The following is a 123,000-nucleotide window of genomic DNA, read 5'->3' as shown; positions in this document are numbered from 1 at the left end:
CAGTGTGAGTGAGTGAGTGACAGTGTGAGTGAGTGACAGTGTGAGTGAGTGAGTGACAGTGTGAGTGAGTGACAGTGTGAGTGAGTGACAGTGTGAGTGAGGGAGTGACAGTGTGAGTGAGTGAGTGACAGTGTGAGTGAGTGAGTGACAGTGTGAGTGAGTGAGTGACAGTGTGAGTGAGTGAGTGACAGTGTGAGTGAGTGAGTGACAGTGTGAGTGAGTGAGTGACAGTGTGAGTGAGTGACAGTGTGAGTGAGTGAGTGACGGTGTGAGTGAGTGAGTAACAGTGTGAGTGAGTGAGTGACAGTGTGAGTGAGTGAGTGACAGTGTGAGTGAGTGACAGTGTGAGTGAGTGACAGTGTGAGTGAGTGACAGTGTGAGTGAGGGAGTGACAGTGTGAGTGAGTGAGTGACAGTGTGAGTGAGTGAGTGACAGTGTGAGTGAGTGAGTGACAGTGTGAGTGAGTGAGTGACAGTGTGAGTGAGTGAGTGACAGTGTGAGTGAGTGAGTGACAGTGTGAGTGAGTGACAGTGTGAGTGAGTGAGTGACGGTGTGAGTGAGTGAGTAACAGTGTGAGTGAGTGAGTGACAGTGTGAGTGAGTGAGTGACAGTGTGAGTGAGTGACAGTGTGAGTGAGTGAGTGACAGTGTGAGTGAGTGAGTGACAGTGTGAGTGAGTGACAGTGTGAGTGAGTGAGTGACAGTGTGAGTGAGTGAGTGACAGTGTGAGTGAGTGAGTGACAGTGTGAGTGAGTGACAGTGTGAGTGAGTGAGTGACAGTGTGAGTGAGTGAGGGACAGTGTGAGTGAGTGAGTGACAGTGTGAGTGAGTGAGAGACAGTGTGAGTGAGTGACAGTGTGAGTGAGTGAGTGACAGTGTGAGTGAGTGACAGTGTGAGTGAGTGAGTGACAGTGTGAGTGAGTGAGTGACAGTGTGAGTGAGTGAGTGACAGTGTGAGTGAGTGAGTGACAGTGTGAGTGAGTGAGAGACAGTGTGAGTGAGTGAGTGACAGTGTGAGTGAGTGAGTGACAGTGTGAGTGAGTGACAGTGTGAGTGAGTGACAGTGTGAGTGAGTGAGAGACAGTGTGAGTGAGTGAGTGACAGTGTGAGTGAGTGAGAGGCAGTGTGAGTGAGTGAGTGACAGTGTGAGTGAGTGAGTGACAGTGTGAGTGAGTGAGTGACGGTGTGAGTGAGTGAGAGGCAGTGTGAGTGAGTGAGTGACAGTGTGAGTGAGTGAGTGACAGTGTGAGTGAGTGACAGTGTGAGTGAGTGACAGTGTGAGTGAGTGACAGTGTGAGTGAGTGAGAGGCAGTGTGAGTGAGTGAGTGACAGTGTGAGTGAGTGAGTGACAGTGTGAGTGAGTGAGTGACGGTGTGAGTGAGTGAGAGGCAGTGTGAGTGAGTGAGTGACAGTGTGAGTGAGTGAGTGACAGTGTGAGTGAGGGACAGTGTGAGTGAGTGAGTGACGGTGTGAGTGAGTGAGAGGCAGTGTGAGTGAGTGAGTGACAGTGTGAGTGAGTGAGTGACAGTGTGAGTGAGTGAGAGACAGTGTGAGTGAGTGAGTGACAGTGTGAGTGAGTGAGTGACAGTGTGAGTGAGTGACAGTGTGAGTGAGTGACAGTGTGAGTGAGTGAGTGACAGTGTGAGTGAGTGAGTGACAGTGTGAGTGAGTGAGTGACAGTGTGAGTGAGTGAGTGACAGTGTGAGTGAGTGAGAGGCAGTGTGAGTGAGTGACAGTGTGAGTGAGTGAGTGACAGTGTGAGTGAGTGAGAGGCAGTGTGAGTGAGGGACAGTGTGAGTGAGTGAGAGACAGTGTGAGTGAGTGAGTGACAGTGTGAGTGAGTGAGTGACAGTGTGAGTGAGTGAGGGACAGTGTGAGTGAGTGACAGTGTGAGTGAGTGAGGGACAGTGTGAGTGAGTGAGTGACAGTGTGAGTGAGTGAGTGACAGTGTGAGTGAGTGACAGTGTGAGTGAGTGAGTGACAGTGTGAGTGAGTGAGAGGCAGTGTGAGTGAGTGAGTGACAGTGTGAGTGAGTGAGAGGCAGTGTGAGTGAGTGAGTGACAGTGTGAGTGAGTGAGAGGCAGTGTGAGTGAGTGACAGTGTGAGTGAGTGAGTGACAGTGTGAGTGAGTGAGAGGCAGTGTGAGTGAGTGACAGTGTGAGTGAGTGAGGGACAGTGTGAGTGAGTGACAGTGTGAGTGAGTGACAGTGTGAGTGAGTGAGTGACAGTGTGAGTGAGTGAGTGACAGTGTGAGTGAGTGAGAGACAGTGTGAGTGCGTGACAGTGTGAGTGAGTGAGTGACGGTGTGAGTGAGTGAGAGGCAGTGTGAGTGAGTGAGTGACAGTGTGAGTGAGTGAGTGACAGTGTGAGTGAGTGAGTGACAGTGTGAGTGAGTGAGAGACAGTGTGAGTGAGTGAGTGACAGTGTGAGTGAGTGAGAGACAGTGTGAGTGAGTGAGTGACAGTGTGAGTGAGTGAGAGACAGTGTGAGTGCGTGACAGTGTGAGTGAGTGAGTGACGGTGTGAGTGAGTGAGAGGCAGTGTGAGTGAGTGAGTGACAGTGTGAGTGAGTGAGTGACAGTGTGAGTGAGTGAGTGACAGTGTGAGTGAGTGAGTGACAGTGTGAGTGAGTGAGTGACAGTGTGAGTGAGTGAGGGACAGTGTGAGTGAGTGAGTGACAGCGTGAGTGAGTGACAGTGTGAGTGAGTGAGTGACAGTGTGAGTGAGTGAGTGACAGTGTGAGTGAGTGACAGTGTGAGTGAGTGAGTGACAGTGTGAGTGAGTGAGTGACAGTGTGAGTGAGTGACAGTGTGAGTGAGTGACAGTGTGAGTGAGTGAGTGACAGTGTGAGTGAGTGAGTGACAGTGTGAGTGAGAGAGAGACAGTGTGAGTGAGTGAGTGACAGTGTGAGTGAGTGAGTGACAGTGTGAGTGAGTGAGTGACAGTGTGAGTGAGTGAGAGGCAGTGTGAGTGAGTGACAGTGTGAGTGAGTGACAGTGTGAGTGAGTGCCAGTGTGAGTGAGTGAGTGACGGTGTGAGTGAGTGAGTGACAGTGTGAGTGAGGGAGGGTGTGAGTCAGTGAGAGGCAGTGTGAGTGAGTGAGTGACAGTGTAAGTGAGTGACAGTGTGAGTGAGTGAGTGACGGTGTGAGTGCGTGAGTGACAGTGTGAGTGAGTGAGGGAGCGTGTGAGTGAGTGAGAGGCAGTGTGAGTGAGTGAGTGACGGTGTGAGTGAGTGACAGTGTGAGTGAGTGAGTGACGGTGTGAGTGAGTGAGTGACAGTGTGAGTGAGTGAGTGACAGTGTGAGTGAGTGAGAGGCAGTGTGAGTGAGTGAGAGACGGTGTGAGTGAGTGACAGTGTGAGTGAGTGAGTGACGGTGTGAGTGCGTGAGTGACAGTGTGAGTGAGTGAGTGACAGTGTGAGTGAGTGAGAGGCAGTGTGAGTGAGTGAGAGACAGTGTGAATGAGTGACAGTGTGAGTGAGTGAGAGGCAGTGTGAGTGAGTGAGAGACAGTGTGAGTGAGAGACAGTGTGAGTGAGAGACAGTGTGAGTGAGTGAGTGACGGTGTGAGTGAGTGACAGTGTGAGTGAGTGAGTGACAGTGTGAGTGAGTGAGGGAGGGTGTGAGTGAGTGAGAGGCAGTGTGAGTGAGTGAGAGACAGTGTGAGTGAGTGACAGTGTGCGTGAGTGAGTGACAGTGTGAGTGAGTGAGTGACAGTGTGAGTGAGTGAGTGACAGTGTGAGTGAGTGACAGAGTGAGTGAGTGAGTGACCGTGTGAGTGAGTGACAGTGTGAGTGACAGTGTGAGTGAGTGACAGAGTGAGTGAGTGAGAGACAGTGTGAGTGAGTGACAGTGTGAGTGCGTGAGTGACAGTGTGAGTGAGTGAGTGACAGTGTGAGTGAGTGAGTGACAGTGTGAGTGAGAGACAGTGTGAGTGAGTGAGTGACGGTGTGAGTGAGTGACAGTGTGAGTGAGTGAGTGACAGTGTGAGTGAGTGAGGGAGGGTGTGAGTGAGTGAGAGGCAGTGTGAGTGAGTGAGAGACAGTGTGAGTGAGTGACAGTGTGAATGAGTGACAGTGTGAGTGAGTGAGTGACAGTGTGAGTGAGTGAGTGACGGTGTGAGTGAGTGAGTGACAGTGTGAGTGAGTGAGTGACGGTGTGAGTGAGTGAGTGACAGTGTGAGTGAGTGACAGTGTGAGTGAGTGAGGGAGGGTGTGAGTGAGTGAGAGGCAGTGTGAGTGAGTGACAGTGTGAGTGCGTGAGTGACAGTGTGAGTGAGTGACAGTGTGAGTGAGTGAGTGACAGTGTGAGTGAGTGAGTGACAGTGTGAGTGAGTGAGTGACAGTGTGAGTGAGTGACAGTGAGAGTGAGTGAGTGACAGTGTGAGTGAGTGAGTGACAGTGTGAGTGAGTGACAGTGTGAGTGAGTGTGTGACAGTGTGAGTGAGTGAGTGACAGTGTGAGTGAGTGAGTGACAGTGTGAGTGTGTGACAGTGTGAGTGAGTGACGGTGTGAGTGAGTGAGTGACAGTGTGAGTGAGTGAGTGACAGTGTGTGTGAGTGAGATGCAGTGTGAGTGAGTGAGAGACAGTGTGAGTGAGAGACAGTGTGAGTGAGTGAGAGACAGTGTGAGTGAGTGACAGTGTGAGTGAGTGAGTGACGGTGTGAGTGAGAGACAGTGTGAAAAGAGGCAGTGTTAGTGAGTGAGTGACAGTGTGAGTGAGTGACAGTATGAGTGTGTGACAGTGTGAGTGAGTGAGTGACGGTGTGAGTGAGTGAGTGACAGTGTGAGTGAGTGAGGGAGGATGTGAGTGAGTGACAGTGTGAGTGAGTGAGGGAGTGTGTGAGTGAGTGAGAGGCAGTGTGAGTGGGTGAGTGACAGTGTGAGTGAGTGACAGTGTGAGTGAGTGACAGTGTGAGTGAGTGAGTGACGGTGTGAGTGAGTGAGTGACGGTGTGAGTGAGTGAGTGACAGTGTGAGTGAGTGAGTGACAGTGTGAGTGAGTGAGTGACAGTGTGAGTGACAGTGTGAGTGAGGGAGGGTGTGAGTGAGTGACAGTGTGAGTGAGTGAGTGACAGTGTGAGTGAGTGACAGTGTGAGTGGGTGACTGTGTGAGTGAGTGAGTGACAGTGTGAGTGAGTGACAGTGTGAGTGAGTGAGTGACGGTGTGAGTGAGTGAGTGACAGTGTGAGTGAGTGACAGTGTGAGTGTGTGAGTGACAGTGTGAGTGAGTGAGTGACAGTGTGAGTGAGTGACAGTGTGAGTGAGGGAGGGTGTGAGTGAGTGACAGTGTGAGTGAGTGACAGTGTGAGTGAGTGAGTGACAGTGTGAGTGAGAGACAGTGTGAGTGAGTGACAGTGTGAGTGAGTGAGAGGCAGTGTGAGTGAGTGAGTGATGGTGTGCGTGAGTGAGTGACAGTGTGAGTGAGTGAGTGACAGTGTGAGTGAGTGAGGGAGGGTGTGAGTGAGTGACAGTGTGAGTGAGTGCCAGTGTGAGTGTGTGACAGTGTGAGTGAGTGAGTGACAGTGTGAGTGAGTGACAGTGTGAGTGAGTGACAGTGTGAGTGAGTGAGAGACAGTGTGAGTGAGTGACAGTGTGAGTGGGTGACAGTGTGAGTGGGTGACAGTCTGAGTGAGTGAGTGACAGTGTGAGTGACAGTGTGAGTGTGTGACAGTGTGAGTGAGTGAGTGACAGTGTGAGTGTGTGAGTGACAGTGTGAGTGTGTGACATTGTGAGTGAGTGAGTGACAGTGTGAGTGAGTGAGAGAAAGTGTGAGTGAGTGACAGTGTGAGTGAGTGAGAGGCAGTGTGAGTGAGTGAGTGACGGTGTGAGTGAGTGAGTGACAGTGTGAGTGACAGTGTGAGTGAGTGAGGGAGGGTGTGAGTGAGTGACAGTGTGAGTGAGTGACAGTGTGAGTGTGTGACAGTGTGAGTGAGTGACAGTGTGAGTGAGTGAGTGACAGTGTGAGTGAGTGACAGTGTGAGTGAGTGAGTGAGGGAGGGTGTGAGTGAGTGAGAGGCAGTGTGAGTGAGTGACAGTGTGAGTGAGTGCGAGGCAGTGTGAGTGAGTGAGTGACAGTGTGAGTGAGTGAGTGACAGTGTGAGTGACAGTGTGAGTGAGTGAGGGAGGGTGTGAGTGAGTGACAGTGTGAGTGAGTGACAGTGTGAGTGTGTGACAGTGTGAGTGAGTGACAGTGTGAGTGAGTGAGTGACAGTGTGTGTGAGTGAGGGAGGGTGTGAGTGAGTGAGAGGCAGTGTGAGTGAGTGACAGTGTGAGTGAGTGAGGGAGGGTGTGAGTGAGTGAGTGACAGTGTGAGTGAGTGACAGTGTGAGTGTGTGACAGTGTGAGTGAGTGACAGTGTGTGTGAGTGAGTGACAGTGTGTGTGAGTGAGGGAGGGTGTGAGTGAGTGAGTGACAGTGTGAGTGAGTGACAGTGTGTGTGAGTGAGTGACAGTGTGAGTGAGTGAGGGAGGGTGTGAGTGAGTGAGAGGCAGTGTGAGTGAGTGAGAGACAGTGTGAGTGAGTGACAGTGTGAGTGAGTGACAGTGTGAGTGTGTGACAGTGTGAGTGTGTGACAGTGTGAGTGAGTGAGTGACAGTGTGAGTGAGTGACAGTGTGAGTGTGTGACAGTGTGAGTGAGAGACAGTGTGAGTGAGTGAGTGACAGTGTGGGTGACAGTGTGAGTGAGTGAGGGAGGGTGTGAGTGAGTGAGAGGCAGTGTGAGTGAGTGAGAGGCAGTGTGAGTTAGTGACAGTGTGAGTGAGTGACAGTGTGAGTGAGTGAGAGGCAGTGTGAGTGAGTGAGTGACAGCGTGAGTGAGTGACAGTGTGAGTGAGTGAGAGGCAGTGTGAGTGAGTGAGTGACAGTGTGAGTGTGTGACAGTGTGAGTGAGTGAGTGACAGTGTGAGTGAGTGAGTGACAGTGTGAGTGTGTGACAGTGTGAGTGAGAGACAGTGTGAGTGAGTGAGAGACAGTGTGAGTGAGTGAGTGACAGTGTGAGTGAGTGAGTGACAGTGTGAGTGAGTGACAGTGTGAGTGAGAGACAGTGTGAGTGAGTGACAGTGTGAGTGAGTGAGTGACAGCGTGAGTGAGTGAGTGACAGTGTGAGTGAGTGACAGTGTGAGTGAGAGACAGTGTGAGTGAGTGACAGTGTGAGTGAGTGAGTGACAGCGTGAGTGAGTGACAGTGTGAGTGAGTGAGAGGCAGTGTGAGTGAGTGAGTGTCAGTGTGAGTGAGTGACAGTGTGAGTGAGTGAGAGGCAGTGTGAGTGAGTGAGAGACGGTCTGAGCGAGTGAGTGACAGTGTGATTGAGTGAGTGACAGTGTGAGTGAGTGAGTGACAGTGTGAGTGAGTGAGTGAGTGACAGTGTGAGTGAGTGAGGGAGGGTGTGAGTGAGAGGCAGTGTGAGTGAGTGAGAGACAGTGTGAGTGAGTGACAGTGTGAGTGAGTGAGAGACAGTGTGAGTGAGTGAGTGACAGTGTGAGTGAGTGAGAGACAGTGTGAGTGAGTGAGTGACAGTGTGAGTGAGTGAGTGACAGTGTGAGTGAGTGAGTGACAGTGTGAGTGAGTGAGAGACAGTGTGAGTGAGTGAGTGACAGTGTGAGTGAGTGAGGGACAGTGTGAGTGAGTGACAGTGTGAGTGAGTGAGGGACAGTGTGAGTGAGTGACAGTGTGAGAGTGAGAGGCAGTGTGAGTGAGTGAGAGACAGTGTGAGTGAGTGAGTGACAGTGTGAGTGAGTGACAGTGTGAGTGAGTGAGTGACAGTGTGAGTGAGTGAGAGACAGTGTGAGTGAGTGAGTGACAGTGTGAGTGAGTGAGTGACAGTGTGAGTGAGTGAGTGACGGTCTGAGTGAGTGAGTGACAGTGTGAGTGAGTGAGTGATAGTGTGAGTGAGTGAGTGACAGTGTGAGTGAGTGAGTGAGTGAGTGACAGTGTGAGTGAGTGAGGGAGGGTGTGAGTGAGTGAGAGGCAGTGTGAGTGAGTGAGAGACAGTGTGAGTGAGTGACAGTGTGAGTGAGTGTGTGACGGTCTGAGTGAGTGAGAGACAGTGTGAGTGAGAGACAGTGTGAGTGAGAGACAGTGTGAGTGAGAGACAGTGTGAGTGAGTGAGTGACAGTGTGAGTGAGTGAGTGACAGTGTGATTGAGTGAGTGACAGTGTGAGTGACAGTGTGAGTGAGTGAGTGAGTGACAGTGTGAGTGAGTGAGGGAGGGTGTGAGTGAGTGAGGGACAGTGTGAGTGAGTGAGAGACAGTGTGAGTGAGTGAGTGACAGTGTGAGTGAGTGAGTGACAGTGTGAGTGAGCGACAGTGTGAGTGAGTGACAGTGTGAGTGAGTGAGTGACAGTGTGAGTGAGTGAGTGACAGTGTGAGTGACAGTGTGAGTGAGTGAGTGAGTGACAGTGTGAGTGAGTGAGGGAGGGTGTGAGTGAGTGAGAGGCAGTGTGAGTGAGTGAGTGACAGTGAGAGTGAGTGAGTGACAGTGTGAGTGAGTGAGTGACAGTGTGAGTGACAGTGTGAGTGAGTGAGTGAGTGACAGTGTGAGTGAGTGAGTGACAGTGTGAGTGACAGTGTGAGTGAGTGAGTGAGTGACAGTGTGAGTGAGTGAGTGACAGTGTGAGTGACAGTGTGAGTGAGTGAGTGAGTGACAGTGTGAGTGAGTGAGGGAGGGTGTGAGTGAGTGAGAGGCAGTGTGAGTGAGTGAGTGACAGTGTGAGTGAGTGAGTGACAGTGTGAGTGAGTGAGTGACAGTGTGAGTGAGTGAGAGGCAGTGTGAGTGAGTGACAGTGTGAGTGAGTGAGAGGCAGTGTGAGTGAGTGACAGTGTGAGTGAGTGAGAGGCAGTGTGAGTGAGTGAGAGGCAGTGTGAGTGAGTGAGTGTGAGTGAGGGAGGGAGGGTGGCAGAGCAGAGTGGATCAGGAGGGCAGACTGAGGATTGTGTCTCTACTCACACAGGTGCAGAGGCTGGTTGGTGAAGTTCCACGTAGTCGAACAGCCCAGTATGGGAGGGTAGGGTAGGTCTCGAGACACAATTCGTTCTCGTGATTCGCGATGACTCGTAGCAATCCTAACGCTATTTTATCCATCTCCTTCCCAATCTCGTCTCTCTTACTGTCTCCCTGTCTCTCCCTCTCTAACTCTGCACTTCTCTCTGTCTCTCTCTCTCTCTCTGTCTCTCTCTCTCTCTGCCTCTCTCTGTCTCTCTCTCTCACTCTCTCTTTCTCTCTCTGTTTCTCTCACTCTCTCTCTCTGTCTCTTTTGCTATCTCTCTGTCTGTCTCTCTCTCTCTCTCTCTCTGTCTGTATCTCTCTCTCTGTCTGTCTCTCTGTCTCTCTCTCTCTCTCTGTCTGTCTCTCTCTCTCTCTCTCTGTCTCTCTCTCTCTCTCTGTCTCGCTCTCTCTCTCTCTGTCCCTCTCTCTCTCTGTCTTTCTCTATTTCTCTCACGCTGTCTCTCTCTCTCACTCTCTGTCTGTCTCTCTCTCTGTCTCTCTCTCTCTCTCGCTGTCTCTCTCTCCATGCGTTCCATTTTCTCGCTCTCTACCCCTCTCTTTCTTCCCCGTCTCTGTTGCTCCTCCTTCTCTCTCTCCATCCCACTCTCTGTCTCAATCACACTCTCTGCCAACCTTCCCACTCTCTGTCTCCCTCCAACTCTCTTGCTCCATCCCACTCTCTCTCTCCTTCCCACACTCTCTCCATTTCACTCTCTCTCTCCATCCAAATCTCTCTCTCTATCCCACTCTCTCTCTCCCTCCCACACTCTCTCTCCCTCCCACACACTCTCTCCATCCCACTCTCTCTCTCCATCCCACACTCTCTTCATTCCACTCTCTCATTCTATCCAAATCTCTCATTCCATCCCATTCTCTGCCTCCCTCCCACTCTCTCTCTCCATTCCACTCTCTCTCTCCATCCCACATTCTCTCCATTTCACTCTCTCTCTCCATCCAAATCTCTCTCTCTATCCCACTCTCTCTCTCCCTCCCACACTCGCTCTCCATCCCACTCTCTCTCTCCACCACACTCTCACTCTCCATCCCACTCTCTCTCCATCCCACTCTCTCTCCATCCCACTCTCTCTCCCTCCCACACTCTCTCTCCATCCCACTCTCTCTCCATCCTACTCTCTCTCCATCCCACTCTCTCTCCATCCCACTCTCTCTCTCCATCCCACTCTCTCTCTCCCTCCCACTCTCTCTCTCCATCCCACTCTCTCTCTCCATCCCACTCTCTCTCCATCCCACTCTCTCTCCATCCCACTCTCTCTCCATCCCACTCTCTCTCCCTCCCACACTCTCTCTCCATCCCACTCTCTCTCCATCCCACTCTCTCTCTCCATCCCACTCTCTCTCTCCCTCCCACTCTCTCTCTCCATCCCACTCTCTCTCTCCATCCCACTCTCTCTCCATCCCACTATCTCTCTCCATCCCACTCTCTCTCCATCCCACTCTCTCTCCATCCCACTCTCTCTCCATCCCACACTCTCTCTCCATCCCACTCTCTCTCCATCCCACTCTCTCTCTCCATCCCACTCCCTCTCTCCCTCCCACTCTCTCTCTCCATCCCACTCTATCTCTCCCTCCCACTCTCTCTCAATCACACTCTCTGCCTCCCTCCCACTCTCTGTCTCCCCCCAACTCTCTTGCTCCATCCCACGCTCTCTCTCCTTCCCACACTCTCTCCATTTCACTCTCTCTCTCCATCCAAATCTCTCTCTCTATCCCACTCTCTCTCTCCCTCCCACACTATCTCCCCCCCCCCACACTTTCTCTCCATCCCACTCTCTCTCTCCATCCCACATTCTCTCCATTCCACTCTCTCATTCCATCCAAATCCCTCACTCCATCCCATTCTCTGCCTCCCTCCCACTCTCTCTCTCCATCCCACTCTCTGTCTCCCGCCCACACTCTCTCCCTCCCACAATCTCTCTCCATTCCACCATCTCTCTCCCTCCCACACTCTCTCTTCATCCCACACTCTCTCTCTTCATCTCACTCTCTGTCTTCCTCCCACACTCTCTCTCTCCATCCCACTCTTTCTCTCCATCCCACTCTCTCTCTCCATCCCACTCTCTCTCTCCCTCCCACACTCTATCTCCATCCCACTCTCTCTCTCCATCCCACTCTCTCTCTCCATCCCACTCTCTCTCCATCACACTCTCTCTCTCCCTCCCACTCTCTCTCCATCCCACTCTCTCTCCATCCCACTCTCTCTCTCTCCCTCCCACACTCTCTCTCCATCCCACTCTCTCTCTCCATCCCACTCTCTCTCTCCCTCCCACTCTCTCTCTCCCTCCCACTCTCTCTCTCCATCCCACTCTCTCTCTCCCTCCCACTCTCTCTCCATCCCACTATCTCTCTCCATCCCACTCTCTCTCCATCCCACTCTCTCTCCATCCCACTCTCTCTCCCTCCCACACTCTCTCTCCATCCCACTCTCTCTCCATCCCACTCTCTCTCTCCATCCCACTCTCTCTCTCCCTCCCACTCTCTCTCTCCATCCCACTCTCTCTCTCCATCCCACTCTCTCTCCATCCCACTATCTCTCTCCATCCCACTCTCTCTCCATCCCACTCTCTCTCCATCCCACTCTCTCTCCCTCCCACACTCTCTCTCCATCCCACTCTCTCTCCATCCCACTCTCTCTCTCCATCCCACTCTCTCTCTCCCTCCCACTCTCTCTCTCCATCCCACTCTATCTCTCCCTCCCACACTCTCTCAATCACACTCTCTCCATTTCACTCTCTATCTCCATCCAAATCTCTCTCTCTATCCCACTCTCTCTCTCCCTCCCACACTATCTCCCCCCCCCACACTTTCTCTCCATCCCACTCTCTCTCTCCATCCCACATTCTCTCCATTCCACTCTCTCATTCCATCCAAATCCCTCACTCCATCCCATTCTCTGCCTCCCTCCCACTCTCTCTCTCCATCCCACTCTCTGTCTCCCGCCCACACTCTCTCCCTCCCACAATCTCTCTCCATTCCACCATCTCTCTCCCTCCCACACTCTCTCTTCATCCCACTCTCTCTCTCCATCCCACTCTCTCTCTCCATCCCACTCTCTCTCTCCCTCCCACACTCTCTCTCCATCCCACTCTATCTCTCCATCCCACTCTCTCTCTCCATCCCACTCTCTCTCCATCACACTCTCTCTCTCCCTCCCACTCTCTCTCCATCCCACTCTCTCTCCATCCCACTCTCTCTCTCCCTCCCACACTCTCTCTCCATCCCACTCTCTCTCTCCATCCCACTCTCTCTCTCCCTCCCACTCTCTCTCTCCATCCCACTCTCTCTCTCCATCCCACTCTCTCTCTCCCTCCCACTCTCTCTCTCCATCCCACTCTCTCTCTCCATCCCACTCTCTCTCCATCCCACTCTCTCTCCCTCCCACTCTCTCCCTCCCACACTCTCTCTCCATCCAACTCTCTCTCTCCATCCCACTCTCTCTCTCCATCCCACACTCTCTCTCTCCATCCCACACTCTCTCTCCCTCCAACACTCTCTCTCCATCCCACTCTCTCTCTCCATCACACTCTCTCTCTCCCTCCCACTCTCTCTCTCCAACCCACTCTCTCTCTCCATCCCACTCTCTCTCTCCATCCCACTCTCTCTCTCCCTCCCACTCTCTCTCTCCAACCCACTCTCTCTCTCCATCCCACTCTCTCTCTCCAACCCACTCTCTCTCTCTCCATCCCACTCTCTCTCTCCATCCCACTCTCTGTCTTCCTCCCACTCTCTCTCTTCATCCCACTCTCTCTCTCCCTCCCACACTCTCTCTTCATCCCACACTCTCTCTCTCCATCCCACTCTCTCTTCATCCCACTCTCTGTCTTTCTCCCACACTCTATCTCTCCATCCCACTCTCTGTCTTCCTCCCACTCTCTCTCTCCATCCCACTCTCTGTCACCTGCCCACTCTCTCTCCCCCTCCCACACTCTCTCTCCATCCCACCTTCTCTCTTCATCCCACTATCTCTCCATCCCACTCTGTCTCTCCATCCCACTCTCTCTCTCCATCCCACTCCCTCTCTCCCTCCCACTGTCTCTCTCCATCCCACTCCCTCTCTCCATCCCACTCTCTCTCTCCCTCCCACTATCTCTCCATCCCACTCTCTGTCTCCTGCCGACTCTCTCTCCCCCTCCCACACTCTCTCTCCATCCCACCTTCTCTCTTCATCCCACTATCTCTCCATCCCACTCTCTCTCTCCATCCCACTCTCTCTCTCCATCCCACTCCCTCTCTCCCTCCCACTCTCTCTCTCCATCCCACTCTCTCTCTCCATCCGACTCTCTCTCTCCATCCCACTCTCTCTCTCCATCCCACTCTCTCTCTCCCTCCCACTCTCTCTCTCCATCCCACACTCTCTCTCCATCCCACTCTCTCTCTCCCTCCCACTCTCTCTCTCCATCCCACTCTCTCTCTCCATCCCACACTCTCTCTCCATCCCACTCTCTCTCCCTCCCACTCTCTCCCTCCCACACTCTCTCTCTCCATCCCACTCTCTCTCTCCATCCCACTCTCTCTCTCCATCCCACACTCTCTCTCCATCCCACACTCTCTCTCCCTCCCACACTCTCTCTCCATCCCACTCTCTCTCTCCATCACACTCTCTCTCTCCCTCCCACTCTCTCTCTCCATCCCACTCTCTCTCTCCATCCCACTCTCTCTCTCCATCCCACTCTCTGTCCATCCCACACTCTCTCTCCATCCCACTCTCTGTCTTCCTCCCACTCTCTCTCTTCATCCCACTCTCTCTCTCCCTCCCACACTCTCTCTTCATCCCACACTCTCTCTCTCCATCCCACTCTGTCTTCCTCCCACTCTCTCTCTTCATCCCACTCTCTGTCTTTCTCCCACACTCTATCTCTCCATCCCACTCTCTGTCTTCCTCCCACTCTCTCTCTCCATCCCACTCTCTGTCTCCTGCCCATTCTCTCTCCCCCTCCCACACTCTCTCTCCATCCCACCTTCTCTCTTCATCCCACTATCTCTCCATCCCACTCCCTCTCTCCCTCCCACTCTCTCTCTCCATCCCACTCCCTCTCTCCATCCCACTCTCTCTCTCCCTCCCACTATCTCTCCATCCCACTCTCTGTCTCCTGCCCACTCTCTCAACCCCTCCCACACTCTCTCTCCATCCCACCTTCTCTCTTCATCCCACTATCTCTCCATCCCACTCTCTCTCTCCATCCCACTCTCTCTCTCCATCCCACTCCCTCTCTCCCTCCCACTCTCTCTCTCCATCCCACTCCCTCTCTCCATCCCACTCTCTCTCTCCCTCCCACTATCTCTCCATCCCACTCTCTGTCTCCTGCCCACTCTCTCAACCCCTCCCACACTCTCTCTCCATCCCACCTTCTCTCTTCATCCCACTATCTCTCCATCCCACTCTCTCTCTCCATCCCACTCCCTCTCTCCATCCCACTCTCTCTCCCCCTCCCACACTCTCTCTCCATCCCACCTTCTCTCTTCATCCCACTATCTCTCCATCCCACTCTCTCTCTCCATCCCACTCTCTCTCTCCATCCCACTCCCTCTCCCCCTCCCACTCTCTCTCTTCATCCCACTCTCTCTCTCCATCCGACTCTCTCTCTCTATCCCACTCTCTCTGTCCATCCCACACTCTCTCTCCATCCCACTCTCTCTCTCCATCCCACACTCTCTCTCCATCCCACTCTCTGTCTTCCTCCCACTCTCTCTCTTCATCCCACTCTCTGTCTCCCGCCCACTCTCTCTCTCCCTCCCACACTCTCTCTTCATCCCACTCTCTGTCTTCCTCCCACACTCTCTCTCTCCATCCCACTCTCTGTCTTCCTCCCTCTCTCTCTCTCCCTCCCACTATCTGTCTCCCGCCCACTCTCTCTCTCCCTCCCACACTCTCTCTTCATCCCACTCTCTCTCTTCATCCCACTCTCTGTCTCCCGCCCACTCTTTCTCCCCCTCCCACACTCTTTCTCCATCCCACTCTCTCTCTCCCTCCCACTCTCTCTCTCCCTCCCACTCTCTCTCCCCAACCCACTCTCTCTCTCCATCCCACTCCCTGTCTTCCTCCCACTCTCTCTCTTCATCCCACTCTGTCTCCCGCCCACTCTCTCTCCCCCTCCCACACTCTTTCTCCATCCCACTCTCTCTCTCTCTCCCTCCCACTCTCTCTCCCCAACCCACTCTCTCTCTCCATCCCACTCTCTCTCTCCATCCCACTCTCTCACTTCATCCAAATCTCTCTCTCCATCCCATTCTCTCTCCCTCCCACACTCTCTCTCCATCCCACTCTCTCTCCATCCCACTTTCTCTCCATCCCACTCTGTCTCCCTCCCACTCTCTCTCTCTCCCTCCCACTCTCTCTCCCCAACCCACACTCTCTCTCCACCCCACTCTCTCTCTTCATCCCACTCTCTCCATCCCACTCTCTCTCTCCATCCCACTCTCTCTCTCCATCTCACTCTCTGTCTCCCGCCCACTCTCTCTCCCCTCCCACACTCTCTCTCCATCCCACTCTCTCTCTTCATCCCACTCTCTCTCCATCCCACTCTCTCTCCCCCTCCCACTCTTTCTCCCCAACCCACTCTCTTCTCCATCCCACTCTCTCTCTCCATCCCACTCTCTCACTTCATCCAAATCTCTCTCTCCATCCCACTCTCTCTCTCCATCCCACTCTCTCTCTTCATCCCACTCTCTCTCCATCCCACTCTCTCTCTCCATCCCAATTTCTCTCCATCCCACTCTGTCTCCCTCCCACTCTCTCTCTCCCTCCCACTCTCTCTTCATCCCACTCTCTCTCTTCATCCCACTCTCTCCATCCCACTCTCTCTCTCCATCCCACTTTCTCTCCATCCCACTCTGTCTCCCTCCCACTCTCTCTCTCCCTCCCACTCTCTCTCCCCAACCCACACTCTCTCTCCATCCCACTCTCTCTCTCTATCCCACTCTCTCTCTTCATCCCACTCACTCTCTCCATCCCACTCTCTGTCTCCCTCCCACTCTCTCTCTCCCGCCCACTCTCTCTCTCCCTCCCACTCTCTCTCTCCCTCCCACTCTCTGTCTCCCTCCCTCTCTCTCCCTCCCTCCCACACTCCCTCTCCATCCCACTCTCTCTCTCCATCCCACTCTCTGTCTTCCCCCCACTCTCTGTCTCCATCCCACTCTCTCTCTCCCTCCCACACTCTCTCTCCATCCCACTCTCTGTCTCCCGCCCACTCTCTCTCCCTCCCACACTCTCTCTCCATCCCACTCTCTCTCTCCCTCCCACACTCTCTCTCCATCCCACTCTCTGTCTCCCGCCCACTCTCTCTCTCCATCCCACTCTCTGTCTCCATCCCACTCTCTCTCTCCATCCCACTCTCTGTTTCTCTCCCACTCTCTGTCTCCCTGCCACTCTCTGTCTCCCTCCTACTCTCCCTCCCTCTCTCTGTCACCATCCCTCTCTCTCTTGCGTCCTTCCTCTCCGCCTCTCCCTTTCTCCCCCTCTCTCCCACTTCAGGCTAAGTTTGAGTTGATTACATCTGAAGCATCATGTCTCCGGAGCCTGGACATTGCAGTTGAACACTTCCAGCTTTCCTCCAAGCTGCAGGCATTGCTGAGTGGGCAGGAGAGGCAGTGGCTCTTCTCCAAGCTGGCCGGTGTTCGCGATGTCAGTCGCAGGTACGTTGGAAGCCGGAGTTCGAAAGCGAAAGAGGGGGAGCGAGGATCACTATTGAGCCTGTTACACAGGAACAGGAGGAGGCCCATTCAGCCCCTCTCGAGCCTGTTACACAGGAACTGGAGGAGGCCCATTCAGCCCCTCTCGAGCCTGTGACACAGGAACAGGAGGAGCCCATTCAGCCCCTCTCGAGCCTGTTACACAGGAACTGGAGGAGGCCCATTCAGCCCCTCTCGAGCCTGTGACACAGGAACAGGAGGAGCCCATTCAGCCCCTCTCGAACTTGTTAGACAGGAACAGGAGAGGGCCCATTCAGCCCCTCTCGAGTCTGTTACACAGGAACAGGAGGAGGCCCATTCAGCCCCTCTCGAATCTGTTACACAGGAACTGGAGGAGGCCCATTCAGCCCCTCTCGAGCCTGTTACACAGGAACAGGAGGAGGCCCATTCAGCCCCTCTCGAATCTGTTACACAGGAACTGGAGGAGGCCCATTCAGCCCCTCTCGAGCCTGTTACACAGGAACAGGAGGAGGCCCATTCAGCCCCTCTCGAATCTGTTACACAGGAACTGGAGGAGGCCCATTCAGCCCCTCTCGAGCCTGTTACACAGGAACAGGAGGAGGTCCATTCAGCCCTCTTTCTGTAACCACCTTCAGCTCCTACAACCCACCCTATCTCTTTAACGTGCTCATGCCCAGAAATCCCACCCTATCTCTGTCATCTCCTGCAGTCCCTACAACCCTCCCTACCTCAGTAACCGCCGTCAGCCCCTACAACTCTCTCTATCTCTGTAACCTCCTACAGCCCCTACAACTCTCCCTATCTCTGTAACCTGCTCCAGCCCCTACACGCCTCCCTATCTCTGTAACCTCCTCCAGCCCCTACACCCCTCCCTATCTCTGTAACCTCCTCCAGCACCTACACGCCTCCCTATCTCTGTAACCTCCTATAGCCCCTACAACTCTCCCTATCTCTGTAACCTGCTCCAGCCCCTACTCCCCTCCCGATCTCTGTAACCTGCTCCGGCCCCTACACCCCTCCCGATTTCTGTAACCTGCTCCAGCCCCTACACCCCTCCCTATCTCTGTGACTTCCTCCAGCCCCTACACCCCTCCCTATCTCTGTAACCTCCTCCAGCCCCTACACACCTCCCGATCTCTGTAACCTCCCCCAGCCCCTACACCCCTCCCTATCTCTGGAACCTCCCCCAGACCCTAGAACCCTCCCTATCTCAGTAACTTCCTCCAGTCCCGACACCCATCCCTATCTCTGTAACCTCCCCCAACCCCTACACCCCTCCCTATCTCTGTAACCTCCCCCAGCCCCTACACCCCTCCCTATCTCTGTAACCTCCCCCAGCCCCTACACCCCTCCCTATCTCTGTGACTTCCTCCAGCCCCTACACCCCTCCCTATCTCTGTAACCTCCTCCAGCCCCTACACCCCTCCCTATCTCTGTAACCTCCTCCAGCCCCCTACACCCCTCCCTATCTCTGTGACTTCCTCCAGCCCCTACACCCCTCCCTATCTCTGTAACCTCCTCCAGCCCCTACACCCCTCCCTATCTCTGTAACCTCCCCCAGCCCCTACACCCCTTCCTATCTCTGGAACCTCCCCCAGCCCCTACACCCCTCCCTATCTCTGTAACCTCCTCCAGCCCCTACACCCCTCCCTATCTCTGTAACCTCCCGCACACCCTACACCCCTCCCTATCTCTGTAACCTCCCCCAGCCCCTACACCCCTTCCTATCTCTGTAACCTCCCCCAGCCCCTACACCCCTCCCTATCTCTGTAACCTCCCCCAACCCCTACACCCCTCCCTATCTCTGTAAATCTCCCCCAGCCCCTACTCCCCATCCTGCCTCGAAAACCTCCACTCCGTCTCTCTGTAAGAAACTCCATAACACGAGTCTCCTGGATCAAGCCAAGGCCTCCTTCACAGATTCCTCATTGAATTTGTGTTGGAGAGTCTGTGAAGGGCAGTGCACCAACATGCATCACTGTATTCACAGTCAGATCGATATGGAGTCCAGCATTTGCTGAATCATCCCTGCCTTCCCTTCCCGGTCTATTTCTGCACTAATTCTGTTGCTCCTTTACCATTCAGATTCCTTGCAGAACTCGAGGAGGACCTGGAACAGGATATCATGGAGTTTGATGTTTGTGGGATCTTACTGTCCCATCTCCCAGACTTCAGAGCAGTTTACATTCCATATGTAACCAACCAATCATATCAAGAGAAGACTTTTAAACGGCTAATGTAAGAATACAGAGAAATCGCGCACTACACTGCCCCCATAAAACACTCCCAGGACAGATACAGCACGGGGTTAGATACAGAGTAAAGCTCCCTCTACACTGTCCCCATCAAACACTCCCAGGACAGGTACAGCACAGGGTTAGACACAGAGTAAAGCTCCCTCTACACTGTCCCCATCAAACACTCCCAGGACAGATACAGCACGGGGTTAGATACAGAGTAAAGCTCCCTCTACACTGTCCCCATCAAACACTCCCAGGACATGTACAGCACGGGGTTAGATACAGAGTAAAGCTCCCTCTACACTGTCCCCATCAAACACTCCCAGGACAGGTACAGCACGGGGTTAGATGCAGAGTAAAGCTCCCTCTACACTGTCCCCATCAAACACTCGCAGGACAGGTACAGCACGGTGTTAGATACAGAGTAAAGCTCCCTCTACATTGTCCCCATCAAACACTCCCAGGACAGGTACAGCAGGGGGTTAGATACAGAGTAAAGCTCCCTCTACACTGTCCCCAGCAAACACTTCCAGGACAGGTACAGCACGGGGTTAGATACAGAGTAAAGCTCCCTCTACACTGTCCCCAGCAAACACTCCCAGGACAGGTACAGGACGGGGTTAGATACAGTGTAAAGCTCCCTCTACACTGTCCCCATCAAACACTCCCAGGACAGGTACAGGACGGGGTTAGATACAGAGTAAAGCTCCCTCCACACTGTCCCCATCAAACACTCCCAGGACAGGTACAGGACGGGGTTAGATACAGAGTAAAGCTCCCTCCACACTGTCCCCATCAAACACTCCCAGGACAGGTACAGCACAGGGTTAGACACAGAGTAAAGCTCCCTCTACACTGTCCCCATCAAACACTCCCAGGACAGGTACAGCACGGGGTTAGACACAGAGTAAAGCTCCCTCTACACTGTCCCCACCAAACACTCCCAGGACAGGTACAGGACAGGGTTAGATACAGTGTAAAGCTCCCTCTACACTGTCCCCATCAAACACTCCCAGGACAGGTACAGGACGGGGTTAGATACAGAGTAAAGCTCCCTCCACACTGTCCCCATCAAACACTCCCAGGACAGGTACAGGACGGGGTTAGATACAGAGTAAAGCTCCCTCTACACTGTCCCCATCAAACACTCCCAGGACAGGTATAGCACGGGGTTAGATACAGAGTAAAGCTCCCTCCACACTGTCCCCATCAAACACTCCCAGGACAGGTACAGCACAGGGTTAGACACAGAGTAAAGCTCCCTCTACACTGTCCCCATCAAACACTCCCAGGACAGGTATAGCACGGGATTAGATACAGAGTAAAGCTCCCTCTACACTGTCCCCATCAAACACTCCCAGGACAGGTACAGCACAGGGTTAGACACAGAGTAAAGCTCCCTCTACACTGTCCCCATCAAACACTCCCAGGACAGGTATAGCACGGGGTTAGATACAGAGTAAAGCTCCCTCCACACTGTCCCCATCAAACACTCCCAGGACAGGTACAGCACGGGGTTAGATACAGAGTAAAGCTCCCTCTACACTGTCCCCATCAAACACTCCCAGGACAGGTACAGCACGGGGTTAGATACAGAGTAAAGCTCCCTCCACACTGTCCCCATCAAACACTCCCAGGACAGGTACAGCACGGGGTTAGATACAGAGTAAAGCTCCCTCTACACTGTCCCCATCAAACACTCCCAGGACAGGTACAGCACGGGGTTAGATACAGAGTAAAGCTCCCTCTACACTGTCCCCATCAAACACTCCCAGGACAAGGACAGTACGGAATTAGATACCGAGTAATGCTCCTTCAGGTTATGTGGTGTTTGAGATAATTTTCCCTCTCTTGTGGCAGACGGGATAATCCCCAGTTTCGGGAGGTGGTGGAGGAGCTGGAGAGTGACCCTCTTTGTCAAAGACTTTCTCTGAAATCCTTCCTGATTTTGCCATTTCAACGGATTACACGGCTCAAACTCCTGGTACAGGTACGTCCATCTTGGGTGGCGAGGGCGTCTCGTTTCGCTACATCTCATAGCTGGCTGGGATCAAGCTTTTCCCGTATCTGGCAGGTGCTTCTTTTGGAGTACCGGGATAAAGTAAAACAACCAATCATGCGGTAAATTATTCGGCAGCCTCTTCAAGCGACTCAGCCTGTAAACTGTATTATTGACTTGTCAGCGGGACGTGAATGCACTATTGCCAAGTTTGCAGCCAATAGAAAAATAGTTGGGAAGGCAAGCGGTGAGGATGAAACAAAATGTGGAATTCTTCGATCCCCGTCGGAGAATCGCCGGGGGGGGGCGGCGCGTGAATCCCGCCTCCGCCGAATTCTCCGGTGCCGGGGATTTGGCAGGGGCGGAAATCGTGCCGGTTGGCGGCCAGCGGCCCCCTGGCAATTCTCCGGCCCGCGATGGGCCATGTGTCCGCCCGTTTTTGGCCTGTCCCGCCGGCGTATGTTACGACAGGTATTTGCCGGTGGGAACTGGCTCCGCGGGCGGCCTCCGAGGTCCTCAGGGGGATCTGGCCCCGAGGGGTGCCCCCATGGTGGCCTGGCCCGCGGGCGGGCCTGTGCCGTGGGGGCACTCTATTCCTCCACGCCGGCTGGTGTACCGGTCCGCGATGGCCGGCGCGGAGATGAACCCCCCCCTGCGCATGCTCTGGCATGACGCCAGTACACACTGGCGCTCCCGCGCATGTGCCAACTCACGCCGGTTGGCGGAGGGCATTCGCCGCCCGTTGGCACGGCGCCAAGCCCCTTCCGCACTGGCGTGGCACAAACCACTCCGGCGCCAGCCCAGCCCCTGAAGGTGTGGAGCATTCCGCACCTTTGGGGCGGCCCGACGCCGGAGTGGTTTGTGCCACTCCTTCCCGCCGGAGTTGCCCGCCCCGCCGGTTTCCGAAGAATCCCGCCCATAGAGTCTACAGAGGGATACAGACAGATTAGGTGAGTACTGGGGAAAAACCCGGCAGATGGAATAAAATGTAGGAAAATGTGAGGTGATCCACTTTGGTAGGAAGAATAAAGGAGCTGAACATCATCTAAATGGAGAGAGACTGTTGAAAAATGCAGTGCACAGGGATTTGGGGGTCCTTGTACATAAATCACAAAACAGTGAACAGTGAGTTCTCCCAGTGAGCCAGAGAAGACAAAGCCAGGAGTGAGACACAGCTAAGAGTGAGTTTGGGAATTTGAATCTAGGTGGGAATTCAAAGCTGGGTGGGGAGGAAGTGCTTTTTGTGACTGGTAAGTGACTGGTAAGCAGTGTTTCTGTTTTTCTGTTTCTTTTCATTGGTACATATATATATTTATTTATTTATTTTTCTTTGTTGTTTTTTTTTGTTGAAATTGTAGTTGTTGAAGTTAACCGAAGGTTTAAGACATGGCAGGAGATCTCAGACCCGTGTCATGCTCCTCGTGTCCCTGGCTCCTTCACGTGCAAGAAGTGTGTCCAGTTGCACCTCCTGTTAGACCGCTTGACGGCTCTGGAGCTGCGGATGGACTCACTTTGGAGCATCCGTGATGCTGAGGACGTTGTGGATAGCACGTTTAGCGAGTTGGTCACACCGCAGGTGAAAGGTACTGAGGGAGATAGAAAATGGGTGACCAAAAGACAGAGCAAGAGTAGGAAGGCAGTGCAGGTGTCCTCTGCGGTCATCTCCCTGCAAAACAGATATACCGCTTTGGATACTGTTGAGGGAGATGGCTCACCAGGGGAAGGCAGCAGCATCCAGGTTCATGGCACCGTGGCTGGCTCTGCTGCGCAGCTGGGCAGGAAGAAGAATGGCAGGGCTATCGTGATAGGGGACTCAATTGTAAGGGGAATAGACAGGCGGTTCTGCGGACGCAATCGAGACTCCAGGATGGTATGTTGCCTCCCTGGTGCAAGGGTCAAGGATGTCTCGGAGCGGCTGCAGGACATTCTGGAGGGGGAGGGTGAACAGCCAGCTGTCGTGGTGCACATAGGCACCAACGATATAGGTAAAAAATGGGACGAGGTTCTACAAGCTGAATTTAGGGAGCTAGGAGTTAAACTAAAAAGTAGGACCTCAAAGGTAGTAATCTCAGGATTGCTACCAGTGCCACGAGCTAGTCAGAGTAGGAATGTCAGGATAGAGAGGATGAATGCGTGGCTCGAGAGATGGTGCAAGAGGGAGGGATTCAAATTCCTGGGACATTGGAACCGGTCCTGGGGGAGGTGGGACCAGTACAAACCGGACGGTCTGCACCTGGGCAGGACTGGAACCGATGTCCTAGGGGGGGTGTTTGCTAGAGCTGTTGGGGAGAGTTTAAACTAATGTGGCAGGGGGATGGGAACTGATGCAGGAAGTTGGAAGGTAGTAAAACAGGGACAGAAATAAAATGCAGTAAGGGGGAAAGTGTAAGGCAGAGAAGCCATAGTCAAAAATTAAAAAGGGCGACAGTACAAGGTACAGTGACTGAGGGGAGCTCAGTGAATAGGACCAGGAATACAAAAAGGAATAAAACGGGAATTGAAAACATTAATGGTCAGTGACACGTCAGGTTGTTACATGAAGATATGGGTTCAACGACAAGGAAAATTAGGAGAAAGGTTAAGAGGAAATATAACTTAGGAGAGGTTACTGATCGAGGTGTTAAGATTCAGAACAGAGGTAAAAAAGCCAACATAAGTGTACTTTACCTGAATGCTCGTAGTATTCGGAATAAGGTAAATGAGTTGATGGCGCAAATCATCGTGAATGACTATGATTTAGTGGCGATTACTGAAACATGGTTAAAGGATGGTCACGACTGGGAGTTAAATATCCGAGGGATCAAACCTTTCGGAAGGACAGAGTGGATGGTAAGGGAGGTGGTGTAGCTCTGTTATTTAAGGATGACATCCGGGCAACAGTAAGGGAGGATATGCTATGGAGGATAAGGTTGAATCCATTTGGGTGGAAATCAGGAATAGTAAGGCGAAAAAGTCACTGATAGGAGTAATCTATAGGCCACCAAATAGTAACATTATGGTGGGGCAGGCAATAAACAAAGAAATAACTGATGCATGTAGAAATGGTACAGCAGTTATCATGGGGGATTTTAATCTACATGTCGATTGGTTTAACCAGGTCGGTCAAGGCAGCCATGAGGAGGAGTTTATAGAATGTATCCGCGATAGTTTCCTAGAACAGTATGTAATGGAACCTACAAGGGAACAAGCGGTCCTAGATCTGGTCCTGTGTAATGAGACAGGATTGATTCAGGATCTCATAGTTAGGGATCCTCTCGGAAGGAGCGATCACAATATGGTGGAATTTAAAATACAGATGGAGGGTGAGAAGGTAAAATCAAGCACTAGTGTTTTGTGCTTAAACAAAGGAGATTACAATGGGATGAGAGAAGAACTAGCTAAGGTAGACTGGGAGCAAAGACTTTATGGTGAAACAGTTGAGGAACAGTGGAGAACCTTCCAAGTGATTTTTCACAGTGCTCAGCAAAGGTTTATACCAACAAAAAGGAAGGACGGTAGAAAGAGGGAAAATCGACCATGGATATCTCAGGAAATAAGGGAGAGTATCAAATTGAAGGAAAAAACATACAAAGTAGCATAGATCAGTGGGAGACTAGAGGACTGGGAAACCTTTAGGGGGCAACAGAAAGCTACTAAAAAAGCTATGAAGAAGAGTAAGATAGATTATGAGAGTAAACTTACTCAGAATATAAAAACAGATAGTAAAAGTTTCTACAAATACATAAAACAAAAAAGAGTGGCTAAGGTAAATATTGGTCCTTTAGAGGATGAGAAGGTGATTTAATAATGGGAGATGAGGAAATGGCTGAGGAACTGAACAGGTTTTTTGGGTCGGTCTTCACAGTGGAAGACACAAATAACATGCATATGACTGATGGAAATGAGGCTATGACAGGTGAGGACCTTGAGAGGATTGTTATCACCAAGGAGGTAGTGATGGGCAAGCTAATGGGGCTAAAGGTAGACAAGTCTCCTGGACCTGATGGAATGCATCCCAGAGTGCTAAAAGGGATGGCTAGGGAAATTGCAAATGCACTAGTGAAAATTCACTAGACTCTGGGGTGGTCCCGGCGGATTGGAAATTAGCAAACGTGACACCACTGTTTAAAAAAGGAGGTAGGCTGAAAGCGGGTAATTATAGTCCAGTGAGCTTAACTTCGGTAGTAGGGAAGATGCTGGAATCTATCATCAAGGAAGAAATAGCGAGGCATCTGGATGGAAATTGTCCCATTGGGCAGACGCAGCATGGGTTCATAAAGGGCAGGTCATGCCTAACTAATTTAGTGGAATATTTTGAGGACATTAACAGTGCGGTAGATAACGGGGAGCCAATGGATGTGGTATATCTGGATTTCCAGAAAGCCTTTGACAAGGTGCCACACAAAAGGTTGCTGCATAAGATAAAGATACATGGCATTAAGGGGAAAGTAGGAGCATGGATAGAGGATTGGTTAATTAATAGAAAACAAAGAGTGGGGATTAATGGGTGTTTCTCTGGTTGGCAATCAGTAGCTAGTGGTGTCCCTCATGGATCAGTGTTGGGCCCACAACTGTTCACAATTTACATAGATGATTTGGAGTTGGGGACCAAGGGCAATGTGTCCAAGTTTGCAGACGACACTAAGATAAGTGGTAAAGCAAAAAGTGCAGAGGATACTGGAAGTCTGCAGAGGGATTTGGATAGGCTAAGTGAATGGGCTAGGGTCTGGCAGATGGAATACAATGTTGACAAATGTGAGGTTATCCATTTTGGTAGGAATAACAGCAAAAGGGATTATTATTTAAATGATAAAATATTAAAACATGCTGCTGTGCAGAGAGACCTGGGTGTGCTCGTGCATGAGTCGCAAAAAGTTGGTTTACAGGTGCAACAGGTGATTAAGAAGGCAAATGGAATTTTGTCCTTCATTGCTAGAGGGATGGAGTTTAAGACTAGGGAGGTTCTGCTGCAATAGTATAAGGTGTTAGTGAGGCCACACCTGGAGTATTGTGTTCAGTTTTGGTCTCCTTACTTGAGAAAGGACGTACTGGCACTGGAAGGTGTGCAGAGGAGATTCACAAGGTTAATCCCAGAGCTGAAGGGGTTGGATTACGAGGAGAGGTTGAGTAGACTGGGACTGTACTCGTTGGAATTTAGAAGGGTGAGGGGGGATCTTATAGAAACATATAAGATTATGAAGGGAATAGACAGGATAGATGCGGGCAGGTTGTTTCCACTGGCGGGTGAAAGCAGAACTCGGGGGCATAGCTTCAAAATAAGGGGAAATAGATTTAGGACTGAGTTTAGGAGGAAATTCTTCACCCAAAGGGTTGTGAATCTATGGAATTCCTTGCCCAGAGAAGCAGTAGAGGCTCCTTCATTAAATGTTTTTAAGATAAAGATAGATAGTTTTTTGAAGAATAAAGGGATTAAGGGTTATGGTGTTCGGGCTGAGTCCACAAAAGATCAGCCATGATCTCATTAAATGACGGAGCAGACTCGAGGGGCCAGATGGCCTACTCCTGCTCCTAGTTCTTATGTTCTAAAACTCTAGCATGCTAGTTGAGCAGGTCATTGGGAAGGCAAATGGAGTGTTTGCCTTTATTTCAAAGGAAATGGAGTACAAAATAATAAAGTCTTGCTGAAACTACAAAGCACGAGGTCGACCCCACCTGGAATACTGTGAACAGTTTATCTCCCCTTACCGAAGGAAAGATATCCAGAGCCCAGGTATGGAGGGAATTTCTTATGTGGAGAGGTTGAGTAGGTTGGGCCTGTACTCATTGGCAGAATGAGAGGTGACCTTATTGAGACATACAGGGTTCTCATGAGGCTTGACAGGGTAGATGCTGAGAGGCTGTTTCTTCTTGTGGGAGAATCTAGGACCAGGGGGCAAAATCTCAGAGTAAGGGGTCACCCATTCAAGACAGAAATTAGGAGGAATTTCTTCTCTCAGAGTGAGTCTGTGGAATTTTTTACCGCAGAGAGCTGTTGAGGTTATGTCGTTAAAGAGGTTCAAGGCTGAGATAGACAGACGTTTATCAGTGAGGGAATCGAGTGTTAGAGGATAAGGCGGGAAAGTGGAGCTGAGGATTGTCAAATCAGGTCAGTCAGGATCACATTGATTAGCGGAGCAGACTCGATGGGCCGAATGGCCTGCTTCTGCCCCTACATCTTATGGTCCGATGGCAAACAGATTGTCACCACGGTCACCCGTCGGGTATGGAAGGCCTCAACGGCAGCAGAGAGGCTGCGCGCTCTGCCAACCCATTTGAAGCTGGGTGGTAAGGGGCAGTGCGGATATGGTGGATGCCGTTCATCTTCGTGAACCTCGCAAACTCCTCACTCGTGAATTGAGTGCCGTTACCCGTGACCAGCACCACGGGGAGGTCATGCGTACTAAACGATAAACGCATCTTTTCAATTGTTGCGCAGGACGTTGTCCCCTGCATCTTATGCACCTCTAGCCATTTAGACTGGGCGTCAATTAACAGAAGGAACATGGATCCTTGAAAAGGGCCTGCGAAATCTGCATGCAAGCGTGCCCAAGGCTGCCCTGGCCATTCCCAGTGATGTAGGGGCGCGGCCGGCGGAAGCTTCTGATGCTCCTCGCAAATGGAACAGTTTTGGGCCACCTTCTCAATGTCGGTGTCGAGGCCTGGCCACCAGACATAACTATGGGCCAACATTTTCATTTTGGTCACACCTGGATACCCATTGTGCAAGTCTGTTAGTATCAGCTCCTGGCCTTTTTCCGGGACAATCACACGTGTCCCCCACAAGAGGATGCCGTCTTCCACGCTGAATTCTGACAGCTTGGAGGAAAATGCCCGCAACTCGCCTGGGAGCTGTCTATGCTGCCCACCATACAGGACTATGTGCCGAACCTTTGACAGGATTGGCTCCGTCTGGGTCCACTCACGGATCTGTGATGCCGTGACAGGCAAGGTGTCCATAAAATTTAGGGTTGCAACCACCTCACCGGTCGTGGGGGTCGACATGGGGCCGGTCGATAAAGGCAATCGGTCCAGTGCGTCGGCATTTGCTATCTGCGTTCCTGGTTTGTGCTCCAGAGAATACTCGTATGCAGCAAGCAACAAAGCCCAGCGCTGGATCCGTGCGGAAGCAATGGGTGGTATTGGCTTATCCTCTCTGAAAAGTCCCAGCAGAGGCTTATGATCAGTCACGATAGTGAAATGGCGGCCATACACGTACTGGTGGAAGCATTTCACCGCAAAAACCACTGCCAGGCCCTCCTTCTCGATCTGCGCGTACTTTTTCTCCGCTGCAGTCAATGTGCGGGAGGCGAAAGCTATCGATCGCTCAGCCCCGTTCTCCATCTTGTGGGACAGGACGGCCCCAATACCATACGGGGATGCATCACATGTGACGAGCAAAGGCTTTCCAGGATCATAGTGGGTTAGTAACCTAGACGACGACAATTGTTGCTTTACCCGCTGGAAAGCGGTTTCTTGCGGCTGACCCCAAACCCAGGTGTGATTTTTCTTGAGCAGAAGGTGCAACGGGGCCAGCGTAGTTGCCAGATTCGGGAGGAACTTCCCATAATAGTTTACGAGACCGAGAAAAGAACGAAGATGCGAAGTGTCAGTCGGGGCGGGGGCCTGTTGAATCGCACGCACCTTCTCTGCGACGGGGTGCAAACCTTCACGATCCACCCGATAACCTAGGTAGACTACTTCCTTAGCCTGAAATACGCACTTTGTGCGACGTAAACGGACTCCAGCCTCCGAAAAGTGTCTAAGGACAGCTTCCAGATTTTCCAAATGTTCCTGCTCCGACGTCCCTGTAATCAAAACGTCATCTAGGTAGACAGCCACATGTGGTAAACCTCTCAAAATGCCCTCCATAACACGTTGTAAAATTGGGCAGGCAGAGGATACTCCAAAGGGCAACCGTGTATATTCATACAGGCCCCGGTGTGTATTAATCGTTACATATGGTCGGGAGGCAGGGTCCAGCTCCAACTGCAGGTAGGCGTGACTCAGATCTAATTTTGTGAACGAGAGTCCACCTGCAAGCTTCGCGTAGAGATCCTCTATGCGAGGCATTGGATATCGGTCGAGTCAGGAAGCCGTATTCACTGTAAGTTTATAGTTGCCACACAAGCGAACTGTGGCACCTGGCTTCATTACAGGTACAATTGGTGCTGCCCAGTCAGCAAAACGGACGGGCCTGATAATACCCAAACTCTCCAAACGAGTGAGCTCCCCTTCTACCTTCTCGAGCAAGGCGTAAGGCACCGGGCGCGCCCAGAAATAGCGCGGCGTGGCTCCTGGTTCGACTTGGATACGGGCTACGGCCCCTTTTATTTTCCCCAAACCAGGCTGGAATACATCTGGGTATCGTCCTAGCACCTCAGTCAACCCTTCAGAAACTGTTTGGAGGATGTGCTGCCATTGCAACCGCAAATGGCGCAACCAGTCCCGACCCAACAGCCTGGGCCCATGGCCGCGCACCACGATAAGTGGGAAACGCCCCTCCTGGCATCCATAAACAACAGGGGTCATTGTAGTTCCTGCAATGTCCAGTGGTTCCCCCGTGTAGGTGGCCAACCTGGCCTGTGAGTCGGTTAATGTAAGGGTCTGTATACCCTGCTTGATGCGGTCGAATGTCCTCTGGGCGATCACGGAGACCGCTGCGCCAGTATCCAACTCCATCTCAAGCGGGTGGCCATTGACCCGTACTGTCACCTTAATGGGGGCCACACGGGGAGCTGCTACACAATGCAGCTGCAGGCAGTCGTCCTCCGTCTCCACGTCCTCAGGAGTAGTCGCCGCAGGTTCATCCACATAGAAGGTACGACCCCTGGGCTGGTCCCAGTTTCGGTCGGAACGACGGTGCCTCTGGCGCCCCCAGGACCAGCGTCCGCGACGGGATCGGTGGCTGCAAGTCTGACACGGACATGGCTCCTCATCCATTGGTTCTGGAGAAGGCTCCCTTCGGGGAGGAATGTCCGACGGCCACTGGCGTCGGTCCAGACGTTGCCTCACCCAAGGTACCGCAGGAGTGCGGGGGGGACGTTTTCGTACGGAAGGGGTTGCGCCCCAAGGCATGCACTTCCATTCCCTGTATTTCCTACACTCCTCGCTCTGCGCTCTCTCGGGACAATACTATTTGAATGGCCTGTTGAAAAGTCAATGTTGGCTCCGCTAACAACTTTCTCTGGGTGGCCGCATTGTTAATACCGCAAACCAAACGGTCGCGTAACATTTCTGACAAGGTCTCACCATAGTCACAGTATTCCGCAATCCTGCGTAGCCTGGATAGAAAATCGGCAAGGGATTTTCCAGGGGTCCTCTCAGCGGCCTTCAACCGGTAACGCTGGACTATCGTGGACGGGGTTGGGTTAAAATGTTGCCCCACTATATTCACAAGTTCATCAAACGTTTTGGTGTCCGGCCCAGCTGGGTACGTAAGGCTCCTAATCACCCCAAACATATGCGGTCCGCAGGCGGTGAGCAATATGACCACCTGCCGCTCGTTTTCGGTGATATTGTTTGCCCGGAAATAGTAACGCATCCATTGTGTGTACTGGTTCCAGCTTTCCAGCGCAGCATCAAACACATCCAAACGTCCGTACAGAGGCATGGTATAATAGAAAACAACTTCCAACCTGTATCCAACAAAAATCCAGGGAGGTGGCGTCAGCAGTGTAGACAGCTATTCACTTTAACCCTCGTCGCCAGTTTTGTAAGGGCAACGAAGAATCCAGCACGAGTTTTAAGGATACAAAGTAATAACATTTATTTACAATAACATATATATATATAACAGCAGCAGTAACTTCCCTTGCTGCACACTCCTTCCTCTTGCTTCCAAACTGGCCAGCTTTATTTATACATGGAGTTTACTGATGGTTTCTCCGCCCCCCTCATTGGGGAAGCTCATACTCCCACAGGATTGTGGGATTGTCATTAGTCCCCAGCCAATGGTAAGCAGGCAGGATATAACAGGAGGATAGAGAGGGGGTGGAGAGAGAGAGAGATGGGGACTGAGAAAGAAAGAGGTGGCGGAGAGAGAGGGGAGTGGAGAGAGTGGACAGAGAGAGGGGCGGAGAGTAAGAGAGTACAGGGGATAGAGCAAGGGGAAATGGAGAGAGAGAGGGAGCGGAGAGAGAGGGGCACAGCGACAGAGAGATGGGGACAGAGAGAGAGAGGGTGGTTCGAGAGACTGGGGACAGAGAGTGAAGGAGGGGGTGGAAAGAGACAGAATAGGGAGAGAGCGTGGGGTACAGAGAGAGAAAGCCGAGGATAGGGGATGCAGAGAAAGGGAGGCGGAGAGAGAGGGAGCAGAGAGAGGAGGGACAGATAGTGTCAGAGAGGGCGGAGTGAGAGAGAATGTGGGAAGAGAGGAGCACAGAAAGAGAGATGGAGACAGAGATGGAAGGGAGGGTGGAGAGAGAGAGAGGAGACGGAGCAAATGAGAGAGGGTGGAGTGAGAGAGGGGGCAGAGAGAAGGGGGCACGGAAAGGGAGGGGATGGAGAGAGAGAGAAAATGGGGGGAGAGAGTGTGAGGCAGTGAGATGGGGACAGAGAGAAGGGGCAGAGTGCGAGGGGGATAGAGAGTGAGCTAGAGGGCAGAGAGAGAATGGATGGAGCGAGAGATGGGGACAGAGAGAGCGGAGGGTGGAGAGAGAGAGCGAGAGAGAGAGGGCGGTGAGAGAGAGAGAGAGATAGAGAGCACAGAGACAGAGAGAGAGGGACAGAGAGGGGGACAGAAAGAGAGAGGGATGTAGTGACATACAGAAGCAAGTGTATGTGTAAATATGTATAGCCTCCGATCATTAGGTGTCAGGCAAGTAATAGCACGTGACACTGTAGCCTGGAGGGCGTCTTGGAGGAGAAACCATCAGTCGTATTAGTTCCTGTTTGATAGCATTAGTTTCTTACCCACAGTTCATTATACTATAATAAAATTAACTAGTCTTGAACTAGATGTTCTTTAGTACACAAATGCAGTAATTGTCTCTGCACAAAAACATAACATGGTACCAGGAGTAGTCAAAAACTAAAAGATCAGAAGTATGAAGAGTTGAAGGACACCGCCTTTAAATTTGGTGAAACAGTGCTACAAGGAAAACGTGGAACATCAAAGGAAATCTCTGAAAACGCAAAACCTGTGCAAGAAGAAGGTGGATAGTTTAAAAACTCCAAAACAACTTTGAGTAACCGGCAATTTTGATGGCGATTGGTGCACATTTAAACAACAGTTTATACTGTATGTAGCAGCTCTAGGATTGCAGGTGCAGCCAGATGAACGAAAGATAACGTTGTTGCTAATGGTAGCAAGCCCGCAGGCGATTGAGATTTATAACACCTTCGTATATGAACAAGAGGACAATAGTAAACGCTTTGATGCCGTCATAAAAAAATTTAATGAGCATTGCAAGCCAAAAAATAATGAAACATTTGAGTGATAGAACGTGCATGCAGAAGATGGGCAAGTCCTTTAACAGCTTTCTCACCGACCTCAAATTGAAAGCACAACGTATAACTTCACGACTTTAAAATCATCAATGATTCGGGATCAAATTGTCTTTGGAGTAAATGATGACAAGGTGCGTGAACATCTCTTACAGGAGAATGAGCTTCAATTAGAAGACGCAAATAAGATTTGCCACGTGAGTGAACTAGCTGTGCAACATATCACATTGAAGCACAAAGTTTTGGCGTGAAAATTGGGAGCGATGCCGGCGCCATAGATGTTGTGATGCACTCAAAAATAAAACGTGGTCTCAGCAGCGGTGGCCATTTAAAACACTTGGCAGAAGCAGCTGAGGAAGTATAGGCGCTGTTGTGCTTTCGTAGTTATAGCGTCGCCGTGGGGGGACCAGGACAGATTTTTGGTGATGTGCACACCGAGGAATTTAAAGCTGTCAACCATCTCCACCTGTTGATACTGACAGGGGTGTGTACAGTACTTTGCTTTCTGATGTCAATGACCAACTCTTTAGTTTTACTGGCATTGAGAGAGAGATTGTTGTCGCTGCACCACTCCACTAGGTTCTCTATCTCCCTCCTGTATTCTGACTCGTCGTTATTCGAGATCCAGCCCACTATGGTTGTATCGTCAACAAACTTGTGGATGGATTTGGAGCCAAATTTTGCCACGCAGTCATGTGTGTACAGGGAGTATAGTAGGGGGTTACGCACGCAGCCTTGCGGGGCCCCGGTATTGAGTACTATTGTGGAGGAGGTGGTGTTGTTTATTCTTCCAGATTGTGGTCTATGGGTCAAGAAGTCGAGGATCCAGTTGCAGAGTGAGGAGACAAGTCCTAGGTTTTGGAGATTTGATATGAGCTTGGCTGGGATTGTGGTGTTGAAGGCGGAGCTGTAGTCAATTAATAGGAGTCTGATCTAGGAGTCCTTGTTGTCGAGATTCTCCAGGGATGAGTGTAGGGCCAGGGAGATGGTGTCTGCTGTGGACTGGTTGCGACGGTACGCGAATTGCAGTGGATGTTGGCGTTCTGGGAGTATGGAGTTGATGTGCCTCATGACCAACCTCTCGAAGTACTTCATTATGATCAATGTCAGGGCCACTGGACGGTAGTCATTGAGACACGTGGCCTGGTTCCTCTTTGGCACTAGTATGATGGTGGTCTTCTTGAAGCAGGTGAGGCTTGGAACGGAGTAGGGAGAGATTGAAGATGTCCGTGAACACATCTGACAGCTGGTCTGCGCAGGATCTGAGTTCATGACTAGAGACCCCGTCTGAGGGTTCCTCGCCTTCTGAGGGTTCACTTTCAGGAAGGCCGATCTGACTTTGGAAGCTGTGATGGTGGGTGTGTCCGGGGCTGCTAGGGCAGTCGACAGCGGTTTGATGATTTGAAAGTTTGAAAGTGAAAAACTTTGCTTGGATAGAACAACATGAACAAGAATGGATAAGACTAAAGAAAGCTCTAAAGACCACACCAGTATTAACATTTCTAGATCCAACAAATAATACCAAGATTTCAACAGATGCATCGAAGGATGGTCTAGATGCAGTATTGCTGCAACAGGAAAATGGTAGTGATTGGAAACCAGTAGCATGCTTCAAGATCTATGACAGAATCTGAATGTCGTTACGCACAAATAGAAAAAGAGAGTTTAAGGTAAGTGAATGGTTTGGAGAAATTCCATAGCTAGGTATCTGGTCTACCGACGTTCGTTGTCGCAACAGATCATAGACCGTTGGTTGCAATAGTCAAGAAGAATCTCAGTGATGTCATCTCGCATTCAACGTCTAATGATGAAACTTCAGAGATATGACTTTGAATTTAACTATACACCGGGTAAAGATGTGGCAATGATGCATTGTCCAGAGCTACAACAGCACAAGATAACAATTCCATTGGAGAGGATGTGCAGGTTCATGTAGATATGATTATGGAAATACTACCAGGGTCAGATGCAAAGTCAAAACTGATTGTTGAAGAAACAGAGAAGGATAAAGTATTACAAATGGTGATAAATAATCGCAACAATGGATGGCCGAAACGTTCACGTTCTAAATATAATCACATATGTTATGGGCGAAGCGTTTTCAGAACCCCAAAATGTATCATGGAGTTCAACCAACCTCTCCCTTTAATGGATTTGTTGCTTTTCCTAGAACACGGCTTGTTCCCTAGGGGTGGGATTACAATTATGGACACGTGGGTTTTTAAACACAAAACACTGTTTATTCCATGAACTCAACTTAACATCTTAAATAAACATTGGATCTCTTAACACCCCTTACTTCAAAGATAACTCAGAAAATATTGCAACGATAAATAATTCCTTACAATGTTCCTTCAAACTTCCAAGAGACATAACACCTTTAAACAAAATCACATCAGGTTAAAGGCTTTACTTTAAATCACCCAAATGATCCCGAGATAGTCTTTCATGGCAGAGATCCAGCTCATTGCAAAACACAGACACACACCCAATTCTTTTCCTCAAAACTGCAAAACTAAAACTGCAAAATTGCTGACCTGAGCTCAGCCCCACCCACTCTCTGACATCACTGTTTTCTTAAAGGTACATTGCTTAAATATCCATGCCTTAAAGGTACTCTCACATGACACATACGATCAGACCTAAGTGTAGCAAATGGTTTGTTACTGAGGCAAGAGAGAACATCCATTATAGTCAAAAGATAATGATTCCCACTTTTTGTTTAAGGAAGCTGTCCTACACAATCGATTAGGACCCTTGTAAAAGGTTCCTCAAATGCTGGAATGGGTATTAAGGGCGCTGGTTTTATCACTGCTTGAGGTTTCCCTATCACTTGACATGTGTGACATGAATGACAAAATTTTACTACATCTTTATGTAGTCCAGGCCAATAAAAATGTTTCTGGATTTTAGCTTGAGTTTTCCTTATTCCCAAATGACCTCCCACTGGTACCTCATGTGCATCTCGCAACACCTCCTTTCTATACCCTACCGGCAATACTACTTGATGAACTTCTCCCCACTTTTCATCCACCTGCATATGTACAGGTCTCCATTTTCTCATCAAGACATCACTTTTACGGTAATAACACTCTGGTATACTCTCAGATTCCTCTTCCATATATGCTTTCTGATAATATCCGTTTTATTTCTACATCTTTCTGTTATAATTCCACCAATTTTCCAGAACTAAAAATATCCGCCTCATCCTCCACCTGTTCTTGTTCTTTTTCAACCATCTGATCAAAAATCGTTACTGATAATTGCACTTCCACTTCATCTTCACTCTTTGATTTCTCCTCTTGTCTTAACCTGTGACTTTGTGACCTTGTTACTACACAATCTGGAAAATCCCAGGATATTCATCCTTCAACCCTTCAGTTGTCTGATTTTCCACTGGCTTATCAACCACAGTAGGCATCACTCACACCTGCGATCCAGCTATATCATTACCCAAGATAAACTGTATTTCTGGACAAGATAGTTTCTCTATTACTCCTACTACCACTTCACCACTCTTCACTGGAATTTCCAACCTTACCTTATATAATGGAACTCCTCTCACCCTGAATTCCACATATCACCACCTTTTCTGGCAACATTCTTCCCAAACTACATAATTCCTCATCTCTTACCATTAAAGATTGACTAGCCCCTGTATCTCTTAATATTGTGACTTCTTTACCTGCTCCTCCTGATACGCATGAGTAAACTTTACCCACACGAGTAAATTCTTTAAAGACATCTGGCACCTTCTTAACAATTACTTCTTGAACAGGCTGTACAATCGTTTGCACCTCCTTCGCTTCCCTTGGGCTTTCCTTTATCACTCTAACAAACCCCACTGTCCTATCTTGTTTTACCACATCAGCCTTCCCAGTGCTTTTCTTCAACCACCAACACTGTGACTTTACATGGCCTAGTCTATTACAGTGAAAACATTTGAAACTTTTCATTTCTCTTCCACCCTCCTGGATTTCTTTTTTAATCTGAGGTACACTCTCTTTATTGTCTTCCATCAGATCACCTTTACCTTTACCACTTGAATATTTCTCATGTCCCCAGTTTCTATCCCTCACCGACTGAAACTGATGTCGGAAACCAATCTTTGATTTATGATCAAATTCATAATCATCTGCCATTTCTGCTGCTAATCTCGCAGTTTTAACCCTCTGCTCTTCCACATGAGTTCTCACTACATCAGGAATTGAATTTTTAAACTCCTCCAAAAGTATAATTTCTCTGAGAGCTTCATACGTTTGGTCTATTTTCAAAGCCCTTATCCACCTATCAAAATTACTCTGTTTGAGCCTTTCAAACTCCTTGTATGTTTGACCAAATTCTTTCCTTAAATTTCTAAATCTTTGTCTGTAAGCTTCAGGCACTAGCTCATATGCACTTAAGATGGATTTCTTCACCTCCTCATACGTTCCAGATACCTCCTCCGGTAGTGATGCAAACACGTCACTAGCTCTACCTACCAGCTTTGTTTGAATCAGTAATACCCACATGTCCTGTGGCCATTTCATTTGTTTAGCTACCTTCTCAAATGAAATGAAAAAGGCTCCCACTTCCTTCTCGTCAAACCTTGGCAATGCTTGGACATATTTAAATAGATTCCCACCAAGCCTTCGACTATGACGCTCTTTCTCACTATCCTCATCACTATCATCCAACTGTACGTTTCCCTTTACGTCTGTCAATTTTAACTGATTGTCATGTTTCATGGCTATTTTCTGAAGTTCAAACTCCCTCTCTTTATCTTTTTCCCTGATCTGTATTTCCCTTTCCTTTTCTTTTTGTTCTGCTTGGGCTATTCTTTCGGTTCTCCTTTCTTCTCTCTCCTTTTCTTTTTCCTCTCTCTCTCTTTTTCTTTCTTTTTCCTCTCTCTCTCACTCTCGTATTCAAGCTGCTTTAATTCTTTCTTATGTTACATTTGTTTAATTTGCAACTGAATTTTTGCCATTTCCAATGAGTAAAACTCTATCTCAGGCAACTTTCAATGCTAAACCACCGTCATAATTACCTCATTTTTTTGCATTTTGTCAGGTAATGTTAACTGCAATGTTCTTGCCAAATCTAACAGTCTGCTTTTCGTTTCTGTCTGTAAAGTACTTTGTGTGACATTCCCCACCCCAAAAAACTTCTGAGCCTCTGAAAGAGCCATTGTTCACAACACTCTCCCCACTTAAACTAAAATACCACACCGGAAAAGCAACAATCCTTCACTGTCTTTAAGTTCACAAAAGCCAACCCAATAGATAGACTTTTATCCCTGACGAGCCCTCAATTGTTATGGGCGAGGCGTTTTCAGAACCCCAAAATGTATCATGGAGTTCAACTAACCTCTCCCTTTAATGGATTTGTTGCTTTTCCTAGCACACGGCTTTTTCCCTCGGTGTGGGATTACAATTATGGACACGTGGGGTTTTAAACACAAAACACTGTTTATTCCATGAACTCAACTTAACATCTTAAATAAACATTGGATCTCTTAACACCCCTTACTTCAAAGATAACTCAGAAAATATTGCAACAGTAAATAATTCCTTACAATGTTCCTTCAAACTTCCAAGAGACTTTCCACCTTTCAACAAAATCACATCAGGTTAAAGGCTTCACTTTAAATCACCCAAATGATCCCGAGATAGTCTTTCATGGCAGAGATCCAGCTCACTGCAAAATACAGACACACACCCAATTCTTTTCCTCAAAACTACAAAACTAAAACTGCAAAATTTCTGACCTGAGCTCAGCCCCACCCACTCTCTGACATCACTGTTTTCTTAAAGGTACATTGCTTAAACATCCATGTCTTAAAGGTACTCTCACATGACACATACGATCAGACCTAAGTGTAGCAAATGGTTTGTTACTGAAGCAAGAGAGAATCGTAATTCCACAATGTCTGCACAGGAAAATACTGCAAAGGATTTCATGAGGGTCACCTTGGAATTGAAAAATGCAAGCGAAGAGTGCGAGATACTGTATGTTGGACGGGAATAAACAAAGACATACAGAACATGGTGGAAAAGTGAACCACTTGTCAACAATATCAACATCGACAAGCAAAGGAACTGATGAAAATAGGTGAAATTATGTCAGTTCCTTGGCAAAAGGTTGGGATAGACTTTACCTTGATGATAAAGAATATTTGATAGGGGTAGATGATTACTCAACTTATCCAGATAGCACAATTATCTAGCTCATCAGCAAATTGTGGAATCATGCACACAAAAGCAACGTTTGTACGCCATGGAATGTTAGTAATGAGTGGTAATCGACCATGCTTCACAGTAAAGAATGGCAGGAAGTTGCACAGCAATATGATTTTAAGCATTAACGTCAAGTCCATTATACCCAGAATCAAATGGCAAAGCAGGAAAAGGAGTTTAGATAGTCAAGCAATTACTGAAGCAGGCCATGGACAGTAAAGATGATCCATATTTACCACTGCTAAGCTATCGAATATCTTCATGAAGTTGTGGTTTATCATCAGCAGAAATGTTGATGAATCAGAAACTACGAATAACTCTGCCATGCCATACCAAGCAAAGGCTGAATGAGAAGATAAGAGATCAGATAGAATCTCAGAAGAAGAAACAAAAGGAATATTATGACAAATCTACCAGGAATCTGAAACCTTTGAAACCGAATGACATGGTGAGAGTGGAGGATCCTGATGGCTGGTCAAAATGTGCTAAGGTATTGCAGAAAACAGGTCCAAGCCCTGTACTGTGATAACTGAGCAAGGACAGGTTTGAAGGAGGAATAGACGAGCACTCCTAAAAGTGAACCAACCTGTTGCTGAACAGCGAGGCGAGGATGTATATGAAAGTTTGCATTCATCAAAACCGACACAACCAGTGAACGAGTTAAATGTCAAAGTGCAGAATGATGTTCAGAATAATGATACAATCACAGCAGATGTACCTACAGAAGTTCAGAAATATCACACATTCACTAGATTTACCAAAGTTGACACGATCAACGAGAAACAGAAAGAAACCGGAACGGCTGGATCTGTGAAAGGACAATATAACTGTACATGATGTAAAATACATTGTTATGCATATCATATATAATATTTACTGAAATAATGTATTGTATGTTTTCTTTGAAATCGCAAGGAAAGAGGATGTATTGATATACATAAACAAGTGTAAGTGTAAATATGTATAACCTCCGACCAGTAGGTGTCAGGTAAGTAATAGCACATGACGCTGAGCCTGGGGGAGTCTTGAGGAGAAATTGTTGTGGTCAGTCAGCTTTGTATTAGTTCCAGTTTGATAGCATTAAGTTTCCTGCCCACAGTTTATTATACTACAATAAAATTAACTGGTCTTGAACTCAATGTATGCTGACTCAGTAATTGTCTCTGTACAAGAACATAACAAGGGGGACTGAGAGAGAGAGGGGGACAGAGAGTTAGAGAGAGGGATAGAGAGTGAGAGAGAGGGGACAGAGAGAGAGGAGGAGGACAAAGAGACAAAGAGATGGGTACAGAGAGATAGGGAAAGATAGAGAGAGGGGGCCAGAGAGAGAAAGATGACAGAGAGAGCTGGCAGAGGACAGAGAGAGGGAGGGGACTGAGAGAATGGAGAGAGAGGGGCACAGAGAAAGAGAGAGATGGGGACGGAGAGGAGGTGAAGAGAGAGAGAGGGGGCGGGCAGAGAGAGTGGGACACTGAGGGTGAACAGAGAGCGAGGGAGAAGGCAATGAAAGAAAATGGGGGAGCGAGAGAGGGCACAGAGAGAGAGAGATGGGGACAGAGAGAGAGGGGAAGGTGGAGAGAGAGGGCAGGAGAGAGAAGGGACAGAGGAAGGGGGTCAGAGAGTGAGAGGGGGCACAGAGAGGAGGCAGAGAGAGGGAAGGACTGAGAAAGAGCGAGAGAGGCGGGACAGAGAAAGAGGTGGGACAGAGAGAAAGGGTGGGTCAGAGAGAGAGAGAGAGGAGGACAGAGAGAGGATACAAAGGGAGGGGTGGGATAGAGACAAAGAGTGGGACAGAGAGAGGAGGACAGGGAGGGGGGGCAGAGAGAAAGCGGGACAGAGAGAGAAGGGGCGCGGAGGGACAGAGGGGGAAGAGAAAAAGGGGAGACAGAGAAAGAGTGGGTCAGAGAGAGAGAGGGGGCAGAGAGAGAGACAGACAGACAGATAAAGAGGGGCCGAGAGAGAAAGAGAGGGGAACAGAGAGAGACAGACAGAAAGAGAGAGCGGGGACAGAGAGAGAGAGGGGAGACAGATAGACAGAGAGAGAGAGGGACAGACAGAGAGGGGGGATAGAGAGAGAGAGCGGGACAGGGAGAGAGAGGGGACAGAGGAAGAGTGGGCGGTAGAGAGAAGGGAAGAGGGAGAGGGGGCGAAGAAAGAGAGAGGATGCTGAGCGGAGGTTACAGAGATAGAGAGGGGTGTAAAGGTTTGGAGGAGGTTACAGAGATAGGGGTGTAAAGGCTTGGAGGAGGTTACAGAGGTAGGGAAGGGTGTAAAGGCTTGGAGGAGGTTACAGAGATAGGGAGGGATGTAGTAGGTGTGGTGAATGTATTACTGCTACCATTCACCATTGTATTGCATTACATTGTATTGTATTATGTTGATGCCCTTGTGGGCTCTCCCTATGGCTCCGCCCCCTCGGGGAGGTATATAGATCTGCAGCCTGTAGGCGGCACTCAGTACAGTGCAGTCGCAGGCAGGCACAGATCTAGCTGATTAAAACCACTGTTCACTTCAACTCTTTGTCTCATGTGAATTGATGGTCGCATCAATTTAATCAGCTAAGATATCGCTGTGGAAGCTGCCCTCAAACCTGATCGACCCACAGGCCGCTGAAACCAAAGGAATCATAGAACTTTTCGCACTGGCTCCGCTGTTTTGAGGCCGACCTCGCCGCCTCCTCCTCGCCCGCCGTCACAGAGGCACAGAAACTGAGCCTCCTCCACGCCCGGGTGAGCCACCGAATCTCCGTATTTATCGAGGAAGCGACCACGTACGCAGACGCGGTCGCGATCCTGAAAAGACACGACGTGAGGCCAGTGAACGAAGTGTTCGCGCGGCATCTCCTCACCGCTCGTCGTCAACGCCCCCGGGAATCGCTGGAGGAATACCTATGCGACCTGAGGGTACTCGCTCGAAACTGCAAGTACAACTACAATTACAAGGGCAGCACTGTAGCATAGTGGTTAGCACAATTGCTTCACAGCTCCAGGGTCCCAGGTTCGATTCCGGCTTGGGTCACTGTCTGTGCGGAGTCTGCACATCCTCCCCGTGTGTGCGTGGGTTTCCTCCGGGTGCTCCGGTTTCCTCCCACAGTCCAAAGGTGTGCGGGTTAGGTGGATTGGCCATGATAAATTGCCCTTAGTGTCCAAAATTGCCCTTAGTGTTGGGTGGGGTTACTGGTTATGGGGATAGGGTGGCGGTGTTGACCTTGGGTAGGGTGCTCTTTCCAAGAGCCGGTGCAGATTCGATGGGCCAAATGGCCTCCTTCTGCACTGTAAATTCTATGATAATCTATGATACAAGGAAGTCACGGCCTCCCAGCATATGGAACTCGCCATCCGGGGCACCTATGTGGCTGGAGTCCGGTCCAACTATGTCAGACAGCACCTGCTCGAAAAGGGCGCCCTCGACCTAGAAGAGACGGTAAAACTATCACCTCCTTAGTGAGGCTTTCCAGAGCCTCAATGCTTTCCCCTCCGACCACGCGATGCCCTCGTGGACACTCGACCAGAGGGTGTCCCAGGCCTGTGCCACGCGGCTGCCCGCCCAACCCTGGGCGCTGCCCTGCTATTTCTGCGGCCAGAACCAGCACCTCAGGCGGCACTGCCCGGCTCGGAACGCGGCCTGTAGCGGCTGCGGCAAGAAAGGACACTTTGCCAAAGTCTGCCTGGCCAGATCCAAAGCTCCTAAATTGCAGGCCCGGCTCACAGACTCACATGCGCCAGCGCGAAAGATGACCGACTCCGGGCCTTCCACAATGACCTCTGTCACCCAGGGGTCACCCGGCTTCTCCACCTCATTGAGGCCCGCAACCTGCCCTACTTCACCGAGGAGGTCAGGGCCATGACCAGGGACTGCCAAGTCTGCGCGGAGTGTAAACCGCACTTCTATCGGCTAGACAAGGCCCACCTGGTGAAGGCATCCTGGCCCTTTGAACGCCTCAGCATCGATTTCAAAGGCCCCCCCCCCCCCCCAACTGACCACTGACCGTGTATTTTCTTAACGTCGTTGATGAGTACTCCCGCTTCCCCTTTGCCATCCCATGCCCCGACATGACCGCGGCCACTGTCATTAAGGCCCTACATAGTATCTTCACCCTGTTCGGTTTCCCCACTTACGTCCACAGTGACCGAGGCTCCTCGTCTTTGAGCGACGAACTGTGTCAGTACCTGCTCGGGAAGGGCATCGCCTCGAGCAGGACCACCAGCTACAACCCCCGGGGAAACGGACAGGTGGAGAGGGAGAATGCAATGGTATGGAAGGCCGTCCTTCTGGCCCTACGGTCTAGAGGTCTCCCAGTCTCCCGCTGGCAGGAGGACCTCCCCGATGTGCTCCACTCCATCCGGTCGCTCCTCTGCAAAGCCACGAATGAGACCCCTCATGACCGCCTATTTGTCTTCCCCAGGAAACCCACCTCCGGGGTCTTGCTTCCGTCCTGGCGATGACACCGGGGCCTGTCCTCTTCTGAAAGCACGTGAGGAGCCATAAGTCCGACCCCCTGGTCGAGAGGGTCCAGCTCCTTCACGCCAACCCTCAGCATGCCTACGTGGCGCACCACGACGGCCGACAAGATACAGTCTCCCTCCGGGACCTGGCACCCGCCGGTTCCCCTGCGACCATCACCTACCCCCCCCCCCTCCTACACCGAACACCGCCCCCGCACTGCATGGCCTACACCCCCCCTCCCCCCATCACCAAACTACAGTGATGAAGCTTCAGATGACACGCTCCCGGAGTCAACGAGCCCAACACCCGTGCCCGCAGTGATGAGTTCAACACCCGTGCCCGCAGCGACGAGCCAGAGCTGAGGCGATCATGGAGAACAATCAAGGCGCCGGATAGACTCGATCTGTGAGCCCACCTCACCCCCACTGGACTGCAATTTTTAACAGGGGGTGAATGTGATGAACGTATTACTGCTACCATTCACCATTGTATTGCATTACATTGTACTGTATTATGTGGGTGCCCTTGTGGGCTCCGCCTATGGCTCCGCCCCCTCGGGGGAGGTATATAGATCTGCAGCCTGTAGGCGGCACTCAGTACAGTGCAGTCGCAGGCAGGCACAGATCTAGCTGATTAAAACCACTGTACACTTCAACTCTATGTCTCGTGTGAATTGATGGTCGCATCAGTAGGTTACAGAAATATGGGTGTCGGGACTGGAGGAGGTTATAGAGATTGGGAGAGTTGTAGGGACTGGAGGAGGTTGTAGAAATAGGGAGAGGGAAGGAGCTCAATGAAGGGAGATTTAAAAACATGGCTGAGAATTTTAAAGTCAATGCATTTCAGGACCGAAAGCAGGTGCGGGTCTGTGAGCACAGGGAGGGGGAAATGTGGGGAATGGTTTTGTTTCCGGGGGTTCAGTTTGCTCCTGGGGGTGAGGGTTAGGCTGTGGGTTCTAATCATGTGTCAGTGTTAGCTTTCGATAGAAGATTAGCTGTACGGTTAAGGTTAGGGTTCGGGGGGGCGGGGGTTAAGATTTCTGCATGTTAATGTGAGGGTCTGTCAGAACCAATTGACCTAGACCACGGCCACCCACCCCCTTCCATTTGCCTTCCAGAACATTCTGAAGAGGTCGTCGCCGGGGTCACACGAGGAACGCAAAGCCAGCAAAGCATTTGAGTCACTGGCTGAGGTGAGTTCTCCCTCTGCAACAAACGGCCTAGTGGTAAATGCCAGCCCGGGGATGAAAAGTCGGAGTTTACCCCTCCCTGCGATGACACTTCAGAAATATTCTCTTCAATCCTCTAATCGGTGCACACGTCTTTGACTGTGTGCTGATGATATGATGATATTCAATACAGTCTTATCTAGACCACACTCGGAGCACTGTACACAGTTCTGGTCTCTGTCTCTCTTGGTTAGCTCACACTGGGTGGACGCTGCACAGCTCTGGGGTGCGATTCTCTGACCCCCCGCCGGGTCGGAGAATCGCCGGGGGCTGGCGTGAATCTCGCCCCCGCCGTGTCCCGAATTCTCCTAACCAGAGAATCGGCGGGGGCGGGAATCGCACCGCAACGGTCGGCGGGCTCCCCCCCCCGGCGATTCTCCGGCTCGCGATGGGCCGAAGTCCCACCGCTGTCAACCCTTGCCAGCCGGCGTGGATTGAACCACCTACATTACCGGCGGGGGCAGACAGGGCAGGCGGGCTCTGGGGTCCTGGGGGGGTGCGGGGCGATCTGGCCCCGGGGGCTGGCCTGGCCCGCGATCGGGGCCCACCGATCGGTGAGCGGGCCTGTGCCGTGGGGGCACTCTTTTTCTTCCGCCTTCGTCATGGTCTCCACTATGGCGGAGGTGGAAGAGACCCCCTCCACTGCGCATACGCGGGGATGCCGTGAGCGTCCGCTGACGCTCCCGCGCATGCGTCGCCCGGCGAAGTCCTTTCGCCGGTGGCTGGCGTGGCGCCAAAGGCCTTTCTCGCCAGCCGGCGGGGCGGAAATCACTCCGGCGCGGGCCTAGCCACTCAAGGTGAGGGCTTGGCCCCTAAAGGTCCGGAGAATTCCGCACCTTTGGGGCGGCCCGACGCCAGAGTGGTTCCCGCCACTCCATTACACCGGATTCCCCCGCCCTGCCGGGTAGGGGAGAATCCCGGCCCAGGTCTCCGTATCTCTCGGCTAGACCACACTCAGAGCACTGTACACAGTTCTGGTCTCTGTGTTCCTTGGTTAGCTCACACTGGGTGCACCCTGCACAGCTCTGGTCTCCGTATCTCTCGGCTAGACCATACTCGGAGCAGTGTGCACAGTTCTATTCTCCGTATCCCTCAGTTAGACCACACTCTGAGCATCATGCACAGTCTGGACCCAAGTGAATATTCATTACATTACACCGCCATGTTATTTACTCATATATACATCAATAAGACATCATCGGCGGACGTCTGTCTCGTTTAGGTAATACTCAACGTTCAGGAATTTGGCACTTTGAGATCACAGATGTGTCTTCCTGTTCGCTTGCTTGTGATATTTCTGGAGAAACTATCTCGATGTTGGTCTCTGTTGGTACTGACGATTCTGCAATGACAGATTCCGAAATTTCCTCTGTAGTAGGTCCTAGTTCTGACGTATCCATGCTTTCCGACGTGAATACTCCTGGCGAGAATGCAGTCGATCAGAGATAAAAAGTAGAGTTTTGGCACTCTAAGTTCGTAAAAACATAGCGTCGGGTATATTAAGAGATGTTACTGGTACAGGATAAGATAGTGAACTCCCGTCCCCCACCCCCACCACCAAAGCTCACATGAATGCTTTGCTACTGCCACTATAGATCACGCGATGTTCCAGTCGCAAATTGTGTCACTGGAATACATAACAATAATGACACTGAATGTCAAGGGGCAATGGTTAAATCTTTTCTTATTGAAGATGGTCATTGCCTGGCACTTGTGTGGCGCGATTGTAACATGCCAGTTGTCAGCCCAAGCCTGGATATTGCCCAGGTCTTGCTGCATTTGAACATGGACTGCTTCTGTATCTGAGGACTCGCGAATGGTGCTGAACATTGTGCAGTCATCAGCGAACATCCCTACTTCTGACCTCATGATGGAAGTATTCTGGCATGTTACAATCGCGCCACACAAGTGCCAGGCAATGACCAAACTCCAACAGTAGCTAGGATACTGGACAGAAAACTCATTGGTTTTGTTAATTTTGTAAGACTGTGAGGAAAGGATACCTTGCTCCAGGAATGATTGCACAAAGAAATAGCGATATGGTATTTTAAAACAAACTTTATTACTATCAGAGTGTTAAAATATCTTTAACATCATACAAGAAAAATAGCTTCCAATTACCCTTTAAACAATGGTAATCAATACAGTGATACAATAACCCTTAACTGCTATCTTTACTTACGCTCAAACAATAGAAACATCGCAGTTCTCAATCCACTTTTAAATACCGTTAGCACTCAGGAATACTTGCTGTACAGAGATATCTGGATACTCTACTTTGGGAAAGAAAAATCTTTTGAGACTGCTTTCACAAAAGAGATCTCACCTGTCAGAACAATGCATCATCTTTAACAATTGTCTGCAGAAACTGTCTTCATGGTTTGACTTCCATCTCCAAAATGGCCCTGCCTGCTTTTCTGCTAAAATGCCTGATATTCTAGCTCCTCCCATTAGTTACATCATCTTACCAAACTGAAACAGAATGTATGTAATTGGATACTCCACAGGGAACCCACTTAATCCAAACAAAAATCCATTAGCCCAAGCTTTTGTGATGCTTTAATTGCACTTCTGACTCCCAAACAGCCCAACTGCCTTGCTAACTAGGATTTTTAAAAGCATGATTGCAGCAGGCATACATGCATTGACCAAGGCTTTTAACCCTTACTTCCCCAACTATCTATAATACAAATGTCTGAAATTCCTACTTTCATCACCACTACCCCTTAAAAACATTATTCAAACACAGGTTTCTAAACCTTACTGCCCCAAAAACATAAATTACAATATAGCTGAAATTTCAACATTCCTCACAGAACGAGCTGATGGTTGGACTTTGGGCTCTCAGAGGGATAACGGTCAGGACTGGACCTCCTGAAGCTGTGTCCATCCTGCCCTTACACTTGAGCCGGTCAATGGTCACTGAGCTGAGTTTGTGTTTTAATTCGCAGCTGATGAGTGAATGTAACGAGAACGTGAGGAGGTTGAAAAGCACCGAGGCTTTGATAACACTGAACCAGAAAATAGACTTCGAGAGTAAGGTCAGTGAGAGGGTGGTGGGGGGAATGAGACGAGAGAGGGACAGGGGAGAGAGAGAGACGATAGAGAGAGGGACGAGACGGAGGGACAAGAGAGAGAGAGACGAGTGAGAGAGAGACGAGTCAGAGAAAGACGAGAGAGAGAGTGACGAGAGAGAGAGTGACGAGAGAGAGAGACGCGAGAGAGACGAGTGAGAGCGAGACGAGAGCGAGAGAGAGACGAGAGAGAGAGAGATGAGTGAGAGAGAGACGAGAGAGAGAGAGCAAGAGTGACGAGAGAGAGACGAGAGAGAGCGAGACGAGTGAGAGATAGACGAATGAGAGAGTGACAAGAGAGAGAGAGCAAGAGTGCCGAGAGCGAGAGAGTGACGAGAGAGAGAGAGAGACGAGAGAGAAAGTGACGAGAGAGAGAGAGATGAGTGAGAGAGTCACGAGAGAGAGAGCGAGGGTGACGAGAGAGCGAGAGTGGCAAGAGAGAGAGAGCGAGAGTGACGAGGGAGAGAGAGAGACGAGAGCACACGAGAAAAAGAGAGAGGGGAGCAGAGCGAGGATAAACAAGAGATAGCATGAGAGAGTGCGAGCGAGAGGGACAGTGCGAGAATGAGCACAATAGAGTGCAAGCGAGAAGGAGAGAGCGAAAATGAGCCGAGACATAGATAGCGAGAGAGAGCGCGAGAGAGCAAGAGGGCGAGCAAGAGACTGAGAGAGAGAGGGAGACAAGGAGAGAGAGAGAGAGCATGAGACTGAAGGCGGGGAGGGAGGGGGGGGAGAGAAAGAGGGGGAGAAAGAGAGAGAGTGTTTTTTTGAGACGGAATTTCAATTTCCACAGATTTTTCCACTAGTGTCCCAGTCTCGGAGACTAGTTAAAGATGGTCAACTGACAGAAATTGAGGTGGCAAATAGCTCACTGTCCAAACGGAAAACAGCATCCCGAACTATCTACCTCCATCTCTTCAACGACTGCATCCTACTGTCACGTAATAAAGAGTGAGTAATGTAACAGAGATTGGTGTCAGGACTGGTGGAGCTTTACTCTGTATCTAACCCCGTGCTGTACCTGTCCTGGGAGTGTTTGATGGGGACAGAGCAGAGGGAGCTTCACTCTGTATCTAACCCCGTGCTGTACCTGTCCTGGGAGTGTTTGATGGGGCAGTGTAGAGGGAGCTTTACTCTGTATCTAACCCCGTGCTGTACCTGCCCTGGGAGTGTTTGATGGGGACAGTGTAGAGGGAGCTTTACTCTGTATCTAACCCCGTGCTGTACCTGTCCTGGGTGTGTTTGTTGGGGACAGTGTAGAGGGAGCTTTACTCTGTATCTAACCCCGTGCTGTACCTGTCCTGGGAGTGTTTGATGGGGACAGTGTAGAGGGAGCTTCACTCTGTATCTAACCCCGTGCTGTACCTGTCCTGGGAGTGTTTAATGGGGACAGTGTAGAGGGAGCTTTACTCTGTATCTAACCCCGTGCTGTACCTGTCCTGGGAGTGTTTGAAGGGGACAGTGTAGAGGGAGCTTTACTCTGTATCTAACCCCGTGCTGTACCTGTCCTGGGAGTGTTTGATGGGGACAGGAAAGAGGGAGCTTTACTCTGTATCTAACCCCGTGCTGTACCAGTCCTGGGAGTGTTTGATGGGTCAGTGTAGAGGGAGCTTGACTCTGTATCTAACCCCATGCTGTACCTGTCCTGGGAGTGTTTGATGGGGGCAGTGTAGAGGGAGCTTTACTCTGTATCTAACCCCGTGCTGTACCTGTCCTGGGAGTGTTTGATAGAGACAGTGTAGAGGGAGCTTTACTCTGTATCTAACCCAGTGCTGTACCTGTCCTGGGAGTGTTTGATGGGGACAGTGTAGAGGGAGCTTTACTCTGTATCTAACCCAGTGCTGTACCTGTCCTGGGAGTGTTTGATGGGGACAGTGTAGAGGGAGCTTTACTCTGTATCTAACCCCGTGCTGTACCTGTCCTGGGAGTGTTTGATGGGGACAGTATAGAGGGAGCTTTACTCTGTATCTAACCCCGTGCTGTACGAGTCCTGGGAGTGTTTGATGGGGACAGTAGAGGGAGCTTTACTCTGTATCTAACCCCGTGCTGTACCTGTCCTGGGAGTGTTTGATGGGGACAGTGTAGAGGGAGCTTTACTCTGCATCTAACCCCGTGCTGTACCTGTCCTGGGAGTGTTTGCTGGGTCAGTGTAGAGGGAGCTTTACTCTGTATCTAACCCCATGCTGTACCTGTCCTGGGAGTGTTTGATGGGGACAGTGTAGAGGGAGCTTTACCCTGTATCTAACCCCGTGCTGTACCTGTCCTGGGAGTGTTTGCTGGGTCAGTGTAGAGGGAGCTTTACTCTGTATCTAACCCCATGCTGTACCTGTCCTGGGAGTGTTTGATGGGGGCAGTGTAGAGGGAGCTTTACTCTGTATCTAACCCCGTGCTGTACCTGTCCTGGGAGTGTTTGATAGGGACAGTGTAGAGGGAGCTTTACTCTGTATCTAACCCAGTGCTGTACCTGTCCTGGGAGTGTTTGATGGGGACAGTGTAGAGGGAGCTTTACTCTGTATCTAACCCAGTGCTGTACCTGTCCTGGGAGTGTTTGATGGGGACAGTGTAGAGGGAGCTTTACTCTGTATCTAACCTGGTGCTGTACCTGCCCTGAGAGTGTTTGATGGGGACAGTGTAGAGGGAGCTTTACCCTGTATCTAACCCCGTGCTGTACCTGTCCTGGGAGTGTTTGATGGGGACAGTGTAGAGGGAGCTTTCCTCTGTATCTAACCCCGTGCTGTACCTGTCCTGGGAGTGTTTGATGGGGACAGTGTAGAGCGAGCTTTACTCTGTATCTAACCCAGTGCTGTACCTGTCCTGGGAGTGTTTGATGGGGACAGTGTAGAGGGAGCTTTACTCTGTATCTAACCCAGTGCTGTACCTGTCCTGGGAGTGTTTGATGGAGACAGTGTAGAGGAAGCTTTACTCTGTATCTCACCCCGTGCTGTACCTGTCCTGGGAGTGTTTGATGGGGACAGTGTAGAGGAAGCTTTACTCTGTACCTAACCCCGTGCTGTTCCTGTCCTATGAGTGTTTGATGGGGACAGTGTAGAGGGAGATTTACTCTGTATCTAACCCCGTGCTGTACCTGTCCTGGGAGTGTTTGATGGGGACAGTGTAGAGCGAGCTTTACTCTGTATCTAACCCGTGCTGTACCTGTCCTGGGAGTGTTTGATGGGGACAGTGTAGAGGAAGCTTTACTCTGTATCTAACCCCGTGCTGTTCCTGTCCTATGAGTGTTTGATGGGGACAGTGTAGAGGGAGATTTACTCTGTATCTAACCCCGTGCTGTACCTGTCCTGGGAGTGTTTGATGGGGACAGTGTAGAGGGAGCTTTACTCTGTATCTAACCCCGTGCTGTACCTGCCCTGGGAGTGTTTAATGGGGACAGTGTAGAGGGAGCTTTACTCTGTATCTAACCCTGTGCTGTACCTGTCCTGGGGAGTGTTTGATGGGGACAGTGTAGAGGGAGCTTTACTCTGTATCTAACCCCGTGCTGTACCTGTCCTGGGAGTGTTTGATGGGGACAGTGTAGAGGAAGCTTTACTCTGTATCTAACCCCGTGCTGTTCCTGTCCTATGAGTGTTTGATGGGGACAGTGTAGAGGGAGCTTTACTCTGTATCTAACCCCGTGCTGTACCTGTCCTGGGAGTGTTTGATGGGGACAGTGTAGAGGGAGCTTTACTCTGTATCTAACCCCGTGCTGTACCTGTCCTGGGAGTGTTTGATGGGGACAGTGTAGAGGGAGCTTTACTCTGTATCTAACCCCGTGTTGTACCTGTCCTTGAAGTGTTTGATGGGGACAGTGTAGAGGGAGCTTTACTCTGTATCTAACCCCGTGCTGTACCTGTCCTGGGAGTGTTTGATGGGGACAGTGTAGAGGGAGCTTTACTCTGTATCTAACCCCGTGCTGTACCTGTCCTGGGAGTGTTTGATGGGGACAGTGTAGAGGGAGCTTTACTCTGTATCTAACCTCGTGCTGTCCCTGCCCTGGGAGTGTTTGATGGGGACAGTGTAGAGGGAGCTTTACTCTGTATCTAACCCCATGCTGTACCTTTATGTTTTAAAAAAATATATTTTTATTCTCCTTTTTCACATTTTCTCCCAAATTTACACCCACCAACAATCAACAATAATCAGCAACAAATATGTCAATCCCCATAACAATAACAACGATCCCATCCTCCCACCAACCCCAAACATCAGCCCGCATGTTTACATAAACAATTGACAAAAAGGAATCATGGATTACCCATAGTCACCCTTAATACGCACAGCCCCCCTCCCCCCAACCCTCCCACCCATCCTCCCCCAACTAATGTTCGATGTTATCCAGTTCTTGAAAGTGCATAATGAATAGTGCCCATGAATTGTAGAACCCCTCGATTCAGCTTTAATCAGCTAGAACTGTACCCAGCAGCGATGTTACAGAAGTGAAGGCTGCTGGGACAGCACCGGTTCTTATACCCCGCCTCTCAGGCGGGGCTATGTACATTACCCAATGGTAGACCCCGCGGTCTAGCCAATGGTCATTCACCTCTCAGGTACTGCAATACCTGGTATTGCCACAGTACCCCCATTCTACCCGGTCAACCCCTTCTCGGCGTCCAATGCCACAACCACCTCTGTTTCAAAGAACAAAGAACAAAGAAATGTACAGCACAGGAACAGGCCCTTCGGCCCTCCAAGCCCGTGCCGACCATGCTGCCCGACTAAACTACAATCTTCTACACTTCCTGGGTCCGTATCCCTCTATTCCCATCCTATTCATGTATTTGTCAAGATGCCCCTTAAATGTCATTATCGTCCCTGCTTCCACCACCTCCTCCGGTAGCGAGTTCCAGGCACCCACTACCCTCTGCGTAAAAAACTTGCCTCGTACATCTACTCTAAACCTTGCCCCTCTCACCTTAAACCTATGCCCCCTAGTAATTGACCCCTCTACCCTGGGGAAAAGCCTCTGACTCTCCACTCTGTCTATGCCCCTCATAATTTTGTAGACCTCTATCAGGTCGCCCCTCAACCTCCTTCGTTACGGTGAGAACAAACCGAGTTTATTCAACCGCTCCTCATAGCTAATGCCCTCCATACCAGGCAACATTCTGGTAAATCTCTTCTGCACCCTCTCTAAAGCCTCCACATCCTTCTGGTAGTGTGGCGACCAGAATTGAACACTATACTCCAAGTGTGGCCTAACTAAGGTTCTATACAGCTGCAACATGACTTGCCAATTCTTATACTCAATGCCCCGGCCAATGAAGGCAAGCATGCCGTATGCCTTCTTGACTACCTTCTCCACCTGTGTTGCCCCTTTCAGTGACCTGTGGACCTGTACTCCTAGATCTCTTTGACTTTCAATACTCTTGAGGGTTCTACCATTCACTGTATATTCCCTACCTGCATTAGACCTTCCAAAATGCATTACCTCACATTTGTCCGGATTAAACTCCATCTGCCATCTCTCCGCCCAAGTCTCCAAACAATCTAAATCCTGCTGTATCCTCTGACAGTCCTCATCGCTATCCGCAATTCCACCAACCTTTGTGTCATCTGCAAACTTACTAATCAGACCAGTTACATTTTCCTCCAAATCATTTATATATACTACAAACAGCAAAGGTCCCAGCACTGATCCCTGTGGAACACCACTGGTCACAGCCCTCCAATTAGAAAAGCATCCTTCCATTGCTACTCTCTGCCTTCTATGACCTAGCCAGTTCTGTATCCACCTTGCCAGCTCACCCTTGATCCCGTGTGACTTCACCTTTTGTACTAGTCTACCATGAGGGACCTTGTCAAAGGCGTTACTGAAGTCCATATAGACAACATCCACTGCCCTACCTGCATCAATCATCTTAGTGACCTCCTCGAAAAACTCTATCAAGTGAGACACGACCTCCCCTTCACAAAACCATGCTGCCTCTCACGAATACGTCCATTTGCTTCCAAATGGGAGTAGATCCTGTCTCGAAGAATTCTCTCCAGTAATTTCCCTACCACTGAAGTAAGGCTCACCGGCCTGTAGTTCCCGGGATTATCCTTGCTACCCTTCTTAAGCAGAGGAACAACATTGGCTATTCTCCAGTCCTCTGGGACATCACCTGAAGACAGTGAGGATCCAAAGATTTCTGTCAAGGCCTCAGCAATTTCCTCTCCAGCCTCCTTCAGTATTCTGGGGTAGATCCCATCAGGCCCTGGGGACTTATCTACCTTAATATTTTTTAAGACACCCAACACCTCGTCTTTTTGGATCTCAATGTGACCCAGGCTATCTACACACCCTTCTCCAGACTCAACATCTACCAATTTCTTCTCTTTGGTGAATACTGATGCAAAGTATTCATTTAGTACCTCGCCCATTTCCTCTGGCTCCACACATAGATTCCCTTGCCTATCCTTCAGTGGGCCAACCCTTTCCCTGGCTACCCTCTTGCTTTTTATGTACGTGTAAAAAGCCTTGGGATTTTCCTGAACCCTATTTGCCAATGACTTTTTGTGACCCCTTCTAGCCCTCCTGACTCCTTGCTTAAGTTCCTTCCTACTTTCCTTATATTCCACACAGGCTTTGTCTGTTCCCAGTCTTTTAGCCCTGACAAATGCCTCCTTTTTCTTTTTGACAAGGCCTACAATATCTCTCGTTATCCAAGGTTCCCGATAATTGCCGTATTTATCCTTCTTCCTCACAGGAACATGCCGGTCCTGAATTCCTTTCAACCTCGGCCGGTGTACCTTTAGTGTTTGATGGGGCCTTTACTCTGTATGTAATCCCATGCTGTACCTGTCCTGGGAGTGTTTAATGGGGGCATTGTGGAGGGAGCTTCACTCTGTCACTTACCCCGTGCTGTGCCTGTCCTGGAAATGTTTGATGGGGACATGTGTACAGTGAGCTTTACTCTGTATCTAACCCCATGTTGTACCTGTCCTGGGAGAGTTTGATGGGGACAGTGTAGAGGGAGCTTTACTCTGTATCTACCCCTGTGCTGTACCTGTCCTGCGAGTGTTTGATGGAGACAGTGTAGAGGGAGCTTTACTCTGTATCTAACCCCATGCTGTACCTATCCTGGGAGAGTTTGATGGGGACAGTGTCGAGGGAGCTTTACTCTGTATCTAACCCCGTGCTGTCCCTGTCCTGGGAGTGTTTGGTGGGGACAGTGTAGAGGGAGCTTTACTCTGTATCTAACCCCGTGCTGTATCTATCCTGGGAGTGTTTGATGGGGCAGTGTAGAGGGAGCTTTACTCTGTATCTAACCCCGTGCTGTACCTGTCCTGGGAGTGTTTGATGGGGACAGTGTAGAGGGAGCTTTACTCTGTATCTAATCCCACGCTGTACCTTCCTGGGAGTGTTTGAATGGGACAGTGTAGAGGGAGCTTTACTCTGTATCTAACCCCATGCTGTACCTGTCCTGGGAGTGTTTGATGGGGACAGTGTAGAGGGAGCTTTACTCTGTATCTAACCCCGTGCTGTACCTGCCCTGGGAGTGTTTGATGGGGACAGTGTAGAGGGAGCTTTACTCTGTATCTAACCCCGTGTTGTATCTGTCCTGGGAGTATTTGATGGGGCAGTGTAGAGGGAGCTTTACTCTGTATCTAACCCCGTGCTGTCCCTGTCCTGGGAGTGTTTGATGGGAACAGTGTAGAGGGAGCTTTACTCTGTATCTAACCCCGTGCTGTATCTGTCCTGAGAGTGTTTGATGGGGCAGTGTAGAGGGAGCTTTACTCTGTATCTAACCCCGTGCTGTACCTGTCCTGGGAGTGTTTGATGGCAACAGTGTAGAGGGAGCTTTTCTCTGTATCTAACCCCGTGCTGTCCCTGTCCTGGGAGTGTTTGATGGGGACAGTGTAGAGGGAGCTTTACTCTGTATCTAACCCCGTGCTGTATCTGTCCTGGGAGTGTTTGATGGGGCAGTTTAGAGGGAGCTTTACTCTGTATCTAACCCCGTGCTGTACCTGTCCTGGGAGTGTTTGATGGGTCAGTGTAGAGGGAGCTTTACTCTGTATCTAACCCTGTGCTGTACCTGCCCTGGGAGTGTTTGATGGGGACAGTGTAGAGGGAGCTTTACTCTGTATCTAACCCCGTGCTGTATCTGTCCTGGGAGTATTTGATGGGGCAGTGTAGAGGGAGCTTTACTCTGTATCTAACCCCGTGCTGTCCCTGTCCTGGGAGTGTTTGATGGGGACAGTGGAGAGGGAGCTTTACTCTGTATCTAACCCCGTGCTGTATCTGTCCTGGGAGTGTTTGATGGGGCAGTGTAGAGGGAGCTTTACTCTGTATCTAACCCCGTGCTGTACCTGTCCTGGGAGTAAGCTTTACTCTGTATCTAACCCCGTGCTGTCCCTGTCCTGGGAGTGTTTGATGGGGACAGTGTAGAGGGAGCTTTACTCTGTATCTAACCCCGTGCTGTATCTGTCCTGGGAGTGTTTGATGGGGCAGTGTAGAGGGAGCTTTACTCTGTATCTAACCCCGTGCTGTACCTGTCCTGGGAGTGTTTGATGGGTCAGTGTAGAGGGAGCTTTACTCTATATCTAACCCCGAGCTGTACCTGTCCTGGGAGTGTTTGATGGGGACAGTGTAGTGTGAGCTTTACTCTGTATCTAACCCCGTGCTGTATCTGTCCTGGGAGTGTTTGATGGGGCAGTGTAGAGGGAGCTTTACTCTGTATCTAACTCCGTGCTGTACCTGTCCTGAGAGTGTTTGATGGGGCAGTGTAGAGGGAGCTTTACTCTGTATCTAACCCCGTGCTGTACCTGTCCTGGGAGTGTTTGATGGGTCAGTGTAGAGGGAGCTTTACTCTGTATCTAACCCCGAGCTGTACCTGTCCTGGGAGTGTTTGATGGGGGCAGTGTAGAGGGAGCTTTACTCTGTATCTAACCCCGTGCTGTATCTGTCCTGGTAGTGTTTGATGGGTCAGTGTAGAGGGAGCTTTACTCTGTATCTAACCCCGAGCTGTACCTGTCCTGGGAGTGTTTGATGGGGACAGTGTAGAGGGAGCTTTACTCTGTATCTAACCCCGTGCTGTACCTGTTCTGGCTGTGTTTGATGGGGACAGTGTAGAGGGAGCTTTCCTCTGTATCTAACCCCGTGCTGTACCTGTCCTGGGAGTGTTTGATGGGGACAGTATCGAGGGAGCTTTACTCTGTATCTAACCCTGTGCTGTATCTGTCCTGGGAGTGTTTGATGGGGACAGTGTAGAGGGAGCTTTACTCTGTATCTAACCCATGCTGTACCTGTCCTGGGAGTGTTTGATGGGGACAGTGTAGAGGGAGCTTTACTCTATATCTAACCCCGAGCTGTACCTGTCCTGGGAGTGTTTGATGGGTCAGTCTAGAGGGAGCTTTACTCTGTATCTAACCCCGAGCTGTACCTGTCCTGGGAGTGTTTGATGGGTCAGTGTAGAGGGAGCTTTACTCTGTATCTAACCCCGTGCTGTACCTGTCCTGGGAGTGTTTGCTGGGTCAGTGTAGAGGGAGCTTTACTCTGTATCTAACCCCGTGCTGTACCTGTCCTGGGAGTGTTTGATGGGGACAGTGTAGAGAGAGCTTTACTCTGTATCTAACCCCGAGCTGTACCTGTCCTGGGACTGTTTGATGGGTCAGTGTAGAGGGAGCTTTACTCTGTATCTAACCCCGAGCTGTACCTGTCCTGGGAGTGTTTGATGGGTCAAGGTGGTGTCTATCTGTCACCCTCTCCAGGAATGGCAGATTCTCGGTCTTTGACCACACACATTCGCGAAACGTCATTGTGGAGAATCGGAGGGTCCGAGGTCACAGGTCGGCGAGGTTCGTGTTTCAGCTTACGCTGATTCAAAATCACCGTGGGAATCTGAGAGAGTTCCTCCTGAGAGCTAACACCCAGTAAGTCTGAAAATGTGTTCCACATCAGGACAGGGTACACTGTGTGGGGGCGGGCGGGTCATCAATCACTTTCCATGCTCTTCATGGAATGTGTGAATTGGCGTGTGAATCATCCCGGGTTCCTGCTCCTGATCCCTGTCCAGTGACCCTGGGTTAGGGAGGGGGTGAATCATCCCGGGTTCCTGCTCCTGATCCCTGTCCAGTGACCCTGGGTTAGGGAGGGGGTGAATCAGCCCCGGTTCCTGCTCCTGATCCCTGTCCAGTGACCCTGGGTGTGGGAGGGGGTGAATCATCCCGGGTTCCTGCTCCTGATCCCTGTCCAGTGACCCTGGGTTAGGGAGGGGGTGAATCAGCCCGGGTTCCTGCTCCTGATCCCTGTCCAGTGACCCTGGGTTAGGGAGGGAGTGAATCAGTCCGGGTTCCTGCTCCTGATCCCTGTCCAGTGACCCTGGGTGTGGGAGGGGGTGAATCAGCCCGGGTTCCTGCTCCTGATCCCTGTCCAGTGACCCTGGGTGTGGGAGGGGGTGAATCATCCCGGGTTCCTGCTCCTGATCCCTGTCCAGTGACCCTGGGTTAGGGAGGGGGTGAATCAGCCCGGGTTCCTGCTCCTGATCCCTGTCCAGTGACCCTGGGTTAGGGAGGGAGTGAATCAGTCCGGGTTCCTGCTCCTGATCCCTGTCCAGTGACCCTGGGTGTGGGAGGGGGTGAATCAGCCCGGGTTCCTGCTCCTGATCCCTGTCCAGTGACCCTGGGTTAGGGAGGGGGTGAATCAGTCCGGGTTCCTGCTCCTGATCCCTGTCCAGTGACCCTGGGTTAGGGAGGGGGTGAATCAGTCCGGGTTCCTGCTCCTGATCCCTGTCCAGTGACCCTGGGTTAGGGAGGGGGTGAATCATCCTGGGTTCCTGTTCCTGATCCCTGTCCAGTGACCCTGGGTTAGGGAGGGGGTGAATCATCCCGGGTTCCTGCTCCTGATCCCTGACCAGTGACCCTGGGTTAGGGAGGGGGTGAATCAGCCCCGGTTCCTGCTCCTGATCCCTGTCCAGTGACCCCCGAGTTAGGGAGGGGGTGAATCAGCCCGTGTTCCTGCTCCTGATCCCTGTCCAGTGACCCTGGGTTAGGGAGGGGGTGAATCAGTCCGGGTTCCTGCTCCTGATCCCTGTCCAGTGATCCCTGGGTTAGGGAGGGGGTGAATCAGTCCGGGTTCCTGCTCCTGATCCCTGTCCAGTAACCTTGGGTTAGGGAGGGGTGAATCAGTCCGGGTTCCTGCTCCTGATCCCTGTCCAGTGACCCTGGGTTAGGAAGGGGGTGAATCAGTCCGGGTTCCTGCTCCTGATCCTTGTCCAGTGACCCTGCGTTAGGGAGGGGGTGATTCATCCCGGGTTCCTGCTCCTGATCCTTGTCCAGTGACCCTGGTTTAGGGAGGGGGCGAATCATCCCGGGTTCCTGCTCCTGGTCCCTGTCCAGTGATCCCTGGGTTAGGGAGGGGGTGAATCAGTCCGGATTCCTGCTCCTGATCCCTGTCCAGTGACCCTGGGTTAGGGACGGGGTGAATCAGTCCGGGTTCCTGCTCCTGATCCCTGTCCAGTGACCCCTGTGTTAGGGAGGGGGTGAATCAGCCCGGGTTCCTGCTCCTGATCCCTGTCCAGTGACCCTGGGTTAGGGAGGGGGGTGAATCAGCCCGGGTTCCTGCTCCTGATCCCTGTCCAGTGACCCCTGGGTTAGGGAGGGGGTGAATCAGCCCAGGTTCCTGCTCCTGATCCCTGTCCGGTGACCCTGGGTTAGGGAGGGAGTGAATCATCCCGGGTTCCTGCTCCTGATCCCTGTCCAGTGACCCTGGGTTAGGGAGGGAGTGAATCAGTCCGGGTTCCTGTTCCTGATCCCTGTCCAGTGACCCTGGGTTAGGAAGGGGGTGAATCAGTCCGGGTTCCTGCTCCTGATCCTTGTCCAGTGACCCTGCGTTAGGGAGGGGGTGAATCATCCCGGGTTCCTGCTCCTGATCCCTGTCCAGTGACCCTGGTTTAGGGAGGGGGCGAATCATCCCGGGTTCCTGCTCCTGGTCCCTGTCCAGTGATCCCTGGGTTAGGGAGGGGGTGAATCAGCCCGGGTTCCTGCTCCTGATCCCTGTCCAGTGACCCTGGGTTAGGGACGGGGTGAATCAGTCCGGGTTCCTGCTCCTGATCCCTGTCCAGTGACCCCTGGGTTAGGGAGGGGGTGAATCATCCCGGGTTCCTGCTCCTGATCCCTGTCCAGTGACCCTGGGTTAGGGAGGGAGTGAATCAGCCCGGGTTCCTGTTCCTGATCCCTGTCCAGTGACCCTGGGTTAGGGAGGGGGTGTATCAGCCCGAGTTTCTGCTCCTGATCCCTGTCCAGTGACCCTTGGTTAGGGAGGGGGTGAATCAGTCCGGGTTCCTGCTACTGATCCCTGTCCAGTGACACCTGGTTTCGGGAGTTGGAGTGAATCAGTCCGGGTTCCTGCTCCTGATTCCTGTCCAGTGACCCTGGGTTAGGGAGGGGGTGAATCAGTCCGGGTTCCTGCTCCTGATCCCTGTCCAGTGACACCTGGTTTCGGGAGTTGGAGTGAATCAGTCCGGGTTCCTGCTCCGGATTCCTGTCCTGTGACCCTGGGTTTGGGAGTGGATGAATCAGTCCGGGTTCCTGCTCCTGATTCCTGTCCAGTGACCCTGGGTTAGGGAGGGGGTGAATCAGTCCGTGTTCCTGTCCCTGATCCCTGTCCGGTGACCCTGGGTCGGGGGGGGGGGGGGTCAAAAATACAACTTTGTTACCTACTCACTGCTATACACTTGAATAAGAACTACAGAACTGAATAAAAACAACAAAATATCAAATACAGAATAAAGTGAAGCACTGGCAAGAGCGTAAACACAAAAGAAATTACTAAACACAAACAAACAGATAGATGATTCAAGAATTCAGGAACAAAGAACCTCGACCACGAGCTTCTATTTTGAAGGGAATTCTTATCTCTGGTTTTACCTCTCATTAATGTTCACTGGCTTCTAATTCTCAGCTGGGACGTCCCGCTTCATTCCAATGAATGGCTGTGACTTAGAAAATTACTTGTTAATCAAACATTGGACATTAGTTGAGATTGATCGGTGCCTATCAAAACTAGCTTAGCGCCTGCGTGCACAGTTTGAGGAAAGATACTGGATACGTTTTCTCATACTTTGCCATGTTTTATAGCTTGGTGGAGACCTAACTAGAATTGATTAGTTGATTACACAAAGAACACGCTATTCTCAGTCTACAATGGAATATAATGGTTAATTCATTATATGAGAAAATGACTGGGCTCCCACAATCGAGACCATTTTAATATTTTGCTTATTAGTTATATGCATTCAACTAGCCCCGATATTAATACAACCAGAATTTAAACCAGACTCAACCACTGCTCTTGATCCCTGTCCAGTGACCCCTGGGTTAGGGAGGGAGTCAATCTGCCTGGTTTCTGCTCCTGATCGCTCCCGGGCTGAGATGTCTGCCTGGTCTAAATAATTATAGTTGCCATTGTTTTGCAATGTGCTGCCTCTCCCAGTTGAGTGTGCTGTCAACAACTTGATCCTTGAGGTTGGGCTGCTCACTATATGTTTGAGAGGTTCTGACATCTCATCCAGTTTATTCTTTTTTGATTTTTGACAGGACCGAGAAACTGCGGTGGATTTCGGCACTCACACCGATAAAGCAAGAAATCGACCTTATACAACATTATGGTACAAATAGCAGCTATTCACCAAATGTCCTTCTGTGAGATACAGATTTAGAGAGCTCCCCCTCCCCTGTCCCCATCAAACACTCCCTGGACAGGTACAGCACGGGGTTAGATACAGAGTAATGCTCCCTCTACACTGACCCATCAAACACTCCCAGGACAGGTACGGCACGGGGTTAGATACAGAGTAAAGCTCCCTCTACACTGTTCCCATCAAACACTCCCAGGACAGGTACAGCGTGGAGTTAGATACAGAGTAAAGCTCCCTCTACACTGTCCCCATCAAACACTCCCAGGACAGGTACAGCACGGGTTAGATACAGAGTAAAGCTCCCTCTACACTGTCCCCATCAAACACTCCCAGGACAGGTACAGCACGGGGTTAGATACAGAGTAAATCTCCCTCTACACTGTCCCCATCAAACACTCCCAGGACAGGGACAGCACAGGGTTAGAGACAGAGTAAAGCTCCCTCTACGTGTCCCCATCAAACACTCCCAGGACAGGTACAACACAGGAATGGATACAGAGTAAAGCTCCCACCACAGTGTCCCCATCAAACACTCCCAGGACAGGTACGGCATGGGTTAGATACTGAGTAAAGCTCCCTCTCCCCTGTCCCCATCAAACACTCCCTGGACAGGTACGGCATGGGGTTAGATACTGAGTAAAGCTCCCTCTCCCCTGCCCCCATCAAACACTCCCAGGACAGGTACGGCATGGGGTTAGATACAGAGTAAAGCTCCCTCTACACTGTTCCCATCAAACACTCCCAGGACAGGTACAGCACGGGGTTAGATACAGAGTAAAGCTCCCTCTACACTGTCCCCATCAAACACTCCCAGGACAGGTACAGCACGGGGTTAGATACAGAGTAAAGCTCCCTCTACACTGTCCCCATCAAACACTCCCAGGACAGGCACAGCATGGGGTTAGATACGGAGTAAAGATCCCTCTACACTTTCCCCATCAAACACTCCCAGGACAGGTACAGCATGGGGTTAGATACAGAGTAAAGCTCCCTCTACACTGTCCCCATCAAACACTCCCAGGACAGGTACAGCACGGGGTTAGATACGGAGTAAAGCTCCCTCTACACTGTCCCCATCAAACACTCCCAGGACTGGTACAGCACGGGGTTAGATACAGAGTAAAGCTCCCTCTACACTGTCCCCATCAAACACTCCCAGGACAGGTACAGCACGGGGTTAGATACGGAGTAAAGCTCCCTCTACACTGTCCCCATCAAACACTCCCAGGACAGGTACAGCGCGGGGTTAGAAACAGAGTAAAGCTCCCTCTACACTGTCCCCATCAAACACTCCCAGGACAGTTACAGCACGGGGTTAGATACAGAGTAAAGCTCCCTCTACACTGTCCCCATCAAACACTCCCAGGACAGGTACAGCACGGGGTTAGATACGGAGTAAAGCTCCCTCTACACTGTCCCCATCAAACACTCCCAGGGCAGGTACAGCACGGGGTTAGATACAGAGTAAAGCTCCCTCTACACAGTCCCCATCAAACACTCCCAGGACAGGTACAGCACGGGGTTAGATACGGAGTAAAGCTCCCTCTATACTGTCCCCATCAAACACTCCCAGGACAGGTACAGCACGGGGTTAGATACAGAGTAAAGCTCCCTCTACACAGCCCCATCAAACACTCCCAGGACAGGTACAGCACGGGGTTAGATACAGAGTAAAGCTCCCTCTACACTGTCCCCATCAAACACTCCCAGGACAGGTACAGCATGGGGTTAGATACAGAGTAAAGCTCCCTCTACACTGTCCCCATCAAACCCTCCCAGGACAGGTACAACACGGAGTTAGATACAGAGTAAAGCTCCCTCTACACTGCCCCCATCAAACACTCCCAGGACAGGTACAGCACGGGGTTAGATACAAAGTAAAGCTCCCTCTACACTGTCCCCATCAAACACTCCCAGGACAGGTACAGCATGGGGTTAGATACGGAGTAAAGCTCCCTCTACACTGTCCCCATCAAACACTCCCAGGACAGGTACAGCATGGGGTTAGATACAGAGTAAAGCTCCCTCTACACTGTCCCCATCAAACACTCCCAGGACAGGTACAGCACGGGGTTAAATGCAGAGTAAAGCTCCCTCTACACTGTCCCCATCAAACCCTCCCAGGACAGGTACAGCATGGGGTTAGATACGGAGTAAAGCTCCCTCTACACTGTCCCCATCAAACACTCCCAGGACAGGTACAGCATGGGGTTAGATACAGAGTAAAGCTCCCTCTACACTGTCCCCATCAAACACTCCCAGGACAGGTACAGCACGGGGTTAGATACAGAGTAAAGCTCCCTCTACACTGTCCCCATCAAACACTCCCAGGACAGGTACAGCACGGGGTTAGATACAGAGTTTTGCAGGTAATCCCGGAATGATTATGTTGTGTTTTTCTGACTCTGATCATCCTCTGCTGACAGATTCGAAGCAAGTTCAATGTTTGAAACCGTATAAAGCTGCTGAACACGATGAACTATCACTGGAAAAGGCCGATATTCTCATTGTGATTCAGGGAGGCTGGGATGGTAAGAATCCTGTCTATTGTTACAGTCCAATTATTGATCGAACACGTCCCTCTCTGTCCCACATCTTCTGTCACGATCTGTCTCCCACTCTTCCCGTCTCTCCCTGTCTCACTCCATCTCTCTCTCCAGCACACTCTCTCTTTCCTCAGCTCTCTTCGTCCCCCAGTTTTGAACACAGCCCTTCTGTCTATCTCTCTCCCCATCTCCATCTCGGCTCCACACTCTCTCCATCTGACTCTCACTCTTTCTCCCACTCCCTCTCCCACACCCACCCTATCTCTCCCCATCCCACTCCCGCCCCCTCCCTCTCCCACACCTACCCTCTCTCTCTCTCTCCCTCTCCCGTCCTCTCCCTCCCTCTCCCTCTCCCGTCCTCTCCCTCTCCCGCCCTCTCCCGCTCTCGCCCTCTCCCGCCCCCTCCCTCTCCCGCCCTCTCCCTCTCTCGCCCCCTCCCACTCCCGCTCCCTCCCTCTCCTGCCCCCTCCCTGTCCCGCCACCTCTCTCTCCCGCTCCCTCCCTCTGCCCCCCCTCCCTCTCCCGCCCCCTCCCTCTCCCGCCCTCTCCCTCTCCCACACCCACCCTCTCTCTCTCCCCAACACCCACCTTCTCTCTCCCTCTTCCGCTCTCTCCCTCTCCCGTCCACTCCCTCCCTCTCCCATTCCCGCCCTCTCCCACTCTCTCCCTCTCCCGCCCTCTCCCTTTTCCGCCCTCTCCCTCCCTCTACTGCCCCCTCCCTCTCCCTCTCCCGCCCTCTCCCTCTCCCACACACACCCTCTCTCTCACCCCAACACCCACCCTCTCTCTCCCTCTTCCGCTCTCTCCCTCTGCGCCCTCTCCATCCCTCTCCCGCCCTCTCCCTCTCCCACCCTCTCCCGCCCTCCCCCTCTCCCGCCCCTCCCTCTCCCGCTCTCTCCCTCTCCCGCCCTCCCTTTCCCGCCCTCCCTCTCCCTCTCCCGCCCCCTCCCTCTCCCGCCCCCTCCTTCTCCCGCCCTGTCCCTCTCCCGCTCTTTCCCTCTCCCGCCCTCTCCCTCTCCCACCCTCTCCCGCCCTCCCCCTCTCCCGCCCCTCCCTCTCCCGCTCTCTCCCTCTCCCGCCCTCCCTTTCCCGCCCTCCCTCTCCCTCTCCCGCCCCCTCCCTCTCCCGCCCCCTCCTTCTCCCGCCCTGTCCCTCTCCCGCTCTCTCCCTCTCCCTCTCTTTTCCCGCCCTCTCCCTCTCTCTCCCTCTCCCTCTCCCGCCCTCTCCCTCTCCCGTTCTCTCCCTCTCCCGCTCTCTCCCTCTCCCGCTCTCTCCCTTTCCCGCCCCCTCCCTCTCCCGCCCCCTCCCTCTCCCTCTCCCACACCCACCCTCTCTCTCTCCCCCACACCCACCCTCTCTCTCCCTCTCCCGCCCTCTCACTCTCCTGCCCACTCCTTCCCTCTCCCGTCCTCTCCCTCTCCTGCTCTCTCCCTCTCCCACTCTCTCCCTCTCCCACTCTCTCCCTCTCCCACTCTCTCCCTCTCCTATCTCTCCCTCTTCCGCTCTCTCCCTTTCCCGCCCTCAGCCGCCCTTTCCCTCTCCCGCCCTCCCTCTCCTGCCCTCACCCTCTCCCACCCTCTCCTTCTCCCTCTCCCGCCCTCTCCCTCTCCCGCCCTCTCCCTCTCCCGCCCTCTCCCTCTCCCGCCCTCCCTCTCCCTCTCCCACCCTCACCCTCTCCCGCCCTCACCCTCTCCCGCCCTCTCCTTCTCCCTCTCCCGCCCTCGCCCTCTCTCGCCCTCTCCTTTCTCTCCCTCTTCCGCTCTCTCCCTTTCCCGCCCTCAGCCGCCCTTTCCCTCTCCCGCCCTCCCTCTCCTGCCCTCACCCTCTCCCACCCTCTCCTTCTCCCTCTCCCGCCCTCTCCCTCTCCCGCCCTCTCCCTCTCCTGCCCTCACCCTCTCCCACCCTCTCCTTCTCCCTCTCCCGCCAACTCCCTCTCCCGCTCTCGCTCTCTCCCTCTCCTGCTCTCTCCCGCCCTCTCCCTCTCTTTCTCCCCCCCTCTCCCTCTCACACTCTCTCCCTCCCCCTCCCCCAAATCCTCTCCCTCTCCCTCTCCCTCCCTCTCACTCCCTCTCCCTCTCACAGTCACTTCCCATCACTCTCCATCTCACATTCTCTCCCACACACACTCTGTCTGTCCGTCTGTCTCTCTCTCCCTCTCACAGACTCTCCCTTTCCATCTCACACTCTCTCTCTCTATCTCTTACACTCTCTCACTCGGCCTCTCCCTCCATCTTACACTTTCGGACTCTCCCTCCCTACACTCTGTGGTGATGTGCATCAATGTAAATACATGTAGGCTAGCTAGACACCAGAGGGAGCACCAGAAACATCACACACACACACTCAACCAATAGATCAGTTAGGTAGGACACGACCAATGGACATTCACGATACACACAGAAGTGACACGACCACAGAAGGGCATTACACCAACCCATATATAAAGGACACCGCACACATGATCTGCCTCTTTCCAGTGGAGACAGTCAGTGAGTACAGACACAGGGTTGATTCAATATTACACCCACCACATGGATTGCAGCAACTGGTTAGTCAGTCTGGATAACTATAGTAGGATTAGCAGTAGTGTCGAACCCGAGTAATAGAAGTGTAAATAGTTTAATAAACGTGTTGAAGTTATCTCCACGTCTGAACCTTCCGTTGTCAAGTGCACCACAAGGAAGCCGCTTGTGTTACACCTACAACATAACAAATCATGGTACCAGGACTGAACTGTTTCAATCCACATAGCAATACCTCAGCGTACAGTGACAATCAGCAACGATACCCAGGCAAGATGTTCGAGATCCGGGTTCCGCAGCAGCTCCAGTGCCATGGCGATCTCCGCGAAAACTGGCGGGCATTCTGGCAAAAGTTTGAAATCTTCCTGGTAGCAGCCGAACTAGAAGACCTGGCCGATGCTGAAAAATCAGAGCTTCTCCTCACCATCGCCGGTGCCAGAGCAGAAGAAATCTTTTAAAAATTCAAGTTCTCCAAAGGGCAAAACAGGAGCGACTTCCAGGCAGTCCTGGACAAATTCGGCAAATACTGTGAGGAAAACACACTCCAACCAGCAAGAAAAGGTAAGAGAAGCGCCAGCACTCACCTCGAGGCCCAGATCCCAGAGCAGAGAACGATTTTGGTCGGCGGCCATCTTTCTAAAGGGACTGCACTTGCGCAGTTGCGCGAGAAGCGCGCAGAACAGGAAGGTCCGTTTGCGCATGCGTGAGATGCCGCGCATGCGCAATCACGAAAATGGCCGTCCGTGAAGGAACAGCGATCTGCGCACGCGCTACGTCACATGCGTCATGACGTCAGAGGCCCCGGACCACGCCCATTTAAAGGGGAAACGTCCCAAATCAAAGAAAAAAATCTTTTCAAGCTGTAAAACAACCTTCCTTCACCTGGAATGACAGCACAATGCCTCTAATTGAACCAGGAAATGAAATTAACCTCCGAAGAACCCTGCAACAAGCAGATACCGACGCCCAAACCGATGATTCCGACCTTGAATACCTCGATACCGACCTTTATATTTTCTCTGGACCTCTGGACCAATGCCAGCTCCGAAGCAAACAGTGATGATATGGTCCTAGAAGACTACAACTCGGACGAACCTTTCACCTTGGGAAGCTACCCCAGTACCAAATCCGAACCGCAACTAGACGTGTTGCACATTGGCGACCCCCGTATTGAATCCGACGCAGACGCGGATTTGTTCTTCGGATTTGAGGATCTTCAGCCCGGCAGATATGACATCCCGACTCGTGAGTGCAGGATGATGCTGCAGCCTGAAACCAAGAGACAGAGAGCGGTACAAGCCCACAGAGAGCAGCCTGCTGCCACACAGAGCGTGGTCCACGCACCGCTCAGGGTTCCCGACTCTACCAAAGAAGATACGCAAGATTCCACACCGCAGTCCTTGCACGAACAAGAAGTGACTCCAGTCTCTCAAGCTTCCACAGTGAGCTCGTGGACAGACTCCACGATAGAAGAAACACAAGACTCCAGAGCGCAGTCCTTGCAAACACAAGACGTGACTCCAGTGTCACAAGCGAGCTCGTGGACAGCCTCCGCGATAGAAGCAACGCAAGACTCCGACGCGCAGTCCTTGCAGGAACAAGACCATGAGGGTCTAGCAACCTCCTCTGACCAACTAGCGGCAGACGATGCAAGTCTGCCATGCTCCAGTAAACTGCAAGAAGACTGTGACAGTCTACCACGCTCCACTGCACAGCAGGACGACCATGGCGGTCTATCATGCTACAATGAAGAACAAAGCGACAATGACAGTCCAATCCCAAATGAAGGACAACAGCAAGACAATGACAGTCCACCCACATTGTTTGCGCCACCAGATGAAAACTCTGACAATTTACCCAACCCAAGTGAACAACAAGCAGCTACTGAGGCTCTACCCACGGTATGTGAGACGAGTGACGACAGCATCCCACTTCTCATGCAAGATGTTCAAAGTGACAGACCTCAGCTAGTGTGTACAGAGGCACTCGACGATCACTATGAGACCACTGGTGACTCCGGTGACACCATGATACTTCCACCCTCATTCGCTCGAACCTCTCCACAAGTCAATGCATTCCTGCATGTCCCGACTCCAGACGTGCAGCTTCAAGAAATCTCAGCTGACTCCAGTGAACCTGCTAAGACTCCGGACGGGGAGCATCAACAAACCAACAATGACTCAGTTAAAACAGACCAGACTCCAGATGGGGAGCAACCAAACGCGACTCTGGGTCAGTAATAACAAGCAGCAGCTACAGTCCAAGAGGAATACACCAATATTCACCACAGCTATGTCCACACATTTGTTCCACACCGACAGTGCGGCCAATGACAGCTCATGCTGGACAAACCCAGTATTCAAGCCTGCAGCAGCCAGCAGTCTATGCAGCATATTCTCAAACAGGCCAGCACTACGGATTGCCCACTAATGGAGTCAAGACCGAAGGAGGACTACCGCCAGCGCAATCTGCACTACAGACTGGATGCCTTAGTTACAGCCCAGGGTTTGCTGCACCCCAGCCTGGCCAGACAGCATATTCCTATCAGATGCAAGGTTCTAGTTTCACACCATCACCAGACATTGATGCGAGCAGCAATTCTGTCTCCAAATCGACAAGCTGCAACGGTTCTCAGCAGGATCACCCTTCCAGCACAGCATGTGGCCAGAACCAATATGTACAGTCTTATCCAACTTCAACATATGGCACATCCATGAAACTGTTGATGGTACCTCTTCAACGTCAACACCTTATCAGCGACAAGATGCCATCCGACAGCACCATCACAAACATCGAAAAACGAAAGGGACTCCAAATCAGACAGTGAAGTGATTTGACCACTTCCTGGTTCCTGTGGCACAGGGACATTGATGGCGTTCATAACCAAGAGAGACATTTGACCATGATGATTGATGGTTTTTGGACTCACACGAATGATTTGGACTTATTGTTTAATCACTGTTCCCATGAATTGTACATACCTTACCTTATCTACCTGTTCTTTGTTCACTTTTCTCAAAGTGTGCAGAAAATATGTAACATATAAAAAAGGGGGGATGTGGTGATGTGCATCAATGTAATTGCATGTAGGCTAGCTAGACACTAGAGGGAGCATCAGTGACATCACACACACACTCAACCAATAGACCAGTTAGATAGGACACGACTAATGGACATTCATGATACACCCTCTCCCTCCCCCACTCTCTCCCTCCCCCACTCTCTCCCTCTCCCTCCCCACTCTCTCCCTCCCCACTTCCTCCCTCTCCTTCCCCCACTCTCTCCCTCTCCTTCCCCCACTCTCTCCCTCTCCTTCCCCCACTCTCTCCCTCCCCCACTCTCTCCCTCCCCCACTCTCTCCCTCTCTCTCCCCCACTCTCTCCCTCTCCCTCCCTCTCCCTCCCCCACTCTCTCCCTCTCCTCCTCCACTCCCTCCCTCTCCTTCCCCCACTCTCTCCCTCTCCCTCCCCCACTCTCTCCCTCCCCCACTCTCTCCCTCTCCCTCTCCCACTTGTTATAGGCCAGGGGTTTAGAGAACCCCAAAGTGTATCATGGAGTTCACCCAACCCACAACGTTTGATAGATTGTGGTATGGGGAGCACACGGCCCACTCTACAGGTGTGGTACAGCAGAAATGGAAAAGTATTTTTAAAGCAAAACAATGTTTATTCTATGAACTCAAGTTAACAATTTATCCCAATTTTTTAAGAACATCCTCATTTTCCAATTTAATTTGAGGTATGTCAAATTCACAGTCATCTGGATTTGGTTCGTCACTTTGAGTTAGAATAATTTAAACCCCCTTTTTCTCTCCTTCCCTTTCAAAGTACCTTTTAAGCATATTCACATGACACAGTCGGTGAGTCTTCCTTCTATCTGGTGTTTTTACCACATAATTCACCTCACTTAATTTCCTTTCAATCTGATAAGGTCCACAAAATCTAGCTTTTAAAGGCTCACCTACCACTGGTAACAACACTAAAACGTTATCCACATTGGCAAAACTACAAACTTTGGATTTCTTGTCCGCGACCCGTTTCATCACATTTTGTGCAACTTTCAAATGTTGTCTAGCCAATTCACCTGCTCTATTTGTTATGGGAGAGGCGTTTTCAGAACCCCAAAATGTATCATGGAGTTCAACTAACCTCCCCCTTTAATGGATTTGTTCTTTTCCTAACACACGGCTTGTTCCCTAGGTGTGGGATTACAATTATGGGCACGTGGGTTTTTAAACACAAAACAATGTTTATTCCATGAACTCAACTTAACATCTTAAATAAACATTGGATCTCTTAACACCCCTTACTTCAAAGATAACTCAGAAAATATTGTAACAGTAAATAATTCCTCAAAATGTTCCTTCAAACTTCCAAGAGACTTAACACCTTTAAACAGAATCACATCAGGTTAAAGGCTTTACAATTATGAGTTTAAACCACCCAAATGATCCAGAGATAGTCTTTCATGGCAGAGATCCAGCTCACTGCAAACACAGACACTCACAAGCTCCTTTTCTCCAAACTTGCAGATATCTGGAAACACACAGACACACCCAAGCTGCTTTTTCAACTGAAACAAAAAAACCTGCAAAATGGCTAACCTAAAGCCCAGCTCCACCCACTCGCTGACATCACTGTTTTCTTAAAGGTACATCGCTTAAACATCCATCTCTTAAAAGGTACTCTCACATGACACCTCCCCCCAAGAAAAAAAAATAACCCATCAACTTCAAGATGGTTTCATTTTTCACTTTTGCACCATCCACTAAGAAATGGACACAGTAATTAGACCTTTTTGTTTTTAAAAAATAACAACACTCGCAAACAGGTATAATAATATAGTCCATTTTTCTTTGTTCATCTTCCTCCAACCGAAATCCTTCTCGATTGACAGTCTATTTGAACAAGAAAGTCTCTGCACGATCCATCCATCCCTCTACTCCTCGGCATTTCTCTTCAGAATCAGATAATTTAGTTCAATCTGACCACAGAGTCCCTTGTAATTCTCCAATACAGGAGCATTGGTGATCACAGCTTTCAGGCAGTCAAATGCCTGTTGAAAGTCCGCTGTCCATTGAAATTTTTAACGTTTCTTCATCAATTCCATCAGTGGAGTAATCACGCCACAAAACCTTTGCACAGCTGTTCGATCAAATCCACTCATGCTAAGAAATCGCAATATTTCCCTTCGTCTTGAGGGTATCGGAAACTCCTCAAGGAAAGTGATTCGGGCTTCTCCAAATTCACTTTCGGCTAGGTTCATCACCAAACCTGCCTCCTGAAGTCGATCGAAGAACTCCATACGATGTTTTCAATGTTCTTTCCATGTCTGGAAGTTGGAAATAAAAGCAGATTGTCCCACTTTCTCCATGCAATCCTTCAAACATGGGATAGGATAAGAGTCCGTTCTTGTAACTGCATTCACCTTTCGATAGTCCACACACAACCATTGGGTACCGTCTCGTCTAGGTACCATCACTATGGGTGAGCTCCATTGGCTGCAACCCACTCCAATTATGCCATTTTTAAGCATACTGTCAATCTCTTTGTTAACCTGTGCCAATTTTAAAGGATTAAGTCTATATGGATGTTGTTTGATAGGAACAGCATTTCCCACATCTACATCATGTATAGCCATTTTAGTACTTCCCAATTTATCTCTACAAACTTGCCCATGTGATATCAGCCTCCCCGTACCAGCCTCCCCGAACAGGCGCCGGAATGTGGTGACTAGGGGCTTTTCACAGTAACTTCATTTGAAACCTACTTGTGACAATAAGCGATTTTCATTTCATTTCAATAAATCTTTCAGGTCAGTTTGTTTTTCCTCTGGAAGGCAACTTAACAAATCATACCAATTTTTGAGAACATCCTCATTTTCCAATGTAATTTGAGGTATGTCAAATTCACAGTCATCTGGATTTTGTTTGTGACTTTGAGTTAGAATCATTAAAACCTCCTTTTTCTCTCCTTCCCTTTCAAAGTACCTTTTAAGCATATTCACATGACACACTCAGTGAGTCTTCCTTCTATCTGGTGTTTTTACCACATAATTCACCACACTTAATTTCCTTTCAATCTGAAACGGTCCACAAAACCGGGCTTTTAAAGGCTCCCCTATCATTGGTAACAACACTAAAACTTTATCCCCACTGGCAAAACTACGAACTTTGGATTTCGTGTCCACTACCCGTTTCATCCCATTTTGTGCAACTTTCAAATGTTGTCTAGCCAATTCACCTGCTCTATTTAATCGTTTCCTAAAATGTGACACGTAATTCAATAGTGTAATTTCCGATTTCTCACCCACCAGTTTTTCCTTAATCAATTTAAGTGGTCCTCTTACCTCATGACCAGAAATTAGTTCAAAAGGACTAAATTTGGTAGACTCCTTAGGTGCATCCCTAATTGCAAACAATACGAATGGGATTCCTGGACAATCTTGACAATACGCCCTCAACATTGTCTTTAATGTCTGATGCCACCTTTCCAATGCTCCCTGCGATTCTGGATGGCACGCAGTTGATTTAAATTGTTTTATTCCTAAGCTATCCATAAGTTCTTTGAATAACTTTGAAGTAAAATTTGTTCCTTGATCCAATTGAATTTCTGTGGGTAGTCCATCCATTACAGTCAAAAGATATTGATTCCCATTTTTTGTTTTAGGAAGCGGTCCTACACAATCGATTAGGACCCTTGAAAAAGGTTCCTCAAATGCTGGAATGGGTATTGAGGGTGCTGGTTTTATCACTGCTTGAGGTTCCCCTATCAGTTGACATGTGTGACATGATTGACAAAATTTAACTACATCTTTATGTAAGTCCAGGCCAATAAAAATGTTTCTGGATTTTAGCTTGAGTTTTCCTTATTCCCAAATGACCTCCCACTGGTACCTCATGTGCAACTCGCAACACCTCCTTTCTATGCCCTACCGGCAATACTACTTGATGAACTTCTGCCCACTTTTCATCCGCCTGCATATGTAAAGGTCTCCATTTTCTCATCAAGACATCATTTTTACGGTAATAACACTCTGGTATACTCTCAGATTCCGCTTCCGTTTATGCTTCCTGATGTATCCGTTTTACTTCTACATCTTTCTGTTGTAACTTCGCCAATTTTCCTGAGCTAAAAATATCCGCCTCATCCTCCACCTGTTCTTGTTCTTTTTCAACCATCTGATCAAAAATCGTTTCTGATAATTACACTTCAACTTCATCTTCACTCTTTGATTTCTCCTCTTGTCTTAACCTGTGACTTTGCGACCTTGTTACGACACAATCTGGAAAATTCCCAGGATATTCGTCCTTTAACACTTCAGTTGACTGATTTTCCACTGGCTTATCAACCACAGTAGGCATCACTCCCACCTGCGACCCAGCTACATCATTACCCAAGATAAACTGTATTCCTGGACAAGATAGTTTATCTATTACTCCTACTACCCCTTCTCCACTCTTCACTGGACTTTCCAACCTTACCTTATATAATGGAACACTACTCCTCTTACCCTGAATTCCACATATCACCACCTTTTCTGGCAACATTCTTCCCAAACTACATAATTCCTCATCTCTTACCATTAAAGATTGACTAGCCCCTGTGTCTCTTAAAATTGTGACTTCTTTACCTGCTCCTCCTGATACACACGAGTAAACTTTACCCACATAAGTAAATTCTTTAAAGACATCAGGCACCTTCTTAACAATTACTTCTTGAACAGGCTGTACAATCATTTGCACCTCCTTCCCTTCGCTTGGGCTTTCCTTTACCACTCTAACAAACCCCACTGTCTTATCCTGTTTTATCACATCAGCCTTCCCAGTGCTTTTCTTCAACCACCAACACTGTGACTTTACACGGCCTAGTTTATTGCAGTGAAAACATTTGAAACTTTTCATTTCTTTTCCAGCCTCCTGGATTTCTTTTTTAATCTGAGGTACACTCTCCTTATTATCTCCCATTAGATCACCTTTACCTTTACCACTTGAGTATTTCTCATGTCCCCAGTTTCTATCCCTCACCGGCTGAAACTGATGTTGGAAACCAATCTTGATTTATGAACTAATTCATAATCATCTGTCATTTCCGCTGCTAATCTCGCAGTTTTAACCCTCTGCTCTTCCACATGAGTTCTCACTACATCAGGAATTGAATTTTTAAACTCCTCCAAAAGTATAATTTCTCTGAGAGCTTCATACGTTTGGTCTATTTTCAAAGCCCTTATCCACCTATCAAAATTACTCTGTTTGAGCCTTTCAAACTCCATGTATGTTTGACCAAATTCTTTCCTTAAATTTCTAAACCTTTGTCTGTAAGCTTCAGGCACGAGCTCATATGCATTTAAGATGGATTTCTTCACCTCCTCATACGTTCCAGATACCTCCTCCGGTAGTGATGCAAACACTTCACTAGCTCTACCTACCAGCTTTGTTTGAATCAGTAACACCCACATGTCCTGTGGCCATTTCATTTGTTTAGCTACCTTCTCAAATGAAATGAAAAAGGCTTCCACTTCCTTATCGTCAAACCTTGGCAATGCTTGGACATATTTAAATAGATTCCCACCAAGCCTTCGACTATGACGCTCTTTCTCACTATCCTCATCACTATCATCCAACTGTACGTTTCCCTTTACGTCTGCCAATTTTAACTGATTGTCATGTTTCATGGCCAATTTCTGAAGTTCAAACTCCCTCTCTTTATCTTTTTCCCTGATCTGTATCTCCCTTTCTTTTTCTTTTTGTTCTGCTGGGGCTATTCTTTCTTTTCTCTTTTCTTCTCTCTCCTTTTCTTTTTCCTCTCTCTCTCTTTCTCTCCCTTTTTCCTCTCTCTCTCTCTCGTATTCAAGCCGCTTTAATTCTTTCTCATGTTCCATTTGTTTAATTTGCAACTGAATTTTTGCCATTTCCAATGAGTCAAACTCTGTCTCAGGCAACTTCAAATGCTTAACCACCGCCATAATTACCTTATCTTTTCGCATTTTGTCAGGTAATGTTAACTGCAATGTTCTTGCCAAATCTAACAGTCTGCTTTTCATTTCTGTAAGGTACTACATGTGACATTCTCCACCCCCAAAAACTTCTGAGCCTCTGAAAGAGCCATTGTTCACAACACTCTCCCCACTTAAACTATAATACCACACCGGAAAAGCAACCACAATATGCTCACCCCTCACTGTCTTTAAGTTCACTAAGCCAATCCAATAGAAAGACTTTTATCCCCCTCGGACCCCCAATTGTTATGGGCCAGGGTTTAGAGAACCCCAAAATGTATCATTGGGTTCACCTGACCCACAACTTTTAATAGATTGTGGTATGGGGAGCACACGGCCCACTCTACAGGCGTGGTGCAGCAGAAATAGAAAAGTATTTTTTAAAGCAAAACAATGTTTATTCTATGAACTCAAGTTAACCTTTTTAAAACATACAGTGATCATCTTAGCAACCATTAATTCAAATACAACTCCCAAAGAATACAACACTAAGTAATCCTTTAAGCTTTCCTTTTAAGATCCATAAGACTTAAAACACCTTTTACCAGAAGCACATTAGGTTTACATTCACTACTGAGAACATTTATAATTCTGAATTCACCAAATGATCAAGAGATAGTCTTTTCATGGCAGAGATATCAACAGTACACCTGCTCTGTCTGGCTTCAGCTCCAACACTGAAAACAAAACTAAAATACACCCTGCAGCAAACAGCCTAAAACAAAAGTAAAAAGCTGACAGACAGCCCAGCTCCACCCACTCTCTGAAATCACTAGCAGTAAACACCCATTTCTTAAAGGTACTCTCACATGACACACTCTCTCCCTCTCCCACTCTCTCCCTCTCCAATTCTCTGCCTCTCCCGCTCCCCCTCTCTCCCGCTCCACCTCTCTCCCTCTCTCCCTCTATCCCTCTCTCCCACTCTCCCACTCCCACTCTCTCCCCCTCACACTCTCTCCCTCTCCCACGCTCTCCCGTTACCATGCTCTCCCTCTCCCACTCCCTCCCTCTCCCACGCTCTCCCGTTCCCATGCTCTCCCTCTCCCTCTCCCACTCCCTCCATCTCCCACTCTCTCCCTCTCCCACGCTCTCCCGTTCCCATGCTCTCCCTCTCCCACTCCCTCCCTCGCCCTCCCTCTCCCTCCCTCTCCCTCTCCCACTCTCTCCCTCCCTCACCCTCCCTCTCCCACTCTCTCTCTCTCCCACTCCCTCTCCCACTCTCCCCCTCACTCTCTCACTCTCTTCCTCCCTCTCCCTCTCACTCTCCCCCTCCCTCTCCCACTCTCTCCCTCTCCCACTCCCTCCCTCTCCCACTCTCGCCCTTCTTCTCCCTCCCTCTCCCACCCTCTCCATCCCTCTCCCACTCTTCTCCCTCTCCCACTCGCTCTCTCTCCCACTCTCTCCCTCCCTCTCCCACTCTTCTCCCTCTCACTCCCACTCTCTCCCCCTCCCACTCTCTCCCTCTCACACACTCTCCCTCTCCCTCTCACACTTGCTCCCTCTCCCTGTCTCACTCCCTCCCCCCCTCTCTCCCTCCCCCTCCCCTCTCCCTCTCTCTCATTCCCTAACCCTCTCACAGCCACTTCCCATCACTCTCCATCTCACATTCTCTCCCACACACACTCTGTCTGTCTGTCTGTCTGTCCCTGTCTCCCACTCACAGACTCTCCCTTTCCAACTCACACACACTCTCTCTATCTATCTCTTACACTCTCACTCTCACACTTGGTCTCTCCCTCAGTCTTACACTCTCGCACTCTCCCTCTCCACACTCTCCCACTCCCAAACCCTCTCCCTCCCTCCCTCTCAGTCCCTCCCACTCCCTCTCCCCCTCTAACAGCCACTTCCCATCCGTCTCACATTCTGTCCCACACACACTCTGTCTGTCTGTCTCTCTCTCCCTCTCACAGACTTTTCCTTTCCATCTCACACTCTCTCTCCATCTGTCTCTTACACTCTCACACTCGGTCTCTCCCTCCGTCTTACATTCTCGCACTCTCCCTCTCACGCACTCTCTCTCTCTCTCATGGAACCCGCATGGTGGCTGCGGACTGAGTCCAGCGGGGCCTTCGCCAGGGGCTGGAGGGACTGGTGGAGGGTGGTCCGGGGCTGAGTCCAGCGGGGCCTTCGCCAGGGGCTGGAGGGACTGGTGGAGGGTGGTCCGGGGCTGAATCCAGCGGGGCCTTCGCCAGGGGCTGGAGGGACTGGTGGAGGGTGGTCCGGGGCTGAGTCCAGCGGGGCCTTCGCCAGGGGCTGGAGGGACTGGTGGAGGGTGGTCCGGGGCTGGCTAGGCTAGTTACAGGGGGGCAGTTTTTGGCATGGCTGCCGGAAGCCGCCGCCGTGCACATGCAAGACCATGGACCAGGCAATTCTCCGGCCGCATCCGCAGGTAAATCCGGGGGCTTTACGCTGCGAGCGTGCTAGCCCCTCCCCCACCGGACAGAGGATCGGTGCAGCTCTCGCGCCGTGTTTTCCGGCGTAAAACGCCATTGTTCCCACACCGGCATCAGCACTTAGTCTGCAAATCGGAGAATCATGCCTCCTCTCTCTCCATCTTACACTCTCTCCCTCCCTCTGTCTCATACTCTCCCTATGTCACAGTCCCTCTCCTTCTTTTCCTCTCACACTCTCTGTCTCTCCCTCTCACACTCTTTCCCTCTCACACTCTTTCCCTCTACACTCTCCCTCTACACTCTCTCCCTCTACACTCTCCCTCTACACCCTCTCCCTCTCACACTCTTTCCCTCTCACACTCTTTCCCTCTACACTCTCTCCCTCTACACTCTCTCCCTCTACACTCTCTCCCTCTACACCCTCTCCCTCTACACTCTCCCTCTACACTCTCTCCCTCTGCACTCTCTCCCTCTACACTCTCCCTCTACACTCTCTCCCTCTACACTCTCCCTCTACACTCTCTCCCTCTACACTCTCTCCCTCTACACTCTCCCTCTACACTCTCTCCCTCTACACTCTCTCCCTCTACACTCTCCCTCTACACTCTCCCTCTACACTCTCTCCCTCTACACTCTCCCTCTACACTCTCTCCCTCTACACTCTCTCCCTCTACACTCTCTCCCTCTACACTCTCCCTCTACACTCTCTCCCTCTACACTCTCTCCCTCTACACTCTCTCCCTCTACACTCTCTCTCTCTACACTCTCTCCCTCTCCGTTTCATACTGTCATTCTCTCTCTCGCCGTCTCAATCTCTCTCTCTCCATCTCGGTCTCTCTCTGTCGCTGTCTCATAGTCTCTTCCTCTTTCTGTCTCACACTCTCTCCATCTCCCCCTCTATCTTACAGTCCCTCCCTCTCCCTCTCTGTCATGTAGTCTGTCTCCAATTAGTCTCTTTCTCTCCCGTCTCACATTCTCTCTCCTCACACACCCACTATCGGCATCTCTTGCTCTCTCTCCACCTCACTTTCTCTCCCTCTGTCTCACACTTTCTTCTTCTCACTCTCCATCACAAACTCTCTCCGCCTCACACTCTCCGACTCTCTGTCTCACATTTTCTCTCTCTTCCTCTCACACTTTCTCTCTCCCCCCCCCATCCCTGACTGCCTCCCTCTCTCTCCGACTCAAACTCCCACCGTCTCTCCATCTCACACTGTCTCCCTCTCTCTCTCCATGTCACACTCTCTCCCTCTCTGACTGAGTATCTCCCTCCCTCTCTGTCTCATACTCTCTCCCTCTTTCTCTCTGTGTCACAGTCCCTCTCACTCTGTCTCACACACACTCTCTGTTTCAGTCTCTCCCTCTCATTCTCTCCCCCTCTCTGCGTCTCACACTCTCTCTCTGCATCTCACACACTCTGTTTCATACTGCCTCACACTCCTTCTCTCTCTTCGTCTCACTGCCAATCTCTCTCCATTTCTCTTTCTCCCCATCTTGCTCTCCCCCTCTCTCTCTGTCTCACACTTTCTCTTTCTCTCTGTCTCACATTCTCTATTCACCTCACACTCTCTTGCTCTCCGTCTCACACTCTCTCTCTCCCCATCTCACACACTCTCACTCTCTCCGTCTCACACTCTCTCCGTCTCACACACTCTCTCTGTCCGTCTCACACTCACTCTCCATCTCACTCTCTCTCTCCGTCTCACGCTCTCTCTACCCGTTTCATCCACTCTCTCATGGGGGGCATGGTAGCCCAGTGGTTAGCACAGTTGCTTCACAGCTTCAGGGTCCCAGGTTCGATTCCCGGCTTGGGTCACTGTCTGTGCGGAATCTGTACATTCTCCCCATGTGTGCGTGGGTTTCCTCCGGGAGCTCCGGTTTCCTCCCACAGTCCAAAGATGTGCAGGTTATGTGGGTTTACTGGGTTACAGGGTTAGGGTGGAGGTGCCGGCTTAGGTAGGGTTCTCTTTCCAGGGGCTGATGCAGTCTCGATGGGCCGAATGGCCTCCTTCTGCACTGTAGATTCTATGATTCATCTTTCCCCATCTCTCACTCTACTTCTCTCTCTTCCCCCCCCCCCACCACCCTGTCCTCTCTCTCCATCTCACATTCCTTCTCTCTCTGCATCTCGCACTCCATTTCGTACTCCCTCTCTCTCTCCGTCTCGCACTCCCCCTCCCCATCACTCTCTCTCCGTCTCACACTCTCTCTCTCCGTCTCATACTTACTCTTTCTCCATCTCACACTCTCTCTTGCCGTGTCTCTCTCTCTCTCTCCCTTGCTCACAATTGCTCCCACTTCCTCCGTTTCGCACTCACTCACTCTACGTCGCACGCTCTCTCTCTCTCTCTCTGTCTCACAGTCTCTCTTTGTCTCACACTCTATCCATTTCTCTCCATCTCACACTCTGTCCATCTCCCTTCGTCTCGCTCCGTCTCACATTCTCTCTCCTTCTCACACTCTCTCTGTCCTCCCTCGGCAGGCTGGGAGGAAGGCTACCGTCTGTCGGATGGGGAGAGGGGCTGGTTTCCCTCGGACCATGTCGACCCCATCCGGGGGACGAATGCCCGGATCCGGAACATTGAGGAGCGTCTGCGCGTCAGGAGGATGGCGGACCAGCTTCAGACCTCAGCGGCCCCTCCGTGAGGCCTGGCCACAGGATCTCAGCGGAATCGCCCGAACAGTGCTCACTTGACGCTCCGCCATCGTCGGGGCAGAAGCGGTAAACCCAAGCCCCTACCCTGTGGATCCAGTCGCACAATGGCCTGAAGCCTGACATGAAGGCCCAACTTGACAATCTCAATGACCTGCCGCCTCCATCTTCACATCTTCTCTGGGACATGAAGATTTGCCGATAAACTTCGAACATGTCTAAGAGCGACAGACAATGAGTCACTGTATATAAAACTGTATTATAATAAGTTAAAAATAAAGCATTAATACGCACAGAAAATAGGTGCTGTTAGAACTCACTGCTGGAAAACTAATCCAACATTTCCCAAAATGTTTGGCCCCAACTGAATCGCTGGGGGTTGGGGAGGGTGGGCGGTCTGAATCAGCCTGGGTTCCTGCTCCTGATCCCTGTCCAGTGACCCATAGGTTAGGGAGGGGGGTGAATCAGCCCGGGTTCCTGCTCCTGATCCCTGTCCAGTGACCCTGGGTTAGGGAGGGGGGTGAATCAGTCCGGGTTCCTGCTCCTGATCCCTGTCCAGTAACCCATAGGTTAGGGAGGGGGTGAATCAGCCCGGGTTCCTGCTCCTGATCCCTGTCCAGTGACCCTGGGTTAGGGAGGGGGTGAATTAATCCGGGTTCCTGCTCCTGATCCCTGTACAGTGACCCTGGGTTAGGGAGGGGGTGAATCAGCCCGGGTTCCTGCTCCTGATCCCTGTCCAGTGACCCTGGCTTAGGGAGGGGGTGAATCAGCCCATATTCCTGCTCCTGATCCCTGTCCAGTGACCCTGGGTTAGGGAGGGGGGTGCATCAGCCCGGGTTCCTGCTCCTGATCCCTGTCCAGTGACCCCTGGATTAGGGGGGGGAATAAATCAGCCCGGGTTCCTGCTCCTGATCCCTATCCAGTGACCCCCACCCCTCTATTGCAAACGTCAGTGCGTGCAATGCTGACTGTGTGCCGCCTCCCCCAGTTGAACAGTCAGCGACATTCTCAGCTCCTTACAGGCCCATTAGGGTTCGATGGGATGCAGGAGGGTCTCAAGGCCAGATACTCTAGGGGGAGGGGGGGGGGGGGGGGGGGGCCTTGAGCGAAGAGTTCCAGGAATGGCTGAAGGCAGACTTTTCCATTGCACAGTCAGATCCCAGTTAAATTGTCTCCCAACCGGCCTTTTTGTTGTTATTCATACACGGGGCACCCAAATCCCACTGCAGCTCACAGAGAGAGAGAGAGAGACTGACCCAGAGCAGGGGCTGTGCTTAATTCCCCAATAACCAGGTGCTTGTGGTTAACCCCCCACTTTTAAACGAGACACAGATTGGGTTAATGACAGAGGCTCCAGATAGCAAAACAGGAAAGACAGGGGAGCTGGGGGGGGCAATTAACCTGCCTTCTCTCCCCCCAAAGACTGCCACCAAAACCCAGTGAGAGAGAAATCATCTGTGGATATTGGGAAATTAATTCTGCTTTCTTATTGCTGGTGTTAATTCAGATGGACAACATATGCCCAAGCTCAGGTCCACAAGATCAACAAGCAGGTAATTAACTCAAATTCCCCCATTGCTGTCCCTAATTCTTCTTAATGTCTCTCCATTACTCTCCAGTGTGAATGAAGGCCTCCCTATCCCAGCTTCTGATATAAAGTGGGGGATGTGAGACATTGATTCCAAACCACCTCTGCTCCCCCAGTCTGGGAGGGAAAAACATTCACTTCATTCTCGCTTCCTCTCCATTCTAACTCTTGTCACCTTCTCTCTCGTCCTGACAAGTGTGCACTCACACTCTCTCTCTCCCTCCCCCCACCCCACCGTTGCTCAGGCAAACGCTTGCTCGCACCCACGCTTGTGCGCTCGCACCCACACTTTTGCTTGCGCCCTCGCGCTCCTTGTGCTGTTCACGCTCGCTCTTGCTTTCACTGCGCTTGCTCTCTGTGGGAGAGGGGTTACCGAGTGACAGTGTGAGGGAGCTGGATTAACACCAATAGAGAGTCAGTAACAGGGTGCTGGGGGAGAGGGGTTACTGAGTGACAGTGTGAGGGAGCTGGATTAACACAAGTAGAGAGTCAGTAACAGGGTGCTGGGGGAGAGGGGTTACTGAGTGACTGTGTGAGGGAGCTGGATTAACACAAGTAGAGAGTCAGTAACAGGGTGCTGGGGGAGAGGGGTTACTGAGTGACAGTGTGAGGGAGCTGGATTAACACAAGTAGAGAGTCAGTAACAGGGTGCTGGGGGAGAGGGGTTACTGAGTGACTGTGTGAGGGAGCTGGATTAACACAAGTAGAGAGTCAGTAACAGGGTGCTGGGGGAGAGGGGTTACTGAGTGACAGTGTGAGGGAGCTGGATTAACACAAGTAGAGAGTCAGTAACAGGGTGCTGGGGGAGAGGGGTTACTGAGTGACAGTGTGAGGGAGCTGGATTAACACAAGTAGAGAGTCAGTAACAGGGTGCTGGGGGAGAGGGGTTACTGAGTGACTGTGTGAGGGAGCTGGATTAACACCAGTAGAGATACAGTCAGTGACACGGTGCTGGGGGAGAGGGATTACTGACTGTCAGTGTGAGGGAGCTGGATTAACATCAGTGCAGATACAGTCAGTAACACAGGGTGCTGGGGGAGAGGGGTTACTGAGTGACAGTGTGAGTGAGCTGGATTAACATGAGTAGAGAGGCAGTAACAGGGTGCTGGGGGAGAGGGGTTACTGAGTGACAGTGTGAGGGAGCTGGATTAACACCAGTAGAGAGTCAGTAACAAGGTGCTGGGGGAGAGGGGTTAATGAGTGACAGTGTGAGGGAGCTGGATTAACACCAGTAGAGATACAGTCAGTGACACGGTGCTGGGGGAGAGGGATTACTGAGTGTCAGTGTTTGTGAGCTGGATTAACATCAATAGCGATACAGTCAGTATCACAGGGTGCTGGGGGAGAGGGGTTACTGAGTGACAGTGTGAGGGAGCTGGATTAAAATCAGTACAGATACAGTCAGTAACACAGGGTGCTGGGGGAGAGAGGTTACTGAGTGACAGTGTGAGGGAGCTGGATTAACATCAGTAGAGAGTCAGTAACACACGGTGCTGGGGGAGAGGGGTTACTGAGTGACAGTGTGAGAGAGCTGGATTAACATCAGTACAGGTACAGTCAGTAACACAGGGTGCTGGGGGAGAGAGGTTACTGAGTGACAGTGTGAGGGAGCTGGATTAACATGAGTAGAGAGTCAGTAACCGGGTGCTGGGGGAGAGGGGTTACTGAGTGACAGCGTGAGGGATCTGGATTAACACCAGTAGAGATACAGTCAGTGACACGATGCTGGGGGAGAGGGGTGACTGAGTGTCAGTGTGAGGGAGCTGGATTAACATCAATAGAGATACAGTCAGTAACACAGGGTGCTGGGGGAGAGGGGTTACTGAGTGACAGTGTGGGGGAGCTGGATTAACATCAATAGAGATACAGTCAGTAACACAGGGTGCTGGGGGAGAGGGGTTACTGAGTGACAGTGTGAGGGAGCTGGATTAACATCAATAGAGATACAGTCAGTAACACAGGGTGCTGGGGGAAGAGGGGTTACTGAGTGACAGTGTGAGGGAGCTGATTAACATCAATAGCTATACAGTCAGTCACACAGGGTGCTGGGGGAGAGGGATTACTGAGTGACAGTGTGAGTGAGCTGGATTAACACCAGTAGAGATACAGTCAGTGACACGGTGCTGGGGGAAAGGAGTTACTGAGTGACAGTGTGAGGGAGCTGGATGAACATCAGTAGAGAGTCAGTAACAGGGTGTTGGGGGAGAGGGGTTACTGAGTGACAGTGTGAGGGAGCTGGATTAACACCAGTAGAGAGTCAGTAACAGGGTGCTGGGGGAGAGGGTTTACTGAGTGTCAGTGTGAGGGAGCTGGATTAACATCAGTAGAGAGTCAGTAACAGGGTGCTGGGGGAGAGGGGTTACTGACTGACAGTGTGAGGGAGCTGGATTAACACCAATAGAGATACAGTCAGTAACACAGGGTGCTGGGGGAAGAGGGGTTACTGAGTGACAGTGTGAGGGAGCTGATTAACATCAATAGCGATACAGTCAGTCACACAGGGTGCTGGGGGAGAGGGATTACTGAGTGACAGTGTGAGTGAGCTGGATTAACACCAGTAGAGATACAGTCAGTGACACGGTGCTGGGGGAAAGGAGTTACTGAGTGACAGTGTGAGGGAGCTGGATGAACATCAGTAGAGAGTCAGTAACAGGGTGTTGGGGGAGAGGGGTTACTGAGTGACAGTGTGAGGGAGCTGGATTAACACCAGTAGAGAGTCAGTAACAGGGTGCTGGGGGAGAGGGTTTACTGAGTGTCAGTGTGAGGGAGCTGGATTAACATCAGTAGAGATACAGTCAGTAACACAGGGTGCTGGGGGGAGAGGGGTTACTGAGTGACAGTGTGAGGGAGCTGGATTAACATCAGTAGAGAGTCAGTAACAGGGTGCTGGGGGAGAGGGGTTACTGAGTGACAGTGTGAGGGAGCTGGATTAACACCAGTAGAGAGTCAGTAACAGGGTGCTGGGGGAGAGGGGTTACAGAGTGACAGTGTGAGGGAGCTGGATTAACATCAGTACAGATACAGTCAGCAACACAGGGTGCTGGGGGAGAGAGGTTACTGAGTGACAGTGTGAGGGAGCTGGATTAACATCAGTAGAGAGCCAGTAACACAGGCTGCTGGGGGAGAGGGGTTACTGAGTGACAGTGTGAGGGAGCTGGTTTAACATCAGTAGAGAGTCAGTAACAGGGTGCTGGGGGAGAGGGGTTACTGAGTGTCAGTGTGAGGGAGCTGGATTGACATCAGTACAGATACAGTCAGTAACACAGGGTGCTGGGGGAGAGGGGTTACTGAGTGTCAGTGTGGGGGAGCTGGATTAACATCAATAGAGATACAGTCAGTAACACAGGGTGCTGGGGGAGAGGGGTTACTGAGTGACAGTGTGGGGGAGCTGGATTAACATCAATACAGATACCGTCAGTAACACAGGGTGCTGGGGGAGAGGGGTTACTGAGTGACATTGTGAGGGAGCAGATTAACATCAATAGCGATACAGTCAGTCACACAGGGTGCTGGGGGAGAGGGATTACTGAGTGATAGTGTGAGTGAGCTGGATTAACACCAGTAGAGATACAGTCAGTGACACAGGGTGCTGGGGGAGAGGGGTTACTGAGTGACAGTGTGAGGGAGCTGGATTAACACCAGTAGAGATACAGTCAGTAACACGGTGCTGGGGGAGAGGGGTTAATGAGTGACCGTGTGATTGAGCTGGTTTAACATCAGTAGAGAGTCAGTAACAGGGTGTTGGGTGAGAGGGGTTACTGAGTGACAGTGTGAGGGAGCTGGCTTAACATCAGTAGAGAGTCAGTAACAGGGTGTTGGGGGAGAGGGGTAACTGAGTGACAGTGTGAGGGAGCTGGATTAACACCAGTAGAGAGTCAGTAACAGGGTGCTGGGGGAGAGGGGTTACTGAGTGACAGTGTGAGGGAGCTGGATTAACACCAGTAGAGATACAGTCAGTAACTCAGGGTGCTGGGGGAGAGGGATTAATGAGCGACAGTGTGAGGGAGCTGGATTAACACCAGTAGAGAGTCAGTTACAGGGTGCTGGGGGAGCGGGGTTACTGAGTGACAGTGTGTGGGAGCTGGATTAACACCAGTAGAGATACAGTCAGTGACACGGTGCTGGGGGAGAGGAATTACTGAGTGTCAGTGTGAGGGAGCTGGATTAACATCAGTACAGATACAGTCAGTAACACAGGGTGCTGGGGGAGAGGGGTCACTGAGTGTCAGTGTGAGGGAGATGGATTAACATCAATAGAGATACAGTCAGTAACACAGGGTGCTGGGGGAGAGGGTTTACTGAGTGACTGTGTGAGGGAGCTGGATTAACACCAGTAGAGATACAGTCAGTGACACGGTGCTGGGGGAGAGGGGTTACTGAGTGACAGTGTGAGGGAGCTGGATTAACATCAGTAGAGATACAGTCAGTAATACAGGGTGCTGGGGGAGAGGGGTTACTGAGTGTCAGTGTGAGGGAGCTGGATTAACATCAGTAGAGATACAGTCAGTAACACACAGTGCTGGGGGAGAGGGGTGACTGAGTGTCAGTGTGAGGGAGCTGGATTAACATCAGTAGAGATACAGTCAGTTTGGGCAGCACGGTAGCATTGTGGTTAGCACAAATGCTTCACAGCTCCAGGGTCCCATGTCCGATTCCGGCTTGGGTCACTGTCTGTGCGGAGTCTGCAAATCCTCCCTATGTCTGCGTGGGTTTACTCCGGATGCTCCGGTTTCCTCCCACAGTCTAAAGATGTGCGGGTTAGATGGATTGGCAATGCTAAATTGCCCATAGTGTCCAAAATTGCCCTTAGTGTTGGGTGCGGTTACTGGGTTATGGGGATAGGTTGGAGGTGTGGACCTTGGGTAGGGTGCTCTTTCCAAGAGCCGGTGCAGACTCGATGGGCCGAATGGCCTCCTTCTGCGCTGTAAATTCTATGACTCTATAATCTATGAGTAACACAGGGTGCTGGGAAGAGGGGTTATTGAGTGACAATGTGAGGGAGCTGGATTAACATCAATAGAGATACAGTTAGTAACACAGGGTGCTGGGGGAGAGGGGTTACTGAGTGACAGTGTGAGGGAGCTGGCTTAACATCAATAGAGATACAGTCAGTAACACAGGGTGCTGGGGGAGAGGGGTGACTGGGTGACTGTGTGAGGGAGCTGGATTAACATCAGTAGAGATACAGTCAGTAACACAGCTTGCTGGGGGAGAGGGGTTACCGAGTGACAGTGTCAGGGAGCTGGATTATCATCAGTAGAGAGTCAGTAACACAGGGTGCTGCAGGAGAGGGGTTACTGAGTGTCAGTGTGGGGGAGCTGGATTAACACCAGTAGAAATACAGTCATTGACACAGGGTGCTGGGGGAGAGGGGTTACTGAGTGACAGTGTGAGGGAGCTGGATTAACACCAGTACAGATAGAGTCAGTAACACGGTGCTGTGGGAGAGGGTTTAATGAGTGACAGTGTGAGGGAGCTGGTTTAAGATCAGTAGAGAGTCAGTAACACAGGGTGCTGGGGGAGAGGGGTTACTGAGTGACAGTGTGAGGGAGCTGGATTAGCATCAGTAGAGAGTCAGTAACAGGGTGCTGGGGGAGAGGGGTTACTGAGTGACTGTGTGAGGGAGCTGGATTAACATCAGTAGAGATACAGTCAGTAACACACGGTGCTGGGGGAGAGGGGTTACTGAGTGACAGTGTTAGGGATCTGGATTAACACCAGTAGAGATACAGTCAGTGACACGATGCTGGGGGAGAGGGGTTACTGCGTGTCAGTGTGGGGGAGCTGGATTAACACCAGTAGAAATACAGTCATTGACACAGGGTGCTGGGGGACAGGGGTTACTGAGTGACAGTGTGAGGGAGCTGGATTAACACCAGTACAGATAGAGTCAGTAACACGGTGCTGTGGGAGAGGGTTTAATGAGTGACAGTGTGAGGGAGCTGGTTTAAGATCAGTAGAGAGTCAGTAACAGGGTGCTGGGGGAGAGGGGTTACTGAGTGACTGTGAGGGAGCTGGATTAACACCAGTAGAGATACAGTCAGTAACACGGTGCTGGGTGAGGGGGGTTAATGAGTGACAGTGTGAGGGAGCTGGATGAACACCAGTAGAGATACAGTCAGTAACACAGGGTGCTGGGGGAGAGGGATTACTGAGTGTCAGTGTGAGGGAGCTGGATGAACACCAGTAGAGAGTCAGTGACACGGTGCTGGGGGAGAGGGTTACTGAGTGACAGTGTGAGGGAGCTGGATTAACACCAGTAGAGATACAGTCAGTAACACAGGGTGCTGGGGGAGAGGGATTACTGAGTGTCAGTGTGAGGGAGCTGGATTAACATCAGTAGAGATACAGTCAGTGACACAGGGTGCTGGGGGAGAGGGATTAGTGAGTGACAGTGTGAGTGAGCTGGATTAATATCAATAGCGATACAGTCAGTAACACAGGGTGCTGGGGGAGAGGGGTGACTGAGTGTCAGTGTGAGGGAGCTGGATTAACATCAGTAGAGAGTCAGTAACAGGGTGCTGGGGGAGAGGGGTTACTGAGTGACAGTGTGAGGGAGCTGGATTAATATCAGTACAGATACAGTCAGTAACTCAGGCTGCTGGGGGAGAGAGGTTACTGAGTGACAGTGTGAGTGAGCTGGATTAACATCAGTAGAGAGTCAGTCACACAGGGTGCTGGGGGAGAGGGGTTACTGAGTGACAGTGTGAGGGAGCTGGATTAACACCAGTAGAGATACAGTCAGTAACACAGGGTGCTGGGGGAGAGGGGTTACTGAGTGACAGTGTGAGGGAGCTGATTAACATCAATAGCGATACAGTCAGTCACACAGGCTGCTGGGGGAGAGGGATTACTGAGTGACAGTGTGAGTGAGCTGGATTAACATCAATAGCGATACAGTCAGTAACACTGGGTGCTGGGGGAGAGGGGTTACTGAGTGACAGTGTGAGGGAGCTGGATTAACACCAGTAGAGAGTCAGTAACAGGGTGCTGGGGGAGAGGGGTTACTGAGTGACAGTGTGAGGGAGCTGGATTAACACTAGTAGAGATACAGTCAGTAACACAGGGTGCTGGGGGAGACGGGTTACTGAGTGACAGTGTGAGGGAGCTGGACTAACACTAGTAGAGATACAGTCAGTAACACAGGGTGCTGGGGGAGAGGGGTTACTGAGTGACAGTGTGAGTGAGCTGGATTAACATCAGTAGAGAGTCAGTAACAAGGTGCTGGGGGAGAGGGGTTACTGAATGACAGTGTTAGGGAGCTGGATTAACACCAGTAGAGATACAGTCATTGACACGGTGCTGGGGAGAGGGGTGACTGAGTGTCAGTGTGAGGGAGCTGGATTAACATCAGTACAGATACAGTCAGTAACACAGGGTGCTGGGGGAGAGGGGTGACTGAGTGACAGTGTGAGGGAGCTGGGTTAACATCAGTACAGATACAGTCAGTAACACAGGGTGCTGGGGGAGAGCGGTTATTGAGTGACAGTGTGAGTGAGCTGGATTAACATCAGTAGAGAGTCAGTAACAGGGTGCTGGGGGAGAGGGGTGACTGAGTGTCAGTGTGAGGGAGCTGGATTAACACCAGTACAGATACAGTCAGTAACACAGGGTGCTGGGGGAGAGGGATTAGTGAGTGTCAGTGTGAAGGAGCTGGATTAACATCAGTACAGATACAGTCAGTAACACAGGGTGCTGGGGGAGAGGGGTTAGTGAGTGACAGTGTGAGGGAGCTGGATTAACATCAGTACAGATACAGTCAGTAACACAGGGTGCTGGGGGAGAGGGGTTAGTGAGTGACAGTGTGAGGGAGCTGGATTAACACCAGTAGAGAGTCAGTAACACACGGTGCTGGGGGAGAGGGGTTACTGAGTGACAGTGTGAAGGAGCTGGATTAACATCAGTAGAGATACAGTCAGTGACACGATGCTGGGGGAGAGGGGTGACTGAGTGACAGTGTGAGGGAGCTGGATTAACATCAGTAGAGATACAGTCAGTTTGGGCAGCACGGTAGCATTGTGGTTAGCACAAATGCTTCACAGCTCCAGGGCCCCATGTTCGATTCCGGCTTGTGTCACTGTCTGTGCGGAGTCTGCAAATCCTCCCTGTGTGTGTTTGGGTTTACTCCGGGTGCTCCGGAATCCTCCCACAGTCCAAAGATGTGCAGGTTAGGTGGATTGGCAATGCTAAATTGCCCATAGTGTCCAAAATTGTCCTTAGTGTTCGGTGGGGTTACTGGGTTATGGGGATAGGGTGGAGGTGTGGACCTTGGGTAGGGTGCTCTTTCCAAGAGCCGGTGCAGACTCGATGGGCCGAATGGCCTCCTTCTGCACTGTAAATTCTATGATTCTATAATCTATGAGTAATACAGGGTGCTGGGAAGAGGGGTTACTGAGTGACAATGTGAGGGAGCTGGATTCACATCAGTAGAGAGTCAGTAACACAGGGTGCTGGGGGAGAGGGGTTACTGAGTGACAGTGTGAGGGAGCTGGATTAACATCAGTAGAGATACAGTCAGTAACACAGGGTGCTGGGGAGAGGGGTTACTGAGTGACTGTGAGGGAGCTGGATTAACATCGGCAGAGATACAGTCAATCACACAGGGTGCTGGGGAGAGGGGTTACTGAGTGACAGTGTGAGGGAGCTGGATTAACACCAGTAGAGATACAGTCAGTGACACGGTGCTGGGGGAGAGGGATTACTGAGTGTCAGTGTGAGGGAGCTGGATTAACATCAGTACAGATACAGTCAGACACACAGGGTGCTGGGGGAGAGGGATTAGTGAGTGACAGTGTGAGTGAGCTGGATTAATATCAATAGCGATACAGTCAGTAACACAGGGTGCTGGGGGAGAGGGGTGACTGAGTGTCAGTGTGAGGGAGCTGGATTAACATCAGTAGAGAGTCAGTAACAGGGTGCTGGGGGAGAGGGGTTACTGAGTGACAGTGTGAGGGAGCTGGATTAATATCAGTACAGATACAGTCAGTAACTCAGGCTGCTGGGGGAGAGAGGTTACTGAGTGACAGTGTGAGTGAGCTGGATTAACATCAGTAGAGAGTCAGTAACACAGGATGCTGGGGGAGAGGGGTTACTGAGTGACAGTGTGAGTGAGCTGGATTAACATCAGTAGAGAGTCAGTAACAAGGTGCTGGGGGAGAGGGTTACTGAGTGACAGTGTGAGGGAGCTGGATTAACACCAGTAGAGATACAGTCAGTAACACAGGGTGCTGGGGGAGAGGGATTACTGAGTGTCAGTGTGAGGGAGCTGGATTAACATCAGTAGGGATACAGTCAGTGACACAGGGTGCTGGGGGAGAGGGATTAGTGAGTGACAGTGTGAGTGAGCTGGATTAATATCAATAGCGATACAGTCAGTAACACAGGGTGCTGGGGGAGAGGGGTGACTGAGTGTCAGTGTGAGGGAGCTGGATTAACATCAGTAGAGAGTCAGTAACAGGGTGCTGGGGGAGAGGGGTTACTGAGTGACAGTGTGAGGGAGCTGGATTAATATCAGTACAGATACAGTCAGTAACTCAGGCTGCTGGGGGAGAGAGGTTACTGAGTGACAGTGTGAGTGAGCTGGATTAACATCAGTAGAGAGTCAGTCACACAGGGTGCTGGGGGAGAGGGGTTACTGAGTGACAGTGTGAGGGAGCTGGATTAACACCAGTAGAGATACAGTCAGTAACACAGGGTGCTGGGGGAGAGGGGTTACTGAGTGACAGTGTGAGGGAGCTGATTAACATCAATAGCGATACAGTCAGTCACACAGGCTGCTGGGGGAGAGGGATTACTGAGTGACAGTGTGAGTGAGCTGGATTAACATCAATAGCGATACAGTCAGTAACACTGGGTGCTGGGGGAGAGGGGTTACTGAGTGACAGTGTGAGGGAGCTGGATTAACACCAGTAGAGAGTCAGTAACAGGGTGCTGGGGGAGAGGGGTTACTGAGTGACAGTGTGAGGGAGCTGGATTAACACTAGTAGAGATACAGTCAGTAACACAGGGTGCTGGGGGAGAGGGGTTACTGAGTGACAGTGTGAGGGAGCTGGACTAACACTAGTAGAGATACAGTCAGTAACACAGGGTGCTGGGGGAGAGGGGTTACTGAGTGACAGTGTGAGTGAGCTGGATTAACATCAGTAGAGAGTCAGTAACAAGGTGCTGGGGGAGAGGGGTTACTGAATGACAGTGTTAGGGAGCTGGATTAACACCAGTAGAGATACAGTCATTGACACGGTGCTGGGGAGAGGGGTGACTGAGTGTCAGTGTGAGGGAGCTGGATTAACATCAGTACAGATACAGTCAGTAACACAGGGTGCTGGGGGAGAGGGGTGACTGAGTGACAGTGTGAGGGAGCTGGGTTAACATCAGTACAGATACAGTCAGTAACACAGGGTGCTGGGGGAGAGCGGTTATTGAGTGACAGTGTGAGTGAGCTGGATTAACATCAGTAGAGAGTCAGTAACAGGGTGCTGGGGGAGAGGGGTGACTGAGTGTCAGTGTGAGGGAGCTGGATTAACACCAGTACAGATACAGTCAGTAACACAGGGTGCTGGGGGAGAGGGATTAGTGAGTGTCAGTGTGAAGGAGCTGGATTAACATCAGTACAGATACAGTCAGTAACACAGGGTGCTGGGGGAGAGGGGTTAGTGAGTGACAGTGTGAGGGAGCTGGATTAACATCAGTACAGATACAGTCAGTAACACAGGGTGCTGGGGGAGAGGGGTTAGTGAGTGACAGTGTGAGGGAGCTGGATTAACACCAGTAGAGAGTCAGTAACACACGGTGCTGGGGGAGAGGGGTTACTGAGTGACAGTGTGAAGGAGCTGGATTAACATCAGTAGAGATACAGTCAGTGACACGATGCTGGGGGAGAGGGGTGACTGAGTGACAGTGTGAGGGAGCTGGATTAACATCAGTAGAGATACAGTCAGTTTGGGCAGCACGGTAGCATTGTGGTTAGCACAAATGCTTCACAGCTCCAGGGCCCCATGTTCGATTCCGGCTTGTGTCACTGTCTGTGCGGAGTCTGCAAATCCTCCCTGTGTGTGTTTGGGTTTACTCCGGGTGCTCCGGAATCCTCCCACAGTCCAAAGATGTGCAGGTTAGGTGGATTGGCAATGCTAAATTGCCCATAGTGTCCAAAATTGTCCTTAGTGTTCGGTGGGGTTACTGGGTTATGGGGATAGGGTGGAGGTGTGGACCTTGGGTAGGGTGCTCTTTCCAAGAGCCGGTGCAGACTCGATGGGCCGAATGGCCTCCTTCTGCACTGTAAATTCTATGATTCTATAATCTATGAGTAATACAGGGTGCTGGGAAGAGGGGTTACTGAGTGACAATGTGAGGGAGCTGGATTAACATCAGTAGAGAGTCAGTAACACAGGGTGCTGGGGGAGAGGGGTTACTGAGTGACAGTGTGAGGGAGCTGGATTAACATCAGTAGAGATACAGTCAGTAACACAGGGTGCTGGGGAGAGGGGTTACTGAGTGACTGTGAGGGAGCTGGATTAACATCGGCAGAGATACAGTCAATCACACAGGGTGCTGGGGAGAGGGGTTACTGAGTGACAGTGTGAGGGAGCTGGATTAACACCAGTAGAGATACAGTCAGTGACACGGTGCTGGGGGAGAGGGATTACTGAGTGTCAGTGTGAGGGAGCTGGATTAACATCAGTACAGATACAGTCAGACACACAGGGTGCTGGGGGAGAGGGATTAGTGAGTGACAGTGTGAGTGAGCTGGATTAATATCAATAGCGATACAGTCAGTAACACAGGGTGCTGGGGGAGAGGGGTGACTGAGTGTCAGTGTGAGGGAGCTGGATTAACATCAGTAGAGAGTCAGTAACAGGGTGCTGGGGGAGAGGGGTTACTGAGTGACAGTGTGAGGGAGCTGGATTAATATCAGTACAGATACAGTCAGGAACTCAGGCTGCTGGGGGAGAGAGGTTACTGAGTGACAGTGTGAGTGAGCTGGATTAACATCAGTAGAGAGTCAGTAACACAGGATGCTGGGGGAGAGGGGTTACTGAGTGACAGTGTGAGTGAGCTGGATTAACATCAGTAGAGAGTCAGTAACAAGGTGCTGGGTGAGAGGGGTTACTGAATGACAGTGTTAGGGAGCTGGACTAACACTAGTAGAGATACAGTCAGTAACACAGGGTGCTGGGGGAGAGGGGTTACTGAGTGACAGTGTGAGTGAGCTGGATTAACATCAGTAGAGAGTCAGTAACAAGGTGCTGGGGGAGAGGGGTTACTGAATGACAGTGTTAGGGAGCTGGATTAACACCAGTAGAGATACAGTCAGTAACACAGGGTGCTGGGGGAGAGGGGTGACTGAGTGACAGTGTGAGGGAGCTGGATTAACATCAGTACAGATACAGTCAGTAACACAGGGTGCTGGGGGAGAGCGGTTACTGAGTGACAGTGTGAGTGAGCTTGATTAACATCAGTAGAGAGTCAGTAACAGGGTGCTGGGGGAGAGGGGTTACTGAGTGACAGTGTGAGGGAGCTGGATTGACACCAGTAGAGATACAGTCAGTGATACGGTGCTGGGGAGAGGGGTGACTGAGTGTCAGTGTGAGGGAGCGGGATTAACACCAGTACAGATACAGTCAGTAACACAGGGTGCTGGGGGAGAGGGGTTAGTGAGTGTCAGTGTGAAGGAGCTGGATTAACATCAGTACAGATACAGTCAGTAACACAGGGTGCTGGGGGAGAGGGGTTAGTGAGTGACAGTGTGAGGGAGCTGGATTAACATCAGTACAGATACAGTCAGTAACACAGGGTGCTGGGGGAGAGGGGTTAGTGAGTGTCAGTGTGAAGGAGCTGGATTAACATCAGTAGAGATACAGTCAGTGACACGATGCTGGGGGAGAGGGGTGACTGAGTGACAGTGTGAGGGAGCTGGATTAACATCAGTAGAGATACAGTCAGTTTGGGCAGCACGGCAGCATTGTGGTTAGCACAAATGCTTCACAGCTCCAGGGCCCCATGTTCGATTCCGGCTTGTGTCACTGTCTGTGCGGAGTCTGCAAATCCTCCCTGTGTGTGTTTGGGTTTACTCCGGGTGCTCCGGAATCCTCCCACAGTCCAAAGATGTGCAGGTTGGGTGGATTGGCAATGCTAAATTGCCCATAGTGTCCAAAATTGTCCTTAGTGTTGGGTGGGGTTACTGGGTTATGGGGATTGGGTGGAGGTGTGGACCTTGGGTAGGGTGCTCTTTCCAAGAGCCGGTGCAGACTCGATGGGCCGAATGGCCTCCTTCTGCACTGTAAATTCTATGATTCTATAATCTATGAGTAATACAGGGTGCTGGGAAGAGGGGTTACTGAGTGACAATGTGAGGGAGCTGGATTAACATCAGTAGAGAGTCAGTAACACAGGGTGCTGGGGGAGAGGGGTTACTGAGTGACAGTGTGAGGGAGCTGGATTAACATCGGTAGAGATACAGTCAGTAACACAGGGTGCTGGGGAGAGGGGTTACTGAGTGACTGTGAGGGAGCTGGATTAACATCGGTAGAGATACAGTCAATCACACAGGGTGCTGGGGAGAGGGGTTACTGAGTGACAGTGTGAGGGAGCTGGCTTAACATCAGTAGAGAGTCAGCAAACAGGTGCTGGGGGAGAGGGTTTACTGAGTGACAGTGTGAGTGAGCTGGATTAACATCAGTAGAGAGTCAGTAACACGGTGCTGGGTGAGAGGGGTTACTGAGTGTCAGTGTGAGGGAGCTGGATTAACATCAATAGAGATACAGTCAGTAACACAGGGTGCTGGGGGAGAGGGGTTACTGAGTGACAGTGTGAGGGAGCTGGCTTAACATCAGTAGAGAGTCAGCAAACAGGTGCTGGGGGATATAGGTTACTGAGTGTCAGTGTGAGGGAGCTGGATTAACACCAGTAGAGATACAGTCAGTAACACGGTGCTGGGGGAGGGGGGTTAATGAGTGACAGTGTGAGGGAGCTGGATTAACACCAGCAGAGAGTCAGTAACAGGGTGCTGGGGGAGTGGGGTTACTGAGTGACAGTGTGAGGGAGCTGGATTAACATCAATAGAGATACAGTCAGTAACACGGTGCTGGGGGAGAGGGGTTACTGAGTGACAGTGTGAGGGAGCTGGATTAACATCAGTAGAGATACAGTCAGTAACACGGTGCTGGGGGAGAGGGGTTACTGAGTTTCAGTGTGAGGGAGCTGGATTCACATCAATAGAGATACAGTCAGTAACACGGGGTGCTGGGGGAGTGGGGTTACTGAGTGACTGTGAGGGAGCTGGATTAACATCAGTAGAGATACAGTCAGTAACACAGGGTGCTGGGGGAGAGGGGTTACTGAGTGACAGTGTGAGGGAGCTGGATTAACATCAATAGAGATACAGTCAGTAACACAGGGTGCTGGGGGAGAGGGGTGACTGAGTGTCAGTGTGAGGGAGCTGGATTAACATCAGTAGAGATACAGTCAGTAACACAGGGTGCTGGGGAGAGGGGTGACTGAGTGTCAGTGTGAGGGAGCTGGATTAACATCAGTAGAGAGTCAGTAACAGGGTGCTGGGGGAGAGGGGTTACTGAGTGACAGTGTGAGGGAGCTGGATTAACATCAGTAGAGATACAGTCAGTAACACAGGGTGCTGGGGAGAGGGGTTACTGAGTGACTGTGAGGGAGCTGGATTAACATCGGTAGAGATACAGTCAATCACACAGGGTGCTGGGGAGAGGGGTTACTGAGTGACAGTGTGAGGGAGCTGGCTTAACATCAGTAGAGAGTCAGCAAACAGGTGCTGGGGGAGAGGGTTTACTGAGTGACAGTGTGAGTGAGCTGGATTAACATCAGTAGAGAGTCAGTAACACGGTGCTGGGTGAGAGGGGTTACTGAGTGTCAGTGTGAGGGAGCTGGATTAACATCAATAGAGATACAGTCAGTAACACAGGGTGCTGGGGGAGAGGGGTTACTGAGTGACAGTGTGAGGGAGCTGGCTTAACATCAGTAGAGAGTCAGCAAACAGGTGCTGGGGGATATAGGTTACTGAGTGTCAGTGTGAGGGAGCTGGATTAACACCAGTAGAGATACAGTCAGTAACACGGTGCTGGGGGAGGGGGGTTAATGAGTGACAGTGTGAGGGAGCTGGATTAACACCAGCAGAGAGTCAGTAACAGGGTGCTGGGGGAGTGGGGTTACTGAGTGACAGTGTGAGGGAGCTGGATTAACATCAATAGAGATACAGTCAGTAACACGGTGCTGGGGGAGAGGGGTTACTGAGTGACAGTGTGAGGGAGCTGGATTAACATCAGTAGAGATACAGTCAGTAACACGGTGCTGGGGGAGAGGGGTTACTGAGTTTCAGTGTGAGGGAGCTGGATTCACATCAATAGAGATACAGTCAGTAACACGGGGTGCTGGGGGAGTGGGGTTACTGAGTGACTGTGAGGGAGCTGGATTAACATCAGTAGAGATACAGTCAGTAACACAGGGTGCTGGGGGAGAGGGGTTACTGAGTGACAGTGTGAGGGAGCTGGATTAACATCAATAGAGATACAGTCAGTAACACACGGTGCTGGGGGAGAGGGGTGACTGAGTGTCAGTGTGAGGGAGCTGGATTAACATCAGTAGAGATACAGTCAGTAACACAGGGTGCTGGGGAGAGGGGTGACTGAGTGTCAGTGTGAGGGAGCTGGATTAACATCAGTAGAGAGTCAGTAACAGGGTGCTGGGGGAGAGGGGTTACTGAGTGACAGTGTGAGGGAGCTGGATTAATATCAGTACAGATACCGTCAGTAACTCAGGGTGCTGGGGGAGAGGGGTTACTGAGTGAAAGTGTGAGGGAGCTGGATTAACATCAATAGAGATACAGTCAGTAACACAGGGTGCTGGGGGAGAGGGATTACTGAGTGACAGTGTGAGTGAGCTGGATTAACATCAATAGCGATACAGTCAGTAACACAGGGTGCTGGGGGAGAGGGGTTACTGAGTGACAGTGTGAGGGAGCTGGATTAACACCAGTAGAGAGTCAGTAACAGGGTGCTGGGGGAGAGGGGTTACTGAGTGACAGTGTGAGGGAGCTGGATTAACACTAGTAGAGATACAGTCAGTAACACAGGGTGCTGGGAGAGAGGGGTTACTGAGTGACAGTGTGAGGGAGCTGGATTAACATCAGTAGAGAGTCAGTAACAGGGTGCTGGGGGAGAGGGGTTACTGAGTGACAGTGTGAGGGAGCTGGATTAACACTAGTAGAGATACAGTCAGTAACACAGGGTGCTGGGGGACAGGGGTTACTGAGTGACAGTGTGAGTGAGCTGGATTAACATCAGTAGAGAGTCAGTAACAAGGTGCTGGGGGAGAGGGGTTACTGAATGACAGTGTGAGGGAGCTGGATTAACACCAGTAGAGATACAGTCATTGACACGGTGCTGGGGAGAGGGGTGACTGAGTGTCAGTGTGAGGGAGCTGGATTAACATCAGTACCGATACAGTCAGTAACACAGGGTGCTGGGGGAGAGCGGTTACTGAGTGACAGTGTGAGTAAACTCGATTAACATCAGTAGAGAGTCAGTAACAGGGTGCTGGGGGAGAGGGGTTACTGAGTGACAGTGTGAGGGAGCTGGATTAACACCAGTAGAGATACAGTCAGTGACACGGTGCTGGGGAGAGGGGTGACTGAGTGTCAGTGTGAGGGAGCTGGATTAACATCAGTACAGATACAGTCAGTAATACAGGGTGCTGGGGGAGAGGGGTTAATGAGTGTCAGTGTGAGGGAGCTGGATTAACATCAGTACAGATACAGTCAGTAACACAGTGTGCTGGGGGGAGTGGGGTTACTGAGTGTCAGTGTGAAGGAGCTGGATTAACATCAGTAGAGATACAGTCAGTGACACGGTGCTGGGGGAGAGGGGTGACTGAGTGACAGTGTGAGGGAGCTGGATTAACATCTGTACAGATACAGTCAGTTTGGGCAGCACGGTAGCATTGTGGTTAGCACAAATGCTTCACAGCTCCAGGGTCCCATGTTCGATTCCGGCTTGTGTCACTGTCTGTGCGGAGTCAGCAAATCCTCCCTGTGTGTGCGTGGGTTTACTCCGGGTGCTCCGGTTTCCTGCCATAGTCCAAAGATGTGCGGGTTAGGTGGATTGGCAATGCTAAATTGCCCATAGTGTCCAAAATTGCCCTTAGTGTTGGGTGGGGTTACTGGGGTATGGGGATAGGGTGGAGGTGTGGACCTTGGGTAGGGTGCTCTTTCCAAGAGCCGGTGCAGACTCGATGGGCCGAATGGCCTCCTTCTGCACTGTAAATTCTATGATTCTATAATCTATGAGTAATACAGGGTGCTGGGAAGAGGGGTTACTGAGTGACAATGTGAGGGAGCTGGATTAACATCAGTAGAGAGTCAGTAACACAGGGTGCTGGGGGAGAGGGGTTACTGAGTGACAGTGTGAGGGAGCTGGATTAACATCAGTAGAGATACAGTCAGTAACACAGGGTGCTGGGGAGAGGGGTTACTGAGTGACTGTGAGGGAGCTGGATGAACATCGGTAGAGATACAGTCAATCACACAGGGTGCTGGGGGAGAGGGGTTACTGAGTGACAGTGTGAGGGAGCTGGATTAACATCAGTAGAGAGTCAGTAACAGGGTGCTGTGGGACTGGGGTTACTGAGTGACAGTGTCAGGGATCTGGATTAACACCAGTAGAGATACAGTCAGTGACACGATGCTGGGGGAGAGGGGTGACTGATTGTCAGTGTGAGGGAGCTGGATTAACATCAGTACAGATACAGGCAGTAACACAGGGTGCTGGGGGAGAGGGGTTACTGAGTGTCAGTGTGGGGGAGCTGGATTAACAACAATAGAGATACAGTCAGTAACACAGGGTGCTGGGGGAGAGGGTTACTGAGTGACAGTGTGAGGGAGCTGATTAACATCAATAGCGATACAGTCAGTCACACGGGGTGCTGGGGGAGAGGGATTACTGAGTGACAGTGTGAGTGAGCTGGATTAACACCAGTAGAGATACAGTCATTGACACAGGGTGCTGGGGAGGAGGGGTTACTGAGTGACAGTGTGAGGGAGCTGGATTAACTCCAGTACAGATAGAGTCAGTAACACGGTGCTGTGGGAGAGGTGTTAATGAGTGACAGTGTGAGGGAGCTGGTTTAACATCAGTAGAGAGTCAGCAACAAGGTGCTGGGGGATATAGGTTACTGAGTGTCAGTGTGAGGGAGCTGGATTAACACCAGTAGAGATACAGTCAGTAACACGGTGCTGGGGGAGGGGGGTTAATGAGTGACAGTGTGAGGGAGCTGGATTAACACCAGTAGAGAGTCAGTAACAGGGTGCTGGGGGACAGGGGTTACTGAGTGACAGTGTGAGGGAGCTGGATTAACACCAGTAGAGATACAGTCAGTGACACGGTGCTGTGGGAGAGGGTTTACTGAGTGTCAGTGTGAGGGAGCTGGATTAACATCAGTACAGATACAGTCAGTCACACAGGGTGCTGGGGGAGAGGGGTTACTGAGTGACAGTGTGAGGGAGCTGGATTAACACCAGTAGAGATACAGTCAGTGACACGGTGCTGGGGGAGAGGGGTTACTGAGTGTCAGTGTGAGGGAGCTGGATTAACATCAATAGAGATACAATCAGTAACACAGGGTGCTGGGGGAGAGGGGTTACTGAGTGACAGTGTGAGGGAGCTGGATTAACATCAGTAGAGATACAGTCAGTAACACGGTGCTGGGGGAGAGGGGTTACTGAGTGACAGTGTGAGGGAGCTGGATTAACATCAGTAGAGATACAGTCAGTAACACGGTGCTGGGGGAGAGGGGTTACTGAGTGTCAGTGTGAGGGAGCTGGATTAACATCAATAGAGATACAGTCAGTAACACAGGGTGCTGGGGGAGAGGGGTTACTGAGTGACAGTGTGAGTGAGCTGGATTAACATCAGTAGAGATACAGTCAGTAACACAGGGTGCTGGGGGAGAGGGGTTACTGAGTGACAGTGTGAGGGAGCTGGATTAACATCAGTAGAGATACAGTCAGTAACACAGGGTGCTGGGGAGAGGGCTTACTGAGTGACAGTGTGAGGGAGCTGGATTAACATCAGGAGAGATACAGTCAGTAACACGGTGCTGGGGGAGAGGGGTTACTGAGTGTCAGTGTGAGGGAGCTGGATTAACGTCAATAGAGATACAGTCAGTAACACAGGGTGCTGGGGGAGAGGGGTTACTGAGTGACAGTGTGAGGGAGCTGGATTAACATCAGTAGAGAGTCAGCAGCAAGGTGCTGGGGGAGAGGGGTTCCTGAGTGACAGTGTGAGGGAGCTGGATTAATATCAGTACAGATACAGTCAGTAACAGGGTGCTGGGGGAGAGGGGTTACTGAGTGACAGTGTGAGGGAGCTGGATTAACATCAGTAGAGATACAGTCAGTAACAGGGTGCTGGGGGAGAAGGGTTACTGAGTGTCAGTGTGAGGGAGCTGGATTAACATCAATAGAGATACAGTCAGTAAAACAGGGTGCTGGGGGAGAGGGGTTACTGAGTGTCAGTGTGAGGGAGCTGGATTAACACCAGTAGAGATACAATCAGTGACACGGTGCTGGGGGAGAGGGGTTACTGAGTGACAGTGTGAGGGAGCTGGATTAACATCAGTAGAGAGTAAGTAACAGGGTGCTGGGGGAGAGGGGTGACTGAGTGACAGTGTGAGGGAGCTGGCTTAACATCAGTAGAGAGTCAACAACAAGGTGCTGGGGGATATAGGTGACTGAGTGTCAGTTTGAGGGAGCTGGATTAACACCAGTAGAGATACAGTCATTAACATGGTGCTGGGGGAGGGGGGTTAATGAGTGACAGTGTGAGGGAGCTGGATTAACACCAGTAGAGAGTCAGTACCAGGGTGCTGGGGGAGAGGGGTTACTGAGTGACAGTGTGAGGGAGCTGGATTAACATCAATAGCGATACAGTCAGTAACACAGGGTGCTGGGGGAGAGGGGTTACTGAGTGACAGTGTGAGGGAGCTGATTAACATCAATAGCAATAGTCAGTCACACAGGGTGCTGGGGGAGAGGGATTACTGAATGACAGTGTGAGTGAGCTGGATTAACATCAATAGCGATACAGTCAGTAACACAGGGTGCTAGTGGAGAGGGGTTACTGAGTGACAGTGTGAGGGAGCTGGATTAACACCAGTAGAGATACAGTCAGTGACACGGTGCTGGGGAGATTGGTGACTGAGTGTCAGTGTGAGCGAGCTGGATTAACATCAGTACAGATACAGTCAGTAACACAGGGTGCTGGGGGAGAGAGGTTAGTGAGTGTCAGTGTGAAGGAGCTGGATTAACATCAGTAGAGATACAGTCAGTGACACGGTGCTGGGGGAGAGGGGTGACTGAGTGACAGTGTGAGGGAGCTGGATTAACATCTGTAGAGAGACAGTCAGTTTGGTCAGCACGGTAGCATTGTGGTTAGCACAAATGCTTCACAGCTCCAGGGTCCCATGTTCGATTCCGGCTTGTGTCACTGTCTGTGCGGAGTCTGCAAATCCTCCCCGTGTGTGCGTGGGTTTACTCCGGGTGCTCCGGTTTCCTCCCACAGTCCAAAGATGTGCGGGTTAGGTGGATTGGCAATGCTAAATTGCCCATAGTGTCCAAATTTGCCCTTAGTGTTGGGTGGGGTTAATGGGGTATGGGGATAGGGCGGAGGTGTGGACATTGGGTAGGGTGCTCTTTCCAAGAGCCGGTGCAGACTCGATGGGCCGAATGGCCTCCTTCTGCACTGTAAATTCTATGATTCTATAATCTATGAGTAATACAGGGTGCTGGGAAGAGGGGTTACTGAGTGACAATGTGAGGGAGCTGGATTAACATCAGAAGAGAGTCAGTAACACAGGGTGCTGGGGGAGAGGGGTTACTGAGTGACAGTGTGAGGGAGCTGGATTAACATCAGTAGAGATACAGTCAGTAACACAGGGTGCTGGGGAGAGGGGTTACTGAGTGACTGTGAGGGAGCTGGATTAACATCCGTAGAGATACAGTCAATCACACAGGGTGCTGGGGGAGAGGGATTACTGAGTGACAGTGTGAGGGAGCTGGATTAACATCAGTAGAGATACAGTCAGTAACACGGTGCTGGGGGAGAGGGGTTACTGAGTGTCAGTGTGAGGGACCTGGATTAACATCAGTAGAGATACAGTCAGTGACACAGGGTGCTGGGGGAGAGGGGTTACTGAGTGACAGTGTGAGGGAGCTGGATTAACATCAGTAGAGATACAGTCAGTAACACGGTGCTGGGGGAGAGGGGTTACTGAGTGACAGTGTGAGGGAGCTGGATTAACACCAGTAGAGATATAGTCAGTAACACAGGGTGCTGGGGGAGAGGGGTTACTGAGTGACAGTGTGAGGGAGCTGGATTAACATCAGTAGAGAGTCTGCAACAGGGTGCTGGGGGAGAGGGGTTACTGAGTGACAGTGTGAGGGAGCTGGATTAACATCAGTACAGATACAGTCAGTAACACAGGGTGCTGGGGGAGAGGGGTTACTGAGTGACAGTGTGAGTGAGCTGGATTAACATCAGTAGAGAGTCTGCAACAGGGTGCTGGGGGAGATGGGTTACTGAGTGACAGTGTGAGGGAGCTGGATTATCACCAGTAGAGATACAGTCAGTGACACGGTGCTGGGGGAGAGGGGTGACTGAGTGTCAGTGTGAGGGAGCTGGATTAACATCAGTAGAGATACAGTCAGTAACACAGGGTGCTGGGGGAGAGGGGTTACTGAGTGACAGTGTGAGTGAGCTGGATTAACATCAATAGCGATACAGTCAGTAACACAGGGTGCTGTGGGAGAGCGGTTACTGAGTGACAGTGTGAGTGATTGGATTAACATCAGTAGAGAGTCAGTAACAAGGTGCTGGGGGAGAGGGGTTACTGAGTGACAGTGTGAGGGAGCTGGATTAACATCAGTAGAGATACAGTCAGTGACACGGTGCTGGGGAGAGGGGTGACTGAGTGTCAGTGTGAGGGAGCTGGATTAACATCAGTAGAGAGTCAGTAACAGGGTGCTGGGGGAGAGGGGTTACTGAGTGACAGTGTGAGGGAGCTGGATTAACACCAATAGAGATACAGTCAGTAACACAGGGTGCTGGGGGAGAGGGGTTACTGAGTGACAGTGTGAGGGAGCTGGATTAACACCAGTAGAGATACAGTCAGTGACACGGTGCTGGGGGAGAGGGGTTACTGAGTGACTGTGAGGGAGCTGGATTAACATCAGTAGAGAGTCAGTAACAGGGTGCTGGGGGAGAGGGGTTACTGAGTGACAATGTGAGGGAGCTGGATTAACATCAATAGAGATACAGTCAGTAAAACAGGGTGCTGGGGGAGAGGGGTTACTGAGTGACAATGTGAGGGAGCTTGATTAACATCAGAAGAGATACAGTCAGTAACACAGGGTGCTGGGGGAGAGGGGTTACTGAGTGTCAGTGTGAAGGAGCTGGATTAACATCAGTAGAGATACAGTCAGTGACATGGTGCTGGGGGAGAGGGGTGACTGAGTGTCAGTGTGAGGGAGCTGGATTAACATCAGTAGAGATACAGTCAGTAACACAGGGTGCTGGGGGAGAGGGGTTACTGAGTGACGGTGAGGGAGCTGGATTAACATCAGTAGAGAGTCAGTAACACAGGGTGCTGGGGGAGATGGGTTACTGAGTGACTGTGAGGGAGCTGGATTAACATCAGTAGAGAGTCTGCAACAGGGTGCTGGCGGAGAGGGGTTACTGAGTGACAGTGTGAGGGAGCTGGATTAACATCAATAGAGATACAGTCAGTAAAACAGGGTCCTGGGGGAGAGGGGTTACTGAGTGACAATGTGAGGGAGCTTGATTAACATCAGTAGAGATACAGTCAGTAACACAGGGTGCTGGGGGAGAGGGGTTACTGAGTGACAGTGTGAGGGAGCTGGATTAACATCAGTAGAGAGTCAGTAACACAGGGTGCTGGGGGAGAGGGGTTAGTGAGTGACTGTGAGAGAGCTGGATTAACATCAGTAGAGATACAGTCTGTAACACAGGGTGCTGGGGGAGAGGGGTTACTGAGTGACAGTGTGAGGGAGCTGGATTAACATCAATAGAGATACAGTCAGTAGCACAGGTTGCTGGGGGAGAGGGGTTACTGAGTGACAGTGTGAGGGAGCTGGATGAACATCAGTAGAAATACAGTCAGTCACACAGGGTGCTGGTGGAGAAGGGTTACTGAGTGACAGTGTGAGGGAGTTGGATTAACATCATTAGAGATACAGTCAGTAACACAGCGTGCTGGGGGAGAGGGGTTACTGAGTGACAATGTGAGGGTGCTGGATTAACATCAGTAGAGATACAGTCAGTAACACAGGGTGCTGGGGAGAGGGGTTACTGAGTGTCAGTGTGAGGGAGCTGGATTAACATCAGTAGTGATACAGTCAGTAACACGGTGCTGGGGGAGAGGGGTTACTGAGTGACAGTGTGAGGGAGCTGGATGAACATCAGAAGAGATACAGTCAGTCACACAGGGTGCTGCTGGAGAAGGGTTACTGAGTGTCAGTGTGAGGGAGCTGGATTAACATCAGTAGTGATACAGTCAGTAACACGGTGCTGGGGGAGAGGGGTTACTGAGTGACAGTGTGAGGGAGCTGGATGAACATCAGAAGAGATACAGTCAGTCACACAGGGTGCTGCTGGAGAAGGGTTACTGAGTGACAGTGTGAGGGAGCTGGATTAACATCAATAGGGATACAGTCAGTGACACGATGCTGGGGGAGAGGGGTTACTGAGTGACAGTGTGAGGGAGCTGGATTAACATCAGTAGAGATACAGTCAGTAACACAGGGTGCTGGGGAGAGGGGTTACTGAGTGACAGTGTGAGGGAGCTTGATTAACATCAATAGAGATACAGTCAGTAACACAGGGTGCTGGGGGAGAGGGGTTACTGAGTGACAGTGTGAGGGAGCTGGATTAACATCAGTAGAGATACAGTCAGTAACACAGGGTGCTGGGGAGAGGGGTTACTGAGTGCCAGTGTGAGGGAGCTGGATTAACATCAGTAGAGATACAGTCAGTAACACGGTGCTGGGGGAGAGGGGTTACTGAGTGACTGTGAGGGAGCTGGATTAATATCAGTAGACATACAGTCAGTTTGCGCAGCACTGTAGCATTGTGGTTAGCACAAATGTTTCACAGCTCCAGGGTCCCATGTTCGATTCCGGCTTGAGTCACTGTCTGTGCGGAGTCTGCAATTCCTCCCCGTGTGTGCGTGGGTTTACTCCGGGTGCTCCGGTTTCCTCCCACAGTCCAAAGATGTGCGGGTTAGGTGGATTGGCAATGCTATATTGCCCATAGTGTCCAAAATTTCCCTCAGTGTTGGGTGGGGTTACTGGGTTATGGGGATAGGGTGGAGATGTGGACCATGGGTAGGGTGCTCTTTCCAAGAGCCGGTGCATACTCGATGTGCCGAATGGCCTCCTTCTGCACTGTAAATTCCATGATTCTATAATCTATGAGTAACACAGGGTGCTGGGAAGAGCGGTTACTGAGTGACAATGTGAGAGAGCTGGATTAACATCAGTAGAGATACAGTCAGTAACACAGGGTACTGGGGGAGAGGGGTTACTGAGTGACAGTGTGAGGGAGCTGGATTAACATCAGTAGAGTGTCAGTAACACAGGGTGCTGGGGGGAGGGTTTACTGAGTGACAGTGTGAGGGAGCTGGATTAACATCAGTAGAGATACAGTCAGTAACACAGGGTGCTGGGGGAGATGGGTTACTGAGTGACTGTGAGGGAGCTGGATTAAGATCGGTAGAGATACAGTCAGTAACACCGGGTGCTGGGGGAGAGTGGTTAGTGAGTGTCAGTGTGAGGGATCTGGATTAACATCAGTAGAGATACAGTCAGTAACACAGGGTGCTGGGGGAGAGGGGTTACTGAGTGACAGTGTGAGGGAGCTGGATTAACATCAGTAGAGAGTCAGTAACACAGGGTGCTGGGGGAGAGGGGTTACTGAGTGACAGTGTGAGGGAGCTGGATGAACATCAGTAGAGATCCAGTCAGTCACACAGGGTGCTGGTGGAGAAGGGTTACTGAGTGACCGTGTGAGGGTGTTGGATTAACATCAGTAGAGATACAGTCAGTAATACAGGGTGCTGGGGGAGAGGGGTTACTGAGTGACAGTGTGAGGGAGCTGGATTAACATCAGTAGAGAGACAGTCAGTAACACAGAGTGCTGGGGAGAGCGGTTACTGAGTGTCAGTGTGAGGGAGCTGGATTAACATCAGTAGAGAGTCAGCAACAAGGTGCTGGGGGAGACGGGTTACTGAGTGACAGTGTGAGGGAGCTGGATTAACACCAGTAGAGATACAGTCAGTTTGGGCAGCACGGTAGCATTGTGGTTAGAACAAATGCTTCACAGCTCCAGGGTCCCATGTTCGATTCCGGCTTGAGTCACTGTCTGTGCGGAGTCTGCAAATCCTCCCCGTGTGTGCGTGGGTTTACTCCGGGTGCTCCGGATTCCTCCCACAGTCCAAAGATGTGCGGGTTAGGTGGATTGGCAATGCTAAATTGCCCATAGTGTCCAAAATTGCCCTTAGTGTTGGGTGGGGTTACTGGTTTATGGGGATAGAGTGGAGGTGTGGACCATGGGTAGGGTGTTCTTTCCAAGAGCCGGTGCAGACTCGATGTGCCGAATGGCCTCCTTCTGCACTGTAAATTCCATGATTCTATAATCTATGAGTAACACAGGGTGCTGGGAAGAGCGGTTACTGAGTGACAATGTGAGGGAGCTGGATTAACATCAGTAGAGATACAGTCAGTAACACAGGGTACTGGGGGAGAGGGGTTACTGAGTGACAGTGTGAGGGAGCTGGATTAACATCAGTAGAGAGTCAGTAACACAGGCAGCTGGGGGAGAGGGGTTACTGAGTGACAGTGTGAGGGAGCTGGATTAACATCAGTAGAGATACAGTCAGTAACACAGGGTGCTGGGGGAGAGGCGTTACTGAGTGACTGTGAGGGACCTGGATTAACATCAGTAGAGATACAGTCAGTAACACGGGGTGCTGGGGGAGAGGGGTTACTGAGTGACAGTGTGAGGGAGCTGGATTAACATCAATAGAGATACAGTCAGTGACACAGGGTGCTGGGGGAGAGGGGCTACTGTGTGTCAGTGTAAGGGAGCTGGATTAACATCAATAGAGATACAGTCAGTAATACAGGGTGCTGGGGGAGAGGGGTTACTGAGTGACAGTGTGAGACAGCTGGGTTAACACCAGTAGAGATACAGTCAGTAACACAGGGTGCTGGGGGAGACCGGTTACTGAGTGACAGTGTGACGGAGCTGGATTAACATCAGTAGAGATACAGTCAGTAACACAGTGTGCTGGGGGAGAGGGGTTACTGTGTGACTGTGAGGCAGCTGGATTAACATCAGTAGAGATACAGTCAGTAACACAGGGTGCTGGGGGAGAGGGGTTACTGAGTGACAGTGTGAGGGAGCTGGATTAACATCAGTAGAGATACAGTCAGTAACACAGGGTGCTGGGGGAGAGGGGTTACTGAGTGACTGTGAGGGAGTTGGCTTAACATCAGTAGAGATACAGTCAGTAACACAGGGTGCTGGGGGAGAGGGGTTACTGAGTGACAGTGTGAGGGAGCTGGATTAACATCAGTAGAGATACAGTCAGTAACACAGGGTGCTGGGGGAGAGGGGTTACTGAGTGACAGTGTGAGGGAGCTGGATTAACTTCAGTAGAGATACAGTCAGTAACACAGGGTGCTGGGGGAGAGGAGTTACTGAGTGACAGTGTGAGTGAGCTGGATTAACATCAGTAGAGAGTCAGTAACACAGGGTGCTGGGGGAGAGGGTTACTGAGTGACAGTGTGAGTGAGCTGGATTAACATCAGTAGAGAGTCAGTAACAGGGTGCTGGGGGAGAGGAGTTACTGAGTGACAGTGTGAGTGAGCTGGATTAACATCAGTAGAGAGTCAGTAACAGGGTGCTGGGGAGAGAGGTTACTGAGTGACAGTGTGAGGGAGCTGGATTAACATCAGTAGAGAGTCAGTAACAGGGTGCTGGGGGAGAGGAGTTACTGAGTGACAGTGTGAGTGAGCTGGATTAACATCAGTAGAGAGTCAGTAACAGGGTGCTGGGGGAGAGGGGTTAATGAGTGACAGTGTGAGGGAGCTGGATTAACATCAGTAGAGAGTCAGTAACAGGGTGCTGGGGGAGAGGGGTTACTGAGTGACAGTGTGAGGGAGCTGGATTAACATCAGTACAGATACAGTCAGTAACACTGGGTGCTGGGGGAGGGGGGTTACTGAGTGTCAGTGTGAGTGAGCTGGATTAACATCAGTAGAGATACAGTCAGTTTGGGCAGCACGGTAGCATTGTGGTTAGCACAAATGCTTCACAGCTCCAGGGCCCCATGTTCGAATCCGGCTTGGGTCACTGTCTGTGCGGAGTCTGCAAATCCTCCCCGTGTGTGCGTGGGTTTACTCCGGGTGCCCCGGTTTCCTCCCACAGTCCAAAGATGTGTGGGTTAGGTGGATTGGCAATGCTAAATTGCCCATAGTGTCCAAAATTGACCTTAGTGTTGTGTGGGGTTACTGCGTTATGGGGATAGGGTGGAGGTGTGGACCATTGGTAGTGTGCTCTTTCCAAGAGCCGGTGCAGACTCGATGGGCCGAATGGCCTCCTTCTGCACTGTAAATTCTATGATTCTATGATCTATGAGTAACACAGGGTGCTGGGAATAGGGGTGACTGAGTGACAATGTGAGGGAGCTTGATTAACATCAGTAGAGAGTCAGTAACACAGGGTGCTGGGGGAGAGGGGTTACTGAGTGACAGTGTGAGGGAGCTGGATTAACATCAGTAGAGATACAGTCAGTCACACAGGGTGCTGGGGGAGAGGGGCTACTGAGTGTCAGTGTGAGGGAGCTGGATTAACATCAGTAGAGATACAGTCAGTCACACAGGGTGCTGGGGGAGAGGGGTGACTGAGTGACAGTGTGAGGGAGCTGGATTAACATCAGTAGAGATACAGTCAGTAACACAGGGTGTTTGGGGAGAGGGGTTACTGAGTGACTGTGAGGGAGCTGGATTAACATCAGTAGAGATACAGTCAGTAACACAGGGTGCTGGGGGAGAAGTGTTACTGAGTGACAGTGTGAGGGAGCTGGATTAACATCAGTAGAGATACAGTCAGTAACACAGGGTGCTGGGGGAGAGGGGTTACTGAGTGACAATGTGAGGGAGCTGGATTAACATCAGTAGAGATACAGTCAGTAACACAGGGTGCTGGGGGAGAGGGGTTACTGAGTGATAGTGTGAGGGAGCTGGATTAACATCAGTAGAGATACAGTCAGTAACACAGGGTGCTGGGGGAGAGGGGTGACTGAGTGACAGTGTGAGGGAGCTGGATTAACATCAAGAGAGATACAGTCAGTCACACAGGGTTCTGGGGGAGAGGGGTTACTGAGTGTCAGTGTGAGGGAGCTGGATTAACATCAGTAGAGATACAGTCAGTAACACAGGGTGCTGGGGGAGAGGGTTACTGAGTCACAGTGTGAGGGAGCTGGATTAACATCAGTAGAGATACAGTCAGTAACACAGGGTGCTGGGGGAGAGGCGTTACTGAGTGACTGTGAGGGACCTGGATTAACATCAGTAGAGATACAGTCAGTAACACAGGGTGCTGGGGGAGAGGGGTTACTGAGTGACAGTGTGAGGGAGCTGGATTAACATCAATAGAGATACAGTCAGTGACACAGGGTGCTGGGGGAGAGGGGCTACTGTGTGTCAGTGTAAGGGAGCTGGATTAACATCAATAGAGATACAGTCAGTAATACAGGGTGCTGGGGGAGAGGGGTTACTGAGTGACAGTGTGAGACAGCTGGGTTAACACCAGTAGAGATACAGTCAGTAACACAGGGTGCTGGGGGAGACCGGTTACTGAGTGACAGTGTGACGGAGCTGGATTAACATCAGTAGAGATACAGTCAGTAACACAGTGTGCTGGGGGAGAGGGGTTACTGTGTGACTGTGAGGCAGCTGGATTAACATCAGTAGAGATACAGTCAGTAACACAGGGTGCTGGGGGAGAGGGGTTACTGAGTGACAGTGTGAGGGAGCTGGATTAACATCAGTAGAGATACAGTCAGTAACACAGGGTGCTGGGGGAGAGGGGTTACTGAGTGACTGTGAGGGAGTTGGCTTAACATCAGTAGAGATACAGTCAGTAACACAGGGTGCTGGGGGAGAGGGGTTACTGAGTGACAGTGTGAGGGAGCTGGATTAACATCAGTAGAGATACAGTCAGTAACACAGGGTGCTGGGGGAGAGGGGTTACTGAGTGACAGTGTGAGGGAGCTGGATTAACATCAGTAGAGATACAGTCAGTAACACAGGGTGCTGGGGGAGAGGAGTTACTGAGTGACAGTGTGAGTGAGCTGGATTAACATCAGTAGAGAGTCAGTAACACAGGGTGCTGGGGGAGAGGGTTACTGAGTGACAGTGTGAGTGAGCTGGATTAACATCAGTAGAGAGTCAGTAACAGGGTGCTGGGGGAGAAGACTTACTGAGTGACAGTGTGAGTGAGCTGGATTAACATCAGTAGAGAGTCAGTAAAAGGGTGCTGGGGAGAGAGGTTACTGAGTGACAGTGTGAGGGAGCTGGATTAACATCAGTAGAGAGTCAGTAACAGGGTGCTGGGGGAGAGGAGTTACTGAGTGACAGTGTGAGTGAGCTGGATTAACATCAGTAGAGAGTCAGTAACAGGGTGCTGGGGGAGAGGGGTTACTGAGTGACAGTGTGAGGGAGCTGGATTAACATCAGTACAGATACAGTCAGTAACACTGGGTGCTGGGGGAGGGGGGTTACTGAGTGTCAGTGTGAGTGAGCTGGATTAACATCAGTAGAGATACAGTCAGTTTGGGCAGCACGGTAGCATTGTGGTTAGCACAAATGCTTCATAGCTCCAGGGCCCCATGTTCGATTCCGGCTTGGGTCACTGTCTGTGCGGAGTCTGCAAATCCTCCCCGTGTGTGCGTGGGTTTACTCCGGGTGCCCCGGTTTCCTCCCACAGTCCAAAGATGTGTGGGTTAGGTGGATTGGCAATGCTAAATTGCCCATAGTGTCCAAAATTGACCTTAGTGTTGTGTGGGGTTACTGCGTTATGGGGATAGGGTGGAGGTGTGGACCATTGGTAGTGTGCTCTTTCCAAGAGCCGGTGCAGACTCGATGGGCCGAATGGCCTCCTTCTGCACTGTAAATTCTATGATTCTATGATCTATGAGTAACACAGGGTGCTGGGAATAGGGGTGACTGAGTGACAATGTGAGGGAGCTTGATTAACATCAGTAGAGAGTCAGTAACACAGGGTGCTGGGGGAGAGGGGTTACTGAGTGACAGTGTGAGGGAGCTGGATTAACATCAGTAGAGATACAGTCAGTCACACAGGGTGCTGGGGGAGAGGGGCTACTGAGTGTCAGTGTGAGGGAGCTGGATTGACATCAGTAGAGATACAGTCAGTCACACAGGGTGCTGGGGGAGAGGGGTGACTGAGTGACAGTGTGAGGGAGCTGGATTAACATCAGTAGAGATACAGTCAGTAACACAGGGTGTTTGGGGAGAGGGGTTACTGAGTGACTGTGAGGGAGCTGGATTAACATCAGTAGAGATACAGTCAGTAACACAGGGTGCTGGGGGAGAAGTGTTACTGAGTGACAGTGTGAGGGAGCTGGATTAACATCAGTAGAGATACAGTCAGTAACACAGGGTGCTGGGGGAGAGGGGTTACTGAGTGACAATGTGAGGGAGCTGGATTAACATCAGTAGAGATACAGTCAGTAACACAGGGTGCTGGGGGAGAGGGGCTACTGAGTGATAGTGTGAGGGAGCTGGATTAACATCAGTAGAGATACAGTCAGTAACACAGGGTGCTGGGGGAGAGGGGTGACTGAGTGACAGTGTGAGGGAGCTGGATTAACATCAAGAGAGATACAGTCAGTCACACAGGTTCTGGGGGAGAGGGGTTACTGAGTGTCAGTGTGAGGGAGCTGGATTAACATCAGTAGAGATACAGTCAGTAACACAGGGTGCTGGGGGAGAGGGTTACTGAGTCACAGTGTGAGGGAGCTGGATTAACATCAGTAGAGATACAGTCAGTAACACAGGGTGCTGGGGGAGAGGCGTTACTGAGTGACTGTGAGGGACCTGGATTAACATCAGTAGAGATACAGTCAGTAACACAGGGTGCTGGGGGAGAGAGGTTACTGAGTGACAGTGTGAGGGAGCTGGATTAACATCAATAGAGATACAGTCAGTGACACAGGGTGCTGGGGGAGAGGGGCTACTGTGTGTCAGTGTAAGGGAGCTGGATTAACATCAATAGAGATACAGTCAGTAATACAGGGTGCTGGGGGAGTGGGTTACTGAGTGACAGTGTGAGACAGCTGGGTTAACACCAGTAGAGATACAGTCAGTAACACAGGGTGCTGGGGGAGACCGGTTACTGAGTGACAGTGTGACGGAGCTGGATTAACATCAGTAGAGATACAGTCAGTAACACAGTGTGCTGGGGGAGAGGGGTTACTGTGTGACTGTGAGGCAGCTGGATTAACATCAGTAGAGATACAGTCAGTAACACAGGGTGCTGGGGGAGAGGGGTTACTGAGTGACAGTGTGAGGGAGCTGGATTAACATCAGTAGAGATACAGTCAGTAACACAGGGTGCTGGGGGAGAGGGGTTACTGAGTGACTGTGAGGGAGTTGGCTTAACATCAGTAGAGATACAGTCAGTAACACAGGGTGCTGGGGGAGAGGGGTTACTGAGTGACAGTGTGAGGGAGCTGGATTAACATCAGTAGAGATACAGTCAGTAACACAGGGTGCTGGGGGAGAGGGGTTACTGAGTGACAGTGTGAGGGAGCTGGATTAACATCAGTAGAGATACAGTCAGTAACACAGGGTGCTGGGGGAGAGGAGTTACTGAGTGACAGTGTGAGTGAGCTGGATTAACATCAGTAGAGAGTCAGAGTCAGTAACAGGGTGCTGGGGGAGAGGGGTTACTGAGTGACAGTGTGAGGGAGCTGGATTAACATCAGTACAGATACAGTCAGTAACACTGGGTGCTGGGGGAGTGGGGTTACTGAGTGTCAGTGTGAGTGAGCTGGATTAACATCAGTAGAGATACAGTCAGTTTGGGCAGCACGGTAGCATTGTGGTTAGCACAAATGCTTCACAGCTCCAGGGCCCCATGTTCGATTCCGGCTTGGGTCACTGTCTGTGCGGAGTCTGCAAATCCTCCCCGTGTGTGCGTGGGTTTACTCCGGGTGCCCCGGTTTCCTCCCACAGTCCAAAGATGTGTGGGTTAGGTGGATTGGCAATGCTAAATTGCCCATAGTGTCCAAAATTGACCTTAGTGTTGTGTGGGGTTACTGCGTTATGGGGATAGGGTGGAGGTGTGGACCATTGGTAGTGTGCTCTTTCCAAGAGCCGGTGCAGACTCGATGGGCCGAATGGCCTCCTTCTGCACTGTAAATTCTATGATTCTATGATCTATGAGTAACACAGGGTGCTGGGAATAGGGGTGACTGAGTGACAATGTGAGGGAGCTTGATTAACATCAGTAGAGAGTCAGTAACACAGGGTGCTGGGGGAGAGGGGTTACTGAGTGACAGTGTGAGGGAGCTGGATTAACATCAGTAGAGATACAGTCAGTAACACAGGGTGCTGGGGGAGAGGCGTTACTGAGTGACTGTGAGGGACCTGGATTAACATCAGTAGAGATACAGTCAGTAACACAGGGTGCTGGGGGAGAGAGGTTACTGAGTGACAGTGTGAGGGAGCTGGATTAACATCAATAGAGATACAGTCAGTGACACAGGGTGCTGGGGGAGAGGGGCTACTGTGTGTCAGTGTAAGGGAGCTGGATTAACATCAATAGAGATACAGTCAGTAATACAGGGTGCTGGGGGAGTGGGTTACTGAGTGACAGTGTGAGACAGCTGGGTTAACACCAGTAGAGATACAGTCAGTAACACAGGGTGCTGGGGGAGACCGGTTACTGAGTGACAGTGTGACGGAGCTGGATTAACATCAGTAGAGATACAGTCAGTAACACAGTGTGCTGGGGGAGAGGGGTTACTGTGTGACTGTGAGGCAGCTGGATTAACATCAGTAGAGATACAGTCAGTAACACAGGGTGCTGGGGGAGAGGGGTTACTGAGTGACAGTGTGAGGGAGCTGGATTAACATCAGTAGAGATACAGTCAGTAACACAGGGTGCTGGGGGAGAGGGGTTACTGAGTGACTGTGAGGGAGTTGGCTTAACATCAGTAGAGATACAGTCAGTAACACAGGGTGCTGGGGGAGAGGGGTTACTGAGTGACAGTGTGAGGGAGCTGGATTAACATCAGTAGAGATACAGTCAGTAACACAGGGTGCTGGGGGAGAGGGGTTACTGAGTGACAGTGTGAGGGAGCTGGATTAACATCAGTAGAGATACAGTCAGTAACACAGGGTGCTGGGGGAGAGGAGTTACTGAGTGACAGTGTGAGTGAGCTGGATTAACATCAGTAGAGAGTCAGTAACACAGGGTGCTGGGGGAGAGGGTTACTGAGTGACAGTGTGAGTGAGCTGGATTAACATCAGTAGAGAGTCAGTAACAGGGTGCTGGGGGAGAGGAGTTACTGAGTGACAGTGTGAGTGAGCTGGATTAACATCAGTAGAGAGTCAGTAACAGGGTGCTGGGGAGAGAGGTTACTGAGTGACAGTGTGAGGGAGCTGGATTAACATCAGTAGAGAGTCAGTAACAGGGTGCTGGGGGAGAGGAGTTACTGAGTGACAGTGTGAGTGAGCTGGATTAACATCAGTAGAGAGTCAGTAACAGGGTGCTGGGGGAGAGGGGTTAATGAGTGACAGTGTGAGGGAGCTGGATTAACATCAGTAGAGAGTCAGTAACAGGGTGCTGGGGGAGAGGGGTTACTGAGTGACAGTGTGAGGGAGCTGGATTAACATCAGTACAGATACAGTCAGTAACACTGGGTGCTGGGGGAGGGGGTTACTGAGTGTCAGTGTGAGTGAGCTGGATTAACATCAGTAGAGATACAGTCAGTTTGGGCAGCACGGTAGCATTGTGGTTAGCACAAATGCTTCACAGCTCCAGGGCCCCATGTTCGATTCCGGCTTGGGTCACTGTCTGTGCGGAGTCTGCAAATCCTCCCCGTGTGTGCGTGGGTTTACTCCGGGTGCCCCGGTTTCCTCCCACAGTCCAAAGATGTGTGGGTTAGGTGGATTGGCAATGCTAAATTGCCCATAGTGTCCAAAATTGACCTTAGTGTTGTGTGGGGTTACTGCGTTATGGGGATAGGGTGGAGGTGTGGACCATTGGTAGTGTGCTCTTTCCAAGAGCCGGTGCAGACTCGATGGGCCGAATGGCCTCCTTCTGCACTGTAAATTCTATGATTCTATGATCTATGAGTAACACAGGGTGCTGGGAATAGGGGTGACTGAGTGACAATGTGAGGGAGCTTGATTAACATCAGTAGAGAGTCAGTAACACAGGGTGCTGGGGGAGAGGGATTACTGAGTGACAGTGTGAGGGAGCTGGATTAACATCAGTAGAGATACAGTCAGTCACACAGGGTGCTGGGGGAGAGGGGCTACTGAGTGTCAGTGTGAGGGAGCTGGATTAACATCAGTAGAGATACAGTCAGTCACACAGGGTGCTGGGGGAGAGGGGTGACTGAGTGACAGTGTGAGGGAGCTGGATTAACATCAGTAGAGATACAGTCAGTAACACAGGGTGTTTGGGGAGAGGGGTTACTGAGTGACTGTGAGGGAGCTGGATTAACATCAGTAGAGATACAGTCAGTAACACAGGGTGCTGGGGGAGAAGTGTTACTGAGTGACAGTGTGAGGGAGCTGGATTAACATCAGTAGAGATACAGTCAGTAACACAGGGTGCTGGGGGAGAGGGGTTACTGAGTGACAATGTGAGGGAGCTGGATTAACATCAGTAGAGATACAGTCAGTAACACAGGGTGCTGGGGGAGAGGGGTTACTGAGTGATAGTGTGAGGGAGCTGGATTAACATCAGTAGAGATACAGTCAGTAACACAGGGTGCTGGGGGAGAGGGGTGACTGAGTGACAGTGTGAGGGAGCTGGATTAACATCAAGAGAGATACAGTCAATCACACAGGGTTCTGGGGGAGAGGGGTTACTGAGTGTCAGTGTGAGGGAGCTGGATTAACATCAGTAGAGATACAGTCAGTAACACAGGGTGCTGGGGGAGAGGGTTACTGAGTCACAGTGTGAGGGAGCTGGATTAACATCAGTAGAGATACAGTCAGTAACACAGGATGCTGGGTGTGATGAACGGTTACTACCTTATCATCATGTAAGGTGATGTCCCCTTTAAGACCGGGCTTGGAACCCTGGGGACTCCGCTTCTGGCTCCGCCCATCTGGGAGCCATACATAAAGGGCTGCCTCATGGTCTGTGCAACAGTCAGCTCTCGTCCATATCTGTAGCACAGTTATTTGCCTAATAAAGCCTTCTTTACAGTTTAATCTCTAAGCATCATTATTGAGGGTACCTCAATTTATTAGACTAAACTAGATTCAGGATGGACGCAGGCCTAAAACCAGAGAAGCACAATCTGGAAGCACGAACGCCGGAGGCAAAGGAAATTTTAAAATACTGGCTGCGGTGCTTCGAGGCCTACCTGGACTCCGCAGAGACTCCCATCCTGGGGCCACGCAAGCTGCACCTACTCCACGCCCGGGTGAGTCACAGAATCTCCGCCACGCTCGAAAAGGCGACGACTTATGAGGAAGCGATTGAGTTGCTCCGCAAGCGGTTTGTCAAACCCGTCAATGAGGTGCACGCCCGGCATCTGCTCTCTACCTGCCGGCAGCGCTCGGGGGAATCGCTCGACGAGTTTGTTGAGAAACGCACCGCGCTGGCCAGGGACTGTGACCATCAGGATGTGACAGGGGAAGTCCATATGAACCTGCACATCAGAGATTCTTTCGTGTCCGGCATCCGCTCGACCTACATCCGGCAGCGACTGCTCGAAAATGGGGCAAAAGACCTCTAGGAGATGCTAACGCTCGCCCCCTCGCTGGAGGTGGCCTGACGTAACTTGGGTACGTACCCCGCGGACTCTGCCAGCCCCCCCCGGACTTCCTCAGACTCGCCCGTATTACAGGCCTGCGCCACGCGGCGACCCCGCTCACCATGGGGGCACACCTTGCTACTTCTGCGGGCAGGGCCAGCACCCACGCCCACGCTGCCCAGCCCGCTCCGCGATCTGCAGCGACTGCGGGAAGAAAGGGCACTTTGCGAGGGTCTGCCTGGCCAGACCCAGGGGCCAGCAAAACAAAGAACAGCCGGCCCGAAAATCAGGCTCTCAGGCCCGAAGGCCTCGCAATGCTGCTGCGCACCGACCCGACACGTCCTCTTCTGACGCGTCATCAGCCTCGTGCGAATCATGGGAGCGGCCATCTGGTCGGCGACCATCTTCTCAACCCGACACGTGCGACCAACGGCAGCCGCCATTTTACGACTCCGACTACCCGCGACTGGGTGCGATCACCCTCGATCAAACTCGGCCAAAACACCTGCAGAACTCCATGATGCAGGTCCAGGTCAACGGGCACGACACTGCATGCCTCTTCGACTCCGGGAGCACGGAGAGCTTTATCCATCCCGAAACGGTAAGGCGCTGCTCCCTACGCACCCATCCTGCATCCCAAACCATAGCCCTCGCATCTGGGTCCCACTCGGTACAAATCACGGGGTACTGTATTGCGGATCTCTCGATCCAGGGTGCCAAATACACCCGTTTCAAATTTTATATCCTCCCTCACCTCTGTGCCCCCCTGCTGCTCGGACTGGATTTCCAGTGCAGCCACCGAAGCCTGACACTGAAGTTCGGCGGATCCTTGCCCCCCCTCACGGTGTGCTGCCTTGCGACACTGAAAGTCGCACCCCCCTCGCTATTCGCTAACCTCACTCCCGACTGTAAGCCCGTCGCCACCAGGAGCCGGCGCTACAGTGCCCAAGGTATGGCTTTTATCAAGTCCGAGGTCCAGCGTTTACTGGGAGAGGGGGTCATCGAGGCTAGCAACAGCCCTTGGAGAGCGCAAGTGGTGGTAGTCCGGTCCGGGGAGTTTATAGCCAGACCATAAACCGATTCACGCAGCTTGATGCGTACCCCCTTCCTCGCATCGCGGAAATGGTAAATCGGATCGCCCAATACCGAGTCTTTTCCACGGTCGACCTCAAATCTGCCTACCACCAGCTCCCCATCCGACCAAAAGACCGCCCCTATACTGCCTTCGAAGCAGCCGGCCGGCTCTTCCACTTCCTCAGGGTCCCCTTTGGTGTCACAAATGGGGTCTCCGTCTTTCAAAGGGCGATGGACCAAATGGTGGACCAGTACGGTTTGCGGGCTACATCCCCGTACTTGGACAATGTCACCATCTGCGGCCATGATCAGCAGGACCATGATGCTAACCTCAAAAAGTTCCTCCAGACCGCCCGAGCCCTTAACCTGACCTATAACGAGGGCAAATGCATTTTCCACACCACCCGTGGCCATCCTCGGCTATGTCGTGGAAGACGGGGTCCTAGGTCCCGACCCCGACCGCATGCGCCCCCTTAAGGAACTCCCTCTCCCCCGCAGCCTCAAGGCCCTCAAACGGTGCTTGGGGCTTTTCTCCTATTACGCCCAGTGGGTCCCCAAGTATGCGGACAAAGCCCGCCCACTCCTAAAGACCACCACTTTTCCCCTCTCGGCTGAGGCTCAATTGGCCTTCAACCGCATCAAGGCCGACATCATCAAGGCCGCCATGCACGCGGTGGACGAAACCATCCCTTTCCAGGTAGAGAGCGATGCATCAGACATCGCCCTGGCTGCTACCCTCAATCAAGGAGGCAGACCAGTAGCGTTCTTCTCCCGAACCCTCACCGCCTCCGAGATTCGACACTCTGCAGTCGAAAAGGAGGCACAAGCCATTGTGGAGGCTGTGCGGTGCTGGAGACACTACCTCGCCGGTAGGAGGTTTACCCTCGTCACCGACCAACGGTCGGTCGCCTATATGTTCGATAACACGCAACGGGGCAAAATAAAAAACGATAAAATTTTGAGGTGGAGGATCGAACTCTCCACCTACTCGTACGATATCAAGTATCGTCCAGGGGAGCTCAACGAGCCCCCAGATGCCCTGTCCCGCGGCACATGCGCCAACACGCAGGAGGACCGCCTGCAAGCCATCCACAATGACCTCTGCCACCCGGGGGTTACCCGGCTCGTCCATTTCATCAAGTCCCGCAACCTACCTTACTCAACCAAGGAGGTCAAGGCCATGGTCAGGGCCTGCCAGGTCTGTGCGGAGTGCAAACCGCACTTCTATCGGCCAGACAAGGTTCGGCTCGTGAAGGCCTCGGGTCCCTTTGAGCGACTGAGCGTGGACTTCAAGGGGCCCCTCCCGTCCACCAACCGTTATGCCTATTTCCTCACCGTGATCGATGAGTTCTCCCGTTTCCCATTCGCCATTCCCTGCACCGACATGACCTCAGCCACGGTGATTAAGGCACTGCACAGCATCGTCACCCTGTTCGGTTTCCCTGCTTATATCCACAGCGACCGGGGTACATCGTTCATGAGCGATGAACTGCGTCAGTATCTGCTCAGCAAAGGCATCGCCTCGAGCAGAACGACCAGCTATAACCCACGGGGAAACGGGCAGGTGGAGAGGGAGAACGCGACCGTGTGGAAGGCTGTCCTTCTGGCCCTGCGGTCGAGAAATCTCCCAACCACCCGCTGGCAGGAGGTCCTACCCGATGCCCTACACTCCATTAGGTCACTCCTCTGCACGGCCACAAATGAGACCCCTAATGACCGATTGTTTCTCTTCCCCAGGAAGTCTACCTCCGGGGTCTCGCTTCCACCTTGGCTGACGGCTCCGGGACCTGTTCTTCTCCGGAGGCACGTGAGGAGCTATAAAACGGACCCCCTAGTTGAAAAGGTCCGACTGCTCCACGCCAACCCCAGCTACGCCTACGTGGAGTACTCCGATGGCAGGCAAGATACGGTTTCCCTCCGGGATCTGGCGCCCGCTGGATCCTCCACCACAGACGCCCCTTCCCGCGCTGCTCCCCTGCAGGACCCGTCGCCCCCTACAACACACCCCCTTCCGGCCCTACCACCCGTTGGTGAGCTCCTACCGTGCGCCCCCCCTTTACACACCCCGCCGGCGCCGGCTCCGCTACCCCCGGCCCTGCCTAGTTCCTCTGCCCCGACCCGGACCGAAGCTCCGACCGCTGTGCTCCCAGATGTGCCCTCAACCGGGACGTCCGTGCCCGCCGCACCACCGCCCGAATTGAGGAGATCGAGGAGGACGATCCGGCCGCCGAGACGGATGGACCTATGATGGCACTTCACCCCCGCCGGACTCCTTTTTAAACAGGGGGTGAATGTGATGAATGGTTACTGCCTTATCATCATGTAAGGTGATGTCCCCTTTAAGACCAGGCTTAGAACCCTGGGGACTCCGCCTCTGGCTCCGCCCATCTGGGCGCCATACATAAAGGCCTGCCTCATTGTCTGTATAGCAGTCAGCTCTCGTCCATATCTGTAGCACAGTTATTAGCCTAATAAAGCCTTCTTTACAGTTTAATCTCTAAGCATCATTATTGAGGGTACGTCACTGGGGAAGAGGGGTTACTGAGTGACAGTGTGAGGGAGCTGGAATAACATCAGTAGAGATACAGTCAGTAACACGGTGCTGGGGGAGAGGGGTTACTGAGTGACAGTGTGAGGGAGCTGGATTATCATCAGTAGAGATACAGTCAGTAACACAGGGTGCTGGGGGAGAGGGGTTACTGAGTGACAGTGTGAGGGAGCTGGATTAACATCAGTACAGATACAGTGAGTAACACAGGGTGCTGGGGGAGAGGGGTTACTGAGTGACAGTGTGAGGGAGCTGGATTAACACCAGTAGAGATACAGTCAGTAACATGGTGCTGGGGGAGAGGGATGACTGAGTGACAGTGTGAGGGAGCTGGATTATCATCAGTAGAGATACAATCAGTAACACAGGGTGCTGGGGGAGAGGGGTTACTGAGTGACAGTGTGAGGGAGCTGGATTATCATCAGTAGAGATACAATCAGTAACACAGGGTGCTGGGGGAGAGGGGTTACTGAGTGACAGTGTGAGGGAGCTGGGTTAACATCAGTAGAGATACACTCAGTAACACAGGGTGCTGGGGGAGAGGGGTTACTGAGTGACAGTGTGAGGGAGCTGGATTAACACAAGTAGAGATACAGTCAGTGACACGGTGCTGGGGGAGAGGGGTTACTGAGCGACAGTGTGAGGGAGCTGGATTAACACCAGTAGAGATACAGTCAGTAACACAGGGTGCTGGGGGAGAAGGGTTACTGAGTGACTGTGAGGGAGCTGGATTAACACCAGTAGAGATACAGTCAGTAACACAGGGTGCTGGGGGAGAGGGGTTACTGAGTGACAGTGTGAGGGAGCTGGATTGACACCAGTAGAGATACAGTCAGTAACACAGGGTGCTGGGGGAGAAGGGTTACTGAGTGACTGTGAGGGAGCTGGATTAACACCAGTAGAGATACAGTCAGTAACACAGGGTGCTGGGGGAGAGGGGTTACTGAGTGACAGTGTGAGGGAGCTGGATTGACACCAGTAGAGATACAGTCAGTAACACAGGGTGCTGGGGGAGAGGGGTTACTGAGTGACTGTGAGGGAGCTGGATTAACATCAGTAGAGATACAGTCAGTAACACAGGGTGCTGGGGGAGAGGGGTTACTGAGTGACTGTGAGGGAGCTGGATTAACACCAGTAGAGATACAGTCAGTAACACAGGGTGCTGGGGGAGAGGGGTTACTGAGTGACTGTGAGGGAGCTGGATTAACACCAGTAGAGATACAGTCAGTAACACAGGGTGCTGGGGGAGAGGGGTTAATGAGTGACAGTGTGAGGGAGCTGGATTAACACCAGTAGAGATACAGTCAGTAACACAGGGTGCTGGGGGAGAGGGGTTACTGAGTGACAGTGTGAGGGAGCTGGATTAACATCAGTAGAGATACTGTCAATAACACAGGGTGCTGGGGGAGAGGGGTTACTGAGTGACAGTGTGAGGGAGCTGGATTAACACCAGTAGAGATACAGTCAGTAACACAGGGTGCTGGGGGAGAGAGGTTACTGAGTCTCAGTGTGAGGGAGCTGGATTATCATCAGTAGAGATACAGTCAGTAACACAGGGTGCTGGGGGAGAGGGGTTACTGAGTGACTGTGAGGGAGCTGGATTAACACCAGTAGAGAGTCAGTAACACAGGGTGCTGGGGGAGAGGGGTTACTGAGTGACAGTGTGA

General features: G+C 51.1%; 1 protein-coding gene across 1 annotated transcript; it reads left to right on the top strand.

Annotated features, from left to right (window-relative positions):
* Positions 1 to 8,947: 8,947 nt before the first annotated feature.
* LOC140406559 (rho guanine nucleotide exchange factor 5-like) lies at positions 8,948 to 80,300 on the top strand (the record flags this gene model as incomplete). The annotated part of the gene is made up of 11 exons (XM_072494555.1): positions 8,948 to 9,001; positions 16,472 to 16,632; positions 18,736 to 18,888; positions 20,751 to 20,880; positions 44,092 to 44,166; positions 47,154 to 47,243; positions 48,070 to 48,227; positions 56,964 to 57,125; positions 60,789 to 60,859; positions 63,316 to 63,420; positions 79,830 to 80,300. Coding segments are annotated over 11 exons (1,323 nt in total), but the record flags the coding sequence as incomplete, so codon positions are not given.
* Between the last annotated feature and the right edge of the window lie 42,700 nt (positions 80,301 to 123,000).

This window comes from Scyliorhinus torazame, unplaced genomic scaffold (assembly GCF_047496885.1).
Source record: "Scyliorhinus torazame isolate Kashiwa2021f unplaced genomic scaffold, sScyTor2.1 scaffold_615, whole genome shotgun sequence".
Taxonomy (NCBI): domain Eukaryota; kingdom Metazoa; phylum Chordata; class Chondrichthyes; order Carcharhiniformes; family Scyliorhinidae; genus Scyliorhinus; species Scyliorhinus torazame.
The sequence above is the reverse complement of the archived record's forward strand: the minus strand, read 5'-3'. Positions and strand labels throughout refer to the sequence as shown.